This window comes from Amphiura filiformis, chromosome 2 (genome assembly GCF_039555335.1).
Source record: "Amphiura filiformis chromosome 2, Afil_fr2py, whole genome shotgun sequence".
NCBI classification, from domain to species: domain Eukaryota; kingdom Metazoa; phylum Echinodermata; class Ophiuroidea; order Amphilepidida; family Amphiuridae; genus Amphiura; species Amphiura filiformis.
Window position 1 is genome coordinate 5,928,303 of NC_092629.1, and position 144,179 is coordinate 6,072,481.

Consider the following 144,179-nt stretch of genomic DNA (forward strand, 5'->3'; position numbering starts at 1 on the left):
TATAGCCTCTAAAACTACTGTCTGTTCACCGGGCGTCGCCAGACCTTTTTCATTAGGGGGGTGTAAGAGTCAATGATTGCCGACGAGCCGTCTGTGTGCCGACATACCAAATACTAGAGCGGTTGTCACCATGTAGCTGAACCATGTTGCATCAGCCGGGGGGACTTTGTTTTCATTTGACACCTTGGGAATCATAGGCTTACCTTCTTGGCATTTCGAAATAGACTAAAATATAAATACTGACATTTTAAATGTCGAAAGCAGAAGCGAAAATGGTCATTTGATTGACCACAACGTAGGGGGGTGTCTGAGGGGGGATTTTTCCCCCCTGAGAAGTAAGAAACTTTTGCAAAATGACGACCCAATTGAAGCGATTTGGTGGACAATTTTGACACTATTAGAGTGTAAAATTTTAGTTTGAAAAAGCCCCCACATTTGTGAAATGAGTGGTCCATGAAGCCTTTTGCGCGAATTTCCCCCTATTATTGTAGGCCTATAAATTATGTTAAACAAAAATTTGGAAATGTCTAGAACAGAAGCGGAAATGGTCATTTTGTGTGACCACAACACAGGGGGTGTCTGAGGGGGGATTTGTCCCCCCTGTGAAGTAAGAAACTTTTGCAAAATGAAGACCTAATTGAAGCGATTTGGTGGACCATTTTGGCACTATTTTGTGTAAAATTTTAGTTTGAAATCTTTCGTGGACAAGTTTTCCCTATTATTGCAAGTGTATAAATTTTGTAAAACATGTTAAACTATAGGGCCTAAACTGGCCAATATTGAAAGCAGAAGCGAAAATGGCCACTTGTTTATCCACTACGCAGGGGGTGTTTGAGGGGTTGCGAAATTGTGCAAAATGAAGGTCCAATTGAAGCCATTTGGTGCATCATTTTTACACTATTTGAATCATTGCTTTACAAGACTCGCAATATTAAAGCATGCATGTACATTGATGTTGAAGTCAGCACGGAGTCCGTCTTAATATGACTTGGTGACAAAATGTGACGACGGACCCTGCATTTCGGCGGGCCGGCAGTAATTTTCACATGCTTTTAGGACGAGGACCCGCCTTCAAGCAATGCCTAAAATAATTGCAGGCAGGCCTATTATAAGACCTACTTCCGATCGACCTGACTGCATCTTTTTTTTTTTGAGGCATAGGCCTACTATACGTGCAATTTAACTTTTTCTCTCCTCTTTTCTCCTTTTCCCCTTTCTCTTCTCTTCTCTTCTCTTCTCTTCTCTTCTCTTCTCTTCTCTTCTCTTCTCTTCTCTTCTCTTCTCTTCTCTTCTCTTCTCTTCTCTTCTCTTCTCTTCTCTTCTCTTCTCTTCTCTTCTCTTCTCTTCTCTTCTCTTCTCTTCTCTTCTCTTCTCTTCTCTTCTCTTCTCTTCTCTTCTCTTCTCTTCTCTTCTCTTCTCTTCTCTTCTCTTCTCTTCTCTTCTCTTCTCTTCTCTTCTCTTCTCTTCTCTTCTCTTCTCTTCTCTTCTCTTCTCTTCTTCTCTTCTCTTCTCTTCTCTTCTCTTCTTTCTCTTCTCTTCTCTTCTCTTCTCTTCTCTTCTCTTCTCTTCTCTTCTCTTCTCTTCTCTTCTCTTCTCTTCTCTTCTCTTCTCTTCTCTTCTCTTCTCTTCTCTTCTCTTCTCTTCTCTTATCTTATCTTATCTTCTCTTCTCTTCTCTTCTCTTCTCTTCTCTTCTCTTCTCTTCTCTTCTCTTCTCTTCTCTTCTCTTCTCTTCTCTTCTCTTCTCTTCTCTTCTCTTCTCTTCTCTTCTCTTCTCTTCTTTCCTCTTTTCCTCCTTCCCCTCTTTCTTTTTCTTTCCTTTTCCTCCTTCTCCCCCTTTCTTTGCGATTTGCCGATGGATTTGACGATGGGGGGGTGTCACACCCCCATACCCCCTCTAGCGACGGCCCTGTCTGTTCAATTAGCTTAGATTCTTGAATTTTTAAGATATTTGAAAAAATAAAAACTTGTGGCCAAAGTCATCAAAGAAAAGTGTTAGCACAGCCTTAGACCTAACGTGATTTATACTTTTCAAATTCCCAAGTTCAATTTAAAACCCCATTTCTTTTCAATTTTGCCTCATTTTGGGCAGTTACTTGGGTCCAACGAAAGGGTTGGCGACCTTTTTACAATTCGAGTGGGACGATGCATTCTCAACTTAGGGCATAGACCCTATCCAATTTAGGAAAACAATCTGTCAACCAATCTGTCCTGCCATTTCAATTGTTATACCGTTCCGGTTATTGGATAGGTTCTATAGGTGATGATGGTCCTCCGGTTTTTGTTACACGAAATTATATGGCGCGAGTACGTTTTATGCATAACATTATTCTGAGCATTATTTTTTTCTAAACAAGGACATTACAATTATGGATTTCGTTCTCATTTCAACTGGTTTACAATGTAAATTGAGTTTTGTTTAATACCACCATTCCTTCCCAAAAATATCAGCATTCGCTCGACATTTTCAGATACAGTAACTTTACAAGAAATGTTTTCTGTAACCTGATTGTTTTAAATAATATTTTCTTGTATAAAAGTTCTTTTGTTTCACAGTTTTTTCAGTTTGTTTTCAACAAACAAAACGAAATAACAAATTGAAAATAAATGTGTAATTTTATAATAGGCCTATAGGCCTACGCCTCCTCAGACCCATTCTCAGACCCATTCGCACAATAAATAAATAGATAAATAAATAGATAATTAATTAATTAATTAATTAATTAATTAATACACAATTAATGTATTTATAAGCTGGGCCTATTTTAGAAAACCTTAGTTCCCATAAATAATAACGTAATGTTTCGACAGTAGGGTTTCAACACAAATTAGGCATACTGGCAAATATTTTGTTGGACAATACTTCCTGATGCGGATGGTCGAATAAATACCATCTCTGCGCATTGTGACATTCGTCCCCATTGCTCTAAATGGATTGATTCCAAAAAGTTTATGGTACCCGACGTTCTACGGCTTTTTATAAAAATGTCGCGGGAAAAGACCAAAATTGAAAAGAAATGGGGTTTTAAATCGAACTTTAGAATTTGAAAAGTATAAATCACGTTAGGTCTAAGGCTGTGCTAACACTTTTCTTTGATGACTTTGACCAAAATATTTTATTTTTTAAAATATCTTAAAAATTCAAGAATCTAAGCTAATTGAACAGACAGTAGTATCAAACTAAATAATAAATTTACAAAAAAAAGGGTCATATATTCCGGGCTGAAATTTATAGCTTTTGATTGTAAATAGACAACAATGCCACTAAAGAGCGTCTGCTAAATATTCCCGGTCCTGTCACCAGGACCTGCCCTACTACGGTTTGAACGATATTATTACAAGACGTACAACCAATCGCCAAATCGTGGATACGCGCCTGATAGGGAAGGTTGATCTGGGATCCCGATTTTTAGCCCCAAGGAAATAAAACAACAGAGACCTAAAACGGTGATTTTAAAGCAGCCATCCCGAATAAATATAAGCCTACTCGCATGTATAACATCATAACATGTTGTGTTTTAGAATCCCTTTTCAAGACACTAGTTGTAACTACATAATGGCAGATCAAGAAGTGCAACATTGTGGTTCTATTAGTTATGAAGGTATATTTTAGGTTTTTGTTATATAGGTTAGAAAGTGTAAGAAAAGTAGTAGGTTTCCCTTTTGTGGAAATGCCTGAACTTTGTTTACCCTCCAAAGAGTTACTACATTATAGGGGTAACCTATTTTGCCCACTGTCTAGTTTAATTCTTAATAATAAGAACCCTGGTCAATTTTTCAACATGATTACGTTTCTGCCAGAAAGGGGGTCGGCCGTAGTTTCGTTTATATGACGTCATCGATCTTTTGGCTTGTTCCATAAAATGGTGAGTTTTATATTGTGACTAAAGGGGGAGGGGTTATAATTTTAACACCCAAATAGGAGGGGTTATATTAAACAGAATGTGGCGCACAATCTTTAGTTATTATAACACGCTCCGGGCGCCTTCTTTACACTTACGATTACAATTTTACGGTCACAACCGTCATTGACCATGCCCCTACATGTCATATGAAACTCGTGGGGTCAAAGGTCACGCAGGGGTCATAGGGGTCAAAAACGTGATTTCAACTCAAAATGCTTCTTCTCTCACAGATTACGTAGGACAGTGACACCACTTGCACACATGCATTGTCATTATCCAGTGTCTATGGGGTCCTCACAGATTTGGGGTCAAAGGTCATTAATGGGTCACTTGCGGTATAAAACGAAAACCTTCAAAACTTTTTATTTGCTAAGAACAAAATAGGACAGTAACGGTATGTTCACACATAAATTGTAGTTACCCTGTGTATATGTGTTATTTTTTTTAAATTTAGGGTCAAAGGTCATTAAGGGGCCACTTCTGGTATAAAACGAAATACGTTTAAAATCCTTCTCCAATAAATTACGTGGGACAGTGACACCAAGTGCACACATGCATTGTTATTACCCAGTGGCTATGGAGTTCTCACAGATTTGGGGTCAATAGTCATTAAGGGGTCACTTCCGGTATAAAACGAAAAACCTTCAACAAATTTTATTTGCTAAGAAAAACATAGGACAATAACCATATGTTCCAACATGAATTGCGGTTACCCAATTCATATGTGGTATTTTTTATTTGGGTTCAAAGGTCATTAAGGGGTCACTTCCGGCCTGAGACTAAAACCTTCAAAATGCCCCTTCTGCCACAAATAACATAACAAAGTGGTGACACGTGCACCCATACATTCCCAGCAAACACAAAACGTTTTCGACATCATTCGCAAAAGGTTATAAAAGGTTGTCAGAAAACGTTTAAATGTCGGGTTATATAAAGGGTATATTAAGAGTATAAAACGTTTTCATAACCTTAAAGAACATTTTTTGATAATCTACTGCTCAGAAAACAAAAATGTTTTACAGAAAACGTTTAAATGTCGGGTTATATAAAGGGTATAAAACGTTTTAATAACATTCCAAAAACATTCTTGAAAACTTGATACAAAACATTCTAAACAGAATGTTATTTGGGGGTTGAAACAATATTTTGCGAAAAATGTTTGCCCAAAATATTTTCAAGAACGTTTTAAAAACGTTTTCATGACCTTTATATAACCCGACATTTATATGTTATTAAAAGGTTTTGAAAAAAACATTTTAAGAACATTTCTGTGTTTGCTGGGTTCAAATATTTTAACATAATGTTATTTAAGTATTGACACAATATTTGGCAAAAATGTTTCCAAAAATAGTTTTACAATAACATTTTTTGAAAACATTTAAAAATATTGTTGTAGTGTGTTTTCATACAAAACGTTTTAAAACGTTATCATGACCTTTATATATCCCGACATTTTAATGTTATTAAAACGTGTTTACCTAAACCAAAAGCCAAAATATAACTTATTTAAACGTTTTTAAAACGTTTTTGTGTTTGCTGGGTTGACATTAGCCAATGTCTATGGGCGTTTTTATATATTTTGGGGTCAAAGTTCATTAAGGGTCACAACACGGCTGTGTTTGTGGTCTTAGTTCCTGAAATTTCCGAAATTTGGGTCGGCATTCATTTGTAAAGGAAAACAAAATTTCCCAATTTTTTCATAATCTGGGTCGGTCGGGCCCGTAGAACAGGGTTTTCTTTTTTCGTCGCCTTATGGTTCATACTATCGAGTGAGTTTGATATCTTTATGAATAGACTTAGTATAATGGAGGCACACAGCCTGATGTACATGTCAGCGTTGAACGCGTGGTACCATGTATTTTCAATGGCATCATCGGGCCTAGAATCACTACGAAACAGTTAAATTCTTGGTTGAAATTACATTAGGTACGTGTGTCGGTTTTTAAGTTTTTAAATATTTTGCATGTAATATTCAAATCAATATTAATTGTGATATTTTGGCCTAAATACATTTGTTTAGCAAGATACGGCTTTCGAAAGGAGTGGATACGTATAATTAGCCTATACCGATGAGTCTAATTTTAAAGTAGATTTTCAAAGTTTCATATCTTAAAATTAAAAAGTTTGTTGCAAATATTTAACGACGACCTGTCTAAGCATTATAACAAGTTACAACAGACCGAGTGACACACTATAATGAGCTGTGACATCATCACCCAATTTACATATCGCCGTCCACAGCCAATAGAATTGGAGCACCATTGGCCTGTTTGTCAAATATTCATGAGAACCGCATACACTGCCGCAAGAGGATGATCATGTAAATGAGAATATACACAATGACCTGCGCATAGAGATTGTGCATATGACCTATCATACTGTAAATATGGCGGACTACTCAAATGCATTCAACAAAAGCATGATTGCAATCTACCGCGACAGTTCGTCTTACACACATAACAAATGCCCTACCATCAAATAGGTTGATGACATCATTTGATCGAATGGACGGTACTGCGCTACTGATTACGGTGAAGGACATCGGTTCAAATCGTTTGTTATAATGTGTACATGCTATGAAATATCGATAAGCCAATCAGAGTCACGAGTCAAGTGGTGGTTTCATAGCAATACCAGGCGGCTGACACTGAAAAATTTGCATGGAAAAATGACCCGTCTCCTCCACAGCCAATTTGGTTCCGCTCCATCGAAATCAAGCTGGTCACGGAGGAGACTACCCTCCTTTGTGTTTGTTCATTTGTGTATGGAGAGCCCTTTTTGGAGTCCGGAATGACTTAGGCTACGCTCTCAGCTAGAGTCCGACGCTGCATTGCACTAGAAATACCTTTTCTGTGAAATCGCTATAGAGCCAACCGGGAGCACGTATTCGTTTTGAAAATATAGCATTAAAATTAGTATCACCCTTGTGGCCCCCGTGCAGTGGAAAACCTTAATTCTTTCATTAAAAGGAAATGAAAATTAAAAAAAACACGGATCTACTTGTGCACCAATAAAATTGGCACAGCAATATGTCTCAAATATGAATGAATTTTAAGAAACATACGGGGTATGATGAACATTGACCTGACGCCATGATAGTAGGATCTATTAGTCGTTTTATATACAATGTATATACCGTATTGTCATAATACCAATATTTGTCATTATATATAATGAGTAATATCTAGCAACGTAAATGTGCAGTTCATATGCACAAACGAATACTGATCTTTATGATATTCAGGTTTTTGTACATCACATATAACATGTCACATAGGAGGTCATACGTGTTGACCTTCATCTATTGTATTTGTTCATCTGTGTATGGAGAGGATTAGCGCCATTAAACGCCATTAAAACTCCATCAGTATTAGGGCGTAGTTCAGTGAACTCACCGGATTGCTATTCCAAGTACTTTGATAATACAGATAATATGTATTAATGGGTCGAGGCGATTGCATTGAAAAACCTAATAAATTATTCATAACAGTTACGTAATCAATCGATAGTGCGGACACTTTTCATTTGCAAACCACCAAAATTCGTGATCTTTTAGCGTTGGAAAAGAAACCACGTGAATAGAGTGTCCTCTCAAGAATATCAACTCTCTGGCAATATTTATGAATATTGCGTAGTACATACAGGAAAAATACCCGAATGATGTGAAAATTTGGCTCAAGTAATGGTTCATACAGTCGAGTTATTTTGATACCACACAGCTTTCTGTACTTGTCAGCGCTGAACGCATGGTACCGTGTATCATCAATGGCTTTATCAGGCCTAAAAATTACTACGAAACAGTGAAATTCTTGTGCATGTAATATGAAGATAACATATTCAAATCAATATTAATTTGTTTAGCAAGCACGGCTTTCGAAAGTAGTGGATACGTCCAGTTAGCCTATACCGACGAGTGTATGACAGGGAGATGTCATCGAACTTTTTCTAATAGAGTATTCGGTGAAAAAATAAATGAAAAAGAATTTAAATTACAAACGGTGCGGCAGGTTTAAGGGAGGTGTTATGAGCGAACCGTGGTTTGGATTCAGAGGAGGGTGCCTGTAAGAGGCACAGCCATCAGAAAATGAATAACTGAGATCGCGCGCCAAATAAACTTACTGCAGTAATTTTCCAAGTCTTTAAAACAAATGGACATAGGTCGGAATCGAACCCGGCACCTTCCGGTTCTGAATCAACAGATTGTATCACTAAGCCAACTTCCTATCTGCAATAAAACCTGTGATATTAATTCTTGATAATGTTTAACGGAAAAATCAATACTTAATGTACGATGTCATTCAAACTCAGTAGAAGTCCCACAACTAAAGTAGCAATCGATAAATCTGCTCACTCAATCATCAAATAATCAATCGAAAAATAAATAAACAAACAAATAAATAAATAAATAAATAAATAAATAAATAAATAAATAAATAAATAAATAAATAAATAAATAAATAAATAAATAAATAAATAAATAAATAAATAAATGTGTCCGTTCTCTCGAGCCCCAAAACGTCATTAAATAAATAAATAAAATTAAATAAATAAATAAATAAAATAAATAAATAAATAAATAAATAAATAAATAAAACAAATAAATAAATAAATAAATAAATAAATAAATAAATAAATTAATTAATTAATAAATAAATAAATTAAAATAAATAAAAAACATAAATAATAGGCATTTATTAAGTGCCCCACAAAGAACGGAGCGCTTTACAAAAGAATATATACAGGTACATGAATCATAAACTAATACAAACAATACAAAGCATAATATATGTCATGACAATTGGACAGCGAACAATTAATTAATTAATTAATTAATTAATTGATGTGTCCGTTCTCTCGAGCCCCAAAACATCATTAAATAAATATATAATATAAATATAAATAAATAAATAAATAAATAAATAATACAAAAAGAAATTATAAATTAGTTTTTCTAGGACCTACGCTGGAAAAATAAAAAGAAACAGACGCTCGGATTCGAACAAGCGACACTGAGAACAGCACCTAAGAAACCACAACGCCTTAGACCACTCGGCCATAGAAGCACACAGTCTTCTCCATGTCAAAAAAAATATATTAACCTTTAACGTTGCGCAATATTGGCACATGACACGGGCACATGTCTGTGGGTAAAGATACTGCATGATAGAAAGGCGTGCAAAGGGTCTTTCCCTGAAGTTAATGGTCATTGACATGTAACCAATTTTTGTGTATACCAGCTACACTCAACCTATACAAAGAAGTATATTATTAGGCGTTGACGCAATCATGAATGCGGGAAGTATAAAACCATAGTCGCCACTCGTGCACTTGTTTGAGTCCACAGGTATTCCGGAAACTCGTCTTCAACCCCGAATTCAGAGGTCGATTTTGGGTTGTTAAATACAAACTAATTATATCATGAAAAAACCCACCAAGAGGACTACGATACTTATTCAGAGCCAATCTACATTCTGTTATTTACAAAAGCCGACGGTCAAAGTAAAATTATAAAAGGAGCAAGACCAGATATCAACGTTAAATCACGGTAAGCTTAAAATCGCATCGAAAACGCCAAAATGCAGTCACAAAATTTATAATATTACTAAATCACCACAACGAATTGTAACGTAGGTATGCACAAAAGAGTTGTATTAGCAATAACAAAGTATGTGCAAAAAGATTTGTCTTCGGCATGTCGCCTTTTTGAAATATCGCCAAAAATATGAAATTTTGGAAAAACGCCCCAAAATTTAAAACAAACACGAACCGTCCAAAATAAATATATATTAGCAATCGGCGGCCCAGTCACTACCTGTCGCTGTGATTTGGGGTAACTCGTTGCTTCCCTTCTCCAGATACCTGTACTTCAAGGTCGCTCAAAGGGTCACAATTGAGTTTGTCCACGTGTATTAAAACCGAAGGCTGCTGCGTCGCAGCACATTATACATCGGCAGGTGCCCATCCCCCTCCGATTGTACGCAGGCACTTTGCAATTTTCAGATTACCTGGCTTGTTAACTTAAAAGGCAACTTAAAATGCGACTAACATCATACATACAGTCATGGACAAAAGTTTGGAATATTTTTTTATTTTTGTATCAAATGCACTTTTCACTCATTATTAGGAACGGGTTTATTGTTCTGGAATAGTGCTCAGTTGAATTTAATTGAAAGATACAGATGTCCTTTGATGTTTACATCATACAGTTTGTCAATTAAACAAGGAATTACTTGAAGTAGCGCATTACAATGGGAGGATCACACAATTGCAAAAATTTTTGGCGGTAACTTTGTATCACACAATGAAATGAAAAACACTAGCAAACTTTATTGTTTAAACAAACACTTAAACTCTGAGTGTGACATGTTCAGATAAAGTCTCTTGCTTAAGAAAACACAACTCAATATTTGGTATGTCCATCCCTTGCTAGCTCAAGGCCATGTACGCGAGGTTACATTCCCTCGACCAGGTTTGCCAAGGTTCCTTGTGGAATATATCGCCAGTAAGCAATGAGGGCGTATCTAAGTTCCTACAGGGTGATTGGTTGGTTGTCCATGTTAATACCTAAGCTGCCGAATACGTCTGCCCATAAGTTCTCTATAGGGTTCATAGCATATCCGTCTAGCATGTAGAGGTATGATTTTGATTTAGTGTGAAATGCTCCCCATACTGTGATTCCACCACCATCTCCCTGGACTCTAGGCAGGATACAATCCTCAAGCAGGGCTTGATCAACCTGTCTTCGGACGTTGAATCGGCCATCTTGTCTGTAGAGGAGGAAGCAGGCCTCCTCACTGAAGATCACATTAGACCAGTGGCCTATCAAATTCCTATGTCTCTGTGACCAAAGCAAGCACAAATGCCGATGTCTTTGCAGAAGTATCGGCTTTCTTATTGGTCGTCTTGGGCGAAAACCTGCACTAACCAGGCTATTGTTCACAAGTTTCCTGGTAACAGGCGAGTTTATTGACCTCAGCCATTCTGTTCGTAGCCGAGATGTAGGCTTCGTGCAGCCATTACGGCAAAATTTCAGGAAAGATCGGTCTTCATGGCGGTTGTCTTTCGGGGCCGACCAGACCTGTGTCTAGGTGAAGTAGTTCCGGTCTCATGACGTCTCTTCAAAATTTTTGAAACTGCACCTTATGTAATTCCTAAAGCGGCACCAATATCCTTCCTGTTTGTTGCCACAGTTACGTAAGTCAATAACGTGGGCGTATAAATATGCGCTAAACTCACACCCCATGATCAGAAATATCATATACATTAGACAGATGCAACAAAGTAAAGCTGGTTTCTTCACACCGTAATGCAAAAGGTAATGTAACCTCATGAATCATATCGCTCAAATAACTGCGAAAAGAATGCCCGATGGTTGATTGGTCAGGCATACGAAGCCATTGTGCTACATTACGTATTGTGTGATATGAAATGGTAACTAAGACCTTGACGGACACCCGTGATCCATTTTGCATGACTGACGGGTCATTGATGGTACGAAATCTGCACTTAAAAACAGGGCTATATATATGCAAACAAATACAAATATTCCAAACTTTTGTCCATGACTGTATTATTCAAAATTAAAGAGAGAGGAATTTGTTCTGGTATTTCTGGGGAAAGTTATATGCACACATGCTTGACCAAAACGCCACTACCTTCCCGATGTCTCACACGTCATTCCCTCTGAAATAACTTGTCGCATCACTGCAAGTTGTTAATATTCACAAGACCTTCTCTTGTTTTGAAGCTATTTTATTTATGCATGTTTTATGGCAGTAAAGGCATGATTAGCGGGTATAAGCGAATTCTAGCACTTACGATAAATTCAAGGTAAAATGAAACCGCTCATTTGATATAACACGATAAAATAAATTAAAAGAAAGTGGTTTTATACATGCATGTAGGCCTAATTAAATAAGCTGATCTCTTGGAAATTTCAACAATGACACAGCGCATGCAGAGTCAGAATAATTCTAGAAGAATCGCTGCGAGAATCGATCAGAGACATAGAATCGATTCTCGCGACGACTCTTCTAAAATTATTTTGTTTACGAGAATTTTGTTCTTCAAAATTTATCCCTATTACAAACGCAGTTAACGGGTTATGCCATTTTAAATCGACTTTCGAAAAGTTTTTTGATACATTCATTGATTTCTCAAAAAGTAAAAATCGCAGTTTAACAAATAACGGTTCAAATGAAAGCCATTATTGGGGGCTAATTGTTGTATCACTATGATAGGCCTGACACCAATATAAACACTTGTTTCGGTGACCCAAGTTCATGGTCATTTCTGCTCACGCACTTTGTTACAGATGGCCTGGAATTTCATATTTCGGTTTCAGCGATTGCCCGAAAAAGGTGGGATGTTTTTGAAAAGCGTTTCCGCTTGGAATGTAGATAGTTATTGTTGCTATTATTCTTCGCGATTTTAATTTATGCCCTCTTTAGCCGACAATTTTCAATGCATTTTACACAATAGATACGTCGCTTGCATAAATACCGCTATTTTAACAGTATCGTTTTTTGTTAACCAACATAACATCCAAAAGAGTTCTCAAGACTTTGATGAGACCATAGATACCAAATCGGACTACATGTGATGAACAGATTTTACACTAGAATCAAAAGAACCAGCGTAGGCCCTCTCTCAAAATGTACTTTTTAAAATATCGCGTTGTGATAAAAATGACTGCCTTTTCCTCGTTTTTTATAACAAGGAAAAGCTTTACTTACCTCAAACTTCAAACGTAGTGCTGTCTCAGTGTCCGTTACTGGTTAGTATTATTCCGATTAAGCGATTTTCATGATTTAGGCCTACTTAGCCTACATTTGAGCAACTATTTGCCCACACCGTGTACGAATATATTCCAAATATGGCACTGCATTCAGTATCACGCTAACGACAAGGTTATACTAAGATGTGTAAGACTTTCTGACACTATATTCACGGTTGTTCTAATGGCTATTCAAACTTATGACAAATTTGGCTGGTTTGCGTTGTTCAATACCATTTCACCTAGTCTTGGTACCAGCCGGTTTGTGCTCCTCCGTCACTAACGGTGACGGAGGAGCACAAACCGGCTGCTCCTGAGACTACATTTCACCCTGATGTGACAGTGACGTCACATCCGGGGTCACGTCAGTATAAAGCTGGTTTCCACAGAGGAGTAAGATGACTCCTCTGTAGGCTGGTTTCATACTACCATGCCGGTTGCAATGAGCGGCGTGGCGCACGCGCATTGCAGACAAACGGACACAATCAAGACTTGTCATTGGTTGAAACGCTCTGCCGCTTGCCGGGTGTTCGTGATCGCGCGCCATTATCGTGATGATCGGGGATTTTATTAGGCGCAGCATCACTCGCTGGAGTTCGATGGCGCTGGTATACATACGCACGCGCTTAAAGACACCGCATAGATGCGCGAGCGAAACAGCTGTTCACAACGCGTTGACATCACTGCCACATCGGGGTGAAAAATGGTATAGGTAATAGATGACTATGAAACCTCAAACTCGCCCCTCGATAAAGGTTGGCAATTGAAGCAGGCCTCAGTTTAGCGAACTTTGTCTAGTTTAATGCGATGCGAGTGCAAGCGCCGCTCAGACTGTGAAGGTTTCTGGATACCGAATATGGGTTTAGATTAGGCCTATATCATGTCCTCTAGGCCATATAATTTATTTTTGGAAAGGAAAGTCTAATCTCGGAGCCTATTCAATTGAGAAGGGACTGGATTTTGTCATAATAATATAGAAATTAATACTTAATGCCTCGCGATTTTTTTGATATCCAGCCATAGTATTTTAATTGATTAAACTGAACATAAAGCTATATCTTTACTAGCTTCATGCACTAATTTGCAGACCCGCCCGGCCTTCTACATGTAGTGAGTACCACATTAGATTGTGTTTACAAGAAATAATAAGCGCTGCCTCCTCGAAATTTCTTATGCCATCAGCTTTGATGATTAAATATTATCTACAACTCGGCACCTGTGTTCAAGGCCTTTCTTTTATCTATTGACCTCAAAAGAAAGGATTAGAATGATCAGAATGCCGTCCCTGACCCCTTTCCACACATTAATAATGAGTCGGTAAGGAACGTGCTACCGTTATACTTCAATGAGTACGTATGGCTACTACGCAGTTCAATGGCCTTATTGTGATCTGGCGGGAGTTTTAAAAGCACGGTCCCTGACTGCGTGGGCATATTTCCGGACAAGGAACAATTGCCTGGCAATGACGTCACATGTAATCCCAGTCTATAGTGTGATTAGAACATTATAGGCTGGTGGTCACTTATAGTACGATCAGTACGAAGTAAATCAACAGCACAGATATTACAGTTATTCTGTAGCATATTGAATTACTTATTCGATTCATGAGAAACATTTTCTCCAGTGCTAGATGCTGAGTGTTGTGCAAAATCATATTTAGCAAGCTTACGGATTGCACATACACGCTGCACTGTGAGGTTTTGTGATCTAGCGCCTGTCAAATGGTTGCTTTTGCAAAAGCCTTCTGGCGCGTTGTGAGGAAATCTCGAGAAAATAAAAGGACATTTTGCCCATGCGTTTGCAGGGAGAATCTCGTTTTGTGAGCAAGATGGCAGATCCATGCAAAGGGCGAATATTAGACGCAATAGGATAATGTGTAGTCGGGCTCTAAAAAACGTTTGCGTGTTTATTCCTTTATCAAATATAAGTTCTGGATAGCCCCGGGCCCTGGCGGTTTGTTCTAATTCGTCATTAAACACTGGCGACATTCTCATAAGATTAGCTTGCGTTTGACGTCGGGGCAAAGGCGATGCGTGATTGGTTGACCTGTGATTGACCTGTGCGGCATTTTTGGTGGACAGTATGTCAGACGCAAAATAGTTTTTTGCTATATTTTGTATTTTTAACTAGCGACATTATTTCACTGAAACCTAATTAAGCCATAGGTAAAAAGTTTCCACAACCAAACTACAGTTATGTTGAAAAAAAAATGCATTTCTCTTCACCTATACCATCAGATTCGTAAGCTTCATTTTTGTGATTTTGGTATCAATTTTACCTTTGTCTAGTTGAAATGGATTGGACAAACCAATCTAAATTGTACTCACCATTTACATCCATTCCCAAGAAATGTTATTCTGACCTATGATGACCTATAACCTTATAGAAATCTCTTTACCAAACAACACATGATAGAGACATAGTATTAAATTTGCTATACCATTCATTGAGGAAGAGATATAGTTGATCACAAGTCTGAATATGGTATAACAAAGGATATAATTTATTCTATTCATGTACTACTTGAATAGAATAAATTATGTTTTGTTATACGACCGTATTGACACAATATGTTACGTGTACATATGTGTGTATTGGGTCGACAAAGAGCCCCGTCGATCGTTTAAATTCTAAACTTGAACGACAAAGTTGCAAATTAAGAACATGGTATTCATGTTAAAGGTTGATAACAAAGAAGCAAATCCACTATTTCTACCACAAAAAAGATCAATTTTAGGTTGCCACCCGGGGGTTGCCACTCGTATTGTCTTTCGGTCAGTCGCCATGTTAGCCATGGTGTAAGTACTCATGGACAGATTAAGTAAATCAACAGCACAGATATTACAGTTATTCTGTAGCATATTGAATTACTTATTCGATTCATGAGAAACATTTTCTCCAGTGCTAGATGCTGAGTGTTGTGCAAAATCATATTTAGCAAGCTTACGGATTGCACATACACGCTGCACTGTGAGGTTTTGTGATCTAGCGCCTGTCAAATGGTTGCTTTTGCAAAAGCCTTCTGGCGCGTTGTGAGGAAATCTCGAGAAAATAAAGGACATTTTGCCCATGCGTTTGCAGGGAGAATCTCGTTTTGTGAGCAAGATGGCAGATCCATGCAAAGGGCGAATATTAGACGCAATAGGATAATGTGTAGTCGGGCTCTAAAAAACGTTTGCGTGTTTATTCCTTTATCAAATATAAGTTCTGGATAGCCCCGGCCCTGGCGGTTTGTTCTAATTCGTCATTAAACACTGGCGACATTCTCATAAGATTAGCTTGCGTTTGACGTCGGGGCAAAGGCGATGCGTGATTGGTTGACCTGTGATTGACCTGTGCGGCATTTTTGGTGGACAGTATGTCAGACGCAAAATAGTTTTTTAATTAGGTCTCAGATTATAGCTATCACTGATTTCATAACCATTCTACAATGTGACAAAAAGCCCCGTCGATCGTTAAAATTCTAAACTTGAACGACAAAGTTGTAAATTAAGAATATGGAATTCATGTCAATGGTGGATGACAGAAGCAAATCCACTATTTCTACCACAAACAAGATCAATTCTAGGTTGCCACCCGGCGGTTGCCACTCGTATTGTCTTTCGGTCAGTCGCCATGTCAGCCATGGTGTAAGTACTCTTGGACAGATTAAGTAAAACAACAGCACAGATATTATAGTTATTCTGTAGCATACTGAATTACTTATTCGATTCATGCGAAACATTTTCTCCAGCGCTGAGCTTTGTGTTCCAACAAGTCATAGTCATTATCAGCCAATGGTTGAAGTTCACGCGAGTTCTTGCGATAATGTTCTCATTTCCACTGACATATTTAAATAATTTCCATTCAACATACAGTTTGATCAGCTCGTAATCGGCGGGCCTTATAACATCGCGGATTAATATCAATAATTATATTTTATTTGGAGAATTTTGTTGTGACATCTCGCCAGAAGTATTACAAATTATTAATTGAAGTCCTGTACTATGCCTACTTTCTTTAACACGCAAAATATAGACCAGACAGATCAACTATATCACTCTTAACGTGAGTCTACTTTTCGGCGTAGTGATAAAAGCCTAATAAATCCCGACGATTACGAGTTGATCAAAGTATACAATCACCTTTGTAATACAGTTTTGCTCCCCATCTTCTTCTATACGTCATGATGAAAATACTCATGAACAGATTAAGTAAATCAACGTTACAGATATCTTTATTATACATATTCTATAACTCATTGACTTACTTTTCAATTCATAAGAACATATCACTCAGTGAAAAATGTTGTATATACTTCCAAAAAGACATCATCATTATTAGACTATAGTTGCAATTCACCTGCATTCGCTCAACGAGTTTGTTGATCCTGTTGTCTCACTTCCAATACCACAGTGGCGGCACTGCATAATTGCACCACGCATTTATGTGGTCACCACATGCCCTTCGCCACTAGCTCGTTACCACGCCGAAGAGTGTGCTTGGCCACTAGCAACCACAATAAAGCAACGGTAACACAGTTGTTCAAGCCAAATTCTGGGCTGCTATCCTGCTAGTCTTTCCACCAGTCGTCTTGTTCGCCAACGTCCCATGATGTAAACACTCGTAAACAGATTAAGTAAATCAACGCCATAGATAACTTTATAACATATTCTATAGCTCATTGGCTTACTTATTCAATTCACGAGAAACAATTTTCTCCAATGCAGAACGTTGTGCTTCCATCCAGACACGGTTGTAGTTCCCTCACGTTTTTCCAGGAACAGGTTGTATAAAACAAAATAATTTCACAGAGTACAATAAGTTTCATTCAACATAAAAGCTCCACGAGTTTTTGTACTTTAGTACCAAACACACACAGACTATTTTTTTGAGTCTACTTGCTTAACATTAGTGTTTACAAAATTATACTGATCGAGGTATTCTGGACATTTATAGTTGCACGTCTTAGTGGAGCCTCTTCTTCCGGGATGAAATTGAAAATAAGTTTGTTTTTGAAAGTCAAAATTTATTTTATTTTATTTCAAAGATGTCTGTAAATAAAATGATATTTCCAGGAGATTTGTTATAATATACTCTGCTCAAAATAATACTGATTGTATTTTAAATAAAATGTTTTCTTCGATAGCCTTATAGAAAAGTAATATTGGTCGGACAGATCAATTTGCTTGAGTAAATAATTAACACGTACACACTTTTTGCTCCCTTTTTGCATCCTTTTACTTTATTTATTCGATAACCAGACCAGCAAATTACTATGTAGTCTAAAGAGGCGACAGCAGTGTGTTTCATCATATTCGTGAACTTTTGTATACTAAAAATTGGTGTCGACGGCTAATAACGTAATCTCGATGTTCCACACCTGTATTCAGGTAAAGTATTTTATTGATGTCTTTTTCATATTGTGTAAGACAGATGTGACTGATCTCCGTTGAACCTCCTCCTATCGGTGTTATACTAGCTTCAGAACAAACTCATAACATACTTATAGAGTACTCTATAAACGTCTTTTGAGTTTGTTTTGAATTTAGTACGCTTTTTGCAAGTCTGGCAAACTGGAAGTGATGCATCCGATTTGTTGTCGCCTAAATAATATTGTCTAAGACTCTATTCTCTATTATGACTACATGCAGCATTTTTTTATTAGCGACGAAAAAACCCTGTTCTACGTTACATACCGAACATCACATATTCTATTGTTGTTGTAATCAGCCTGCTTTGTTACTGAAAAGGTATGACCTTGGTGCATTTTGTTTGTGGCTATTTCACACCAGTAGAACAGGCTATTTTTGTCACTGTAGCAATTTATATATAGCTTTAACGGTTTCCAATTTACTCCAAAATATAAACAAATTCTGAATTGTTCACTGTTTGGGTCGTAAAATTTGCAGGACATGCAAAATAACTGATTTGTATTTCAAATGTTTAGTTTGGGTACAAATCAATGTGATAATATACAACATTGGGTTACTCTATTTTTTGTTATTGGAATTTTGTGTCCGATTTTGGATTCGTAGTCGTTCGTCATATCCACACCTATACCAACACGAAAGTCAGGGACCTCGCATTTGGCTCTATCATTAAGGGTATAAAAGAAGGTCACAGCATCTTGCGAATAGTAGTGAGCTTTAGCAAAAACTACATTGCTCAATTCATAGCGAGCATGTAGAAGAATTCAAATACCACAGGTATACTTTTGTAGGTCCTGTGGTTCTGAGTTATGTTGTAAAGAGGGCTGAAACAACAACACCTTTGTAAAACGTACATAACTCATTAACAGCAATAAATTAAGCAAGTTTTCAAATTATATGATTTGTAGAATGAACTTTTACAAAACACTAAAGTGTTATTTTTCAATAATATATTGATTCAGATAATGAAAATCGATTTTTTGGCTGCTTCGACCAACAATACCTTGTATACCCTTAAAGTGAATGTTTCATACAAACAAACAAACAAACAAACAAACAAAGAAGCAAGCAAAAATCATCCAAACAAAGTTATATATAATTATCCCGCACTTTTGCTCCATTATCAACCAGCCAATCATCCAACAAACAACCAAAAAACAACCAACCAAACAAACAAGCAAACAAACAAGCAAGCAAGCAAAAATCATCCAAACAAAGTAATATATATATCATACTGAAGGCCACATTTAAAAATTTATAATTGATTCAAAGCTACAGTGAACAGAATCAAGCTTAGCATTTTAGAAACAAAAGTTCTGCTTTTCAAATGCAATTAGGCTTAATTTTAAAAGCATCTAATAATGACTTTACTTTACAGAAAATAGCATTTGATTTTAAGCGTGATAAATTAAAAGCCTAAAAGCCTCAACCGCACTCCAGAAAATGTGGATTTTGAATTGAACAATAGAAAGCAAAATAAAGGTGTCAGCTTTGAGGTCAAACCTTTATAAATATGGCCTAGTCTAAGAGACGCATTCTGTGCAACAGAAACGTTAATCGTAAAAAAGATTTTGACTTTTTCGACTTTTAGGGATAATGATAGGAGGGCATATCACTTAATCATTATAGGTTATTTGAAATCGTAGGTGATAGTGTAATATATTGTCACAATAGTTATAGAAACATTTTGCAGCGCGAGGTCGTTTTTGCTGCTATCACCGAAACGATTTTAAGACAACGGTAGATTATAGGGACGGTTGAGACTAGTAATTATGGTATTCTGCTGTTCGCGGTAATCACAATACTAAGTTGAAATGTTTGATAGACTGCATTAGCAACGTCTAAGTGCATAATACATACATCACTAAACTCGGCTCTCAGTAGAACTTAAATTATACATTGTTTTTCTGGGTAAAGCATCCTAATACATAAATCTTACTCTAAGTATATAATCCTGAAAAATAAAACTTGGCACACTATGCAATATCATGAAGTACAAGGCAGGTAAACCATATTTTTGTCATGTGTTTGTTATATTAAACATCGACCAAAAAGTAATTACCCCCTTTATTACGAGATAATAACTCGATCTATGCATCAAAATTTAAAACTGAAATAGCAAAAGGAAACCCAGTTTTATTGCCATGGTGACCCTTTGAATGAATGAGATTCCTATTCATAAGTTGCACCTAAATTGAAAATGTTGCATTTGTTGCGAGAGTGCTAGAGTGCATTTAGAGGAGGTAATGGTACACTGACTTGAGTAGCTTTTTAGTGCAACGTTTGAAAATGCATCATTTACATTCAAGAGGTCACCATGGCTACAAATTTTAAACTATCCCAGACAAATATGGCAGCAAAATTTGCAGTGAAATTTTAAACTTAATGCATAGATTTTGAGTTTTGTCTCGTAATTAAGGGGGGGGCATTACTTTTGGTAGGTGTTTATTACAAAGAACTCTTTCTCACCCTTCACACCCAGAAACAGATGGATATATTTAGCTTCTTTGCGGAGAGGAATCCTGGTATTCCGGCATGGGCTGGTATTCGTTTTGCATATTACGCTGATATGAGTTATATGATATTTATATTTTTATTCTTTTTGTTCTACTCTAACAGCGCTCTGTGATCTTTTTGATGTAAAGTGTTATATAAAAATGTTGCCTCATTATTATTATTATTCTACAAAAGTGTGCCAAGTTTTTCCCCTTAATTAGATTTTAGCTACTACGATGTATGCCTAAAAAATGTGTATTGCCCTAACAGCTCCAAAATCAGGGTCGGTTGGTTGGTATTTTCTAAATATGTTGCCAGTTGCCACATATAATATTACAAACGCAAGTTCCCAACAAAATACAATGGTAAATAATAATTTTGTCAGCCTTGTATTTTAAATATAATTAGATTTGTGTGATAACAATTAAACCAAATATTTTGCGAATTTCATACCCAATACCAAGGGTAATAAGGCCCTTTTAGATATCATCTGAAACACAATCTCTTTAATACAATATATCTATTATTTTATGAATATACAACTTAATCCCATATAGTACTACTACTTCTTTATAAATTTTACCAAATTAACACTGAACGCCAACCTGTTAGCAGAAGAAAAGAAAAATTGAAAAAGTTTAATGATGTAAAATGTTTTACATATCGATCTACATCAAAAAGTTAGGTTCGTGATCTATTATTGTGTCTTTCCAAATGTTGTATCAATGTGAATATATTTTTTAAATGTTTGTTGATCATGATCATTAATCTGTACCCACCTACAACGTTCTCCTTTTCCAACTTGAAATATGCTTCTAGTATCCGATAGCAATTGATCGAGGACCCTGATACATGAAGAAAGGTCATGACAAGAATTATCAATAGTACGAGGCTTGTTCAACGAATGGTGTGCGCTATTTCATGCCGGGATTTCATGACGTAATTCAATTAATCAAACTCAAATTGTATGCTGCAATTTTCAACCACTTGTCTACGTTTTAATTAACGCGGATGCATAACACTTTTATAATAATGTGAAACTTTTTTTTAGTAGGAATCAAGCTAATTTCTATTGCATTGAAGTAGTCTCTTTTCAGGTAGGAATCTCGGCATGTACGTGTCCTGTTTTGATGGGTTTCCTTTTGCCGGTTTGCGTCCGGGTAGCGTGTTTATTTTATACAACAATAATGGGCTGCAATACGCTACATCTAACCCTAACCCTAAGGGTTGCTGGTATTTCTGTCCATTATAGTTGCAGAAAGAAAGTAATTGTCAGTGTACACGTACCAGAGCCTTATTTTGGCACTGACCCCAGATAGCAACACTACGTTGGCCGGGCAGCCAACCACCACAACGTTGGGCCAACATTGGGCCAACGGTGGGCCAACGTCGATCCAACTGACCCAACTGACCCAAATGTAATTTGCGACGTTGGGCCAACACGTTGATCCAACCAATAGCCAACGTTGATCCAACCATTGGCAAACAAGCCCAATGAGAAAAAAAACCCGAAAAAAATCAGTTACTTGTGTATACTGTGCTTACTTTAAGTCTTAAATTACCCTACTCTCTATTCTACAACGAAGACAAATTAACTACCTTAATTTTACACAAGTCACTTACCTTAGTACCTACCGGGATTCGAACCAGGGACCTTCTGTTTATAAGTCTGATGCTCTACCAATTGAGCTAACTGGGATTACATAGTTGGATAAGTGTTTGAAGTTAATATAAGCTATATTTCCATGACTAAACCTGCCAAAGTGCATCTTTTTAGGGATATTGATCAAATTTACTGTCAATATTGATAACATTTGCTATAAATGTTGATTTAAAAAAAAAAAAAAAAAAAGAAATAATATAAAAATATAATTCTTATTGTTGATTTAATTCCAAAGCAATATTGTTATTACATGTACCGGTATTATAATTACATACCTAGTAGTAGTAGGGTATAAGCATTATCATTATTATCATCATCATTATTATTATCATTATCATTATTATTCATTAGGCCTATTATTATTATTATTATTGTTATTATTGTTATTATTATTATTATTATTATTATTATTATTATTATTATTATTATTATTATTATTATTTGATATTATTATAAGTTTATCTAATGGGGCTTTGTCACTCTTTAATACGCCTTAGTAGTAAAAAGAAAATAATTATAAACATGATCATTTCCATGACTTGAACAACAGTTTATACCATCGTTGGTCCAATGTTGGGATTCCAACCGTTTGTGCGACGACATTGGAACAACCTCCACGTAACACCCGTCATTTTACGACTGACTGGCTACGTTGGTGCAACGTTGGCATACCGACTATCATTTTAAGGTTGGCACAACAACGTTGGCCCATCCTCGGCGTACCGACCGTCATTTTAAGGTTGGCTTGCTCTGTTGGCTCGACGTTGGCATACCGACCATCATTTTAGGTTGGCAAAACAACGTTGGCCCAACGTTGTCATGCCGACCGTCATTTTAAGGTTGGCTGGCTACGTTGGCTTGACGTTGGCATACCGACCATAATATAAGGTTGGCATAACGACGTTGACCCAACGTTGGCCTGACGTTCCCATACCAACCATGACTAAAGGTTGGCATGTCAATGTTGGTCCAACGTTGGCTTGGCGTCGGCTTACCGACCGCGACCATGCCGACCATTGCCAACGTTGGGCCAACGTTGTCTTGCTATCTGGGACCTTTGACCTTAGTCGTCTACACTACGAATGAAAATCTTATTTCTTTTATCGTGTTGGATTTATGTGAATAATGCTACTTTTAACAGTTACCTTGTTAACTAGAAACGTAGAATTAGTACACTTATTAGTTGGCCGATATGTTGTAAAAGAGATAGTTTTAGGTTTCAGCAAGTTCCTTCAGCGGTTTGAGATTTGGCGCTGTATATAGCGTAAACACGAAAGTGGGGTTCTAATTGGCTAATTGAATCATGTTATCATCACATCGGCACCTCATTTGCCGATCAAGTGTGACCTTTTTTACGCGATAATCAGAGAGAGCAGACGGACTCCGCTGAAGGAATTTGTTGAATACTATAATAAGTTAATGCAATTACGGCTTATACAGCTCTCACCTGCTGGTCTCTGCGTTCCACGTCAAACGGATCAACTGCATAGTATGGTGGAGGATATCCACGTTGAGGCTCAACAACACGTGCAACACGGCGTGGTTCAACAGCACGTGGAACACGACGTGCTATAACAGGTCGGCTTGGTGGTGGTGCTGTGCGTTGACTCCAACGCGAAAAAGCTACACATCCAATTAAACCAAGAACACCTACAAGAAGTAACAGTCCAAGCCCACCTCCAAGTCCAACAATTAACGAACGTGATACACGGCCTCCTAAAAAGGACAGACTTTTGCATTGGATAGTATATAGTTTTGGTGAAATCTATTGGACCCCGAGGTGAACTGGAGACCGTTGGCCTACCAGTTTACCGACACCGCCAGTTCACCTCGGGGACCAATATATTCTAACAGATCCCGAATTTAGAGCAGCAAGTATTTGTTTTATATCCTTTATTAATTAATTCTTTGTTCATTGATTGGTTAAATATCAGAAATGCATACATGTAGACAAGGCCTAGTCAAGGCTAGGCTCGGGCCTTGCTTTGTTTTGATGTACATGCACGCAGCACGAACAGAGATAAATGGCTAACATGGATAAAGCGTACTTTGAAAATGTTGTAACCTCTAATAAAATACCGCCGTGAAATCAGTAACCCGGGCAAGTAACCATGTTCTCTGTTATTTCAGATTATATTCCTGTTCTGTACGTCTGATTGTGTGCTTCGCAAGACAAAATGACTTTCTACACATCAATACCCCGAAACCGGTACTGAAATCACGTGTACGTGGCATCTTGCACCGACCACTAGGAACTACGACGCAGCATCGAGGTCATAGGGCAATGGTACTACTATTTCCCTACAGAAAAAACACTTGAATAGTAGCCCGTTCCCTCATCAATCGACTTTTGACTGATTTGAAAAAAATATGTAGTTCAAACTAGTTTTGGTCACATGATACACGATTAACCAATTAATGAACGAGAACAAGAACTAAGATTTGTTCTGTCTTTTATTCTGCAGTTGCGTACAAAAGGTATTTTCATGATTTCATGGTCAAGGGATGATGGCAAAAAAAAAAGGGCAAAAAGACGAAATAATCCCGGTTGCATCCTTTTGACCCGGTATTGTCGTTTGGATACATACCCAGCAAACACTTAAATGTTTTTAAAACGTTTATAAACAAGTTATATATTGGGTTTTGGTTTAGGTAAAAACGTTTTAGTAACATTGAGTTATTTGAAGGTCATGAAATCGTTTTGAAACGTTTTGTATAAAAACACACTACATCAATATTTTCAAAATGTTTTCCATATAAACTGTAAACTATTTTTGTTGCAAACATATTTTGGCAAATGTGCTGTCAACACTTTAAACACGTCAACACGTTAAAATATTGCAGTAGGTTATCAAAACATTTGAATGTTATGAAAACGTTTTATACCCTTTAGATAACCCGACATTTAAATATTTTCTGACAACCTTTTATAACTATATTGGGTTTTGCTTGGCTTCGGTCAAATGTTGTAAATAATAAATTTGCTAATTGATAGATACCGTGTCAATTCATGGGAACGTATATACTATGCGTACCTCCAATGTCATCACCAGCTCCATCATCACCTTCGTCATCAATATCGACACCACCATCATCATCATTGATACAGATAGTCACCACACTTGGATACGCAATACGGTTGTTAGACTCTGGAGTTGAATCACGAAGTACAACTTCAAAAGCTTCCTGTGGCTCGCCAACTTCATCATCGTTTATTTGTACCAGGACATCAACTCGTGTTTGACCATTCGAAAAGGTTATTTCCGTGTTGACGTCAGTGTAGTCAACGTCTTTACCATCTGCAGGAGATCTAACATTGGCAGAGCCTGGATTTATTTCACGACTTGAGACTCCTGGAAAACAAGAGAAAACAATTAGATGTGTCCAAAGCATAGACTAATGCACAAACACAGCGTAATATTATTATTATTCAATTATAAACCGTGTGTAAAAAAGGCATTTTTAGGTAACAGACAATGCAATGATGGAATCTGAAGGTACATATTTCACAATTAGCACTAGCGGCAAATACTGTCATGGGCAATCGGAGAAAAACAAACATCGTATTAAAAATTATTCTGAACTTTATGGCATCCATTGAAGTTAGGGGAGAAACAGTGACAAACCTTTTACACCCGTTTTTGAAGTAACTGGGCAACACTGGAGAAAACTCAAAATATGATGAAATGTATTTAATTAAAAGTATTACATTGACGCCTCTATGTCATTTCGTCAAAGGATCATGAATTCTCTCTAGTCCGAAAGGTCTCTAGTCCGAAGGTTCTCTAGTCGAAGGGTCGCTAGTACGAAGGTTCTCTAGTCCTCTAGTTCTCTAGTCTCCGAAAACCAAATTAAGTTTGCTAAGCCGAAGGTTCTCTAGTCCGAATGTAGAATAAGGGTTAGGATTAGGGTCATGGTTACGGTAAGGGCTAATGTTAGGGTTAGCTAGCCTTATTCTATATTCGGACTAGATAACCTTATTTATGAATTGGACTAGCGGACCTTTGGACTAGAAACTCGATATTTGGACTAGCGAACCTTTTTCAGAATTCGGACTAGTGAATGGTAAATTACGTGTTCGTACTAGCGAACCTTTGGACTCTAAGGAGCCTTCGGACTAGCGAGTTGTCACCCTACGGATACTTCTGATAGTAGCGTTAACCACCTGAGCACAACCTGCCGATCTAACATTGCCTCTGATCGGTCAATTACATGATATGTTCATTTTAATCACCTATCAGAATGGGGTTTTGCAAATAATTCACCCAAATATTCTAACAATGTTGCTGATTGGTCCAATTGATAATGAAAATTCATTTTTGACCAATAGGCAGGTAGTTCTCATGTTGGTTAAATCAGACAATGTCACAAATGAGTTTAACCGACATTTCAAGTGTTCATAATAGAACGGTTATTACAGCAGCGTGTTAGAATAGAAGTGACTTATATATAATGTACTTACTGGCACTGGTAATTCCAGATGGTAGTTGAGACCCATAAGCAGACCTATACACTGTTAGACGTACCGATCCTATTGATTCAGGAACTAGTACACAGTCTGGTGTAGTCGATGAACCCGGTGGAGACCCAAGTGTCAGAACATCTAAGAATGCGCAAAATAAAGGTTAATGAGTTGCCCACGCATTTGTTTTATAGCCGGGTTGCAATTACACGGGATCAATGGAAAAAATATGTACTTTTATTTATTAACATCGTATCTGAGTAAAGCTGACAAAGAATGACGTTGATAAGGAAAGTAGTGCAATTATCATTTATATATTCACGGCATATCATTACTTTTGGAGTATAACAAATTCGTCATCGCTTTCTTTGTTCTCCTTAACAATTACGATATCACCCGTGTTATAAAGCAAAAGATGCACAATAGAGGCTGAAATCAATACGTACTATCATCATCCAAAATAGTGATAATTGCCACCGATTGTCCACTATCTGTACTACCACCACTGTCTGCTGCTAGGAAAACGAAGAAGTCTTCAGACCCTTCTAGGTCCTTGTCGTCATAGATTTTGATGGTGAATGGTTTAGATTTGACCCCCTGATCAAATTCGACACGTCTTCCAGAAAATGGTTCATAATCAGCCAAAGATGCAGCATCCCCATTACTAGTAGAGATATCTAAAAAATTAATAATGTATACAGTTGAATTTATACTACATCGCGGAGCGATAGCGATTGGTCTTTAGCCAATGAGGTAGAGCGTTTCTTGTTGCGTTTGGAAAAACGCGCTACCTTATTGATCAATACCAATCGCTCGTCGTTCAGCGATGAAGTATAAATTGAGCGCTTTGGGCCAACTTGAAGAAATACAAATACAAACACTACGGGTTAGGGGTAAAGCGGCTCATTGTAGTTGCAAAAAGGAATTAGACGTAGGCCTACCGACCGGGATTAGGAGGGGCTCTCGGGCTCGAACATTACAAAATTGACTATTCGCGCGCAATTGTCCCGATAAAGTCAAATTTAGTAGTGAATCAGCGGGACGATTTGAAAACTTTCCCTATGACTTGATGGCCCAGTACGCCCCTGAATATATGTCAGTTGCTCTATTCGGTTGGCATGTCAATATGAAACCCAACGGTATTTATATCAAATAGTTTTCTTCAGAAATTGGTTAATTTGTTTGTCGACTATGCCTATGTCGAAGCATAATTGCATTATAAGTCACTTTAGTAAAATCACTCCTTCACTTACACGCTACTTCCATATTAGTTGCTGGTCCAGTTCTTTGCACAGTACACGTCACACTACCGACTGATTCGGAAACACGTTGACTAGGACAATTAAGCCGGAAAGCACCTGTAACGACCACAGCGATATCATTGTGGAGAAACAAGTTAAGGAGTCGGTTAAGGATGTGCACAGTATTTATTATGGAGCCTAAGAGCACATCAGAGAAAACAAATTACATTCTGAATACGAGGAATGTGTTTCCGATATCAAATAATTTAGATTTGTTTTTTTTAATTCCCGATATAATACAAATTTTATGGCTGATTATTAAAAATTGATATATTCCAGTCCTCGAAACTGAAGTTTAAAAATCTAATGACATGTATTTTTTATGTTGAGCATATCTAGGCATTAACAGCTGGAATCTAGGAGATAAAGCTGAAGAGAAACTTCTGCCAGGCACAAGTGGCCTGGTGAAGGGGATCGCCGTAGATACCTGGTTGGGGGTATTTTTACAGGACAGGCAAGTGTAGCTGAAAATCGAGCGTTACCATGATCGGAACCGACTGTATCAAGGTTTTTCCACCATGGTGGGATAATTCTGAATTTACACTGCTTATATTTGGGTGTACTTTGTCTTGGGTCCAATCTCTATCATGGAAAGTTTGCTATATCTTTCTAAATATATGATTGTTTGTTCTAGATTTGGGTTTTAGCGTTTCATATTTGAAAGAACTAATGTTTAATTGCAACATTTCGAAACCACAAACCAAAACTGGGTGCTATGATGTACAAGATTGGGCTACGAGTATGCATTTTACCAAGTTAGCAATAGGTAATTGCTTCATTTTGCATATGCATGACTTTCTTTATTATACTCAAAATCGGATTTTATTATACACAAGTTACTCAAATTAGTTAAGTTTTTCTTATGTCGGATGGTCTGACTTCGCGGTTCTCGGGTTGGGCGGTTCTCGTGATAGGCCTATCTCTAATTACCCAACACCCGTTACCTATAATACTTGTCCTGAGCTTGTCCTGAGCTTTCAAACGATATACGTCTCTCAATGATTAAGACACAACTATCAACTCTGTTTAGTAGCTGTGACGCCCATCGTTCGCCTCTTCCAAACCCTGTCCTGCAACCACATCGGAGGACCCAAAAATACCCCGAAATTTTAGTAGTGTCTGGATGTAGGCCGTCAATTCAATCGGGAGAAATGTGAATTGACATTACCTGACCAGACAGGAACTAAGCTGGGTATAAGCTGCCCAGGCACCTGCACTGTTAACTAGGGTTGGTTTATACCATCACTAATTGATGTTGGGAGTGACACTAGTAGGGGGGATGTTAAATACCAGTAATTGGGGTAGATAGTTGCTTTGGTTTTATACATTTTGGTAGAGCAACTGGGCAGTTAGTAGTAACAATTATAATCAACACATTCAGAAAATAAAGATTGAATTGAGCCAGGGAACCCCTGGGATTGAGTAATCAGTCTTTTTGATTATAAATGTTAAAAGGTCATCTGAGCCTGAGGTGGAATAAGTATATATTGTTGGATTGTCAGGATGTTCAAAGTCATGTCATAAAACGTAATCACAAAGTCGTCTGAATATAGATTGTTGGATTGATGCGAAACTCGGTGGATGTGATTTCCATTGATCCCTTTGTTTGTACAAGTATAAATTAAGTATAAATTAAATATAGACCTATTTAACACACATTTTTCAATTTAGCTTATAGTATCTCATTGGTGGTATTCGTGGTAATAACATTTCCAACCCGGTTAGTTGTGCATGTGCTACACACAAAAAATTACTAGCATTCCAAGTACTTGTCAATGTAAAATTATGAAACATGAATTTCATCCATGGTGTTGTCTTTTTAAAGACATTTCTTGTTTATTATGTATTATCTGCCACGCCATTACCAGATGAACCACGGGGAGAGCGTAGAATTTTGTTGGTCCTGCGGTGAATTGAACCCAGGACCTCTCGCATGAAATGCATAGACCTTAACCAGTGTGCCACGCTGCGCTCTTCTTTATAAATCTAATGGTATGCACTTTTTAAAAGTGTGTGTAACTGGAAGGAAAAGTTGCCCATCAATTGAAAATGTTGACCTTTTGCATTGAAGATATGTATTTTCCCCCAAAAGACAGATAAAAAGAAAGTTTAGGCCTATATCTTCAATACGAAAGTTCAAAACGTTGATATGATGGACGGCTTTTCATCCTAGCTACATTCACTTTAAGTACATAATCATTTGATTTATAAAGTTTACTTCGAGGACTGGTAGATATAAAAAATATAATTTTTAATAATTTACCATAAAATTTGCATTAAATCGCGAATTTCAAAAAATCAAAAATATTCCTCGTATTAGGAAGCAATTTGATGTTTCTGATGTGCTTTCAGGTCCCCAAAATACTGTGCAAACATCGCTATCGGAGTCCTTAGGCAACGATATCCATTTTACTTTATTTACGCTACACGACGACGTATCTGGGTAGCTTTCGTAGGAGTATGACATACTCAGTGGTACATACTCATACACTTTTAGTGACCCCTGGTGTCAAATATTATTAGTTTACAGTACTAAAACAAGTGCATGGTTTTCTGGTGTTCCAATGAACTCACGCTGTTTTTCTGTGTACAGTAAGTTTATGTAACATTTGACACCAGGGGACAGAGCCAAATTTAAAAACCTCTCTTCCATTTTCAGAACTGGTAAATTACAAGTACATTGCAGTTCTGACGAACATTTATTGGTGTCTAAATTAAGGAAATATCATCACAGACCCCAAGCAATTTGATGATAACAGAACAAATTTGCCAAAATTATGAAAATTTGCCCCCACAAATCTCACATTCAGCTTCTTTTAAATACGCCATTTTCCGGGGCCATTGCAATACGAACACTATGATGTAAACTCATGAAAAGTACATTTTGGTCATTCCATTCGGTCCTTATAGTCAAAATGTGTTTATTTAATATGCACGTGACTTACCATCGTTGTCTCGAATAAACACACATGTTTCTCTTCTGTCGTCATCAATTGTGGCTGGCACACCAGAAGAACCGGGGACAATGTTACTAATGCGTACACTGAAGCTCTCCAATCCCGTCTCTTCCTTGGTATCATTATAAACTCGTACGCACGCTCTTTGTTCATCCTCGTTGGAATCAAATGTCACTGTTATACCGTTGTCATTAATGATAATGTCAGCACCGGCTGTTGCTTCCCTAGATCTATCAGGTACTGACTTAGGTACAACAGTCAGTTCTGAGGAAAGGAAATATTTTCAACGATTATGCATCATGTATTGATCTAGCACGGTGGTTTGTGTTGTACTAATATTGTACTATAAATCTAGCTGCTTTAAGAAAGGTGTGAAAAAACTACGCATTGCATGCTAGAAAATTGTTAAATTTGACCCATGTATTATGTTTGATGTGTGACTTTTTATAGCAAGAATTTTTTTTTGGCAAGAATTGCGATCAGGTATCATTAATTCGTGTGCATCTCGTGTGCTGGTGTGTAATCTGGTCGAGTGTTTCTCGATTTTTTTTGTGTCCCATGTACAACGCGTGAGCCTTACGTTATACAAATACAGTATCAAGCCCTCTGTCCTCCATTGTACAAGTGGCTAAGGACGGTATGATTATAGACATTTTGTCGCTGGGCAGGGAAAACCTCATGTATGTATGTAATTTGAAAGTGCAAGCGTACATATTGATACTTCCGTTTTGCTGAAAGTTACATATATTATTGTTTAATTTATTAGGTGTCTGTAAATAACCAACGCCATTTTCTATGTAAATGCCGTTTATTTTTAATCGCTTTTTGTGTCTTGCAAAAAGTGACAGCATCATTACATTTTTGTCATCGAACATGTTTTACTCCATAGAAGGTTTGACTTTTAAAATTGACATTTACATTTATTTTATATTTTTCTGTTTGACATGATCGGTACGAGTTGACGAGTTTGTGTTTCTCGTTGTTTTTACGCGCTACAAAGATGAGCAAGAATATACCATCCAACTTACTGACTTTATCTGTTCTTGAGAGAGACCCAGTTCGATACAACACGACACAAGCATTCTCGACATCCTCGTTGACGGTAATTTCATCATCTCGCATCGAAATTATGACTTCTGTAAATTCAAACCAATTATTTTTTTACACGAATATTCAATTTATCTGATTACGAAACGTTTGACATGCATTCGCAGTGCTGTACACCTTTCCTTATTTCCCATCACACACTTCTAGGGGATCGTCTAATCTTAACTTTTCTTTTTATTCTGAACAATGGCACAAAGCAAACGGAAAAAAGTGTATAAATCTCACTGTCTGGTTTACCATCTTCAACAATGTTAATGCAAATATCATGGAATCGGGAAATACACACTATGAGACAGAAATATGTGATCGGTTGAAAAATTTCGTGAAAAATCTGTAATCCAACACAGATTTTTACATATTTTTCAACCAGTCACAGTTTTGTCATAGAAAAATGTCTCCTAGTCAGAACCTCACTTCCGTGTTTACGGTCGACGCGATGTTAGAAAAAGCCATCGCTGAAATTCTCTGGTATTTACTATAGTGACATAATAATACAGTAGAAGTGGATTGATTTATCTTCATGAGTTAAGTTTACATGTGACGAAAGTAAGAGATTCAAATAACCATCAGTGGGTGTAATTCATAGATGGTAGAATACACCACTCTACGCGGGTGGCGACTGCAGACGACAAGTTTCAAAGCTGTTTTAAAATTTCTATAATTTCAGAATAAATTTCAAACTGTCGATATCATACGATATTTCGAATCAGCATGAAAAATGCAGTATGAGTACAAACAAGGGCAGTATTAGTTCAGTTGTTCTTAAAATATGGCATAGCCCTTAAAATATTGTGAGAAAATACCTCGAAGCTTGGACTTTTTATTTTGCAGCCTAAATTAGCCTACTCAAATATCACACCTGAGTAAGTAAGATTGAGTAAGATCTTGCTTCTCATATTGTTTTTCACAATATGGAATATCAACGCTGTGCTCATATTTGTTGCACAGAATGCAAGTTAGATCCTAAAATAAACACACTTTCATTTTGGGAAAAGTTACAAGCTTGAAATTGATTAAGTCAAAGCCCTTACCGTCATCGTCCTGGATATCAATTACCACTGAATTGATACCATTAATGCTACAATCACCACCAGACAAAGACACTCTTAGACGTTCTATTATCTCCGGTTTGTCATCTCCGTTAATAGTCACATCTATAGTCTGTGAGGCCTGGTCTGGTAGGAAGGTCACCAACGTTGATAAGGGGTTATAATCTTCACCAGGTGTTGCATTACCTTCATTGTCAGCATCTAGTGCAGCTGATGTTTCGACCCCTGCCACAAAATGAAACATTTTATCGTATACGGGTTACTTCTAAATATTGTGCAGATGAAATACGTTCAGACAAAATGTAAGAGTAAACCTGTGGACTGTCACGAAAAACCGGATGTTCTTTATGTATGTAATTGTATACAAGTATAGTATATGTGGTTTTTTTTTTCGAATAAGTATTTGTATTGGGGCAGTTTCCCAGGGGCACGAGATAAGAATTGTCAGTTTCTTTTCTCTCGATCCAACGGCTAAAAGCAAACGTGTAATATTGATTGTTGGGAATAACCTTCCATGCATCTTTCTGTTTCTCACTGTTTTTTACTTCCTTGTAACTATGGGTCAACATGCTTCTTATAGGCTATAGTTATCCTGGCGTATGTATTTTGCATAGGTCTGGATCATAGATTTTCAATGGACCCAAGCTAACCAACTCGTTGGTACAACAACGACTTACACACACTGGCAGGTCTGCTCAGATATCCTTGTCTAGTGACAGTTATTGGTACTGTCACACCTGTCCCCTCTGTTACCACTCGGCTAGTCTCTGGTATAGATATGAGGAATGTACCTGTGTAGATCATATTTAAAATTCAATGTAAACGTCAGTGTAAACTGGTATGTGTGTTGACGTCATAATTGACCAACACGTCAGAAATGGGATTTCAGCTTAAGGTTTTGGCTTACCGTACCCCGGTTAAAGGTGGCAGGGTAATTTTTTTCACAATTAGCTCCAAAGATAGTCAGACAGATACATGGATCCGTTTTGCTGTTTGTTTGAGATTTTCTGAGGTGACAGAAAAAACTCAAGAGGGGATTGGCATCTGTTCCCTTTGTTAGATGAGAAGTAACCCCACATTATGTCCATATTCCTCATAATTTAATTATGAGTTGATAGCGCAGGAACAAGACACAGGCGCATATAAAAAGATGTAACTCGGGAGCTATATATTGGTGCCCTTGTGTTAGATCTTCTGCTTATTTGATTCATTAATTGAATAACCAAACTTACAGTCATCATCAAGGATGGTTACTTCACAAGAGTTGGCTGTAGAATCTACGACCGTACGTTGATTGTATGGCCGGATAAACACTTCAAAGGTTTCGTCATTCTCTGGTACCAAATCGTCGTTAATTACTATTTGATGTACGATAGTTTTTTGCATAGCTGCGAACTGTACAAGCCCATCGAAATGGTCGTAATCGGCTGTGGTACCTGGCGTAGCAGTTTTGGGGTCTGTGTAAAGTACTACAAGAAAACGTGAAACGGCCTCCAGTTTAGGCAGGAAAGTGTAAGCCTAAAGTGCTAAATTGATATCTCAATTTATCTAAGTACATTATACTAATTGTTACCACGGAACCAGAAATGGGTCGACATTTTGATATAGCTGTAAGATTGGAAAATGAGCTTCTATGGCTAGAGAAATATTCTGTGTTAGAATATTTCTTATTTATTTATTTTTTAAAATCTTACAGTCAGCATGTATGGCTCAAATTACTTCTTGTCAAATCCGTGCAGAGTAAAAGTAGAAATTCGAGAAAAATTTAAGGCGTCGCTGTGGAGCATATTACACATTATGGCTTAAATTGTTATTCTTCTTTAATCAATATCGACTTTTGAAGTATGAATAAAATAGTCTCTTTCACAGAAAACCCTGTTCTACGGGCCCGACCGACCCAGATTTAGAACAAATTTGGAAAACATTTTCCTGTACAAATGAATACCGACCCGAATTTGGACAATTTCGGGAACATTTTTTTTTTTTATTTACCCAAATTGCAAATATCTACAGATTTTGGTGATTTTTTGGGTCATTTCAAAAAAAGAAAAGAAAAAAGCCCGACCGACCGACCCTATTTGAAAGGTCCGTTCGCCCGTAGAACAGGTTTCCTTTTTTTCGTCGCCTTATGGGAATATTTTTTATATGTTTATTATTGACTTACTAATAGAGTCGGACCGGCTGTCATCACCAATACGTTCCAAGGTAACCGACAAATTCTTTCCGCTCTCTAATATGGTGTTATCCCCTCCACAAGAAGCAATCCTCACAGATGCTTAAGCATTAAAACATATGGAGAACATGGTGAACAGTCATCAGTTAAAAAGACGATTTGTTTACTAATTAAATTGCAGTCAAAACGTGGGTTCGTGATACGAAAGAGGACGTATTTAACAGAAATAAGCGGTACTTGAGCACAAACCTCATGGTGCCTCCGAGGCACAAAAGTTATAGTACTTCTGGAAAACAGAAAACTATTTAGACACCATAGAATACATCTTCTAGAAAATTGTTAAATGAGATCATTTCGGAGGCATAGAGGATGGGAGGATGGAGAAGAAGGCCTAAAAATAAATGTTCTGAAGCATTGTAAGTTGTGTGCTCCAAGAGCACTGTTTGTTGACGATAACCCTTGTTATCTAGAAGCAATATATATATATATATAATATGTGCACCAGAAGCATTGTGCTCTAGGAGAAGAGTGTGTTGTTGTGCTCCATGAGCACTATTGCAGTGACTGTGTTGACGAATTTTAGTCATGCAGAGTTGTGATCGCTCCGATCATGCAAGAAAAAAACGCAGGTCACATTCAATTTTATTAAGCAATATCAATGACTCTAGATACAAAATCTACCATTATGTACTATTAATGATACAATACACAATGATACATAGATTTTGTATATCGAGTCTATTATATTGTCCAATAAAATCGAACGTGTTTGGGTCGCTTAGAATTAATCCTCTGCATAATAATGTGTAATGTTTTTCACTTCATAAAGAGTTTTTAAATAGAGATATAGAAAAGTCTAAACATAAAAGGCCTTGTGTTTTGAACTCGCCACCCTTAGTGTTACATCACACATATTATGAATTTTTACATCAATCAAGTTTCAAATTAGAATATCTCCACAACTATCAACCCTAAACTAGCAAAAGTATACATTTTTGGAAAGTTGAAGTCAGAAGCAATTAAAATATACACATTTCAACTCATTGTACAGGGTGACCTTGAAGTTATACAGGATGGAATAAAACAATTCCAAATAAAAAATGGGTCACTTGATGCATTGCTTGTTACTAACTTGCAATTATATACTGAAAGTAAACAACATTGATTTGGTTAGTGGTTAGGGGGACCCTACTGACTTTGGAAGAAAAAAAATCACAGCTGTTTGGTAATCTCGGAATACAGGGTGTCCCAAAATATGTTCAAATTATTTTACAATTCAACATATTTTAAACTGAAACATTTTACCCCTAACCCATACAGAAAAAGTAAATCCATATTTAGATTCCTCATCAAATTTCCTCTCAGAAAATGTAAACTTTGACTATGATAGGATAAGTAATTAAAGATTTACAGCAACTTTTTGATTTTGAAGACATCCGCATTGCTTACTACAGTGTTTAATATGAAAACGGGTAATTTTGCACATAAAAGTTTGCATTTTAAGAGCTCAAAATGATTAAAAAGAATTAGCAGAATTAATAATCTTTCAAAAGAGCTCTTAACCATGTCTGTAGCCCATATGGATGCAAAGATATGATCAGTTGATTCAACACGCACACACAAAATCTTTATTTCCCATAGAATTTACACATACCGCCACAGCCTCAACCGCCACCGCCTCAACCGCCACCGCCTCAACAACCACCTCGGCCATTCTGCACTCAAACAACTGTAACTCCACTATCTTAGCTGATAAATAATTCTCCTTTGGAGGTCTGTTAGGGCACTCATTTAGCTACAAAATGACACCAAACACACTACACCTTTTGTTTAAGCAGAGATATAACAATTTGAACGAGTCTTGATTTGGAAAAGCGTAACAAACCACCATTTTTGGGTGGCTAGTTCAAAACACGTGGCCAAAAACAAGATATAATTGGAGGGAAAGACCGTCCTATATTGGATGAGCTTGGTTGGGTTTGTCTTGAATCAATTGTTTATATGGTCACCTGGAAGGCAAATCGACTACTCACAGGTGGGAAAGTTGTGATGTGGAAAAGTCAACATTTTGTTGTAGAAGGCAGAGGTAACGTATATCAGAATGTTTCTGAAAGTCTTTTCTCACCATCATTGTCTTCGATTCCTACCCTCGTTGTAAGAGGCCCACAGAGTTCTCCATCATTCGCAGAAACTAAACTCACATCTAAATACTCGGTAGGTTCTGCGATACCATCATCTTTGATTGTAAATGACCATGTTGAAGTGGTAGATATGGCGGAATTAATCGTAATATCGGTTGTGGAGGACAGAGAGTAATCCTCGGAGAGAGTAGCTTGCGGCTGCCCTGTAACACCTGTGGCATGGATCTGTAAGGCTGTGAAAAAAAAAACCCACATTTTTAAATCGTACGGAGTAATTTGAATCTCATGACTAACCCGGCTTAACAGTCCCTTGCATTATATTGACTATTGTTATCCTTTGCGGCCGACGGACGAAAAGCCTCTTTGCATTATACTCACTATAGACTGAATTGGATATTGTGTCAAATTTTACCTTTACTATACTTTGTAATAGCAGGTGACATTACACGTACTTACATAATTTTCAGCTTAATTATCACGTGTCCACTACCCACTCTCGGCGAATCACGTAAGTTAAGTGGTATGTAATATTATATTAAAATCATTGTTATTTACTTGCAATAACCGGGTAAACAGGAACAACAGTAGACGTTGGATCTCTCTCACACGTTACAGGTATATCCACTTTACCATCACTTTCAATTGTCGTCAATTCCTCCTCGCCAACACGCCAACAACCTTTAATAAACGTTCAATGTTAGGAAACGTTTTTATTAATATGTAACGCTGGATTATTCAGAACATACAAACCGATAGTTCTGACATTGTCTTCACATGATTTCATATAGACCAGGCTGTATATGAGCTAGGTGTCACTTGGAGCGTAAACTTATCCCATATGGTTTTTCTAGATCAGAATTTCATGAGGAATAAGAATATCTTGGGTAACAAGCCCCTATCCTGAACAGGCTCCCACAAAAGGGGGTTTATTCCGGGGGTCCATTTTTAAGGATAAAATATCATAAGTTACGTTTAAACACAATAGTGTAGAGCAAACTCTTATAAATCTCATAATGTACACCCAATTAGTAAATTAAGCCCAACATATTTGATGTGGTAACAATCTGGAGGGTGGGAGAGTAGTAGGGGGTCTCTAAAGGACCCCTATTTCCGGGGGGTCCATTTTAAAGGAAAACATACCCTAAGTTACGCTTAAACACAAAATAGTATAAAGTACACTCTTTTTAATGCCAAGATTGAACCCACTTATTTAAATAAGCCTTTTATATTTGATGTGGTAACTGTGAAGTCGCGGGGCAACTTTGATTGGGCTGACCGCACTATTATTTTGGGTGCCGTTCCACGTCTATCTCTCTCAGTTGATTTGATACTCTGTGGTAGGTAAGCATCAGCAACAATATCAACTCTCCTGTAGCCTTTAGGGATGCATGAAAACACCTTCAAGGCAAGAGCCTCAAATGTGTTGGGATACGTTTTAAATGTTCTAATTAACGCCATCAAGTCAACCACATAAGCACGCAGCCACACTTTCATTTGCTGGTAGTCTGCTGGTAGGATCTAATGTGTCGGTAGGATCCAGTGTACTGTTCTGTAATAGAACTTTCATCAGGTCACTTTTGTCATTTTTCCTTCTTGTACCATCTGCATTTGCTAAGCTCAAGGGAACAGGATTTAAAGGATACTCTAAGGCTTTCTTGAAATCTGGAGGCAGACCTTGAAGAATAATGTTGCCTTGCTGTATGGCATAAAGTGTAAAAGCGTCAACGAGGCCCGGTGTATACTCTTTGATCGGAAATTTACCAAACAGATCAAGATCACTGATGTGTCATTGCTACCACCATGCCAGCATACACTGAGACTTCATATTTTGAGATCAAACTTTATCGCTAGAGAATGGCGCTCAGCAGTCCTTTGTAGTTATGAGGCTGGAAACATTGCTGACAATGGATGGACAGAATCACTAGAACTGAGATGGCTCGAGAAGGTTATGCCTGATGATATGCAAGAACTGTTTATAGATCTTGATTGTGAAGACTTTGTAGGCAACAGCGATAAAAGCGATACAGAGGATTAAGTAAGCATAATTGGTAGACCTTTAAAGCAAACTTTATAGTACAAACAAGTATTTGTGCCCTATTTGAACCAAAGGGTAATATAATGGTATGAAGTATTGTCCTACAAATTACGGACCCAAATGCTTGGAACCGTATAATATAAGATTCCCCTAAAGACTAAATACCCCATCCCGTCTATTAAATATGGAGTCTTCAGAGACTTCCTCTTCCAGCCCCCCCCCACACACACAGTATTGTTGCCATCGAGTTTTGGAATAACATATCAACATTAATTTTGATTTTAGGTTGTAAGATGTGTTGCATCATAATTATTTGAAATTACAGTATCATACATTATTACACATTATATTCTCAAAATGCTCATAACGCCTGAATGGCACCCCCCTGTTTGGGGGTGGGGTGGGGTGGGGATTTGGTGGCTGGATGTTTGTATGAAGGAGTTTGACTTTCTTGGTCAAGATATACTTAATCTTCATAAAAATCTGGTCATACCAAACAAAGAATAAACTTTAGGCAAATTTCACTGGTGTTGTTTTTAAATAGGGGGCCATTTAGAGACCCCCTTCTACACCCCACCCCATATTGTTACCACATCAAATATAAAAGGCTTATTTAAATAAGTGGGTTCAATCTTGGCATTAAAAAGAGTGTACTTTATACTATTTTGTGTTTAAGCGTAACTTAGGGTATGTTTTCCTTTAAAATTAACCCCCCCAGGAAATAGGGGTCCTTTAGAGACCCCCTACTACTCTTCCACCCTCCAGATTGTTACCACATCAAATATGTTGGGCTTAATTTACTAACTGGGTGTACATTATGAGATTTATAAGAGTTTGCTCTACACTATTGTGTTTAAACGTAACTTATGATATTTTATCCTTAAAAAATGGACCCCCCGGAAAGAACCCCCATTTTGTGGGAGCCTGTTCAGGATAGGGGCTTGTTACCCAAGATATTCTTATTCCTCATGAAATTCTGATCTAGAAAAACCATATGGGATAAGTTTACGCTCCAAGTGACACCTAGCTCATCTACAGCCTGGTCTTTTGGGGATCACCACCCCCCCCCACATTGTTAACTGGAGTAATAAGAACTAACTAGTCATAGGCGTCGTCCTCTGGAATCTTACCAGAAGCCATAAGAAGGGTCGTTGAACCCAAATAGTCATCGTCGTGCTTCGCGCTGGCGCTGCTTTTTTTGACTCATAATTGCTTGCCCCACACTCCCCCTATATATTTTATACCAATACTGATGATTCCATTGATTGTACAGCTATGTGTGAGTTGGTAGAAGTTGTTCTTGATTAGTTGAAAGCAAAAAGACAGCCATGTCGTATTTCACATCGATATCAGATCGTCGTCGTGTTCAAAATTAGTCATAATGGGCTATTCCAGTTAAAATGCGTGCCCCTAAGGAAAATATGACTTCAAGTGCGACTTTCAAATGGGATGACCTGAATTGATTTCAACTGGAAAAGTCCAATTTTTATATTTCAAACGATTTAATGGTATCATAGGTACTTACAATCGTCATCTTCTATCATTATCTGAGTCAGGCTTGGATTCTCTAAAACACAGTCCGGTGAATCAAGCGGTTCCTTTACCAAGATAAGTTGAAAGCTTTCAACATCAGCTTCTACCAGTTTATCATCAAGTACTTCCACAGTGATCGATGCCGTGGTTCCTCCAGCATCAATGGTCAGTAACGCATCAATGGGTTTATAATCCTCTGGCATGGCAGCGATCAGTGTTGGATTAGGATTCAGCGGCTGAGATATAACACCTGAGAATGAAGATAACATAATAATGAGAAACAAGCTACCTACCATTTTCAGGCAGGGATGGACGTTTTTGACTGGGCAACTGGGAACATTACTTCGTTATGCCATCAAAAAGCGTAAGTCAAAATACGTATGTACGTTTGACGCATATATTAGTACACATAACTGTAGCCGTGTCCTATATGTACGTCACAACTTGATTGATTCATATCCTTTTGTATACAAGCCAAACAATTAATTTCCTAAATTCAGAAAAGAAATGACATTCACTTAGTACATGGCGATGTGTGTTTGGGGTATTATTTTGCTCCATTAGTGGAACCAATGTTTTTTTAGATTTGATCCCATCTTTATATATGCCTCCTTGGCTTCACAGTCAGACGAGGAGTCGAAGGTCACAATGGTGTCAAAATTCAAAATGGACATCTCATGTTGTATTATAACTCAAATTGTTCATCTCATCGATGAAAAAAAAGAAAAGCCAATTGTCATAATTGTTCCATGGTACTTAGTTCAGGAGTTATAACGTTGAATAGGTAACATGTCAAAAATTTCATACACATTTTCAAATTTGGTCTCAACTTACTCCACTATCTCAATGAAATCAGTATAAAATCTCAAACATATCGTTATGAACACGGCAGAGTGCCGAATACGCAAAATTGCTGTTCTGGGTAAACGGCGTTTGAAAATCTTGGTACCATTCCATTGGTCCTTCTAAAAATTTAGAACATTCGTGAGCACTCATTTGAAATGTATATTATAAAAGTAAATATACACGAATTATTGGTAATACCTGCATGTTCTGAAATAATCGATGTATCCCTCAAAACGCGTTTTAACAGCTATTCGGCTTTATGCTGTATCCAAAATGTCTCTACCACTGCGCAGAGATAGGTCGAATACGCATTCAACAATGTAAACGTGTAAACATCTTGTTTTGGGGCTTTTGTATAGAAATTACTGGTTGTCCGAAAGGTATGTAGGCCTAGACTTAACTTGCTATATAAGTTATAAATAGTCATCCCTGTAATATTTAGCATTTTTTGGTACCACTGGATAGAAGATACCTACAGCTATACGTTGGTATCAAATATTAGTATAGGACATGTAATATAGACATTCGGGGTTTCCCGCTATACAATACTATAGATCAACATGATTTGTACAGCTAAGTATACGATTCGTCTCTGTGCCGAATTTATTTATCGCACTTAGGCGCGATTCGTCCATATCAAAATTTCAATTACTACGTCGATGAGTAAGATTTATCATAAATTTTTGGTGGAAATAAAAGATAACCTGAAACATAAGCATACAAAAACTCAATTTGCTCAAAATTCTCGATTCGTCACTCTGCCGAATTCATAATTTATACTTGCCTCATAATTTTGGTGCAATTTGTATTGGCATGTCCCTTCATATTTAATGCAGCCAAAGTAAAATAAAAAAAATAAATGTAGATATTTATACAGCGCCTTATGCCGTATACAGCCTCAAAGCGCTTTACATTTATTCCGCCGTTATTAGAATATGTCGGAACCACGTTTGCAGCCTACAATTGGCGCAGGGTTCATCAGTACAACGACTATGCTATGACTACTCCTAACAGCTTCCCATTACACCTGGGTGGGGTGAGGCAAGCGAGGCAAAGCGCCTTGCCCAAGGGCGCAACACGGTGGTGGGACGGGGACTCGAACCAACGCACGTCGGGCAAGCTCTCAGATTATGAGTCCAAGGCCGTAACCACTGAGCCACCGTATCCTCAAAATGCAATAGAAATATATGTAACATTTGACCCATGATTTCATCCGATTCTGAGGTCATACATTTTTGCTGAGAGGGGGAATTTACAATTAAATCGGTGCATTTAGAAAACTGGATATTTGACATTTTGACCTATTGTACTCTATAACTCCTGAACTAAGCACTCTAGTGCAATATATAGTTGTTTGTTTTAATTCATAGCAACGAGAGGACCCATTTGAGATATTATAGGCCTTATTATGACCTTCGGCCCTTCGTGAGAAGAATAGGGGACATGGAGAAAATGGAACCAATTATAGTTTTATCATTTGAGGTATAACACTAGTACATCCAATATCTTGAAAATCTCCTGTTTATAATCTGAAAAGCTGACCTGGTTCATTGTATCATGCATTTTTGCTTCCCCAAGTAGTACTTCCGTCCAATGTGACTAACACAGATTGCATAGATTTCTTTAAAAAATATGTGACGCTCACAATTGCACAGTTTACATTTTTAAGACAATTTTAATATTTATTTATTTATTTATTTATTATTCATTAGGCATTTCAACAAAAATATACAGCAAAATTAGACCAGCAAGCAAGGGCTGCCAGGGCCCAACAAAAGTGGCAAATAAAGCACTGACATCTAAAAGATGAGTGGACCCCACCCTTGCAAGCTGGTCATGAAAATAAACAAAGTATTGCACTATAAATACACATAAAAATTACAAAGATTATTAACACATTAAAAGTACAAACATTTTTTAAAAACAGCACTATGTTAAAACTATAAGCATGAAGCCCCAAGATACAAGAGACACAATATATTGCACTTAGCCAAGCAGGAAAAAACACACCACAACATAATAAGATAATGCCCCCCCCCTCCCACCCTATCACCACAACAAAACATAGATGGCACCAAGGATTAAATTTCTTGAATGGACTGAAAGTAGTCTCTCAAGTGGGATTTGAAGCAGTTAAAGCTATTGCACAAATAAATATCAGTGATGTGACGGGGAGGTCAGACCATTTTTGGGGAAGCGTTGGATGGAATGATAAAGAAAAGCATCAGTTTTGGCTTTGAGATGGTGAAAAATAAGGTGATCGGGATGCCTACTATTTGGACGGATTTTATTTAAAGCAGGCATAGCATTGCAGCAGTCAACATTGAGGAGGCATTTGGAAACAAGTGAAATGGACATGTATTCACGTCTTTGGGACAAATAACTGAGGTCAAGACGCGCCAAACGAACATTGTACTCCTCCTCGCGACGCTTCTGATGGAGAATAGCCCTGGTGGCTGTCCTTTGAACGCGTTCAAGAGCATTTTTGAGACGCAATGTGTGGGGCATCCAGACAGGGGAGCAATAATCGAGGATGGGCAAGACCATGGTCCGATATAATTGGAGGAGAACCTCTGGGGGAGATTCCCCGGCCACATGGCGAATAAAACCAAGAAGTTTGTTGCTTCTTGCTATAACATCCTTAACATGAGCATCCCAATTAAGCTTATCTGAGATGATGACACCCAAGAGGGGAAGATTATTTACCTGATCAAGATTGATGTTGTTAATACTATACACTGATGGATATGAAGTACGTTTACGAGTGATAGATATAAATTTACATTTGGTAGGATTCAATTGAAGTGAATTACGAGACGACCATACTGAAAGCTTGTCAAGATCCATTTGTAAATCCCTTACATCATTAGCATTGTAAATAGCACGATAAAGAAATGTATCATCAGCAAATTGCCCGATACCAGAGGTCAAGTGCTGGCCTAGATCATTGGCATAAATGGTGAAGAGCAGGGGGCCAAGAACAGAGCCCTGAGGAATTCCAGAAAGGACCGAGACCCAATCAGCGCTCTGCCCTCTAAAAGTAACCCTCTGAACACGACCTAAGACAAAGGAACTGATCCAGGCAAGCAGTTGACCTCTGATACCATAAGTTTTTTCAAGTTTAGAAATTAGAATGTTATGTGATATACAGTCAAATGCTTTGCTGTAGTCTAGAGAAATGAGGTCAACTTGAGTAGATTTACTGTCCATTAATGCCAAGAGTTCATTTGTTTTATCAAGTAATAGTGTACAGCATGATAAACCAGGCTTAAAGCCATGTTGACTTAATGATAAGAGATTGTTGTTACCTAGATGGACACGAAGGTTGTCAGCCACGATGCTTTCAAGCATTTTACAGACAATACTAGTCAGAGCGATGGGCCTGTAATTTGCAACATTTGAGCGGTCCCCCTTTTTATAAACAGGGACAATATTGGCTTGTTTCCAGCCGCTAGGAAGGTGACCAGAACTAAGAGAAATATTAAATAATTTGGTGAGAATGGGAGCAACCTGGTACATGCAGAGCTTAAGCATCCTCGCTGACAAACCATCGGGACCAACAGCACCATCAGTTTTAAGTTTTTTGATGCGGTGTATAACTTGGTCAATGGTTATTTGGAGGGAGCATAAAGGGGTCACAGGTAATAAGGAGATGTGATATCAAAGGCTGGAGAGGTGGGGGCAGTAAAGTAGCTAGCAAAAGTTTGGTTAAAATTGTCAGCAATAACGGCCGGGTCAGAGCACAGTTTGCCGTTGACAACAAATGATTTAACATCGGGTTCTTTTTTGCGACCACGAACAAAAGACCAAAAGCGTTTTTTACTGTCGTCAGCAGTGAGGAGAGAATGAAGGTAGTTACTGTAAGCAGCTTTTATACCATTGGATACCCTGTTACGAGTTTTTTTAAATGCAGCCCAATCAGTTTGTGATTGAGAAGACTTCGCCTTGCGAAAAGGGCATGTTTACGAGTTATGAGTCTGTGCATTTCTGGTGTAATCCAGGGCTTGGGACGTTTTCTTTGAGTGCGAGAAGGTATGGAGTCCCTAACACATGCCATGAATAAATCGAGAAATTGATCCCAGGCACCATCGATGTCGAGGGGGAGCAAGACGTCCCATGCAGTCCGGGAAACAAGATTTTGCAATTTAATCTTGTCAGCCTTTGCATAAACAAAGCATGTCCGGAGAGGGTTTTGAAGGCGACTCGGAGTACCACGGATGCGAAATTTCACACCCAAGTGATAAGACTTGCCAAGCCCATCAGTGACGTCAACGTTGCAAATACGGTCCGGTCTTGATGTAAACAGCAGATCTAACATGGTACCATCTTCAGGGTTCATGGCAGAATTGCGGGGACAAGTAACCTGATTAACAAGTTGATGGAGGTTATTTGCATTTGCCAAATTGGCAAGTTCAGGAAACAAGGGGTGATTGGAATTCCAGTTTATATTAAAGTCACCTACAACTAGGATACCACTGTAGGGCGTAGCAGTCAGCTCCCAGAGCATGGTTTCAAGGTCTTGGATACCATTTGTAACTTCCTTAGGGCGGTAGACTACACCACACAACCATTTTTCATTTTGATTGTAAATGACACCCATTTGGTTTCAAGCAGGGTATCAATGAGAGGGGTGTTGACAACAATGGGATCTAATTCAGGTGACAGGGCTAGGAGAACACCGCCACCTCTGCGGTTTGGACGATCACTGCGAAAGATTGAGTAGTTCTGAAGCACAACTGAGTTTGGAATTGAGTCATTCAACCATGTCTCTGTTAAAGCACAAATTGATGGTGAGCTTGTCTGAATAAGTGTTTGAAATTCGCGGAATTTGTTCTTGATACTCTGGGCATTGAAGTGGAACCCCAACATATAATTGTCGGAGTGTGATAATGTAGAGTTAACAGTTTGAGATAACTTTGAGTCCGAAAACTCCGAAAAACTTGAACCAGAAGATTTATTGAAGAAAGAGTCTGTAAATGGTGGGAGTGGATCCGAACAAGTTACGCAAGTCCAGACGAGTGAGTTCAGAGAGTGGAACTGTTGCATAGACAAACCGCTGCACCTGCGGTGAAAGTGTTCACAACATGCTGTGCACTGAACACGGTATTTATTGAATATTGGCTTATTACACGTAGAACACTCTTGCCGTGGTCCAGGATGAGGGTGGATATCGCCAGACAAGAGTAATACTTGAAATGAGGCAGTGCTGTTAGCGTAGTAGGTTACTCGCCTGTTGAGGTATCTGGTGCCATGAATTTTGTATGAAGTGTGGTGTATGCCTAAGTCTAGACCATGATGAACTGCAACAAGGTGCAGAATTCTGCAGTCAGTAGTTAAGCTTACACCAGTGTCTGAGGAGCTGGTGAAATGCAAGTCTGAAACAGTTATTGTGAGAGTCCAAACAACCAGCAGGTGTGTAAAACTGATGATAATCATCATTAATCCAGGTGGAATCCCACAAACATGCAAAGTCAGTACAGATCCAAGATGATATTTTCAGACACAGACATGACAGCAGCTCAACCTCTGGCAGCCATTTTTTATTTTTTTTATATGGATACAGACAGGAAAAATTAGCCTTACTATCTAATTGATATTATTCAACAGTCTGTGCACCATTTCGGAGATATCTTTACTTACGAATCATGGCATCCTTATCAAGCGGTCCAAACGCTAGCTCAACTACTACTTCTACCTCTTTTTTGGTTTCAGTCACTGAGTAACTTGCTAGTTGGAACCGGAACGCAGCTGTGGAAGGAAACAGTGAAAATGGTATCCGTCTATCATGTTGCAATTAGTCATATATAATATCAATTTTATTAATTGAAATTGTCGTCCCTAGAAAATAAGCTGAATTAAAATGGTTGTGATCAGACCGCAGTGTCTTTGGGCACTTAATCATGTTTGTTTCCTAACATTCAGGTGTACAATGGGGAGCGGTTAGGAGTTGCCCTACAACCACAGTTGCTGTTGGCAGCCACATGGTCCGATATCCAGTGATGAGATTTTTGGGGGATAGGGGGGGGGGGGGTCAAATCCCCTGCGGTCTCTAAAAAAGAAAAGAGAGAGAGAAGAAAGGGAGACATGGGGAGAGAGCGAGAGAGAGAGAGAGAGAAAGAGTGCGAAGTGAGAGGTAGGGCATTTTGTTGCAAAGCAGGAACCCTACTCTCTATCTACTCCACAAAATGAATACGGAATAAATCGCAAATATGTAGTGAGTAGATCGGGATGGATGTCATTACGTTGTCTCACTATTGGGGTGCAGGCACTCACTGTCTGTCTGGAGTGTTATAAACTCCATATAAAATACATGTACATACCGTCATCGTGAATTATAGTATTTCGGACAGTGGTCAATTCAGTTGTACCGTCAGCAGCTGTGCAAATTTTCACGTCCGTGGTTTGATCAATAACAAGGAGGAATGTCTCATCGTCATTCTGGACTTCACAGTCATCGTCCTGCAGAATCGTCAACATAACTGGTATTTCTGTTATCCCAACTCCAAATTCTACCGCTAAGGGTGTTAGAATAGCGTCATAGTCCACATCAGCTGTGGCTGGGTTGGCGCCTACTTCGTCATCATCCGAGGTTATTACATCTAATGCAGGGAATTAAATTGAAGACATGTTCCTTTTATTAATATATTCCTTTGTTTTAACACGCAGCTAATATTTGACTGTTATCCACATATTGCTATTTTGATACAAGCAACCAATGTTCATATAGCCAATAGTGTTGATGGTAGTGATTTCAACGTTGTGCGAGAGTTATGTGAGGAAGTTTGTGTCAAAGATGCTAATCGCAACCTCTTTTATTGTATTAAGATATCTTACATACATATATCGATGGGCAGTCTGCGCGTATATGCTGCACGTATGAATGAAATGAAATTGCAACCCTCATTGTAGCGTTCTTATAGCGATTAGTTGCAAAATTGGTCATTATTATAATAGTTAGATAGTCCTTCGTATGATTTTTTCACATGTGCTGTATCGTCTACAGTGGTGGCACTAGAATTGTGTTTTTGTTTTAGGGGGGACTAGGAGAAGGGGGACAAAGTGAATTTCAGGGGAGGGTAAAATCATCAAATGTTGCGCAAATTGCCGCACAAAGTGAAAATGTGCGTAATTTTTTGTTTTTTAATGGGCGAAACTGGGGGTTCGGAAGTTCTGACTGGGGGAATCGTAACCTCTATAATATCAAGAGCTCTCTGTATTACCTGTTTGTTCTAGAGCCCGTAATAACAGGGACAGCGCTGTTAGGATTTTTTATACAAAACGTATTGTCAAGTTCATGATATTATCGCTCCTACTTGTTTTTAATTAAAAAAAATAGAATATCTTACAGGCAACACTGGAGCCAGCGGTATAACCAGTTCTAGTCAGTATTGCAGTAATTACTCCTGTGTCTTCATCTACAGACAACGTTGTGTCCTGCCAGCAATAAGTCACTGAAAATAAATAAAAGGTATAATACTTTTTTCATCTTTTGTTTAAAATGTGTTTAAATATTTTCCAATTTTATACAAGTGCTGATATTAGAATTTCCATTTTTTTAATGTTAAAGTTGCAACCTAGTCATCTCACTAAAATGATCATATGAATTACTTTTCAACTGGTCTTAAAACGATCATATCAATCATTTTAGTGCAGTGATATTGCCATCTGTTATTATTGAGTTATTTGAAACGTGTTGAAGCTATATTTGACACCATAGAATATAAAGAACATGTAATTTGATTAGTAAGGTTACATAGAAATATTTCCGATAACTTATGGTTACGCAAGGTTTGGCGAATTACAACCCAATTTTTGTAAGGTTACGTAAATAAAAAAAAACTCACTTTGTGGACTTCCGGCCTCAGCCATGCCGGGCTATGGGCCTTGGCGTTTTTTGTTGATACAAGCCAGGCAGGGCTGAGGCCGGAAACTCCCATATTGAGGATTAGCAACGAATGGGGTTCCAATATAATGGCCCAGCAGGGCAAGAAAGCAAGGTGTAACCTTGAGTTATCGTTTTTCATTTTTCATTTCCCCCTAATTCCCCTCATTCTTGAGGCCATGTCCTCTTTAGGGAGCAGATTTATAGTTTAAGATTTCTTTGTTATTCTGCGAAGCAACCTTAAACAGTATTGTTTTTTAGCTCTTTAGTTTATTTTTAACGGCCGATACCTCCAAAACTTTGATCATACCTCATTGAAGAATTATAATCAAATTACGTGTATATTTATTATATAGTGTCAATCATGTATTTTTTAAAAGTTTTATATACGGCACAAACTTAATAACAACAGATGGGGCTATCACTGCACTAAAATGATTCATATGATCATTTAAAGATCAGTTGTAGAACGCTTAATATGATCACTGAAATAGGGAGACTGAGTTGGAGAATGACTTCCTTTAAGGAAAGCAGTAAAATTTGTTCTCGGATATTTTAATTTCATGTCTTTTTACTGGAATTTATTTTATTTGGTAAAGTAAGCACTACTTTTTCATAGATTCTTAGATACAGGTATATATAAATTACTTACCAAATACAAGCTCAAACAAACACACCATTACCAAGAAATGTGTCACGCAAGGTAAAAAATTATGCAACGCGACATCTTGCAGAAAGTGACGATTTAATCTTAGAAAGACTGAAAATGTTAATTATGCAGCAATTGTGAATATTTAATAAATCCTTTTTACTATTTATAAGCACCATTTATATGTAATAAACATACTACATTATTCAGATATTAACCTAGTTTTATCCTGAAATGTCTTCGATATCTTGAAAATAATACTATATAGGGTCCGTTTGTGAAGATTGTCATTCATCCAGGTATAATCAAATATAAATTTAAATTCTTTAAACTATTCAATTGGACTCATGGTTTGAGAGGCAATGGTTTGGATCTAAATATACGGCCTCTGGCAACACCATCTCGCCACTGGTCAGTGACCAATTGCCGACAGACTAACAGACGGCTTGAAGATGCACCTAGGATAAGGTGTGAAACCGTTGCCTCTCAAAACCGTGAGTCCAGTTGAATAGTTTAAAGAATCTAATTGTATACTATATAGGGTCCACAACTTATAAGTTCCCCCTAAATACTTTGCAAAATAAATCGAAAAATAGTTGACGAAATGTAAAGGTGTAAAAAGGTATGGGTAGCCTTATTTGTTTTACACATATTGACCCAATTATAGCGGCACACGTCATTGCGTTCAGTACAGTCACAATGCTTCATTATGTAAAAGAAGAAACCGTTTTAAACAGTGTGAAAAATCCATAGGATTTAACCCTCAAACCATACAGTAGGACAGGTTTAATAATGTGTTTGTTAAAGAAAACCTGACTGCTATGGACTCAGGTGCAACTTTTAAAGCGGCCTCTTTTGAGACTGAAAACAATGATGTGGGACGCTATAAATCGGTCCACATGTGTTCAACAAATATGGCTATACATACCTTTTCACATCTTTACATTTTGTGAAATATAATTATTTATTTTAGACTTATTAGACTTATATAGACTTAAGAGAGTTGAGAAATAATGTTGGTAGTTAGATGTCAAATTAATGTTCCACAATCAAGATATCGATAATGTAACAAAACAGTTTTTTCTCAAGCAAGATTCTCGAAAATGTTCCCCAAAACGGGCTTTTAAAATTTAATCGGTACTGTATTTGGTTCTTCCCCATGGCAACATTATTTCTTTGATCGATTTGTAGTACAATAAAAAAAAGAAAAAAACAATCTCTCGGGGTGGTTTTATACGGGCGCACATTTGAAAAAAAAACGTCATGGAACGCGTTTTTGATCTTGTAAACATGGTGCATAAAAAGGATTTAAACGAAGGATTTTCAAATTTATTCTAAAAAATTGTATACACACACAAGAATAATGATAAGCTACATCCAATGAACCAACATTTTACTCGCTGCGATATTTGATTACTGAGAAAATTCTGTTTTAGAGAACAACTTTATACGTCTTTTATACCTTTTTATACGTTTTTTTGTGAACCTTAACCATAAGAAATATTGGCGTTATACAATTACTGGAAGTAAATTGTTTTCCTTTATGGTCACATCCACAATGCGTTGTGGGTAAAAAAAAATCAAAAAGTTCTACATCCATCGTCATGTCTCTGTTATCTTATACGCCAAGAAGTTGAAATTACTCTGAAATCTTGGCTAGAAAATAAAAGTTTGATTAGAATGTGATTTTTGGTTGTTAAGATGTGTCTTCTCATATAAAACGTGTTTCATTTTCTATTGAACATGTTGAAGGCCCAAGGCGTGTCAGGAAGCTCAAATAGGAACAAAATAGTTATCCTGAGTAAGCAGTTGGACTCTTGCACCTTAAAAACAATTTTATGGAGATTATCTAAGTTACAATATGATGCTTACTAAACTTTTGGCTTCAGTTTTTAACCGTTTCTGACGTACCAAATCTGTATTCGCTTTAACCAACATATTTAAACAACAACAACAAAATCACATTTTCATAAATAACTTTTATTTTGTACCAGACATTTTTTTATTATAATCATGGGAAATTTCAATATCCTGACTTGTATTAACAGAGATGCGATGGTGGAGGTAGATGCGATGGTATGACCCTCGTAATTACTTGCTCGAGTTTGATTGACAGATGACGTCAAACGCAAACTAGTCTTTTAATATTCTGTGTTCAAGAATACCTACCGTCATCGTTTTCAATAACAAATGTAGTGGTCTCGTAAGTTGGTCCCGTAACTACGGATGGATCAGCAACTGCACACGCTGAGGGTAAATCAAGGAGATTAATTTGATACCCAAACTGCTCATCAGGAGCTGGACAGAAATCATTGTGCACAGTCACATCTAGAGGTATCGGTATGTCAGCCATACTAGCCGGAGTGAATTCATGGCGCCCACTAGGGACACCTGCATCATCAAAGTCGGCAGTCTCATCACCAGTAGAGCCTGCTTTGGTAGCCATGTCGCTCAGGCCTGTCAAAGCTATCACCTCTGTAGGGTAATATTACATACATAGCATTTCTTATTATAAAAATTAAGATTTCCTCCAGCAAATATGGTGGTTTGAGTATTAGTCTGTACAGCAATATATATAGCAATATGGTGGAAGTACAAATTTACACAGGTGTACACACATTATGGAATGTTCTAACTTCACATTAACGGCATCATGAATCGGCTATGGCTAAGGTCGCGTATACTAGCCCTAGTTATGTTTTGAATCTAATATTTTGGATTCTTGAAAACATAATAATGGTCAAAGTTGCTCAGCATTATGGCTACGATGCCTCTTCATGATATTGTAAGAAAGAAAGAAGAATGGAAGTATGAAAGATAGAAACAGACAAAGCAATTTTGCAAATGGCTAAGGAATTAACATAATACTCCTTCAAAATCTTACGAATTATGTACTATAAATTAACCTATATTCAAAATTGCCTACCGAAAGAGCAGCAGACTTGTTCCTTATTTGAAGCACTACCGCCACTTTTTTTCACCATCGGAACATAGGGACTACCGTTAGCGAGGGTTTCTTCTAGATCTGACAAACTTTCTCGGATGAAGCCCACTTTCGGTTTGTCAGCATCATCAACTGTTAGAAAAAAAGTAATAAATAAATAAGCAAACAAACAAAAAATTAAACAAGCACTTGGTACAAAAAGCTACAATACAATTGTTGCCATCAAGAATTGGAAGAATAATGTGACTGTAAAGATGCAAAAGAGATATTATTTACTCTGAAATTTCTGCACAATGATATATCGGGCGAAAGGGCCTCCGTAAGTTTATAAATGGATCTAAGATGGCGGTTCGAGTCCCCCACATGCAGCTATAATTATCCCCATGTTTTTTTAAAAACGTGTTTCCTGCAAGTACAAGCTGACATCGATGGACCTAATAATTCGACGTGATTCACGGATACGTACGAACATCCGATATCTATAAACTGTCCAATTGTATTAGAATAACTATTATAGAGGGCGATGTTATCGCTTCTTGTGCTCGACGATAATAGGTTAATGAACGCATATTACTTGTTGGGAGAGAAATTAGACTAATTAATGCATGCATTATTTTGTATAATTTCTCGAGACACGAGAAGAAAAAACAACATGATTTTTGCTGTTTTTATAACAAAATTGTCACTTTAAAGGCTTAATGTACGATTTCCTTCAAATTTTAAATTTGTCATTATAAACTCAAAATGCTGAAATAATACTAGTAATAATGATCGGGAATGGTTTCTGTCCATTTTGAGCTGAAATAACGAGGTAACGTGAAAGAAACACTGCTTATTATTTTGGCCGTTTAACACGCAGTTCTATGGGCGGACATAAAGTCATAATTTCTTAAATTTATGACTTTATGTCGAACTTTGCTCTGTTTACCTACAAACACAACAAATTTGGCTGATTCCATTTAGGTGCAAGTTGTGACATGTGTAAACATTACAAATATACCAAAAAATCAGGTTTGAAAAAAATTAACCAAATTCATATTATAAGATCGTACATTATGACTTTAAATGTTGGAAAATACAAGCAACTATAATGCTCCAACCCGCAAGAAAAATGAACGCGTCCAACAGTACTGCCCGTGCATTAGACACAATCAATGCATGGTTTGCTTTTTTTGGGTGGGTGCGGCGTGCCGCACCCACCCTATATTCTCTGACTATTGACCTACTTTTTCACATGCTGCAGTGTTGAGAAAATATTCGTGCCGGTTATATCCCAAACACCCACAGAGGTGATAGTTTACGGCGAGTTTTGTAATTATTACTTGATTTCGATATGTAAGTATTAAATACGATAAAGTCGTCATAGGCAGTAATGTGTTTGTATTAAAAGAAATAACAAAAATAATTATTTAAGTAATAGAAATACTATTTGGAAATTGCAGCAAGATTTGCAGTTGTTTTTATTTGAACAGTATCAGTTCACCAGTTTTGCTAGTTTTCCTAATCTTTGGGCTAAATTAATAGCATCGTGAAGGTCATCATTTTATACTGACAGCTGTGCATTGTGTTCAGTGTGTACATAGGCTATTTACTTTTCAAATCTTGTGACAAATTGTCTGCTGATGCTTGTATAAGGTATTATAGACAAATTATTAGAATGCATGTGCACCAGTAGAAATGGCCCAGGTTGAATAAAATAAATAAACATATGAATGAATATTTTATTCCCTGGATTATTTTAGTTGGGACAAAATAATGATATAATTTGACGCTTTGAAATACAGTTATGTTAATCATAATAAAGTTACAAAGTTAAAAAAATAATATCGAAATATTGCAAAATCAAACTGTTCTCCTCATAAGTTGTTTCAAAACAACATATTGAGGAAATTGATATGACAGATTTTTAAACTTTGATATGGAAAGATACCCCAGCCCTGTTGTCTCACCAGAGAAGATGAGCAGAAATCTTTCTATCTGATGATAAAAAAAACCCTCTAGGTATGATTACGAAAATGTTTTAAATAACTATTATCTACAAAAGTTTTATAACAATGTTTTATATAAAATGTTAACATAAAAGGTCTTCTGTTATGATGTGAAGGGTTAATATAAAAACAGGGAAAATCTGTTCCAACTGACCAGCAGAGAACAAAGGATAAGCAATAGATAAGATTATAATCAGGAAAATATGACACAACCTCCAATGGGGAATAACAAACGTATAAACGTATAAAGTTAAAAATTCTTTTAACTTTGGTTATACGTTTTGTGTTATTCCCCCATTGGAAATCGATGTTGTGTCATATTTTCCCTGTTTTTAATTGTGAAGACTTACTCATGCTTTCATTTCTCTTGACAATTTTTCATTTGCCCAAGGGTTATATAAAAACAGGGAAATCTGTTCCAACTGACCAGCAGGGAACAAAGGATAAGCAATAGATAAGATTAAAATCAGGGAAAATATGACACAACCTCCAATGGGGAATAACAAACGTATAAACGTATAAAGTTAAAAAATCTTTTAACTTTGGTTATAGGTTTTGTGTTATTCCCCCATTGGAAATTGATGTTGTGTCATATTTTCCCTGTTTTTAATTGTGAAGACTTACTCATGCTTTCATTTCTCTTGACAATTTTTCATTTGCCCACCCTATTCCTTTTAAAGGAATTTTTATCTAACGCTTGCTCTGATTGGTTCTCAGGCGCTATCTAAGTGTGTATGAATTGTGTTAAGGGACTTAATGGGTTATAATTAGATGAGTTGACCAATAACGTTACGTTTTTACATTCAGGACTTGCTCCGTTGTTTGAGTCGGGGATTAATAACACAGTAGTGTCTGTGGCAGACCAGTGGACATACATTTGGTCAAAACCCAACTTGCAAAACATTTATTGTTTTAATTATGTAGACCTAGATTGTAGCACATTCAAGTTCGATGACATTTTTGGTATTATTTGTTGATCTCCGAGTCTGAAGTCTTAAAAAGCTTGAAACATAAATGTGTGTAACACTTTCAAATTTGAGTTTAAACTGGTAGAATTTGACACCTGTTGGCCCAAATGGCTTATGAATATTTCGGCTTAGATCAAACACTGACATCGCTGATTTAGCATTTTCAGATGGTTTAAGCCTATGAACATTTCGGCTTATATCAAACACTGATATTACTGATTTTTTTTTTGCAGGTGGTTAAGTGATAACATTGGTTTTAGAGTCGCTTACCTTCTTTTCCCCATACTTCAATTTCACATAGCCTTAGCGGGCCCTTAAGACTCTCCTGAACAATGTACACGTACTGTCCTTGGTAGTTATTACATTGTTTACCCACCCAAGCGGTGGGCATAGAACTGATTTCACTACTGGATACATCCGAGTCACACTGAACATTTCTCTCGATGCTATCCAATTCTGATGCTCCGGCGTTTTCATCACATGATCCTACATATACCTTGGCATCAACTAGTGGGTCCACATAGCTACATGGTTGAGCTGCTTAAAACAAAGGTACGAGATTGTGTTATATTGTAAAACGCAGTATTATTTCTAACTTTAAAACTGAAACTTTAATCCCTGTGGGGCTGACCGGGGTATGCTTTCTCATCAAAACGGATGAGAAATTACCGTGTAAACAACCATCGGGAAACAACTTGTCACATTGTTTAAAATTTAACACGATAATTAGTAAAGCACGGTCCGATCAGTTCTACAAGGTTTAAAATGTCATGATTTTTGAATGAATTCTTGCTTTTAAATTTCCAATCGTGTATCACAATAATTATTGTTTTGGATATAACATGTAAATCAACTACAGAAAGAAAATGTTTGTTTCCAACAACACTGAGTTGAAAATACGAGGGTCTTACGTGCCATGATTGTACGCTTAAATCTAGGCTACAAAATTATTTGATGAAAATGTAATTTTTGGTTGTTAAGGGATGGGCCTATAGGAATAAAGACCAAACAAACATATTCTTGTTTATGCCGTAATATTGTAGTATTTCAACCATTTCACAACTTCAGCTGTGTAACTTACAAAAATTCCAGCTAAAAAGTGGTTCTTTTAATTTTTGAAAATACATTAAAAATCGCATTGGACTTTTCGTACTGATCGACGATCGTACTATAAATGACCACCAGCATGAATATGCGAGAAATCGCACTATACAATACACGGGGACTTTGACTGGTGGTACTTTCTCTGTTTTATCTCACTCCTCTGTGTGAAATTCACACAGTACTGACGTCACTGCCACATCAGGGTGAAAATGGTATAGCTTATTGCAAACCAGCCAAATTTGTCATATGTTTGAATAGCTAGTAGAAAACCCGCGAATATAGTGTCAGAAACTCTCACACAACTTAGGATAACCTTGCCGTTAATGTGATACCGAAAGCAGCGCCATTTTTGGAATATATTTGAACATTGTGTGGGAAAACAATGCGGTAAAAAGTAAGTTAATATTGACAATCGTTTAATTTTAGTAATACCAACCAGTAACGGACACTAAGCCAAGACTATGTGAGAAGTTTGGGGTATGTAAAGCATTTTCTTGTTATAAAAAACAAAGAAAAAGCAGTCCAAAATTAAACTTTTATCACAACGTGATATTTTTTTAAAAGTACATTTTGAGAGGGCCTACGCTGGTTCTTTTAATTCTAGTTTAAAATCTGTTCATCACCCGCAGTCCGATTTGGTGTCTATGGTTTCATTAAAGTATTGGAAACTAATGTGGAGGGTATTTTGTTTAAAAACAAACGATATTGTTAAAAATATCGGTATTTATGCCAGCGACATTTCTAGTGTGTAAAATGCATTGGAAATTGTCGGCTAAAAAGTGCATAAATTAAAATCGCGAACAGTAATAGCAACAATAACTATCTGCATTCCAAACGCTTTTCAAAAACAAACCACCTTTTTTCGGGCAATCGCTGAAACCGAAATATGAAATTCCAGGCCATCTGTAAAAAAGTGCATGAGCTGAAATGACCATGAACTTGGGTCACCGAAACAAATGTTTATATTGGTGTCAGGCCTTTCATAGTGATACAACAATTAGCCCCCAATAATGGCTTTCATTTTAACCGTTATTTGTTAAACTGCGATTTTTTACTTTTTGAGAAATTTTCAGAAATAAATCTGTAATGATTTTTACATAGATGCTGGCAACTTTTTTATTCGGAAATTGGCCTTTCTTTTCAGACCATTTTCGACTAACCAAATCTTTACTCAAACCAACACATCTTAACAAACAAAAATCAAATTTTTATCAAACAACTTTCAGTTTGTAGCCAAGATTTAAGAATATACCCATGGATAATTTCAATATCCTGGCAGGTAAAATAACAGGGATGTGATGATGGTGGTAGACCCTCGTACCTTGGCATCCAAGAAGCTCAAAGCGCATACAAACATAATTATTCCAGTCCGTGGGTCGTATTCTAATGAGAGTTGCAAAACGGGAGTCGTAAATGGATTGATCACTTCCGAATTTGCATCTATATTTCCAGTAAATTCCTGTAATTGGGAGAAAACAAATAATACCATACTTAATGCAATATGTAAATGTAACCCTTAGGTAGCTATATGTAATATTATTAAAAACCTCGGTCGAGGTTTTCCAAATTGTAAAAAATAACGGTTAGTTAATGAAAAAAGAAGAAGTGAAATTTAGCAACGCGACGAGGTTTATTTGCCCGTAATAGAGTTCTATTGTATCCGCTATTGTATCCGCTATTGTATTCTATTCATAAAAACTACTGCAAGAATCGCGGCAATCCCTGATATACACATTTATTGCTGGTCTCTACCACCGGCGTTTCGCATTTATTAACATTCAAAATGATCCGATACTCTTACAATTATAAACTTATATGTGCTTTTTATATAAAATTAACAACTTGCAATTATGAAAACTACACATTTTTAAAGTGAAAATATATTTACCATCGAAAATATATCATACTTAATTGTATATAATCTATACCGAGCCCTGAAGTGCCCAATTACATCAAATAGAAATTCATACAAGCCCCTATTTGGCATCTGCAGACGTATAACAATGTGAATCTTTCGTTCATGCTTCACACCTAACTCGTTTATTTACACACTCCACGCAAGAAGCATATTGGAAAGGCTAGCATCGAGCGACGGCGATAGCGGCGGTAGATGCAAGTATGAACAACATCATTCAAGTGTTTAATCCTTTATAATCTTTAGGTCCGAGAAGTTTGAAAGTTTGTGAATGATCTGCTCTATACGTCAGTGCAGGATCATGGTATGCATTTTATGATACAATACTCGGACTAGAATCCAGAATCCACAATCTTTTGATAGCAATGGTTGAGTAAACATTGTCTAAACACTAAGACAGCTTTGTACTACAGACCTTTGGTTCAGGCCACGCACACAGAATATTCTGTTACTCCCCGACGTAAGTATTACAAATGCGGGCGTATATCCAACATAATAATGTGAATTTGAAAAATCTCAACATTAATAACACTTATTCATTTCGCCGCTTGCAAACTGGAATGTGTATGTGGAGAATTGTAATTTTAATATCCAATGCTAAGGAAACAAGCAGGTATGACTATAATAGTAATCAAAATAGTAATAATATTCTCCTACTCAGGACACTTGATTTAGGCCTGCATTATGATTATAGGCCTACAGTAAAATCTGTTTCTTCCAGCCTTTTAAATGTCATGTAAATGATTCTCCACGCTACACAGAAATTACACAATTTGACATAACTTTAAAAAATATTGCAATAGGCTATCTTGGTGATTTTTCGACATTTTGAAGGACCACATGAGTGAATATTAAGAAATCAAACACCGCGTGCTCGGCGCTACTCCCATGTAATCGAAGGTCGTAAAAGATATTCCGATAACAATAGTCATTGATATGTCGTTTCCAGTCCCTGGCTGAACTATGGAGTTCAACTATTAATTTTTTTAATATTACCCCATGGCATTAAGAAACTAGTATTTTGATAGCTTGATGAGGTATGCAGCTGGTTGGGGTGGGTACGGGTCGTTAAAACCACTAACCGCGAAATGAGGATATCAAATTAGTTTACCCCTCATGGCTACAAAGAACCACTACCCGCGAAATATGGATATACAACTAGTTTGCCCCGCATGGCTACAAAGAACCACTAACCGCGCAATATGGATATCCAACTCAAAAAGGCATCAACATCTACCAAAACCTTTCCTGTGTAGCTTTTTACCCTTTTCTAAACTTGGTCCCATTTATCACACTAACCGCGAAATGTAGATATCAAACTAGTTTTCCCCGCAGGGCTACAAAGAACCACTAACCGCGAAATATGGATATCCAACTAGTTTGGCCCTCAGAGCTTCAAGAAACCACTCACGGCTAAATATGGATATCCAATTAGTTTGCCCGCAGGGCTAAAAACAACCACTAACCGCGAAATATGGATATCCAACTAGTTTTCCTCGCATGGCTACAAAGAGCCACTAACCGCCCAATATGGATATCCAACTCAAAAACCATCAATATTTACAAAAAAACCGTTTCAAAACGTAAAAAAGGGGCCAAAGTTTAAAAAATCTTTCCTGTGTGGCTTTTCACCCTTTTTTAAACTTTATGAAAGTTTCTAAAGACCCATACAATATCATCTATACTTGTTAGTTTTGCTTGATTTATTGTTGTTAATGAGTTATGTACGTTTTACAAAAGTGTTGTTGTTTTAGCTCTCTTTACAACATAACTCAAGAACCACAGGACCTACAAAAGCATATCTGTGATATTTGAATTCTTCTACACACTCGCTATGAAATGACCAATGCAATTTTTGCCAAAGCTCACTACCATTCGCAAGATGATGTGAACTACCAAAACGCAACAGTTTAAAATAGTTGCTAGCTCTAAAGCTATAAATTAACACAGTGCCTCATTTCAAATTATAAGTTTTGGTTTCTCTTTTGTTCAGAAACCAAAAATCTAGGGATTAAAAAGTAGAGCAGATCTGGTCTGCAATCATAACACTATTATGCTGGGAGGACACAGTATATGGTATATGTGACCTGTCACCACGAAATGAGCGTGAAGTCGCAAGTTGGTGGTTTCAAGACATCCTGGTTGACTGTGTTGATGTTCTTTGTTTGCCGTGCACCTGTACGTAAATGGCTCATTGTGCCCACATTCACGCACGAACGAAGGACATACATACATACATACTACTGGCTTGAACAGGTACGCAGCAAACAAAACTGCAACGCAGTAGCCAGGATGTCTCGAAACTACGAACTTGCGACTTTATTCTCATTTCGTGGTAGCATGTCATATATAACCATAAATATATAGTAACCTATTGTGCTAACATAATTATTATCGGATATCTATCAGATATTCGGGATAAGTTTGTCGTAGGTGGCATACTTTCATGTCTCCGTATAATTGCACCCTGAGTTCTAGGCCTAGAAATCATTCGCGTATAATGAGGGGTGGAGGGGGGCTTTGTTTTTTTGTATGAAACATAACCGATGCATGGAGATGATTTGATTATCCCCGGTAAGCAAAACCCATACCTCTTACCTAGGCCCCTCACCACCACCTATATAACCTCCACTTAATTAAGTGTCTCATTCCCCCTTCCTCGCCTCACCCTACATTCGATATCTTGTGTGTAATGCAGTAAATGCAACTCGCTTCTGGATTGTCTATACTTAAAATCCCATATTGTTTGATTCGGTGCAAATTTAAGTCGTCATCTATTCGGTGATACTAAAATAAGTAGCAACATTGTGAAATCATTATAACGTCATGCAGAACTTCCCAGTGACCCCACTACCCCTAAGATCCGGTTATTGTCTTACCCGGGGTGAGATGGCAGATTATTATATCCGTGTGGGAAACGACCTACTGGTAGGCGGAACGCAATAACAAGAAGGACTGCAAGTATTATATTTGCATACTTGTGACACTGATATTTACCAACGCCGTAGAACGTTTTTGAAAATAAAAACAATATATACATCCGAAGGTGATCCGAAGGTGATCCGAAGGTCCCAGGTTCAAATCCTGGATGGTCAGTGAAATTTTTTTTACTGACTGTCATTTATGTATGTGGAGTGGAGATTTGTGTTAAAAAACCTTTCTCTGAATATATACATCGAATATTTGAGATATTCTTCACATGTTGTGCTTTACATTTAATTGATTCCCATACTGACAAATACCAGATTATTATGTACCGTCCCTATGTAACACATGAAGTGCCTATCACAATTTGCCATGCGCGAGTATTTGCAATGGCAAAGGTTAGTATATTACAACGGGATATATTACAAAGTTGATCATCTGAGTTCGTCAGCGTGGGAGAATTACGATGGCGGACACGATATTTTTCTTTCTTTTATCGTAGTTCAATATTTACCACTCCATTATCGACATCCTGCCAATTGATGCAAGATCTACTGTATTCTACTGTAAACATTTTCACCCATTGGTTAGCAGTACTATCCCTGCCTTGCGTGATTATCCCATATACAAGAGTAGGCGTTCCCAGGTCGACTTGTATCCATTGATTGGCGTCAACCATATCTGTAGCTACACACCAGCCAGCACTAGCTTGATTCAATCTCCCATTTGCTGCAGCTAATGTAGCAGCACTATGTTCACTAGATGCGGTTATCTGACTGTCGGCAATGCTTCCGTCTTCCATTCCCAATTCATATTCAGTCACCGTACAAGTGGCTGTTCATAAAGAAAATGAAACCATTGTCTCCTATCAGTTAATAGTTTGTTCAATGAAACAAGAATTTTTTGACAAAAAGTTGACGTCAGGGCCACAAACATTCAGTGTAGTTGGTTAAAACTAAATAAAGCAATAAAATTGTAATGCAAGTAATGAATGAATGTTTGGTGATTTGTTTTGGAATGCGTTTGTTTTGTAACTTATTTCAAAATTGAGTCACAAATTTAAGGGCATCTTGTTTTTTAGAAAGTTTATTTGTAATACAAAAATAGAGAACAGAATAAGATTGGGGCATGACAAATTTTAACGCTAGACATACGTGTAGTTATAAAACAACATTTATGTAAGAACTCTGCATACATGTTATTTAATATTGCAGGTTTGCCATCACACATACGAATCAGGTCCACAGTTCATGCGAGTCAAAAAGACTGTATGCTGTCAGCATGATATGGTCATGATTGGATTGCTGTGTGTTTGTTTATAGGGCTACATGATGAACACAGATCAAAGAGAACGCTGATTGCAGCCGAATTTGAAACGTGTGTTTTGCCGAAAATGTATCCTGCCAAATAGACCTTGTTGTCTAAATCCCGTGTTTTCGGTAGAGTTTGAGAGTGTCAAAATCCCGGTATTGAGTAAAAAATAATTACTGTCCATTCAACCATCATAGTCAAACTTCTCATCAACATGATCAATACAACAATCATGCAGTGATAGTCTGTTTGGAAATTTGGCCTTCTTATTGTTAAGAAACCCAGCAAACACAAAAACGTTTTAAAACGTTTTAAATGGGCTATATGTTGGCTTTTGGTTTAGTTAAAAAAGTTTTAATAACATTAAAATATCGGGTTATATAAAGGTCATGAAAACGTTTTAAAACGTTTTGTATGAAAACACACTACAACAATATTCTTAAATGTTTTCAAAAATGTTATTGTAAAATATTTTTGCAAAGATTTTGCCAAATATTTTGTCAACACTTAAATAACTTATGTTAAAATATTTGCACCCATCAAACACAGAAATGTTCTTAAGATGTGTTTTTTTCCAAAATGTTTTAATAACATTTAAATGTCGGGTTATATAAAGGTCATGAAAACGTTTTTAATACGTTATTGCAAATATTTTGGGCAAATATTTTTCGCAAAATATTTTTTCGACCCCAAAATGACATTCTGTTTAGAATGTTTTGGATTAAGTTTTCAAAAATGTTTTTGGAATGTTATTAAAACGTTTTTATACCCTTTATATAACCCAACATTTAATTTTTTTCTGGAAAACATTTTGTGCTTGCTGGGCAGTAGATTATCAAAAATGTTTTTTATGGAAATGTTATATACCCTTAATATACCCTTTATATAACCCGACATTTAAACGTTTTCTGACAACCTTTTATAACCTTTTGCGAATGATGTCGAAAATGTTTTGTGTTTGCTGGGCCCATCAAACACAAAAACGTTTTAAAACGTTTTAGATGGGTTATATTTTGGCGTTTGGTTTGGGTAAAAACGTTTTAATAACATTAAAATGTCGGGTTATATAAAGGTCATGAAAACGTTTTAAACGTTTTGTATGAAAACACACTACAACAATATTCTTAAAATGTTTTCAAAAATGTTATTGTAAAATATTTTTGCAAAGATTTTTGCCAAATATTTTGTTAACACTTAAATAACTTATGTTAAAATATTTGCACCCATCAAACACAGAAATGTTCTTAAGATGTGTTTCTTTTTCAAAATGTTTTAATAACATTTAAATGTCGGGTTATATAAAGGTCATGAAAACGTTTTTAATACGTTATTGCAAATATTTTGGGCAAATATTTTTCGCAAAATATTTTTTCGACCCCAAAATAGGTTAACATCTGTAATCTAGGCCCTACGCAGTGAACAGTCAAAATTTGGCAACTAGAATGATTTCTGCCAAAATATGCCTGCTACCCCCTCCGCAAGCCCCAAAATTGTTTGGCAACCAATTTGCAAACCTTTGAAATTGCAAACGCCCTCCTAATTAAATGAAAGAGAAACAGAATATTAAATCTAATAATAATGACAATTCGGCATTTTACCCATAATCCTTCACGTTACCATGCGTATATGTTGAACAACTGAAGGAATTAGCCTGGGGTTTTTGGCAAACAGCATCAAATTTCTGCCGAAAACGCCGCTGATCAATAAATCATTTAATCTACGCTACAGTGCGTAATATCTGATTTGTTTTTGATTGCAATCATTTGACGCTAGTAAGTCGAATATCATTGGATGAAATTTACATGTAAAGCTGTTGCATGAAAATATCCATGACAAAAATACCGAATAAACAGGAGCGGACGCAGAACGCCCGTATATTTCCATGCTTCCTCTGCCACTGTCAGTTAAAAATAAGCATTGAAATTGAATTGAATTATAATGTTGAATTTTAATGTTGGGGAATCGAATCAAAATATATTAAAATTTAATTTTGATGCAATGAATTGGAACTGAATCGAAATTATTTGAAACAAAAAAGAAAATATTGAAATTGAATCGAATCAATAAAAAAAGGAGAGATAATAGAATTGGAATTGAATACAAAACTTTTGAAGTGGACAATCGAAATGGAATTGAATCTAAATAAATTTAGTGGTAAGTGAATAATCGAATTGAAATTAAAAACATGAATCGAAATAACACAAGGGCGGGGTAATACAAGCTATCACGAGTAGCCTATACCAATCGCGGTGACTCAAATACTGGGAAAAAGTTGACCACCATTTGCGATGATGTTCTTTCTTTCGCCTACTTCAACCCAAAATGTACATAATTTTGGCCCATTTAAAATTTTGAAATTGCACATTTTTGAGCGTACTTGTCGCGGTAATATCATTTAAGTTTCCCCTGGGGAAATTTCGGTAGGTACAGTTTCCTGCCTGACGATGGTCAAAGCTCGGACTGACAACATTTGGTACGTTTTTTGTGTTTAGATCATGATCAAAACAAGAACATTCGGCCATCGACTGCAATATCGTTATTACTGCTGCCAACGCCGATTATGGCACCAAATTTGGATTACACGTTACTTAGTTGATTTCCGATTACACCTTATGAGTGTGTTGAGCGCTTCCCATTTTGATCATGTTTCATGGAAACCATTCATATATTTATTTATTTGACATAAGATTACCCCTGATGACATTTAAATAACTTCGTACCGCTGTCTTTCAACACTTTCCATTTTGACTAAGTTTAATGAAATTCTAACAACATTTACTCATTTGACCGCAGATGACCCATAATAACCTTCAAGTGACCTTTCAAAATTCTGTGTTTGAAGATTTTCCATTTGACCAAGTTTCGTGGAAATCCAACAATTTTTACTTGTTTGAACTTAGATGACCTTGTAATTTATTTTCTTTCAAGTTGTATGACCGTTTAAATTAGTTTTATTTTGACCACATTTTATAGTAATCCAACAATCTTTATTTATTTGATGTCAGATGACAACTGATGACCTTAAAGTGACCTTATATCGTTCAGATGACCCATGATGACTTTGTAATATTTTTTCTTCAAACACTTTCAATTTGGACAATTTTATTTAGTTAATATAACGTAATGTAATGTAATGTAATGTAATGTAATGTAATGTAATGTAATGTAATGTAATGTAATGTAATGTAATGTAATGTAATGTAATATAATGCCATCAGAAGCATTGGGAGAATCAGACAGTATCTTGATCAAGTCACCACCGAAAAACTGGTTCACGCATATGTCACCTCGCGCTTGGATAATTGTAACTCGCTTCTCTACGGACTGCCTGACTCTGAGATTATGAAACTTCAAAGGATCCAGAATAGTGCGGCAAGACTGGTAACGCGTACAAAGAAGTATGACAGCATCTCTGAAATTTTGCGCGGACTTCACTGGCTTTCCATTCGCCAAAGGATAGCTAAGGATCGCATTTAAGATCAACTTACTCACATTCAAGGCCCTTAATGGACTTGCTCCGCCGTACTTATCAGAACTCATCACGCCGTATGCTCCATCCCGTTCACTTCGCTCATCATCACAGAACCTTATCAAACCTCCTACTCGTCGTCCGCGCACCGCCTATGGACAGCGATCCTTCATGGAAGCCGCTCATAGAGAATGGAACAATTTACCTCAGCATGTCAGGCTTGCCTCATCAATTGACGTTTTAAAAACAAAACTGAAAACCTTTCTTTTTAATCAATGATTGCCTTTTGTATATATGTATGGCATCTTTTATATCAATTTTTGTGTGCCATCGCTTCCGTGCAATTTGACATTATTTTCTTAGTGTTTCACAGCTGGTTCTGTGTACGTGTCTAAATTTAATATGTTTTAATATGCATGCATCTTACTAGTTATTTGATTAATCCTCATTGCTTGTATGTAATATGTAATAGGGATGCTGGAGCGAGGGTTCCTGCCATTCCGTGATGCACTCTCTTTTTTCTGCGTTGGCGCTGCGGTCTGGCGGAATCAGTCCCTCGGTATTTCTGTTTCTTTGGAAAATATTTTTGTGTAGTTTTAAAGACTGTATTTTAAGTACCGGTAGTAATTTGTAGTTTTAAGATTGTATTTTTCATGGTTTGTAAAGCGCCTTGAGACCCTGTTTGGGTTAAAGACGCCTAATAAGTGCGGCTTATTATTATTATTATTATAATGTAATATAGTAATGTAATGTAATATAGTAATGTAATGTAATGTAATGTAATGTAATGTAATGTAATGTAATGTAATGTAATCTAAATTCTATATTTGCAATACAATGTTATGATATCTTGTTATGATATCCGGTCCAACCCTACTTTGCAATGATATAAATATTGCCAAATTCGCTTATTTGGCAATCCTTTATTGGGAAGTTGCCTGACGTATACGAAATATATTGCAAATATCATTGAATATACAGGAAGTTTTACTGCATATTTAAAACTAGCTTCTTTCCGCGAGAAAAGAAATTGTGCGTTTAATGCCGGTTAGACGATGCCATAGTCGATTTTTGATAAATAAAAATGTTATTATGATGAACGCATTCAGTTGAACTCGAAATTATACTGATATTTAGTAGGCCTACATCAAAATACTATTATAAAATGGTTATGAAAAAGTTTAGGCTATATAATTATATTTGTGACAGTAAAAGTAAAGTATAGGCCCTACGTAGGCTTATATTATTGAATGCAACATATCATAATGGCATAATTATAATGACACTTCAATACGGAACAATTCTAATTTTAGAATCTGCCAGTTTATTATCCGAAAAACCGACTATGGACTTTCACTTTTACCCCGGGACTCACACACTGTCAATCATACTTGTTTATCAATAAAATCTAACCACAAGACTAAGCATGGTGGTACAATACGCGGTAGATGCATACGTTCATCCACCAGCACAAAAGCGCCGCATTTAGCTGTGTACCATGTATAGTTATAATGGTACCAGTACGCGTCGGGAGGATTTAAACAATAACGAGATCTGGGCGACCAATCACAAGCCAGATTCATTTTTAAAGATGCATTACATCATCACCAATTTTAGTTAGGCCAGAAATCAAGGCAAAGTCAGTAGTCCACTTGGGAAGCTAACAAACAGAGGGCGTACGGTGACTGAAAAGATCAGTTGTGAAAATCTATCAATTGTGCACTCAATAATTAAATCAGAGTTTTAAGCTTAAATGTAATAGCCATAGTAGTGCACAATTGGCAAGTGGACTACGGAGAAGTCTAAATGCCGGTATGCTTTTTTTCTTAATTTACGCGAGTTTATTGGGACCTGCCGCGCTTTTGTGAATTTATGCGGGCGTAAATTGGGACTTTATCGACTCGCACAGAAAACGGAATTAATTCTTGCCTACTACGAGCCGGTCATAGTATAGTCTCGTTTTTTCGGATCGAGCATGGATACCCGGCCAGAATCCCCGGTCTTCTGATAAACAATTACTTGTCGTTCCACGGCCTCCATCTACATTTGGAGATCGAGCCTTTTCGGTTTTTGCACCCACGCTTAGGAACTTGAATATAAGAAACTTTGATTCTTTTCAGACTTTTAAGAACTTCATAAAGACTTATTTATTTAACAAAGCATATACAAAACATAACTGATGTAACTGATATATATTCTTTTTCATTGTTGCGTATTTATTGCATTACTATGCTCCGCTTGTATTATATATATTGTATTTTACTGTGGTTTATATTGAATAAAATATATGAATATTTTAATGCTTAATTGTACTTGTACTTATATGTATGTTAATGTTTAATTGTACTTATTTGTTTTTAGATTAATGGCGCATTACAAATGCTTATTATTATTATTATTATTATTATTATTATTATTATTATTATTATTATTATTATTATTATTATTATTAGTATTATTATTAGTATTATTATTATTATTAATCCAAATACACCGGGTTTGGGACGCCATTGACTCGCACATTATTGATAAAATAAAACAATGTACCGCTGTTCCAAAACTGTGATGTTCTCTATAAACAAAATATATCATTTTATGGAATACCCGAATCTGTAGTTTCGCTTTACATACCCGTACTACTTTCCTGTCCAACAAGCATTGTCACAGCTTTGATATCATACACGTCCTGCAAATCAATTCTCAACCATGCGAAATCAACTGCAAGAAAAGGGCAAAAATTTGGATTGATAAGCAATGTCAAGTTTGAGTCAGGCAATCAATACGCCAAATTAAACTCAGGCAAATAAATCAGTCAAACTTACAATATGTAGGTGTATTTAATATATGGAATAGTAATATTTAGATTGTGAATAAAAGGACAGCTGGAAATGTAAAATATACCATGGCCTTTAAAGGCCACTATGTAGCCAGCGTCTTTTGCAGCGGGGACAATTATCCGAAGGCGTCAATAAGGCGAACAAAGCCACAAAAAAGCTGTTCATTTGAGCGAAAAGAACCAAAGTTCGAAAAGTCGCTGCGGAGAAAGGAAAATTTGTCTGATGCAACGAAAAAACCCTCGCATTTTTAGTTCTTACCAACGGACTGAAGCTTCTATCATCTATTTTGTTCAATTTGAACGCTGACATATACAGGGTGTATCAAGATTAAGTATACAGTTTGAAAAATGACGCTAGATTAAAAGTATGAGGTCTGTGGTCAAAATTCTCTAATTGATAACTTAATCAACATTTTGTCCTCCTATAGCTGCAAAATCATTGGCGTGTGACCAATGATAAGGATTTGGTGGCTACTTTTGTGAACTGAATACTAAAATCAAAACAACATACAAAGCACAAAAAAGTCTCACCACTTCCTTCACTGTTTATAGTTATTGACAGTTTTAGTCTTAGTCTTCCACATGCCCACATTCTTCTGTATGCAGATTTCGGCTCTTCTCAACATGGTGTTCACACCACGTCTAATGAGAGGTCTGTACGACTCATTCCAGTTATCTGATACTTAGCAACATTTTTGTAAATAGCGCCACGTGAAGGGGGACGTGCATTTGGGTACTGCTTACGGAATCTCCGAAGCACTTCTGCTGGACTCTGGGTGCGAGTATCATGGTACACTGCAACAAGGAAGGCCACTTGCTCTGGCGTGTACTGTGGAGTATCCATTTTAATGTTGCTATTCTCCTTGTCAAGTGAAACATAGCATTATGTAAGGAGATAGTTGCCCGGATTTATCAAAGGTCACGTGTTATGTAACTCACACATGCATATGATGCATATGATTGGAACCCTAACAATGAGGACAAATGATCTGTACAACTGCATGTTTCTCTTGGCTGCACACCAATAACAAAATCCGGGCATTTAAACCCAATTGATTTCGCGCAACTGCTTTTTGTACTCGGCTCACAAAAGTAGCCACCAAATTCTTATTAATGGTCACACGTCAATGATTTTTCAGCTGTAGGGGGACAAGATGTTGATTCAGTTATCAACTAGAGAATTTTGACCAAAGACGTCATACTTTTTAATCTAGCGGCATTTTTTTAAATGTATACTTATTTTTGATACACCCTGTAAATTAAGTAGCCAATCAATCTTCATAAGATTGTACAATGTTCTGTTTCAGAAATTGGGTGGCTTGTATTCGGCAGGTGTGAAATATACCTGGCTGGGCGTTTCAATTAGGTAACGCAAAGGCTTTGGTTTCATCGAACAGCTGCCTTGTGCTGTTATGTGTTTAGTTTATGTAATCACTGTCCCATGTTTCTTTCTTTTCATGTTCATTTCTCTGTTTCCTTTCTGTTCTTCTCCTTTCTTTCTCATTCTCTCTCTCTCTCCATCTCTCGTCCCCTCTCACTCCCCCTATTTCCCATCATTTTGTCCTTTTACTTCATTTCTTTATCTTTATTTCTTTTGCTTAATTTCTTCGCCTCTTTCTCTCTCCCTCCAGCCCCCTCTCATCTCACTATCCGTCTACTCTCTTCCTTGCCCCTCCCCTCGCTAACTCCCATCCTCTCTTCTTTCTTTCTTGCTTGATTGTTATCATAATGATAATCGCTAAAATGACAATTCTTAAAATTAAATTAAACGTAGCTATTCGTGAAAATGAACTGCCAGGTCAGTACCAATTTTTTTCAATAGGTCAGTACAAATATAATGGCCGCAGCATTTGTCCTAAACAATGGTACCACCTAATGAATAGCCTGTCAAATCGTCATCAAAACAACAATGCGTTACGTAATCTATGTTTTTATAACCTCCCTGTTTTTTCCGCTTCTTGTGATTTTCCCTCAAATGATTGGATTTGTTCGGGACCTTGTTACAGTTAAAGTTCTCGACGTTCATCATCGCGGAAAATGTACGGCTAAGTTGCCGCAGCGGCTGACGTATGACGTCGAAATATACTTCAGCATAGGCCTTCGATTTCAGCCTATATCCGTTTCATCAAAGACGAGCATGTTTATTAATGGTGTCGTGAGTCAAAAACATACCGAGAAGTCAAGGTTTGCAAAGCTCATACAATACACTCCAATTTATTAGATCTAAAGATCGATCATGAACAGTATTTTACCTGCAATGAATTTTGATTCTGACCGCAGGGTATATTTTGAGGGGGTTGTCTTTTGGTAAAATCAGTAATTTTGTTGTAAATGTACACAAGTATTGGCGAGATTCTGACTAAAGTCACAGAAACAGCAGCACGAAGCGCTCCGCGATGCTGTAACCACTGTAATGAGGTTCTCCCTCAGTGCCTAAAAACTGTTTCAAGGCATTTGATGAAGTTTTTGTTAACTCAGTATAATACCTTTTGCGATAAATTAATGCTTTCATAAAATTAACCAAGTCACGTTTATTTTGATTCACTATCAAAGTTGTTTCAAATATATGTTAATCAAACAGGAAGAGTTCGTTTCGAACAACATTGAGGTAAAACATACCATCACATCCTTGAAGCTCAAAACGCATACTAATATAGGCATTCCAAGCCGTTGGACGTATTCTAATGAGAGTTGCAGAAACGGGAGTCGTAAATGTAGTGGGCGCTTCCGTATTTTGATCTGTATTTCCAGTAAAAACCTCGAATTGGGAGAAAACAAATAATACCATATTTATTGCAACAGGTAAATATAACCATTTAGTTAACTATGTAATAATAGCATGCCCACCATGTAAGACACAACAGGCAATTATTTTTTTTAAGATAACCGAACAATTGTTATAACTATTCTAGTGGTCCAATGTTATTAGATTGGCAAGGTTTACTGCTACTCTTAAGAATATCTTCAAATTGATTTAAAACAAAGTAGCCGTTGGAGTTAGCGCCGTTGGAACCAAACTCTTCATATATTGGTCATGCACGTGTTGGTCACCCACTACTGGTAGGCAGACGGACTGCAAGTATCTCATTTGCATAGTTGTGATACTGATATTTACCGAAGCCGTAGATACTTAATGAAAAAAAATCTGTCGAATATTTGCCTTCAAATTATAATTATTATCGTGATGTGTGCATACTCATCAATACCAGGGTTACATAAACCGTCTCTTAAACCGTGACGTGCATTACGCAATTTGCCGAGCATGAGTATAATCTACAATGGCAAAAAATGGCTTTGCACTTAAAAGCCGCCCTCTATAGTAATTCACGTTGATGTTTACGTCATGTTATAAATGGTGACGACATTTTTCCTTTTAATAATGTACTGCGATATTTACCGCTCCATTATCGACATTCTGCCAAGTGATGCAGTCTGTACTGTACTCTACCGTAAACATGGTCACCCATTGAGATGTACCATCCCTGCCTTGCGTGATTACTCCTGTTACAAGAGTAGGTGTTCCAAGATCGACTTGTATCCATTGATTGGCGTTTACCATTCCTGAATCTACTGCCCAGCTGCCGCCGCTGCCATCTACACCGTTACCTTGGTTCAATCTAGCATTTGCTGCAGCTAATGACGGGGCACTATATTCACTAGATGCGGATATCTGACTATCGGTAATGCTTCCGTCTGCCATGCCCAAAGGATATTCAGCCCCCGTACAAGCGGCTGTTCATAATGAAAAATGTAACCGTTGTCTCATATGATTAATTATTCGTACTGTTATTAAAAACAATGATTGAGCATCTGAAAATATGCATGCCCGATACCTAGGTTTTGATTCCAAAATCAAGTTTTCCCACCAGTATTGCGTTCCTATTTACATCAAAAGAAAAGGTAATAAAACCCACAAATTTATTTTAATTTATTTATTTTTGTAACGACACGATCCAGATAAGCTCGGCAACACCACTGTGGTGACACAATGGAATAACGTAACATGGTCTTACGTCATGAAATTATATAAACATCATGACGAAATTGTCTACCCTGACATCACTGCCTGCACTAAAGAAAAAAAACATATTTCTGCACTCCTGAGTACAACACAAAACCTGCAAACAGATTACGAAACAGATCTAGATATTGCCATTTTTTTTAGTTTGGAGAACATTTATTTTTGAAAGGAGCTCTGGTCATAAAGCCAAATTCAGCAAGTAAACAATAAAACATAATAGCATGTAATGTATTTTATTTTTGTCTGCTCCAAAGTATACATCTGTATCAACTGGTCATTGCCAAAACGAATACTGCGTTTGTACGTATCCGTGACATATTAATTATTCCCTTACCACGTGTCAGACATCTTGACCCCACCCCCCATGCTGTCCGTCGTGATATTTGAGCTTGTTAGGCCTTTTGAGCCCATTTTGACCCTGAAAGTCGCCTTGTTCACCGCCCCTCTGGATAAATCCTAGCTACGGTACTGTTTGAATGGACAGATTTATCGGTTTGAGTGAAATAGCAAAGCTTTCAGATACAATCCGTCATTTTATCTTTTCAGTTTCTGTTTCCGTATCCGTATCCGTTTTTGTAAGTCATTGTTATTCTGAAGTGGTAGCCTTCCAGGTGTGACCAATATTTTATTCTAGCCTTTTGTTAGTTACTAATAATTTGAAGCTCGTGAATTTCAGTTTTCGTTTCAGTACGTTATGTTAATTTTTGACATGAAACATTGAGATGAGAGGTTGGGTGCTAATCTAGACAAAAGAACAGTCTAATTTTTACGGTCCCAAATTCGCGGTAAATTGTGCGGCTTCAATTGACTTATGTTTGGTGTATATGCACTTACGCCTAGGCGTAAGTAGCTCGTAAAAATAGTCTTGCATTGAAATATATACTAACCATGTTGCCAAGTTATAAGCAAAAGTCTTTCATATTGGCGAAATGAGCGTCTGAAATAGCCAAATATCTCCCAATGAGGCGCGTACAAGTGGCGATTTGGTAATCATGTTTTATATTGAAATGCAATACAAAAAATTGCATTGGAGCAAAGATAATTTATTCTATTCATATTCGTAGCAATGGCAAGCTAATTTGATAATTGGTTCGGCCTATATGGAAGACCCGGGCTTATCTTAAATGTTTATTTTTGCCTATTTTCAGTCATGAATCATACTGATAAATTTCGCAAGGGAGGGGGAGGGAGGGAGGGAGGTACTTGAGACTGAACAAGTAAAAGTGGGAGGGGGTGAGGAAGAAAGAAAGGAGAGGGAGAGACGGAAAAACTAGAAAGAGAAGAACTCGAGAGGAGAGAGTAGGGACTGGGGAGGGAGTGGGGAGACTGATCGGGGGGGGGGGGGGCCGGAGGAAACAAATAGGGAGATAGACATTGATACGAGGGAAGGGCGACACTGTGCCCCGCCCTGCACAGGTGCATTGGGGTGCGACAGGCTCATAAGCGGACCTTTTGTGGTTTAAGGGCTTATTTTCAACGTTTTTATAGAAAAAAGTGGGCTTTGTCATTCGGATTGGCACGTATTCATTAATGTAGATCAATTTAAAAATGTCAAAGACGAGAGGGCGCTAGACCATTAAAACACCGGTGTTAACAGGGTGTTAACACCGGTGTTTCATAATCTGGTCTCTCCCGCTTTTATTGACATAGGCATCCGCCCTTATTGAAATAGCTGATTGGTACTTCAAAGTTAACAATGCGTTTTCGTATCTTTACAATAGACTTACGGAAACTGAAAAGATAAAAAGACCCAATGTAAGGAATTCAACTACATTACTACACTATTCACTGCTCAAATTTGATTCAATGGTTACTTACGCAGTATTTCGTGACAGTCGTTTGAATTATATATCCCACCGCTCTTATCACCATCAATAGTGTTTGCTGCATTGGAAGTTTTCTGGAACAATCGATTATATTACATAAGTCATGTATACATGTATAAATACATGTATAAATGAGTTGACTTCTGACGTCAATGCCTGACAGTATGCGCACGCATCATCTTAATTTCCATTGTTTATTGCCTGGCAGTATGCGCGCGCATCATATTTTGTTCAGGGCCCGTGTTTTTATAACTCCCGCCACATCACAATAAGGCTATTGAATTGTCTAGTGGTTGCATGGGGTTCACTCAAGCATATCGACATACCAGTCCCTTGCCTTTATTGATAAACATTGTGGTCAACTCATCAATACAGTAGTTGGATAAGTCTTAAGTTTACTGGCATCATAAGTATGGTATTGATATTTTAAATTAGTATGTATGTCACACAGTTGTAATTAAAGCAATGATTTTTAAATACATTTTCTATGAATGACTCGACTGTTTTATAAAATATGCTTTCAATATTACGTGTAAATTCTCGATAGTTAGCATATGTGCATACTATCGAGCGCTTTTGAACACATGAAATTGTACCAAAGTCCGGAGCTTTACCAACTGAGCTAATGGGGTTGAGACACACATTAACTTCGTATATAACTTGTGTATCGATGATTTGCTCAAAACCCTTTACACCTTTGTGAATGGGGCTCTTCATGTTTTCATGTTTTAAAAGCGCTCGATAGTAAGCACATTATGCTAACTTTCGAGTTTTTACGTTATTATGATGGAGAAGGTTGGCAACTACATGACTACTAGTAGGCCTACTACTTATTTATATCTGAAACCGGTACTCACACTATCTGTGGCATCGACAGTTTGACCCACGCTCAAAGTATTCTGACTGAGAAGTTCCAACACTTAAAATGAACAAAAATCAATAAAGTTAACGCGATAAGTATTTTTTTTAAATTTTATTATTAGAACAAACGCTTTTATATCAGCGGCACACGTCTAACCGACGGTGCGTTCACATAATTACAAAGTAAAGCAAGAAAACACAATAAATCAACAAAAATAAAACATCACAAAATGTTAATGAGTACAATATTATCGATCCACTAGGCACAGTTCCATTTCATGAGCGTGAGCAGGACGAGATAGCGGTGCAATGGCTAAAAGCGGGAACCTACATTGTAGGGGAGGGCGCGCATTTAACAAACAGACCAGAGCACAAGCATTCAAATAGCCTATGACTAAAAAATAAAGTAAAAGTAAATAAGTACCATAACCCTAAACCTACTACAAATCGAATCCTAATAAAAAAACACTTTATAATAATATAATCAATAGCTTACAAAACGGTTTTAGTGAAGCATTGACTATAACTATTGAACGTCTGAGAGACTCAGTGGGTCAGTTTGTTTCGACAGGCTTCAACAGTGCCGTAGTGGAAACGGCATTTGGGTGGTAAGGCAATTTGGGCGTAACATCGAACAAGTTAATTATAAGTTAAATCCTTTAGTCATAATGTAGCATATACACACGATCCTTATCGAATATGGCTAGGTTATTGTGATTACGTTCGAGCATGCTTTAACCCCAACTCCCTCAGTGTTTTGGAACTCATGTATAAAAGTTGTAAGCATCCGCGTGAATTGACTTACAAAACATGACCCTAAGCTAGGATGTCGAAAATTTGTCAAACTAACCCTAAGCGAGTATTTTACTCAAATAAAACACCCTCAGCAAGGAATTGGTTTTAAAGTTCCCCCTAAACAAGGAAAGACATTATAAAAACATCCTAAGCGAGGAATAGGTTTGAAATTTGCCCCTAAACATGTGTAGACATGGCGTATCCCTGTTTTGCTTTTCAAAACCACCCTAAAACTGCGTTTTCTTTCACGCGGATGCTAACAACTTTTCTACATTGGCCGAATATAAGTCAAAATGATTGTCGACGGTGATCGCGTATAGTCGAGCCCCAAGCCTTAAAAAAGCCTCTAAAACTGGAGTTAGACAATACCTTGAAAGAACTTATGTTATACCAATGGATATTGATAGTCTGAAACCTCGGCATTATGAATTCAGAGGTCGTGATTCTCGCCAGGATTGCAAAAAATACATATTGTGCAATAATAATGACGTCATCAAATTAAAATTCATATTTTTTCTTGCATAAATTAAATATATATATTTCAATTTCAATTTTGATTTAGGGAGATTTTAATTTTATTTTCCCTATTGACATGTGTATTAATTTAATTGCTATAATATTGTTTAATTTCTTGACCAAACATTGGATGACGTCATGATTATTGCACAATATCTATATTTTTGCAATCCTGGAGAAAACTACGACCTCCGAATTTATAATTCTGAGGTTTCAGACTATCAATATCATTTGATTTACAAGTACTTTCAAGGTAACCTATCTCAATTGTGTAAGGCTTCGGGCTCTGACTATATATCAGAGAGATAGTCATTATTATATTGTTGACATTGGATAGCTATACATTTATATATATAACATGTTGGCATTTATAGGGCGCCGTTGCGTTTTAAATTTATCCCGCTGTCAATATAATACCCAAGGAACGCTCATACCTTCGGAGCTGCCGCAATAGACATATTCATATCCGCTCCCCAATTCACCCTTGGGTAGAAGAGGCATTTGAGATAAAACGTCTTGTCCAAGTGCACATCTCGCAATCCTCCGATTATGAGGCAGCGCTGCACCACCCTGCCCATAACATTCCAAAATATCCTACCTCCATCACAAAACTTGAATATTGCCGTGTCTCCATTTGGGTCATTATATGTTTGCACCAATACATAGTTGACATCAACTGGATCAATAGTGTCTTGCCAAGAAAAAACATATCCTCCGCCGTTATGATTGACGTGTATGGTATCATCGTTGTTGACATAGACGCATATTTCGTCACCAGGCAGTATATCTCCTGTTGCTATCGGAGCTGAGGCGGAAGGTATTGAATTACCGCTCCGTATTATGGACACGGACACACTATTTTCAATTCCTAAAGGTAATGTCAACAAAATCATGCATGGATCAAGAACTATCGTTTCCTATTAGGCGAAGAAAAAACAACGTGTTTTTAGGCTATAACGACCCTGATATAATTATCTCTACAAACTTGAAAAAATTGAAGATTGTTTTGAAAACATGTTTTGAAATAGTCGCCTTATAAAAACATTTTCCCGCTATAATATGAGTACGAATGTACGAATTATAATAAACAATGTATTCTTATGAGAAGCGCAATTGTGACATTTTGGGATGTGTAAACGTGTTCACAAACACGATTCATTAATTTTGTTACCAGAAGTTAAAAAGCAGCAAGGGTGACCAAATCTCATACTTCTGACTACTATACAGAAAAGGATAATAACTCTTTAGATAAATATCATCAAATCATATCAATTTGTAATATAAGCGTTCTTTAGCAAAGTCATATTTCATTGATTTACAACCGTATGACAAAACAGTCGAAAATAGTAACTTTTTGCACAAGATTTGCAATTTAAACAGAATTGTCCATTACTCATTGAAATGAAGCTTGTATATGGAGAATATAAGTGTGCTCTTTTATTTAATGACATAAAATCTGAAAAATATTGTAAGATCACTTGAGATTTTGAATTTTAAAACCTACATTTTGGTCAAAAATTGTGCTTGGATAGGTCGTTTTCAACAGATTTAACACATTCACCTTGCTATAAACATTATATTGCGTTATCCGTTGACGTAATGAAAACAGTGTTTTTAGGGGGAAATGTTCGATATAAAAACTTTTCTGATTGGATGAAGGAAACACTTGAGGTTTTGATAAAAACCAATCACAGATGCCTATTTTCCACTAGTCACCAGCTATAGTGTAATCAAAGACCGCGTAGAGACAATTCACTGCTTGCTTGGAAGATCTTGGACGAAATTGTGTGCTCAGGTGTATCGAGGAGGAAACTGTGCATAGATGGTTTATAAGCGAATCGTTTTGTAGCCAAACCTTTCTATATGTTAAGTATTAGTTAAACTGAAAAAATTACACATGTGGGGATTCCGAATTCGTGATATGTTATCAAAAACAACATTTTGAAAGTATTTGACGACGGAAACATATTTATCGAAGGAAATGTTTACAATGATATCTTAAAGTTGAACAAAATCGACAATTTAGCCTGGTGTTGTTTACCGCCTTTGCATTCAAATGTACAGAAAGACCACATCATATTTGTTGAAGCCTCTTCCAGACTTCTTGTCTACAAGCTGTTATGGTAGCGCGGAGGATGTCTGGTGCGTATATTTATAAATACACATTTATAAATAATGTCGAAGTATATCGATATATTACACCTACCGGACAAACAACAACAACAACAACAACAACAACAACAACAACAACAACAACAACAAAGGCGGTACCTTGAAAACTGGCGCTAAGCAAGTCAATTCTATCGTACTTACTTATTTCATAGTATTCATCAGTTGCCGGATCAGAGATGTAAGGAGTACGTGAAAGAAACAATGCTATATTTAATCCTGGCTGTATCGAATCGACCCTGAAGCATTTTTCCTCTTCACACTCAGGAAGAAAGGGAACTCCTTCTGTTGCATCTTCGGGGCTTGGATTAGAATTACCACAGCCCGTAGTTGTAATTGAGTAACTAGAACCAGCGCATGAGGAATCTGTTGAATAGACAAAATAGAACAGTCCTTAAAAAGGACATGCTTCTGTGCAGAAGGTTTTCAGGCCATTTATGTTCTTAGTAGGGACAACATATTGAGGTTGCAAGGGCCATATTTAATTTATTTAGTTATTAAACGTTGTAAAACATGTTCTTTATTTCACGAATGTTTAGGGCGTTGAAATAAATTTTGGCATTGACAATCTGAACGCAACTCCGAGGAACTCTTAGAAGTCAATATTTGATCATTGTTATTCCTATAACTTTGACAAGAGTTATAATACTTGAACAAAGTGTTCTTCTTTATCAAGAGTTATAATGCAAAGTTTCGACTGGCTGTTGTGTTTGTTAATTTGACAAGAGTTAAAATACTTTTCGATTGGCTGTGGATTTTGTTACTACGTGTATATTATATATATAATTATTCTTAAGCATATGTATTTACAAATGTAACAAAAATATACTACATATTGTATCTTAATAACATAAAATGCCTAAAATCGAGCACGGAAAGACGTTATAAACATCTCAAGTAACTAACCCCCTTAAATATTGCCATTATTCAAAAAGGGGCTATTGTATTACAAATCTGCAAAATGCGTTGGGAGCAGAATTTATTTCTGCACATTTTGACACCTCATTTGACACGATAGCCCAGTAAAACAATAAAACACCGGCCAATTTAATGTAGTGAGGTCCAGATTTGAAAGTTGCACTTACATACAATTTTTTACAATACAAAAACACTCAGATATCATTACACAGATTTCTGTCCATTACACTGAATGCAAAATCAATAGAATTTACTGCAACTTTCAAATCTTGGGTTACATTGATTTAAGGGTACGCTGTGACGTCAATATTTAGTCAATTGCTACAAATGAGATGTCAAAATGTGCAGAAATAAATTCTGCTTCCAAAGCATTTTACAGATTGGTAATATAATCACCCGTTTTTGAATAATGGTCATTATTTAGTTACTTATTTTGAGATGTTTATTACGTGTAATTCAATAGCACGCTTTATTGTGCCCTTAAGTTTACGTTTTGATGTCCGTTAATAAGCCTTTTAGAGTGCACATTGTAGCACATTGTAATGAAGTGTTGTTAGCTAATAATAGTTTATGGGTGGCTTCAAAACTTAACCGCAGTTAGTGGCGGTTGAACCGCATTCCATATAGTTTAGAACAATAGAAACCGGCTCTAACCGGGTATAACTAGGAGGAACTGGAAAACAACGGGCGGATGAGTTTTGAAGCCCTCCCTATAAATTATGTGATTTAACTTATAATTATTGTTTTCAGTGCTCTCATACTAATGAATAACAAGCATTTATAAAAAAGAAATTGAACAAAACTTTGTTACTGATGGAATAAGGAAGTGTCAGACTTCAGAGATGTTTTTTATGATAGGAGTTGGTTGGATTTCAATCTCTTCATCATAGTTTTGCTAAAATTCGGCCATCTTTTTAGGGTTAAAAACATCTTGGCTCCCTAATTAAACCCCTTCCACAACACTGAGTATTATTAAACAATTCCTAAATGAAGAACATCACTGTAGGGAGTCATAGGTAGTGGGATGTAAACAAAAAAACTTGTAGTAACCAACCACTCTACGCCGGTTCCCGAAGGTGACCCTATATGAGGTCAGAAACGAATGAAATGTCCAAGACCAGAGATCGACCATGAAGATATGTAAAATTGTTCTTCCTACCCTGGGGGTTTACCTGGACAATTTGTCAGTATTTTGAGCCATTTTTGAACTTTCTGTTCAGTTTTGAGCGCGATTTAACATCAAACGTATTATTCTAACAATTCTTCTAGTTTTATACCGTATCCGACACTGAGAAACTATTTAATCCTGAAATTTTTAAATTGTATTAAAATATACGCTATGTGAGACTTGCAGAGACCTACAATGAATTTGACTTACCCCACCCCCATGTCCAGCAACTGGTGGAGGTGGGACTTATCATATTCTTGCAATGGCTTTGGTGTTATTATCCTTTGTAATCAGTTAAAAACAAGAACTGTCTTTAAAAAAGACAATGCCACAGATGAAGATCATGCTTCATAATCACTTTACATTAATATCAAAAAGTGCCTGGAAAACTGGTAATTTGTTTTGTGTGTAGAAAAAGACAAACATGTAGTGTATCAATATACTCATGCAATTATTATCCATGCTGTGCCGCTCTCCAGCACCGGTCTCCTTCACCTGTATATTATAAATCTTTGACCTGTATATAAATTGTTTGAACACCTGATAACAAGGTCAAGGATGAATGTATAATACTACTGACTTTTAATATCTAATATCACTAGAACTTTGACCTCTTGGGTCATTTCATTGCTATTTTGTTGATTGGAAGAAATCATGGCCGTGTTAATTCTCCTAAAATAAGAATTTTCCTATTTTGTCAAAATGTAATCAATTTCAATGTGTCAGGTGTCAATCTGGATTGAAATGGAGTCATTTGCCAGATCTCCTTGATTACATCAGATTTCATCCATAAACAAAACATATATCCACCATAATTCATATCTGCCTAAATTCTTCAAGCACAGGAATGATAATTTTCAGGCTTTTGCCTGAATCCAGGCAGTTTTGTTGTCCAAATGTACTCTTTTTTTCAGCCTATTTTGGGCCGAATTCACACGCTTTTCAGACAGCTTTCAAAAAAGACATTATCATGCCAGTAAGCAGAATAAACACTCTCATCTCTTTTTCTGAAAAAGCCACCTCGAGAATGTCAAAGATATGCAAATAAAGCAGATCCCTATTGCCAACTTGGGAACCTGTATACTTGTAGCACATTGTCATCACAGTATAGCACCCAGTTTGGGTTCGTGGTCTCAAAATATTGCAATTAAAATTGTTTGTTTCAAATATGGAACATCAATACCCCACTTCTAATCTTTATAATATACCAATGTGGGCATTTTTTTTTTATGGTAGAGACTTGTTCCAAGATACAGTACACCCAAATCAAGTGTAAATACCTTATTATACCGTGTGGCGAAAACGACAAAAAAAAACACAAAAACTTTGCGTACGCCACCTTCCATGAGTGTTGGTGCAACCCGCATAAACACATTTATATTATGACGTCATTGTGACGTCAAATGGGGTGTTGGAGCTAGTTCAATTTTCATATTTATATTTGAAATCTGCACTTGGTGCTTGTGGATACTGCAAATGGACCTTTGGGAAAGCGCTTCACAAGTCGAACTCGCCAACAAAGGACGACGCTTCACATACAGCATAAGCAGGGGAAGAGAACAGACGATACAACGTCACCACCCCTATGAGTCAGATCTCTCTGAGAATGTTCGCAGAATTTTTCGAGGATCAACACACTGAGACAAAAACTAGTTCACCCTAGGGACAAGGTCCCGAAAGACAAACAGAATAACCTCGTCTATGCTATCCCATGTACAGACAATGGGTGCAGGAATTTGTATACAGGGGAAACTAAACAACCGCTGGCCAAACGCATGTACCAACATAGAAGAGCGAGCGCATCCAGTTGTGGAGACTCTACTGTGTACTCGAATCTCAACAGTACCAACCACACATGTGATAACAAGGACGTTGTCATATTGGACACAGAATCGCGGTGGTTTGAAAGAGGTGCGAAAGAGGTTGTATATGTGAAGCGGAAAGAGCCATCTCTGAACAGAGGAGGTATGCGCCACAACTTGGCGGGGGCCTACAGTTCTGCTATCCAAAAGATCCCTCGACGTCTCAGTTCTGTGACCCTGTCACGAGTCACTGATCAATCGCCGCCGACAAATCAGACGGCTTGAGGAAGCACCCAGGATAGGATGTGAAACGTCGCCAGTCAAAAATAGTAAGTCCAGTTGACTAGAATTATCAATTTGATATATTCATATTCAATTTATTTCCATTAAAATCACACATAAAATAACACTAACAACATTTTATAAAAACAAGACGGGGAGGTGCAACTAAAAGCAAAAGCCTGAGAAAACGTTGCACCACTTGACAATGACCTGACCAAGGCTGGTACTAATATATATATATATAAATATATAAAGATTCATATTACACTGCAATGATTTCGAACTTAATTTTATAGGCCTACATATATGCTTTAAACTATCATACCTTCAGATCAAAACACTTGTACCCACTCAAGCAAATTATTTCTATTAAGTGGATGACTGTTGCGACTGGTAGCCAACTGAAAACACAAACTAAAATCATCAGCCCCGGCAACTTTGTGTTAGCGAGTTTCCATTGTATTTTAATTGATATTCATAAAGTATCAGGTTATCTGAACTACAACATGTCACACATTAACCACTACGTTTATGAATACATAATACAGGTTCATTGCTATCAGGGAACCGTTCACATACCAAACAAAGAAAATAGTTTTCGTATATATCACTAAAGTTTGAATTAACGGGTAACACGGTAGATCACAAGCGATAACAAAATACAAGCGATATTAATCCAACCATAACAAATCACATATACATAGCTGGTAACTAATTTAAAGGAAATATGGGATAAACTAATCAATGGCTAATATTTATACAAATATATACTGCCATGAGATCAATAGTATTAATTGATCTCAACGAGGGACCTTAGTTTTAACCAGAACTTCGAATAAAGGTAGCATATATTTGTTTTATATACTTCATTAATATGTTCTTTGTTCATTGATTGGTTAAAAGAAAATTATTTGACGTTTTGACTCTCCAGCTTCTATCCTGAGTGAACAGCACGACCAATTTAAGCACAACCTATATTTTGCCCTTCAAAAAAATCGAATAGGCTAAAATCGGGCAAACCAATTACAGCAGCGCGAAATCACGCTATGGCAGTTTCGCGTCTGAAGTTAATGAAGTATATAAAGTTATATACCCCTAAATTAAACATACCAGACGGTCTATATATGAATTTCGGAATATTCTAACAAAGAAAAGGCACTTTTAATCCTTCGTTTCTGCGATTCAAGGAAGCCGCCATGATAGCTGCTTGCGAATCCTTTCTGCCACAAGCGGTAGTGTAACCTTTCACACAGACCCACTGGGGTTCGTTGACGGGCAATCGTGTGTTGCTGTGTGGCATTCGCGGCCCCCACAGCGAATTTTGGTTTTTAGTGCTGTTTTTACACTTTCCGTTCTCAAAAGACATTGTTGATCATAAATATTACTTAAAATACATTTTTTTATGTTCTTCTGTAGTTTTATGGGTAAAAATTGTCGCGTTTTCTTTTGAACGAATGTTGAATCTGAACTTTGGTAGTATTCGTTTCGTGTCACCAAAGTTCACGAGGGACGAGGTACCGTTACAGCGTAATAAAAATACATCGGGTATCAATATGGCAGCCACCATGGATTGCAAACTGACCGCTGATCGTCGTAAAGAATTAAGAATTTCTCCTTTATTTGGACGTATGTAAGCTTGGGACCTTTACTGTTTGTCGTTTTTATTATTACTGCAACTATATAGCCATTGATTAGTTTATGGTACAGATTTCCTTTAAGAAGAACGGGCAAAAGACATGTACTTTGGCATAGATCACAGATAGTCATGCTTCTTTCTTTTTTAATAAAGGTGATTCACGCATGAACTCCATGATGACTATACATGTTTTAAAAGTTTGAAAGATTTTCCCAACATTTCTTGTTACTACCATTATCATTATATATAGTTACATTTTACTCATCAGGCATTTTGCAAATTATTTGTTAATGTTACTATAATACAAATATATTTACAAGAAACATAATTTGATTGTAAAGGACATAGTGTGATTTAAACAAAACAGTTTATGAAGGGAAAGTATGAGTGGACGCTGATCTAAACTATTTCACTCTTCGTGATTCAACAAATTATTTCTAATAATTTATAAGAGAGCAGCAATTTACTAAGCTAAATGAAGGTGTTGAAGAGCTATGTTTGCTTTAAAAAAGTTTTATTAACACCTTTTATAATTGTTTTTGCATAATTACTTTTTACAGGAAGCCTGAAAAAACTATATTATATTTACCTGAATTTAAATATGTGTGATTTCACATTATCTTCTTTGTTATCTTTGGTTCCTCTTTTATTCTATTCTCCCTTTCTTATCCTTTCTTTTTTCAAATTCATTCTTTATCGAAACAATTCATAAATGCAGTCACATTAGGACTATATGAACGTATACCCGATTTCCATGTATAATCTATTGGCATGGGGTGGCACTTTGGTGTGTAAGAGGAGTGGGTGGTCAGTATGTTTTGAAACTTCCTTTTACTCCAAGTATGGATTATTGTTTACAAATTTGTTTATCATTTGTTACATGATACTACATTGCTAACTACGTAGTAGCTTATAGGTGTGGCGAAAAACACTTATTTTCTCGGATAGATTTGGAACTCTCAGAGAATTGTCCTTGGGTATATATTACTATATCATGTTTCACCCAGGCAGTAGATTTTCACACACAAAATCCCTACTTATTTGCTAAATCTTACATAATTCTATTATTTTCTATATAGAGAGCTTGGTAAGATCAACTTGGGAAAAGTAGGTATTCAGATGACATCATAGCCAATATTAAACATTTTGGGTAGTTTGTTTGGACCTAACATACAGCAAATTGGATTATCAGCAGTTTTACTGTGCAGTATATACTGTGTACATTATATTATCATTTCATGTATACCCTTTTGTTCTTATTTAACCTTAGAACTATTAAGCTATATTTTGTAACACGGACTACGAGGGGGGGGGGTGTTGCACCCCTAATTTTCAATTAGAAACGTCATATATTGCTATACAATGGTTGGCCCACCAACCCCCCCCTCTTCGGTCATCTTTGATGGTCGGACCTACCCCGGGTAAGGTGCTGGGGTAAAACTGTTATCACTAAAAATAACTAAAAATGTATCTACTATTAGCTTAGGTCTATAGGGCGGTAACACGCACGTTTGTTTGGTGACGGATATAATAATAATTATAATTATTATTATTATTATTATTATTATTATTATTATTATTATTATTATTATTATTATTATTATTATTATTATTATTATTATTATTATTATTATTATTATTATTATTATCATTAGTGTTATTACTATTATTATTATTATTATTATTATACAAATACTGCAGGAAATATCGGCGATGAGTCAGGAATCAAAACAAGCCGATAGGAGGTCTTGTTATAAACATCTCAAAAAAGTAATTACCCTCTTTAAATAATGGCCATTATTCAAAAGATTTATTTCTGCACATCTTGACACCTCATTATCCCTAGACACTGAAATAAAGAAATGCCTCACACCAATTTTTGGACACTTATCAGTCATTCAGAAAGAACGCATAATTTATTCATGCAATGCTTTGAGAAAATTCATTGGAATCAGCCAACTAATATTTATTGATTTATGGTCAACTTTTTCGCTCAGAGTAATTACCCGACCGAGCCTCCCAAACAATTACTTCGAAAGCCAGTTGCGCATATAAACCAAAAGTTCCCCTAACAGGGAATGCACTATCTAACGATAGAGAAAATATAAAGACTCGATTTAACAATGGATAGAATATAAAGACTGCATCTAACGATGACAATATAAAAAGCCGCGGACTTACATATATCAAAAGAAATTAAATGGCTGACCCTTTCTCATTTTCATATTATATTCATATTTAGATTACATGGTGGGCATCAGCATAAACCAACGCCAAATCTTCTAGTAGGCAAATACCCACGAAGATTGGAAAGACAAAATAGAATTTATTGATGTAATATATGTATAATTATGTACATTAAATTGATCATTTTAGAAAAATGATCCAAAAAACTGCCAACCAAGTTCCGCAGACAAGTCAAGGAACTTAAAAACTTGATCACAATATTTCCTTTTTACTTATATTTTGTTGAACAAGAAAAATCTGAGGGCATAGTACTTGGCCCCTGTCTAGCTACCCCATGCCAACCTGGTGTTGATTCCTTCCTTCCCGCTATACACAACATTCATCAACCAAATTACCGCCCAAGATTGAAATGGCATAAATTTTAACACTTTTACTTATGCTTCTGTAGAAGAAGCAACTTAACCACACTATTTTACAACGATATTTGAAAATTTATAACTGCGCCACAGCATGAAACGTGTTGCTGAATTAGACCTGAACCTGAAATGATCTACTCACGCACTCTCACCCTTAGTCATACTATTCCGCAATATATTCTAACCCGAGGGCTCTCAACCAATTATGTTTTCCTTTCTCCTTCTGACTCAAAATGGCACAAATTAAAATCAATTTCACTAATGCTTCTGAGGCAGAAGCAAACTTCACCACACTATTTCACTGAGAATAAATATTACAGCTGCGCAACAGAATAGAACATGTTGCTGAGATAGAAACTGAAGCTGAAGTGAACTACTCACACACGTACACTCATATAGTCATACTATTATGCAACACAAAGAACCGTGACATCCAACATGTTCTGATTTCCTTTCATTCTTAATTACATTTTGACTTAATAAAGATGAAACCTTCATGTGATTTGTCTCACTCTTGCGATACTCATTTTCGACGTCCTGTCCTCTCTTTTGATCAATTTTAATCAGATCAACCTTGACATAAAGGGAGTGGAGGGTGGGAAAAAATTTTACGTCCGATTCCGAATGCTTGACTGATATAGAATGTAACCCGGTACACATGTACCTAACGGCAACGCGGGCGAAGACTTGCCCGCGAAACTATCACGTGACTTCCTTACGGAAGGCTATTTCCGCCACCGGGAAAATAGTGAAACGTGACTTCACTACGGAAGGCAATTTCAGTCGCGAGATAATATTATGTTTCATTAGACGAGCTAATTAAACTGCATTATCCCTAGACACTGAAATAAAGAAATGCCTCACACCAATTTTTGGACACTTAACAGTCATTCAGAAAGAACGCATAATTTATTCATGCAATGCTTTGAGAAAATTCATTGGAATCAGCCAACTAATATTTATTGATTTATGGTCAACTTTTTCGCTCAGAGTAATTACCCGACCGAGCCTCCCAAACAATTACTTCGAAAGCCAGTTGCGCATATAAACCAAAAGTTCCCCTAACAGGGAATGCACTATCTAACGATAGAGAAAATATAAAGACTCGATTTAACAATGGATAGAATATAAAGACTGCATCTAACGATGACAATATAAAAAGCCGCGGACTTACATATATCAAAAGAAATTAAATGGCTGACCCTTTCTCATTTTCATATTATATTCATATTTAGATTACATGGTGGGCATCAGCATAAACCAACGCCAAATCTTCTAGTAGGCAAATACCCACGAAGATTGGAAAGACAAAATAGAATTTATTGATGTAATATATGTATAATTATGTACATTAAATTGATCATTTTAGAAAAATGATCCAAAAAACTGCCAACCAAGTTCCGCAGACAAGTCAAGGAACTTGCCTGACTCCCCCCCCCCCCCCCCCCCCCTCTGATTGCAGTTTATGTTTTACATGACATCTACCCTTCCGCCGAGCTTTGCGGTGAAGAAAATGATTGACGGTTCAATTGACCAGTGCATTAGCCATCGTTATGTTTGGAATAACAAAAAGTCTGACGGGCAATAAATACTCCTACAATGTACTACTATCTTTTGGGTAGATTTACGTATGAGAAAAACCCAATGCCAAACAAAACAAAAAAACCCAATGATTATTAGCCTGCTTTAATATTGGCGTTATTTGAATTTTCATCCCTCAAGGCCTACATGTGATGTTCAAATGTAGGCCCTATATATATTAAAACTAGTTTAAAAAGACAAACAATATATTGCACAGTGTAAGCCTAAAAGGACACGATTGATCAAGATGCAATTAACTGTGAAATATATATACATTATAAAACACGCAAAATAGTAAACAATGCACACTGTACATATTGCACAACGTAAATGCAACAGTAATTTAGATCAAAAAGCAAGAACCCATGCAATATGCATTATGCAAAGGTTAAATTTGTCTTCATTTAATAGATACAACTTTTAAAAAACCACAACTTTGTCTTACCAACTTGCGGTGAAAATTTCTGTTCTTTGTTTGATAGGTACAATAAGAGCATAATTTACCATAACTTGATAATAAGGATGAATTCTGGACTTAATTTAATAGCTCCAACTCAGGAAACTATTTACCTTCCATTTGTTGCGTAATAATCGCTCTACTACATTTAGCCATTAACTATATATAATATTTTACTATGAATTTTATGCTGCCCTCTAAGTAAATACCCAAGACTATATATAATAGCCCTTTTTGATAGTTACCATTAAGAAAGACCTGTAATACTATAAATTTGTTTAACTTAATGATCGTGAAGAGATCTGGTCTTCATTTGATAGATACAGGTAAGAAAATATGTGCCTTAAATTTGTTAAATTTCCCAAAAGGTAAACATAATTCATCTTTTTTGTTTTATTTATCTGAACCAAGTCAATAATATATAAATAATAACGAAACATTTATGAAGCGCTAAAACAGATGTCGTTAAGCGCTTTACCAAGCATGTCCTAAATACAAAATTATGCAACAAATTACAAGTACATCAAACATGATATAGCAATTTACAAAGCATAGGCCTTAAATACAAAATTATATATCAAATATCATAAACTATAGCAAGCATCAAACATGATTATGATATAGCGATTTACAACGCATAGGCCTTATATACAAAATTACTTTTCAAAACAACATCAATCTACAGTAAGCATGATAAGCACATCAAAACTATATAAAGCAGGTAATATTGAAACAAAATTATAGCAATATCGTCATAAAATCAATGTACATTATGACATAGAGTTAAAAAGAAAACCACCGGCGATTTCGATAAAAGCAGAAGAAACATCCGTGGGTCCGTCACAAAGAAACCACATTGCACGCTTATTGTTAAAAAATGACGATGCGATAAAGAAGGGAGAGGTTGCTAGTACATCACCCTTGTGGATACACAGATCCAGAAATACATAAATGACAAGGCATCAAAAGGCAAGGCATCAATATTTGCGCACACTAACGTCTGATTTGATTAGTAATATTTCAATCCCATCTGATTTCTGCTATAACGCTTGTCGCTATTTGTCCAACTAGCCAAAGTCAAGTTGTCCGATGTGGAATGACCCTTGTTTGTACAAATATATCAAAGATAATTTCTGCAATAACATATTTGGTTAGCTGCTACCGAGATAAAACTCGCTAATTTCAACTACTTGCTTTCGGATCAGTTCAGCGCTTAATGTATGAACTTTTATTAATTGAATGATCCATTGATGACACCCAAGATTATTCTTTCATTCCCTCCACCTGTATCCTTACTGTGCTTCCTGAATTGTTTAACCTGGATAGATTGCCAAAGAATTGTATAAGCTCCTTCCACTGATACCAAATATTAAAAGTGTTGACCTTTCCATCAAGCTGTGAACCGATATTCCTCTATTCCTCACTGCCTACCCATCCATAGACATGTTAGAATTCAGTTCCATAATTGCTGATGCTATTTTTACTCGCACGAAGCACTGTATAATATGTTAATATTCGAGATGCAACACTACTCAATTTGAGGGAAACACTGTATTTTAATGACGATGTAGATCATTTGTCTCTTTGTCTGCACTAAATGTAGTTAGCCGTTGTAGGCCCATAATTTTCCCCATATAGAAGTTCCCGTTCTTTCGTCTATCGTTCTTCCTTCTATCCCCCCTCTCGTAAAATCCACACGACCTGCAATTAAAAACAGAAGAAAAGGGAAGCAAATTCTGTCTGCAAAGCCTACACTAAATACTGTATGTCATATACATGTCTGTATATTATTAGCCTCGTATATATTCTACACTCCAACTCCTTCATTAATTTATTCTAGTTGATGCCCAAACGGAAACACGTATGGCTTCCACAATAAAAAAAAAATGATTGCGATAAAATGTTTGAAATTGACATTAAAATTCGCTCAAATTGCCATTATATCCTCAGAGAGATTTTCCAATTCCGAACAGAAATTTTGAGTATGATTTTTTTTTTTTTTTTTCCAAATGTAAAATATCCCTGCTTGAGTTGAAATTTCATTTATGAAAACCTATATATACCAATGGCCGCCAATCGCGTCAAATGCACAATTAAAATGGCCTTTTTCTTTGACGACAATATTCAAGTTATCATTATTACTGTTATTATTTTTATTTTGTTTGCTTGTTACGATTCGTTTCGTCAAAATGGAACACGGAACACTATCCAATTCGACCATTACGTGTCCAGTGCACATATCCTTGCGTTAAAATTGACAATAACTTTCCCTCATAGGCCTATGGCCATTTTATACCAAGAGAGATTTTTCCAATTCAGAACCAACAACAACAACAACAACAAAATTGAACCGAATTTTACTAATAAATGTCACTTTTAATTTATTTAACCAGAACAGAAACAAGTTTCCTTCTTCCCGGTTTATGATGTGTTATAGAAATGGCCACCTGCATGATTCATCGATCTTTAGCATTCATGAGTACCAATAATTGTATTACTTTCTGATGGGACATACACGCATCTATTCAATTCTCTTGTCACTTCAATAAACATGGTGAATATAACTGATGACCATTATGGTCATCTATGATAGAGGTCGCGCGTCCCTGAAGTCATGAATAGATTACGCAGGGTTGCCAAACCCGCGATTTGGGCGCCCAATTGGGCGATTTTCAACTTCAGTCCCGCGACAAAGAAAGTGCTCCCGCAATCTGATTACGTAGGCCTATTTGGATTGTTCTAAGAACATTAACCCAGATTTTCTACCCATGGCCCCTAGCTGAAATACAGCAAGATAACGTTAGATTGACATGTAAACCTGTATTTTAGAAGTAGGTATCCGTATCTGGAGCTATTCTCCATGGCTAATTTCTAAAGATGGGCTAGAACCCAGTTATTCACTGCTAATAAAACTGATTAACGGCAAGGTTTGACAAATTGTTGAAAACAAATATCTCACCGATTTATCCCCTGTTCTGCCCGTTGAAGCCGAATACAGAAATTGTGTTAGCCATCGGTCGTTGCCATTACATGTATGTTCAAGCATAAGAAACCCCGGAATATCAGCACACACTCTTGATTATCGTCATACAGCGAATTGCATTCGTAACGCCCGACTACCTCAGTATACTTGTATTATCGAGTAATTTACACAAAACTATGCAGACAACATCTTGATTTAATATCTGTTGCCGTCACAGTTTATTCCATGTGAAGAAAGCTGTATTGTATAAGCTTGCTGATTTAATTCGGCCTCTTCGTTGTACAATAGACATGATACATAAGAGAGAAAAAATTTTACGTCCGATTCCGAATGCTTGACTGATATAGAATGAAACCCGGTACACATGTACCTAACGGCAACCCGGGCGAAGCCTTGCCCGCGAAACTATCACGTGACTTCCTTACGGAAGGCTATTTCCGCCACCGGGAAAATAGTGAAACGTGACTTCACTACGGAAGGCAATTTCAGTCGCGAGATAATATTATGTTTCATTAGACGAGCTAATTAAACTGCATTTGTAGCAATTGACTAAATATTGACGTTACAGCCTGCATTTAAATCAACGTAACCCAAGATTTGAAAGTTGCAGTAAATTCCATTGATTTGTATTCAGTATAATGGAAGGAAATCTGTGTAATGATATTTGAGAATTTTTTGTATTGTTGTAAATGCAACTTTCAAATCTGGACCTCACTACATTAAATTGACAGGTGTTTTATTGTTGTCTAAGCTATCGTATCAAACGAGGTGTCAAAATGCGCAGAAATAAATTCTGCTTCCGCAGCATTTTACAGATTTGTAATACAATAGCCTGTTTTTGAATAATGGACATTATTTAAAGGAGTTAATTACTTTTTTTTCAGATGTTTATTTTAAAATATCAGTATCGCTATCATCCAAAGACCCGTTATTTTTCCATTCGATCTGTCAACCAAAGTCAGGTACACTTAATTCTAGTTCATGAAAAACATGAAAAGAAAGAGGCCACACCCGGGCAGGTTTTCGATTCATATCTAATATCTAATGGTACCGTTACACCTGTACAGACGTAGGTCATAGCAACTTCTCGAAATTTCGTCAGGACAACATTGTTGAACATTTGAAATGAGACCAAAATTAAACGTTTTGATGGGATCCCAAGAAGGAACGTGTTCTATTAACAATTCCAACAGTCTGATTTTAACTCGATGCAGTCCCATTTCCAAATTATTAATGCGTCAAGTAGGACTACGCCCCTTAATGCATGTTGGCTTACACATTCGGGATTATATGATAATGAAAGCTGCAATAATTATGAGATTCTTAGGGAGAATGCAAATACAAACTAAGATACAAACGATATAATTATGTTACTATATAAAAATACAATTATTTTGTTTACTTACCAATTCTTGCAGCAAAAGTCGTAAGAGAAATTGCTATGAATATTATCCGAACATATAGCTCCATGTCTCCTCTGGTCTTGCCATACACCTTAAGTGTACGTAAGTTCTGAACTGAGGGCAACTCTCATCCGTTGGTTCGACACTCCACTAGTTTGACACGTTAAAACGTAATCTTTACTCGAACCTGATTCATTAAATACAGTTTTTAATGTTGATTGGGTGTCGAAAAACAGAATGTCGAGCAATCGGATGAATGTAACTTCTGGCACTCTCGATAAACGATTACACATGTTGGTTGATTTTGAACAATAAGTATTTAGGTTGACCTGTATCACGTGGGATTGAATTATCATTTTCATTGGTTAAATAATGGCTCGCCTATACAGGTGTTCATAGGCCTATTCTATAAAGGTACTCAAGTGTTGAGCGGTTACCGTTGAATTAGATACAAGAATAATTTGGTAATTTGGTTGATATATTCCATGGTTAGCGCCTCTTGCACAATCCCCAGGTACGTTAACGTGATTATTATGTAGTCTATGAGAACGTCGTTTCCCACAGCATATTTAGTACATTAAACATGCCAATAACGTGTTATTCCGTGCTTATCATTTAAAGGCCCATTCAGTGATTTGCTCATCCGGACGATCGTGAAAATCATCAAAATTCAGATTTCGGTACCTTTGCCATTGTCATAAATATGTTAACATAGCCTGCTAGTGGTTCAACCGAAAGCTGTGTATTTAAGTCAAAAATAAGGAATTTACCTGAATCTGTAATTTAGATACTGACAGTATCTAAATTAGCTACATGTATTTGAATGGGGCTTCAACTTCGTCAATACTGCTGTTTTCTTTGTTTTTTTGCCAAAAATTTGAATGACTTATCCTTCACTTTAAAGCAATTTATAAACAATTTTATTTTTTTTACACTTTCGCTGGGATCACTGAATGGGTCTTTAAGTGCAGGATTTTTGTTTGTTTGGATCCATCAAAAACCTGCAGATATTAATGTGATTATTGGAAAGAATATTATTATAATCAGAAACATCTTAATCAAAATAAGTTTTGGTGTATGTTGAAACGTATACTTCATCCTAATCTTTTGAAATAACATTTTTTTTACATTTTAGGACGCTGTAGTATAACAAATAGGGTACGGTTTACATTGCATTTACGTAGCCCGCTCTATAATCAATGAAAACTGGTAGCCAAACCAGTCATTTTGATACGCTCCGGTTGCCTGTTGATATTGACATTATATTGCTATGAATAAACACAATACCACAATTTTCTATTACTGAAAACTGGTATTAGCTTCTGGTAGCTATCATATTGATACGGCACGGTTGCCTATTGATATTGGTATTATATCGCTATCAATATAAGTAAGCCACAATATTGGCATAATATAACATTTCTGCACATCAAACTTGTACATTTTTTTTTGAGGGGAGACAAGTACATCTGAGGAGCTTAACCCGGCAATAGCGTAAACGGAGGGGAGCAAGTGCATCTGAGGGGCTTAACCCGGTAATATCGTTAACGGATTAGAGCACGCGCATCTGAGGAGCCTAACCCAGCCATATCGTAAACGCAGGAGAGCAGGTTCATCTGAACAGCCTAAGCTGGCAATAGCGTAAACGGAGGAGAGCAGCCTATAACCCGGCGATACCGTAAACGGGCTCATTTTATTTTCTACTTTTTTCCAGCAACAAGTAAGTGCATATAAACCCAGCAAACACAGATGTTTTTAAATGGTTATCAACCCATTATGTTATAAACGTTTTGCAATAATTTTGAGCATCGCGGAGGGGGGAGGGGGTATTTCCAAACGCCATGCCAAAAATACTTGACCCCCTTTTTACCCCCCTACTCTCGGCCTGCCAAAAAGTCTTTACCCATTCCCCTTTGCACATGCAAAATGTTTGGGATCCAATTTGAATACGACAATAAAAATTGATTTTTTTTTGGCTGCTTCGACCAACAATACCGCATCTACCCTTAAGGTAATACGATCTATTGTTGGTCGAAGCAGCAACAAAAAAATGTAGTTCACAGCATCTTGCGAATGGTAGTGAAATTTAGCAAAAAATGCATTGCTCAATTCATAGCGAGCGTGTAGAAGAATTCAAATATCACAGATATACTTTTATAGGTCCTATGGTTCTTGAGGTATGTTGTAAAGAGGACTGAAACAACAACACTTTTGCAAAACGTACTTAACTCATTAACAACACAATAAATTAAGCAAGTTGCCAAAGTATATGATTTGTAGAATGAACTTTTGCAAAACATCAAAGTGTAATTTTTTAATAATATGTGAGTGGACACGTCGAATGAGCCGTAAACTCGGCAAACTGCATTCTGAGTTATAGTGTAAAATGTATGTGACGGTCGTATTCATAGGTATCTCAATTCGTTGCGACAAGTGTCTGATCAACCACCGTTTAAACCAATCAATAATCCTATTGCTAAAGAGGATAATAAGCTTCTATCTATTTCTATAGAATAGTTCTTGTCTTTGTTTGCTTTGGCTAAATCCTGTTCAAGTGGTAGATAACAAAGCATTGCATTTTGTCTAGGTATGTATAACCAACAATTAACAATGAGAGGACATTCCTGAACCTCGTTGACTTGGGGATGATTTGTAATGACCTCCAATTATGTCTGTTTGATATTTATTACCAGAAATGTGGAAAAAGAGTCACACGTAGAACCGCAAAAGGTATAATTTTGTTGAAGGAAAAAAGTTCAACAAACCATAAACCCGCTTCTGGATATCATTTGAAGTCAAATGATATACCATTTAAAAGCTTACGATATATATTTTCTAAACACGAAATAAAACAAAATTGTCCGGGGCCGAATTTACGGCTGATTCGCCGTGTCCAATCACATATATTGATTCAGATAATGAAAATCGATTTTTTTTTTGGCTGCTTCGACCAACAATACCTCGTATACCCTTAAATGGTCAGGTTATATTTTAGAGCGCTGCGAACAGAAAATAATGCATATTTAAGCGTTTCTGTGCTGTTTTCCTAAGCCTTTTAGAGTGTTTTATTTAAAAGGCGCCCAAGAATGTGTTCAAAAAATAGTTGTGCAAAATTATTTTTGCAAAATATTTTGTCAGCACTTAAAGGCCCACTCAGTGATTTGATCATCCGGACGATCGTAAAAATCATCAAAAATTTTTTGGTACCTTTGTCAATGTCATAGATTTGCTAACATAGCCTGCTAGTGGTTCAGCCGAAAGCCGTGTATTTAAGACAGGACAAAATAAAGCATTTTACATGAATCTGTAATTTATATACTTACATGTATTTGAATGGGGCGTCAACTTCGTCAATACCGCTGCTTTCTTTGTTGTTTTTTTGCCAACTTTTTTCATTTCAAAACTACCAAATGACAATTTGAATGACCTATCCTTCACTTTTAAACAAATTATAAACAATTTTATTTTGTTATACTTGCGCTGGGATCACTGGATGGGTCTTTATTAACATAATATCAGCATGATTTCCATCAAATTTAAAACAATGTTTTCAGAATGTTAATATACGTTTTATATCCTTAATATAACCCGACATTAAAGCGTTTTCTGTAATTTTTGTTTGTTTGTTTGTTGAGAACCTACATTGGCGCAATGCATATACCATGATAAATATGTCAGTAGTATTTAGTAGTATATATACATAGATATATGTATATAAATATTATATGTTATTGATTTCATGCCGTGATGCATCCTGGTAAATTTGTTTACACTTGGATGATTTTAGATTCATAACAATCTCATATACTGCTAAAGAATTTGCAAGCGGAAAGCTCTCCAAAAATTATCTATATTTAGCAGTTTTGTAAAGAAGACCTATTCAATAAGTTGACATTTCATTTTTCTTAACGGATTTCTGATTCAATTATCAGCCACTTCGTGCAGGTCATGTCAGTAATCAACTTTTGATACTGAAAAGATTCACTCGGCATCCGATATGATCAGGCCTTGTCGGGTTTATGTTTATGGCTCTTTAGTATACCTGTGAACAACAAACAATCTAAACTGCATTCAAACTGATAACATTTTGCACAAGGTATTTTTCACTAAAATGTACAAAATGAGATAGTGCTCAATTAATCGCAACCTTTCTTTTGTCAGAATCCATCCAACTTTTATATTGTAACGTTTATTTGTTACTTCGAGTAAATTATCCCTTGTCCTATCACGGGTGTCATGTTAACACACTCGAAAAGACCACTATAGGCATATAATACTACTAGAATCAGAAAATTGATTGTATACTGCCTCAAAAGCATGGTTCTCACAGAAAAAAAGTTTACCTTGCAACCTTGAATCAGTGGCGTAACTAGGTAACGGACGGAACGTGCCCTGCGCGCCTTGTAAAAGGGCGCCCTTAATAGTCTGATTTTTCACCCAATCCGAGCTGTGAAAGTCAAAATCCTCGAGCTTTCGAGTAATTGGAAAGATCCTTTCAAAAAAAGAAATTCATCTTGATTTAAAGCAAATTAGTAGAATTTATGCAATGTTGGCCCGCTCCGCGCCTAATTGTTTCAGGAAGGGAGTGGTACATTTCGGCATCATTGCCCCTCGATCGCAATAACCCCTAGCTACGCTACTGTCAGGTACATGGTGACAAAAGCAAATCACATGCGTTTTGAGACTTGCCTTTATACCGACAGTCAATTTGACATTTTGGCGCAAGGAGACATGTTGCAGAAGATTGCGGAATTCCACAGGTTGTGCGATTGGACGAATCGCCTTCACCCTGCTTAGTGCCATGATAATACAAAGATGTTCATGAACGTTCATCCGTGTCGGTATAAATAATGACTGTTTTTAATACTTTTCATCTTAACACATAGAAATTATTCCTAGCTGAAAAAATTCTCAGATGCAACTCCATTTTGTATCTGCGAGATTGAGACTGTGATATAAAGTATCATCAGGTCGTTGAAGGTGAATTGTCTTTGATATGCACTACCTCCTTGTCGCCTCGTTAATAAGCCTTATTGTTGAATCTTCTTTTGATCTTTTGCTTCAGACATTACGACGCTAACATATAAATCGGCAGTCATTCATATACTTTACATTAAATATGAACTTAGTTTGACATTTTGCAATGATTATTTACCATTATCACTGATTATTACCATGGTGCTTAGGTGTAGATTACTTATTTGTTATCTGATAATAATTAAAAAAATCTGCAACTCTTCGAAATGTCCGTTCATCAACTTTTACTTCAAATAGTATGAAACGGACAATTTTCCACCCGGACTTGACCAGGCCAGACTCTTACACAGGTGGTTTGAACGAGGCGACAAGGAGGTAGTGCATATCAAAGACAATTCACCTTCAACAAGGACAGAGATAGTTAAAACTTTAGGAGTCCACGAGACTATGACCAAGTATAAGGTAAAAATCTTGGTGTTCTGTTTGAAAATGATCTAAACATGGCATCTCATATAAATAATATTTGTCGATCTGCCTCTCATGCTCTTTACAAAATTAGCAGAATTCGTCAATATCTTGATCAACATACTACAGAAAAACTTGTTCATGCCTTCGTAACGTGTCGTTTGGATAATAACAACGGTTTACTTTATGGTCTTCCTGATTCACAAATATCTAAGCTTCAACGCATTCAGAACTCAGCCGCCAGACTTGTAACACTTACAAAATCTCGTGATCATATATCTCCAATTCTCCGCGAACTACACTGGCTACCTATCAAATCCCGCATAACGTATAAGATTCTTCTTCTTACCTACAAATCTCTTCATGGACTTGCACCTCTTTATTTACAAGAAGTTCTTCATGAATATAAGCCTACACGCAATCTTCGCTCTACTTCTCAATTTCTTCTTGTAACTCCACCAGTGTCAACTCAATCTTATGGTCAACGTTCATTTTCTTCTGCTGCAGCTGAGCTCTGTTGTTATTTGTATACAGTGTTTTTTATGTAGCGCTTTGAGACTTAATTGTGTATTGCGCTTTATAAGCATGGTTTTATTATTATTATTATATTATTATGGTGACAGGGCATCGCGTGTCCCATTGCCAATTATGCCTCAATAACTGCAAATTCTAGCAAATTCTACCATAATATATCCATGGACTGCTTGCTTCAAATTAACCACTTATTTGCTCGTGAAATTGTATTCATATCAAAAGAACCATTAGTTATTGGGTTTTTTGGTTGTATATGTATATCATACCAGCAATCTGATACATCGATGTGTGCCAGGCATGAAAAAAAAAAATGAAAAAAAAACAAAAACCCAAAACGATATGAAATCTACAACGGAAATCGTACAACTCTAAGTCAGTAGTAAAGGGAGCGTTCCAATTTTTTGCGCCATGAATGTTAAGTATTTCAATTGTGTACTCTCAAGCTTCAAATCAACATAACTTGCGCACTTCACACTTTGGGTATAACACTATGACTCAAATGAGTAATAACTCATTTTTAGCTAATGAGTTAATAACTTTTTTCTTTTTTATGACAAGGTGGGGGACTAAGAAAATATTGACCATAAATCAAACCAAAATCAAACAGGGATCAAATAAAAATCCACCCTTTTTAGGGGGATCAATTTTTGATGTCCAAGGTTCAAACTTTTCCAGCCCCCTCCCCCCAAAGTATTATAAACACTCCTTAAAATCACTTTCCATGGACTTGGGTGGGTTTTGTATTCAGGTATTCAATTCTGCAAGTCTTTCTGTCAATTACAGTAAAGAAAGTGGTGAAACCGAGCTTTTTATGTCATTTTAATTGACTACGCGTAACTGCATTTTTACAAGCTCACAAAAATAGCCGCCGAGTCCTTAGTAATGGTTACACGCCAGTGATTTTACAGTTGTTGGTGGACAAGATGTTTATTTGGCTATTAACTAAATTATTTTGACCATACTCAAACTAGTGGCGTTATTCAAACTGTATACTTTATTTGATACACCCTGTATTTCAATTTAGGTGTTTAGAAGCGAAAAACATGCATGTGCCTTCACTGCTGCTGGCAAAATAAACACTCTAGCCTATAGTCTTTGTAACCCTCGCAATACATACTGGGGGTAGCGGTACGAGATTCCTGAAGCCCCGACATGGAGCGTCTTTAGGTGCGCGTTTACCATGTCTACACTCTTAAAACGATCCAGTAGATTTCCACTAGTGAACGTATTCCAGAGTGAATAACATATCATATATCAATATTAACAACACCATTTTTTACATTGTCTTAAACGACTGAGGTGAGAGAAGTGACAGTTCGATGTATTGAATGGTCCAATATGCTTATGATGAAGGTAAGGCATAAATTTAATACTGGTTTTCAAAAATACACTTTTCAGGAGAAACCGAACGCTAATTAGTATAATGTATCTCTATAATTTTCAGCGCAAATTTGTGTCTGACTAGATTATATCCGAACTGAATGCACTGCCTAAGGTCACCAATTCCATTAAAATTTTGTGAACGCAATTCCTTATTACAATGTGGCTGTGTACTCGTACAGACGCACCACACTTGGATTTTGTACAGTAATTCTGCGGAACATTTCCAAATCGTTTGGGCTCGTTTTACACACATTATTAACGGGATATTTGGGAATTGCAATCTTTTATTCGTGACCTATTACTTAGAGACTTCAGATAGTTCGGTACCTCTAATGTAATAGTCTCATAGTACAGCTAGTTTAACATGTTTATGCCACATTAATTCATATCATGACACAATTATATTGATCCAAATCAGCTTAAGCAAATGGCAAATGATAACACTGAGACGCATAATAATTATAAATAGGTGTTCTCAATTTTAATATCAGAAGTGTGGCGAGACTTGCCAGTTCTCAATTTGAGCAACAGTATTTCAAAATCACTTCATGCACAGTGACCATTCACCATAGACCATTTATATAATAAAAGGCACTGAATATAATGCCCACGTTACCCATGGGCGCCGCCATACCAAGACCACCCAGTGATCAGCAGATGTGCTACAATGGAATTTTGTAGACAAATATCATCAAAATTGCTGACAATGTATAAGGCAACTTAATTTAACATTGGGGGATTCTGCTTTTTTACTATGTTTTCAAGAACTAAATTTTGGAAGTGTTTGCCGACGGAAAAAAAAAGTTATCGACAGAAACTCTTATAATAATACTACAAATTAAATCGGAAGACCATCCGCTGTGCCAAATATCACTTTTCCAGACATCATGTCTAGAAGCGGTAATGTCAGAGCCCATCTGGTCACGTGGGAATTAAGTTGCTTACTACTTTGCGGGCATTGGGCATTTTGTCTGGCGCGGACCGATGCGGGTCTAGTTCTGTTGTTTGTTTATCTTCTAAATGATAACAAATTTTGAGAAGATAAATATATAATCTTAGATTTTCAAAAGAAGATTGAACACAAGTATAGGCTCAACATACACATATCCGACATTCTTATCAAGTATTCAAGAAATGCACATACTGCCTAGTAATGCACATACTACCTAACTGCCTAGGTACAATTATGTTGACGCACTCAACCATGTATTTTTACATTTTGACCAGGCATGTAGAAAAAACTTGTTATGATACATCAATAAATGCATATTCAAGAAATATTCATTTTCAATGCGAATTTTGACACCTCATTTGTTGTTCTGCGATCTTATCGGAAAAAAAGTAACTTTTAGCAACGAGATCGCAGAGCAACAAATCAAATAAGGTGTCAACATTCGCAGTCTTCAGTCTTCAGTCAATTCACTCCAAGAAAGTTTGAAACTTGTCCATGGAGACTTCACAAAGTGCAGTTGTGTAGGTGCAGATATACAAAAGTGCGAGTAAAAATCCTCTTCATCTCTTTTAGAGGCGATGATGGGTGGTAGTGGGTTGGAGATCCCGCACTACTGGAAGAGCCACAGCTTGCAAGACAGCGACATATGGTGATTCAACTGCTTCCTGGGGTAGCCTATTCCAGATTGGTATAGTTCTTACATAAAATGAGTACTTGTAAGTATCGCTGGCAGCTGGAACAGGATGATATCTGAGGTGGTGACTTTTTCTTCCGGAGGTAGGATGCGACTGGACACATGGCGGGAACTGTAAGTTGATCTGCTGGTAGTGTATTTTGAAGAACATGGTACATTGGGACATCAAGTATATAATACTGCGAATCTTTGCAACCCTCTCGATCCAATTTGAGGGGGTGAGCGGGGAGGCCGCGAGCGGAGTACTGATGCCGCGACAGAGGCGTCAAATGTCGACAAATGTCTGGCGTCTGTGAGTGTGTGGTACCCAGTAAATTTCTCACCATTTACTTCAGGACCCTGTTCTCTTTTTTTACATTTGGGGCTTAGGGTCAAAGGTTTAAAGTTGTGCTCCTGGGGCCAAGATAGTATTTACATTGTGGTCCATGTAAATATTATTTACATTTTGACTATTGATTGTTAAAAATCTTTGGACCTCTGAGGCCCAAATGTCCTAATGATTAGAAAAATAAAACAATAAAACGTCAATATTCAAATACAATATGTTTTGAGGGGAAGAAGTCAAAACTACTGGTCCCTCGGTGTTGGATGATTTGACTACATCATCCAACACCGAGGGACCAGTAGTTTTGAATACTTCCCCGAAATGAAACATGTTGTATTTGTTTTACTATACCTCATAAATATTTTCACTATCACGGTAAAATCGTAAACAAAAGTCAAAAAACACACCAGTCAACGTGCCGGCCGGCATGGTAAATACGCTTAATATTTTGCTTACCTAATTTTATTGGAGGTTTTCTGCAGTTCAATCAAATTACATTTTGACCTATAGGCCCTATTATTTTAATTTTCTTTTTAAACATTCCATAAATAACATTTTGTTTCATAAAACGTCAATTTGCGTGTTATTATCCATCGGTAATCTCGACAAAATAACTGCAGCAGACGCCATTTTCACGATAAACGCATCTGCAGAATCGCCGATGTGTAGCATAACGCTACGTCTGAAGGAACGGTGACGCGCGGGGTCGAGACACCGTGTGTAGTAGTAGGGGTGCGGAAGTTTTTACTACTTCCACGCGTGCGCGTAATTGCACAGGCGCGGGGAAGTAGTCAAAATACCGTACGTTATTAACCAATAAGATGTCTGGATTACCTAATAAATATTTATGAGGTATAGTAATATCCTTTTTCGTTTTGTGATTGGCGTTATTAAAATAAGAAAAGTAGGGACCCGAAAGATCACAAGGGGCTCTGTCAGCAACTGCTGACTTACTGATTGACGATCACAACCTAGACCTAGATACAGGAACGTTGCCAGAAATCCCTCTCTGAAAGAGTAAGGTCAAAGTTGTATTTATTTGTCACCAATAATTCAACAATATTTTGCAGATATTTCATTCACAGACGATAAGAGGTCTCAAAGGTTACGATGACAGCGAATGCGTATAGCTCTGTGAGTATTTTGTTTTAATCAATAATAATGATATAAATATTTTAATTTTTCAACTAGAAATAACGAGTTTCTATGTATGTATTTTTATCGTCACTTATTTTGATACAAAGGGCTATTCCAGTTGAAATCCATGTACCCCTATGGAAGACTATACCTGATTCGTCCGCGTAAGGAGTGTAAATCAAAACTGGGGTTACCTGAATGGATACTCTCGTGCATTCAGGTGGTGTATGGATTTCAACAGGAATAGCCCATTTTCTTACTCATGTGTTGATTACACTCTTGTATTTCATTTCAAATGGTACAGTTAGCGGATCTTCTGCTTTTATTGGGTACTACCAACACCACCAATGATACATCACAGTTGCTAGTTTGAAAGTATTGGTAGAAACATTATCAAGTAAATTGGAACTATGGCATCTGGTGACGTCTATCCATTGGATACGTGGGATTATGTAGTGTTTTCATTATTTTTAGCCGTTTCTGTCTTGACGGGACTTTATCATGGTTTCGCTAAAGGAGGACAACGATCTACAAGACAGTAAGTTCTTTGCTGGGCACATTTCTTTAATCCACGCGTAAAGCAAAATTTATACTCCATCCCTGAGCGATGAACACTTGGCGGAGTCGTTACTCTTTGGGTCTAATCCCTATAAGTAAATTATAAACGCCTACCCCCACCCTTTTATTACGATATAAAAAACTGATAGAGCAAAAACAAACCCAGATTAATTCTGCAAATTTTGATTGGATAGTGTAAAATTTGTGGTCATGGTGACTGCTTGAATGAAAATAATGCATTTTCAAAAGTTGCACTAAAGAGCTACTCAAGTCGGTGTACCATTACATTCTCTACATGACTGGTCAATGATGAGGGGCTTAGGTGCAACTTATGAATGGGGGTCTTTTTTATTCTAAGGATCACCATGGCAACACATTTTGGGCTATCAATACAAATGAGGCATCAAAATTTGCAGAACAAAAATTGAGTTTTCATTTGCTATTTCAATTTTAAATTTTGATGCATAGATTTTGAGTTATTATCTTATACTAACGAGTGGGGTAATTACTGTTTGGTAGACGTTTATATAAAGATTCTGAGCAGTGCATGGGAATACGTATGGTGCTCTATAAATCATCTAGTGATTTTCAGGCAGTATAGACCACGCGTCACGTGAAAAACGAGACTGGCGAAACTATAATACGTGTTTGAAAGCCCGCTCAAAAAAGAAAGTTAGCAACCAATTACAAATTGAAAACAACATATTTACAGTGAAGTGTATAATCAAACTTCAACGGTTTTAGAATAACATAATTTTGATATATAACACATAACAAATTTTAGAATAACTGTTTGATGAAATGGCGACGTAAAATGGTAATATCAAAAGTAGTGGTTTTCAAAGAAACTTAAATAAAATACTCTTTCTACTTTAACAGATACCTTCTTGCCGATCGCAACGTGTTTAGCGTCCCTGTTGCAATGACGCTCCTTGCGTCTTTCCTGTCTCCCATTACACTGTTAGGAGATCCTGCAGAAACATATGTCAATGGAGGTTTATACTTTGCAGTCATCTTTAGCAACTTCCTGCTCTATCCTACTATTGCATTGTTCTTTGTACCAATGTTTTATAATCTGGAGATTACAAGCGTGTATGAGGTGAGATATTTTGCCTTTAATCAAAAAACCTGATATTGGAACATGTACACATCATGATATCACTTTTTTTATCCAACTTTCTTTTTATCCGACGAGCCAAGTGATGGTCAGAATTCATACCGCCATTGCTAGGAGCCATCCGCACTAAACTGATGTTGTAACTGCCCCAACTGGGTGGAAAATGCTGCTTCAAAATCAATCTTATATTGTATTGCATTGTAAACTTTCAGCATTCTTTTGTCACACGGGTGATCCCGAAAATCCTGTATTATTTCACATTTCAGGTGGGATGGCCCACGTCAATGGCTGCCATTGAGGTGTAGTAATGCGTGCAATTGGATTTGTCTATACGTCAAGACCGAATTAAAAAGACTAGGTTGCGTATGACGCACTGTCAACTAGATCGAAAATGCTGTACTGCGCAAGTCAGCAACCAATCACACAGCGCTTTTGCCCTGCCGTCGGACGTAAACTAGTATTTTTAATTTGTTCTTTGCTTATACCTTTGATTATACCTTAATTGAGATTGCCAAATTCGGGGAACCCTGCTTGATACACGAATGCAAGCAGTTAACCGACGCTTGGGATAGCCATTGACACTTACACGATGACATGGGTATTATGATCAAAACATAAAGGGATCATGGTTATTGAATTTGTCCAATTGGAGTAGCACCTACGTAAATCGATCTGAGGACAGTGAAGTGACGTCACTGAATTTGAACATAAGTCTTGATATCAATATGCTTCATTTTACGTAGCCTATGCTAGTGGTAGCAGCAAGTTTCTGCAATTATTTTCAATGAAATCCGCCAAGTTGTCAAATGACGTCATTTCAACTAGTCTTCATAGCAATATCCTGATTTTACAATGCTCCGTATGCAGCCTCTTGTGTGGCAGCAGCTAAGTTTATGCTTCAAATACGCTGCTAGCCCTGTTTTATTACACAAAGCTCACATGTTTTTAATATTGGATATGTACAATTTGAAAGGTTCTGATCAAATTTGTTTGTTTTGTGCACTAAAAATCATTGATTGTCATTTCTAGCTTATGAATTATATCCATCACAATTTTTACATATTAAAACGGTTAAACATTATATATTTCTACGCAGTACCTGGACCGCCGATTTGGTCTCATCATCCGTATATTTGGAGCCATGGTGTTTTTCTTACAGACGGCGTTATATATGGCAATTGTGTCCTATTCACCTGCTATTGCAATCGAAACAGGTAAGAGAAGAATGTCCTCGGGGATCGGGGTGCACTTGAAGCAATAATATGTGATTTACATAAAGAATTGATTTCCATTTTAGTGTTCACTAGCACATTGTTCCCTTTTCATTTCGAGCCAAACAAATGAGGTAAATTTTTGAACCTATACAGATGTTATTATCATTTGAGGGGCTAGGTAATTGGGAAAGGAAAAGAGGAATTTTTGGCGGAGCAAATATCGGTAATTTTTTTGTCCTGTCTTGGGTATCAAATTGAACGGCAAAATATTATTTGAGTGACCCCCTCCCCCGTTGCTCCGCAACTGTCAACGTACTCTGTCCGCATGGCTCACCAACAAGGAGAAGTTTACAAGTTCAATGGTTTAGTCAGCATACTAAAGTGATAATATTAAGCACTTACACACAAAATGTATGTAAGTGCTAATATAAGGCAATTTAATGCAGCGTGATAGCCCCCTCTGTTGCTACTCATTTATGATGTAAAGCAGTTTATTCCTTGACAGCATAGTTTCACAAGAAAAGTCGGTTATCAAGGAGGTGAGCATTATATGAAATTGGGTGACGGGCTGTATGTAAAAGCAATATTATTGTATATAAAATGATCTGGTGATGGAGCGTCGGGAACGACTCTAACTTTAAATATGGGTGACGGGCTGCCTGTAACCAAATATTTAAAACATATTTCATATTTTTTATTTGGTAATCTCTTCATTTTTAAAAGCTGAATACATTATTGCTAAAAAGAGAGGTAAGGTATTTCAATATTTAAACTACTTGAATGCTTTATGTCTTGTAATTATATAAGTTACACATTTTTCCCGGGACACTTTTACTGTTAGTTTTTTCTAGTTTGTCTATCTTGATTTACGTTGATTTCGTTTCTTAATATATAAGCAATACAAATTGAAAGCTATTGAAAGAGACGGAAAAAACTGACATCAAATGCCTGTTATTAATTTCAGTTACCAATCTTGAGGTATGGAAGACGATTCTTATAACAGGAATATTGAGTACAGTATATACGGCACTGGTAAGATTTCTGTTTCGTGCATTATAACTAAATAAGAACAAGCTTGACCATTTTATGGTACCTTTGGACAATAAAGTAATATTTCATGTCATCCGAAACACGAAAAGGAAAGATTTGTCCCATCCAACTCTGTGCAAAGGGGCATATTCAAACAATATTGGAACATTTTCATAAAAAATAAAATTGAATTTCCTTTCCATTAAATGTTATAGTTTCATTGCCAGATATGTCCATGAGGCAAATAAAAACAAAAACAAAATCAACACCAATCACCAGTTATTTTTAGCAAGCATAATATGTCGCCAAAAATAAAGCGTGACACTCTGTCGATCATGACTGATCACGGCTCTTTTCATGTGTTATTTCCTTCCTATACGCCATGTACTATAAGTTCAATCGTAATATTTAAACGATGTACTTCAAAATCTAATTTTGTCACAACTACAGCACCTGAGGCCTTGATTTTGGCATTTTTTCCAGTCAAGCTATACAGATATTGTTAGCGCCCTCTAGGAAGGTCACGACATCATCAAGGATAATAGAAATCAGTGTGGGACAATTGCTCATAAGCATGTGTCCAATTCTTATTTAAATAGCATATTGTTACTAAAATAAGGTCGTGACCTTGCTAGTAATAATAATACTTTATGCAGACAGAGCTTGACTCGAATTCTATGTTGGGTTAAATGCTCAATTTTAAAATAGCTGTTGAATGATCGTATCCATGTTTATGAAGTAGGCATGATCATGAACCACATATATATGGCATCAAACCTCTGCCTTTTGTTAAATATAAATCTATGAATATGAGGAAGTCTTGTATATACACTTAATCCTTTGATTTCTTTCATCTGTGAACGTGGGAATGCGTGTTTTATTCTGTTCGCTAACTCTTTGAATTAAAGCATAAGCGGGAATCTTTGATTTTATTTCGCTAACGGCAAGATTTTATCATGTTTATGTGTGAAAAGCGCAAGCGGTAATTGTTTAATTATTGTTTGTTTCTTAATATTATTACTTGACATTATACAAAAAAACCGTCTTTGTTATTTCGAAATTTTCTATTTTGTTTTCATCTATACCCTACCTTCTAAAATCTGTTCAAGGTCATTATTTTAAGCTATTTTAGGGGGTGGACACTTTTTCTTGTTTTTATTTATTTTGCTTGTCGTCTGTGCCATATGTTTTTAATCTTTTCAACTTGTTAATACCATTATTTTAGGGTGGCCTTGCTGGTGTCATTTGGACTGACGTCTTCATGTTTGTAGTGATATTTGGTACGATGATTTCCGTTCTATCGATGGGATGTATTGAAGCTGGTGGGTTTACTTATGTATGGGAATTTAACATTCAGGAGGACAGGATGAACGTTTTCTAGTAAGCTTAACATATCACGTTTACATTGCATTAGGGTTTACTACCTTTTAACTCCTGCCAACATTTAACCACAAATCTTTGTCTTAGGCAAAATTCACTTCCTGGGAACTAAATACCACACACGGTCATAGTATGTATCTCATTGACCCATCTGTGTTATACAGTGCCTCTAGCTATAATGACATCATTATAACCAGGTCACCTCATTGCTATAACCTCTGGAGGGATTTCAGGTTGTGGTCAATTCTGTTCAGGCAGTGAAATCTAATGATTCCTGTAGAACTATCGGAGCACAAAGGCTCTTTCTATTGCACACTGATTATTTATATGGTGCTATTATTTTGTTTATTTAAGTAAAAACACTAGAACTATGCAAATGTTTGTGACTATTCTCGATACAGGGTAAGATAGAAAAAGACGTCGGCTCCGATCGCGGTACCGTTATCGCTATCGGACCAAACTAACCGTGGGGCCTAAATATTAATGAATCGGATAGCAACGTTTGCACAGCTTTTTATTTTTAAAAAAGGCCATGGTTCGTGTTTTGAACCGTTTTCGACGTACTTTAAAACTAGAATTGATATAAAAGGATTATTTTGTGATGGATCACAATTTTTACGTTTTTTTTCCATTGTTTAAAATTACGTCAGTCATTCATTATACTACAATTTTTACTCAAAAAAGTCTTTGATTTCTTTAAATATTTTTTTTACTATGATAAAGTGAATCCACCTGGCCCGTTGTAGTGTACGCAAAAAATGATTGGATCGTTTTCATTGTCTAGATTAGGGAATTAATGGAAAGATACACCTTTAAGAATTGAATGGGTATGAAATGGAAAAATCCCTCATGTGGTGCCCCACAGGGCATTAAGCTTGGCCCCATCACATTTCTTGGTGTAATCAATAATGCTTCTGAGGAGTCTCTGACTAAAAGCTTTAAGTATGTCGATGATCTCACCCTTGGAGAGGCTCTTCCTGTTAAACAAGTCCGCCAGATTGGATCTGATGTTCAGGACTTGGATGCTTGGGCAAAAGGCCATCATCGTAAGCTCAATCCGAGTAAGTAAAATGTAATACAGGTTTGCTCCATGAGGGAACCTCATGACCCTCCTAGTATTCAAATTGCTGGGATGGTGTCTCTAAGTTTCTGGAGCTGACTGTCCAGTCCAATCTTGGTGAACAATATGGTATCAAAAAGCAGTCGAAGGTTGTACCTGCTCTCACGTCTCAAACGCTTTGGTGTTCCAACTCGTGACCTAGTCTTTTTTAATATTGGTTATGTTCGCCCAACATGTGAATATGCAGCCTCTGTCTGGCATGTTAGTGTGCCGCATTATCTTTTGTGCTAATTCCTCATCCTACACAGATTCCTTGCTTTTTATATATATTTTGAAGCGGGTTTGACGGAAAAGTCAAACATTACAGTTACACTTTTGTAGGTGTTGCGGTTCTTGAGTTATGATGTAATGAGTGTCTCAAGAATCATAATACATTAAAGAATTTCCAAAAGTGTACGCTTTGTATTTGAGTTTCATATCCCAAAATGTGGAGGGACATGTCCCCCCCCCTGGATTGACACACATGCATACCAGCAATCTGATGCATCGTTTGTGTGTGCCTGAAGAGAAAAACCGACATGAGGCCTACAACTTAAATTTTTACTAAACACAGCCAAATTAAAAGTCCCCCCTAGTTCCATCCCCATTTAATCAGAGTCTGATTAAATGGGGGTGGAACTAGTGGAGACTTTTTATTTTGGCTGTGTTTATATATTAAGGCATTGTATTACAGTTTTAAACACATTTTATACATTATTGTATGTGTTTAAATTAGAAAAAATAAGTAAATTTAAGAGTTTTTAAAATCAAGTATCCAACTCTAATCTAACTAAATAGCATAGTTAATATAGTGTTATTTTTGGTTTATGATTTGTGCTTATATCCGCCACTGCTTATAGCACCCAAAGCACACAACCCTGCTTGTTGGTTCACTATCCTAGGTGTTAAGCAGTACCATGCAGGCAAGACCATTATTTTACAAGACAAGAATTGTGCCTGGGACTGAATTGATCTGATATTACTTTGCTTACGTGTCACTATTCAAAATGGTATGGTATCGCGTGATTTACAATTGTATGGGTGTTATCAAGCGGAGAAAGAAGAATAAGGTTCAAACCTTTGACTCTGAACAGTAATTTCGTTCCTATTATGTGTATTCATAAACAGCAAAAATTTAATTAACTTTAATATACCAAGGTTGACATCGTACAAAACATTCTTCTTTTGTCAAATTTTGTCAATAGGCATGTGACATCGACAATTTTAGTACTTATTGGCAGTTACATATTCGTTTAGATTTAACTAGTCAAAACAGCATCGGAATCCCTGTAAATGCACTCTGTACATATCTAAGAAATATGAACATACTAAGAAAGGGAATAGCCATTTGAATAAAAGAATTATTGATGAATTAAATTACACCCTTTTCAAACAGTTGGTTAACCCCCCATCTATATTTCTAAGTCAATATGCATAGTTACACGGGTCTCCTCAATAGTAATACCAATATACAAACTACCAACGTTCTCCCTACCAATGTCACAATGTTTGCTAAATGTATAGGCATTTTATTTAACTTGTTTAGGTGCAAGCACTGATAGACACATAGTTCAAATATAACTTTATAGGGAATTAGGTCCATTTGTTGACTTAATTTGTTGACATTTTGTTTACGCAGTCTGTATTTAAGAAAAGATAAACAAAAATAAGGTGTCTGTGAGTTTTAGGATACAATCGAAGTTGAAATATAAGTAAATGTGCCTCTAGCCGAGCTGCAAGAAACCGCCCTATATAGATCATTTGATTGTTTTAGTACATCGGATAAGAATAAACATTTGCAGGATCTCTCTTTATAGTAAGGCTAGGGTTAAAACGTGTATAGAAATGTATTGTTAATATAGCTGTCAAAACAGTTTGATTAATGATCTCCATTAACTGTTCGCAAAATATAAGCAATCAGGTAAAATGTAATTAGCGTTATTGGTGATTTCATTTTGGCAGGTGTCCCAAAGTTGATACCACGGTTGAAATCATCTAAATTATGACGAGTTCAGGCTCAAAACGCAATAAACGCCATGTGCTGCTTGGTGGATTTTTTGAAAAATCAAATGTGTTATTAATAGTTCTATTTTATATTTTGACTGCACATAATTTCATTTTTGAATGAGCTGATGTAGTGATTTTAATACAAAATTACTGTAATTGGTGCCATCCCTAATAAATTTGACCAAGGTATATATTTCTTTACATAAATAATTAGTTCAAAAGGCAGCCACAGGATAAATCTACCTCAAAACTAATTTGCGTGTAGTATTCAGGTGAGTGTTGAAATGCATGCTGTTGAACTTCTATCTATGTTCCATATCAGTTGCGTAAATGAATAGATAGAGTCACTCAATCGTAAAACACCTTTGCATTATGGAAGAGGTCAGTAGTATTGATGACTCATTTATTATTACCTATAGGCCTAATACTTATTACTTATATACAACAACAGCGCAATTGCCACTGATTTTGTAGCATTTCCTTTGCTAGTTATTGTTTTCCAGTTAGGCCTATATGCAAAAAAAGTCAAATGTCAAATTATTAAAAATAGATGTCAGTTTTATTGGTAATTATGAATAAGAAACTACAAGTTTTCTGTTTTGGCTATAGCCCCTCTCCAGAAGTACTTAAAATTTTATTAATATTTGCTCAAGTAGCATGCGATTGTCATATTTAATGAAACGAAGCATTTCCAGTGCTCCAGGTAAAAATCTCTTTCCTTACCTAGTGTGGGAGCAGTACCCTAAAACAATAGAGCTCCTCCACGTATTAATATGCAATATCTGGAAAACGGGCAACATACCGATGAGCTGGAAAATAGGCAGACTCATTTCTAAAATCAAAACACAGCTGAAACCGCTAACTTCAGACCAATTACTCATGTGTTAACCTTGTATTGGTTCTGCTAACTCAATCACCTTCCTGACTAAAATGAATATACCGGTATCGACAAGTCCATTCAGAAAGGCTTCATGTAGAGGTTATCTGGATATGTAAAACACACAGAGGCACTAACGGAGATAGAAGATGCTAGAATGGAAAACCAATAGTAACAACATGGCTTGACCTACAAAATACGTATGGTACGGTGCCACACAACTTCAAGTTCACACTAGAATGGTACCATATCCCGACCATATCAGAAAGATGATCTTCAAGTACTATGACGAGAGCTAAATACGAGTGAAGACAAGTGAATGGACAACCGATTGGATACAATGTGGTATTGAAGTATTCCACGGATATCCACTGTCATGCATTCTCATCATAGCAGTATTCAATCTTTGCTTGGATCTTCTTGAACAATAGTCACCTTTGGGTACTGCGCATGAAGGTACATCCATCAAGTCATCTGCCAAAGCCTATACAGATGACCCTACTCTGATTGCTATGAACCCTGAAGACTGTCAGAAGCTGATACATATCGTCAATGACTTTCTGAAGTGGACTAGAACCAAGGCCAAGCCAATTAATGTAGATAACACGTCATGAAGAGGTTTGTCCCAAACAAGACACAGAGACAAGTGGGACATAAATTCCAATGCTTGGCTTACGACCCAATGTTGCCTATAGACGGAGGAGTGTGTGGGCCTTGTCGATAGTAGATGAAGTCGATAGTAGAACCCTGAAGTCGATAGTAGATGGCTTACGGCCCTTCATCGAAGTGGTAAATCAGAAGAAACACTGCACGCCAAAAGACTTCTAGAGTTAGATTCCGCACTGAAGATAGTACAACCTACCGGAGCCCAGTTTTGCCTATCCCAAAGAGAGATGTAAGCAGAATTGTACAGAAGGCCAATGACTGTGAACTCCTGATGGATGTAGATTGAGGAACACAACCAAATAGTTTTCCCTCCTCAAATTACAGAAACAGCAAAGCGTCCTAGATATCACTATCTATTCTAAAAGGACAAAATCGGTTGTTATCATCGACCTTACTGTCCCGATGGCCGATGGAGGAGAACTTGTCAGACACATATTCAAAAATAGTAGGCTGCGACTATATTTGTGACCGTACACACGAATGAGCCGTAAATGTCCTCAATTGTATTCTGAGTTACAGTGTAAAATGGGCATGAAGGTCATATTCATAGGTATTTCAATTTGGTGCTACGTGTATCTCATTAAATGAGGTACACATAGCACCAAATTGAGGTACTTATGAATACGACCTTCATGCCCATTTTACACTGTAACTCAGAATACAATTGAGGACATTTTACGGCTCATTCGTGGTGTACGGTCACATTTATAAATACGTATTTATAAATACGCACGTGATCACCTCCGCGCTGTCATAACAGCCTGTAGAGAGTAAGTCTCGAATTAACCTTCTACATAGCGGGTGTCTTCCTGTATATTTGAATACAAAAGCGGTAAGCAACGCAAAACTGTGTAACAAAATCTTGTTGTATTATATTGTAAACATAACGATAAATATTCTTTTCCTTCGGCAAATACTCTCAAAATGTTGTTTTTGATAACATAAATTCGGAATCCCCTGTATAATAATTTTGCTATTCCTCCCTACACTTCAACTACATTACAGTAGATTTTTAAAATTTGCTTCGAGGATAATTAAATGTCAAAAATAAAAATTGTCAATAACTTGCCATAAAATTTGTATCATACCGAGAATTTCGAAAAATCTAAATTATCTGATATCAGAAGGACAGTACTTGAATTCAGAATGCGATTTAATGTGTCTGATATGTTCTCATATCCCACAAAAATACTGTGCAGATGTTGCTATCCGATTCCTTAACCGTGAAATTACTCTAAATTATGATTGTGAACGATTAACAATAACATTCAACATAAAAGTAATGGTGAAGATGATTTAAAAAATGACGATGACATAATTGTAATGCTCCTTAAAATTACTTAACTTGCTACTGTTTTTCTTTTTTGTTGAATACATCCAAATATAATGGTGATGATGATGATGATGATGATGATGATGATGATGATGATGATGATGATGATGATGATGATGATGATGATGATGAAGATGATGATGGATGATGATGATGATGGTGATGATGATGATGATAATTTTTCCTTTCCAGCTTTCCAAAAGACCTAACAGCGCGCATGTCATTCGTCTCATGCGTGATGGGTGGATTTATCAACTCACTAGCCCAGTGGGCTGTTAGCCAAACATCAGTGCAAAGAATTCTTGCGGCAAGAACTATCAAAGATGCTCAAGTGTAAGTATATGTAGGGTAAAAGTATCCTGCAATATTTGAATTGGGATATAACCCAAAAAGGTCAAAGGCCATATTTTTTGGCTATATGGGGTATAAAATATTGAAATGCTTCGATTTTAACAAAAGAGGTGTTACCAAAATGCATACAAATAAATCAAGGTCAATAGGCCTCAATGGTACTTGAAATCGGAGCATTTTTATATATTTTTTGACTCTTATAGGGCAAAAAAAACACACCATACATTTTCTGAAGCCCTTTGACTAGATAAATACATTGGCATGATGTTTAGCACAATGTGTGTAAGTTTAAAATTGGACCCTGTGAAAAGTTCGATGGCATTTTCCCGCCAAAAGCGACTCCGATCACAATTGCTATGTTGCATTTGTGTCTACCCCATGATGTCAACTATCACTGGTTCTTTTCCAACATTTGGTACAAAACCTCATTTGAGAGGGTCTGGCTCATACTCTATAACATGTGTCATCTATTAGGCCTTCTCCGTGGTTTAATTAGGGTTGTAAACTCCCAAGATAAGGCCCGTTATGTTTCTTATCTGGAGACAACGGCGTAAACCCGGGATATCCCTTATATTATTGGGGGTCTATCCGAGTTTAAATCGTATGATAACGGGTTTTTTATGGGGTTTAAAAACCTGTATGTTGCATTATCATGATTATCTTATGTTTACCCTTAACCTCTTGTGATCATGTGAGATTTGATCATAGTACATGATATATCATGTTTTGCTACTATGCTCAGGTCAATATCCACTACTATTCTCTATCATGTGAGAAAAAATCATAGTATTTAGGTTCAGAACATATCACCTCAAATGTCAATGATGATAATATCTGAACAATGTTCAGAAGTTCAGAAATTTACCCCCACAAAACTCAAATTCAGTCTCCTAAAATCCGCCATTCCAGGCTAAGTCACTACATTATGAGTATCATAATGAAAACTCATAGAAAGGAAATTTTCTAGTAAAAGTTATTTGACACCATCTCCGTTAGTCTTGGCACTTCATGAAGTAATATTCCTTACTTAATGTCAAATGTGTGGTAAACATCTCAGAGAAGCCACAAATCCTATCTACAACGCACAGCGTCATCATCCGTAGGGAGTGTTCATAAATACTTTGGTGGGGGGATATTGTGGGATCAAAAAATTTTGGGTCCTAAAAGGGTGATAAAAAAAATCAGTCCTTAATAGGGGAATCAAAAAAATTTTGAGGGTAAAATTACGGGGTAAAATGTACGAGAAGGCATGTACATTCCAAAATGAATGTTAAGTATTCTATTTTATAATCTCAAGCTACAAATCAACAAAATGTGCGCACTTTACAATTTGGGTGTAACACTATGACTCCAATGAGTAATAACTCCAAACGGTAATTTTTAGCTATTAAAAATGAGTTAATGACCATAGGGATAGATCCCGGGGGATGGGGGGGGGGGTCCTCCCAATGTATTGTTAGGGGGGATGGTCCATACGATCATCCCCCCCAATGTTGACGCCTGTATATGGGTTTCTAACCAAATTTAACCCCATATTTTAGTCATTTAAAAATAAAAAGTATCAATTTTGTTGCGCTTCGCACAAATTAATTCCAGTTTTATACTATATTTCACCAGTTTAGCTTCAATATGGCAATTTTTTTTTCCGCGCTTCGCGGCATTTGTACCATAAACCTATTTTGTCAGCAGAAGGTGCTGGATTCACAGAAATCTATGCCACTGTTAATGATGTATATTTTTGGTTTCTTTTTTAGGACATGAAGGGGGGATAACAAAAAAATTAGACCATAAAAAGGGGGGATCAACAAAAAAGTCCACCCTTTTTTAGGGGGATTTTGTTCGAGATAGGCCGAGCGACTCAGACTAAGCATACCATTTACACAATGTGACTATCATATGAGATACCACAGAGTTTCTATTCTACACATTATTACGATTTGCGCATGCTCAGTATCCCATATGATGTTGCTATTGCAAGAAAATTCGATTTGTTGTCAGTAAAATCCAGGTTTTGTTTCCAATACACTAACTTGAAATGCAATACACTAATTAGCGGCGATTGCTGTTTGTTGTGGATATATTTTACTGCATTTTATCCGTAACGATTTTTAAAAATCGTTCATCAAAATTGTGATATATTTAACTGCTTGAGAATTACAATCATATGTAAAGGAACACATTTAGCCCATTCAGCTAAGATCCGGGTGCTTGTATAGAATATTAAATCACAAGTCTATAACACAATGCATAGGTAAACTTTCTTTATCTGTGTCAATAATAGAATATTCATTTCAATATAATTGAATACACTTTGAGTTTGTACTTTACCTATAAGCGATCTAGCGATCGATTTCTAGCCAATCAGATACGACTCCTTTTCTGTTCGGTGAAATACCAATCGCCCGTCGCTCACTAACGGAGCATGGAACAATATTTATAATACAGGGTGTTGACACTGTGCAACGTGAGTAAAATCGATCTTGTTTGCTGTATTTAATTGGCAAAATGATAATAGAAATAATTGTTTCATTCATATCCTAAACCGATATGGTTTATAACCTTATACCCCCTTTAATCAGGTAAATAATTCAAACAATATTATTTGCTCAAGTGGATATAATCACTGTGTCCGAAAAAGAAATGGACACACTCTGGCAGCAGCCTTCAAAATACTAGGACCACCCAAAGTGTGGCCAACCTGGGAATTGCTTTGGCCAGAAATTGCGGTCAGCTAGGGCAGATATGTGGAGTGGGGCTAGAGTAAAGCCATGATTTTTCCGTGTTACAAAATGTAAATTCCGTGTTACAAATTGGACGATTCCGTGACTTTCCGTTTTACATTATAAAGCACTAAAAAGTGAATACAAACATGTTTTTAAAAGTGTAATTTGTCTTATATAATTATTATGTACCTTTTTACTGTAGTCTCCCCTCAACATCCCCATTAAAATTAAGCATCATCAATTGTCTTGTGTGTATCGGCCAGAATCTTGCATCGTAGGCAATAATGCTATAATGGATTGTTTGATATGGTTGATTACTACTACATTATCACTTTTAATAATAATAATAATAATAATAATAATAATAATAATAATAATAATAATAATAATAATAATAATAATAATGATAATGTATTCTTATATAGCGCATTACATCAAAGACCACAAGGCGCTTTACAATTAAAACATGTGTACGTAAAAAACAAAAATACCCATTTAATTATAAATATATACACGAAAAAAGTTATCACAAACTGCAGCTGTAAAAGAGTGCTCGATTTCGAAAAAGAGCAGTAGTATTACACGTATATCAATACAGTATGTATTGGACTCGCTACACTGTGTTTCACGTTGCTAAACGATCATCATTGCTAAAGGGAAATGCTTGTCAGAAGCAGTAGTGTATCAAGCTAACGTCAGCTCCAGTAAGGGTTGTAAAACCTATGTAGGCCTTGCTGGTGGCAAATTCAAGGAAAGGTATAATAACCATGTTAAGTCGTTTACCCACAAAAAATACAAGAACGAAACCGAATTATCCAAACACGTTTGGAGTCTCAAAGACAATAATGTTAAATATGATATATCCTGGGAAACCATCCTCAAATCAAATACTTTTAGGCGCAAAACGGGCATGTGTAATCTATGCCTCGAAGAGAAATTGGCAATCCTTAATAATAAAAAAGCCGATCCAAACAGATCGTTAAACAAACGGACTGAATTCATAAGCAAATGTCGACATGGCAACACTGCCAGGAAGAAGAGAAAACCTCCGTAGTTTGTAGTCATTCGCCTGATGATCGTTTAGCAACGTGAAACACAGTGTAGCGAGTCCAATACATACTGTATTGATATACGTGTAATAATTATAAATATACATCATTAAGAAATATGAAAAAAAATTAAATAGGCACACGATGAACATTGCACAAAAGGGATTGCACGGACAAAATACATGCAAAATGAGCAAAGAAACAACTAAGTGAAATGTTCAAAGTGACGGCATAAGCAATAAAGCAAAATAAGTTTAACCAACACGAATCAACACAAAAGTTAGACATTTTACACAGTTTTTCACTATTTTGCAGCATTTTCAAATTTCAGTGAGCAAACCCCGAATTCCGTGAATTTTTCCGTTTTTCCGTATCACGGAGAAATCATGGCTTTAGGCTAGAGTAAGGCCAGTACCATCTTAGGGCAGCATATATGTGATCTCACTCCTGACACCAATAATACTTTTGTCTACGTCAATTTGCTTGTCTTCCAGATCTGTTTGGCTGAATTTGCCTTTCACCACCTTCCTCAAGTTTCTATCATGCTTTCTTGGTCTTGTAATGTATACGTTCTATTACGGTAAGATATGAAAGACCTAAACGAGGGAACACTTTGTGGCGCATTTGTTGTATTTGTTTGTGAGTTCGTTTGATTGTTTAAACGGTCGCTCATCTGTGGAGACCCACTTGGATTCTGGTACATGCAAAATGCTCCAGCTAGGTGAAAATGTCTATTGAGTCTTTCTTATTTATTATGTAATGTGTAAAGTACGGTAAACTACATGTTATTATTATCAGTCTGTCAAATCGAGTCATATTACAACGAGAGGTGAGACTGTCACCTAGTACAAAACCATGGTTTGCAAGCAGTGTTCGTTTTATATCATAGGTGGGGTTGTTGCCACTCAATCAATTAAATCATTTTACGATAATACCGAATGTTAGGTGAGACTGCCACCTTATACAAAACCATGGTTGCAAGCAGTGTTCGTTTTATATCATAGGTGGGGTTGTTGCCACTCAATCAATTAAATCATTTTACGAAATACCGAATGTTAGGTGAGAATGCCACCTTATACAAAACCATGGTTGCAAGCAGTGTTCTTTTTATATCATAGGTGGGGTTGTTGCCACTCAATCAATTAAATCATTTTACGATAATACCGAATGTTTAGGTGAGACTGCCACCTTATACAAAACCATGGTTTGCAAGCAGTGTTCGTTTTATATCATAGGCGGGGTTGTTGCCACTCAATCAATTAAATCATTTTACGATAATACCGACTGTTTAGGTGAGACTGTCACCTTATACGAAACCATGGTTGCAAGCAGAGTTACTTTTTATATCATAGGTGGGGTTGTTGCCACTCAATCAATTAAATCATTTTACGAAATACCGAATGTGTACTCTCCCGACGAAATGTCTTTCCGCAGTAACAATTGTTGAATTTTTAGTAAATAATACAAACTTGAAACCTATTTATTACTTTAATTATCATCTATAATACCTGAATCAGATTTAGTCAACTTTTCAACATCAAAACATTGCTGGAAAATTACGAAATAAACTTTCTTACGATCTCATGAAAAACCTGTACAAAATCCCCATAGAAGAAGTGGCGGCGCTGTACTTAAATAGCTAATTATGACGTCAATCCTTGACGACAATCATAACAACAGATGGCGCCCGGGGTATTTGAACTCTTTTTAAAACATGTGATGCATAACAAATGCCTACCTGCCTATGTCGAGTGGTGTAGTCGAACGGTGAACCTGTCTTGCATTGCTATTGTCATGTCAGTTGTTTCAAGTCCGGTGTCTTGTTTCAGAATGTCGACATATGTTAGGGCAGGCCTTCCTTGTTTCCTGTTCCCATGCTTCGGAATCCAGTGCACCAGTTGATATACAGGTTTTATCTTGCTTTTATAGCACTGACCAGCAAACCGAGTCCTTCTCTCTCTGATCTTTGGAAGGTCACCATACAGCTCTTTGTTTGTCATGTGTTGTTTCCAGTGGACATTGCACATTGACCTCAACAGCCTGGTATATCAGCCATCCAGCTCCTTTGCCAGTTTGGAAGTGACTGTCCATGCCTCACACCCATAGAACAGTATCGATTCCACTGTTGCTGTAAGTAGGCGCTGTTTGAATCTTCCTGAGAGCGACGACTACGTGTTCTTCTTTCCAGTTGGAATCCAAGTTCCTCTTCCTTACCCTCTATTGCTGTTCTTAGAGCATAATCCAGTATCACTACAAATAAATATGGAGCGAGAGTGTCGCCCTGCAGTACACCGGCCAGTATTTCGAAGAGGTCTGTTTCTCCATCAGGTGAAATCACTTTTGCTTTTGTCTTTGCATACATATTAGCAATGGCTTTAACAAGCTGCTCAAGAACCCCATAAGCTTTCAGGATTTTCAACAATTTGACCCTGTGGATGGTATCAAAAGCCTTTCGAAAGTCAATAAAGGTAATAATTGTAGGAAGGTTGTTAGCTTTGATCCCTTCGATGAGCCTCCGTAGGGCAAGAATATGGCCGACTGTGGTCCTACCAACTCGGAATCCATTTTGATTGTTTCTCATGTGTTCATCGAGTTCTGGTATGATCAATATTATGAATTATGATACAAAAGGAATAAGGGTATTCCCCGATTACAACGGATTAGTAATTATTATGCGATTATGTTATTTGCCACCATCCAAAAGAGATAACTTCCATTCAGTTAATATCATGCAGCCCCACTACAGGGATTTCCTATCAGCGCATTATAGTTTAATTTCGACTTCCAAAATCTCGTGCAATATATTCTTGTATCACACTCAAAGCCATTCAATATTATATAAATATTGACGAGGGATCTGTTCGATATAATTTGAGAACAAAGGAGATTCATGGCTCAATGGACAATTGCCCGAAATCTGGACGGCCGAAAAAAACAACACCAAGATAATAATAACAACCGAACCCAAATTGCGTTGTATCACACATTACTGATGATGACCAGCAGTGCAGTCGGGATAACTGCAAGTCGATCATGATAACGTTTTGATAGCAAGAGGATGTCATAATGAGCCTCATTAAACAGCGCCGCCACTTTTTCCAATGGAATGTTACTGTGTAATTAATCGCAAAATAAGGACATTTTTTCTTTCTTTCTTTTGTAATAAATGAGGTTCCAAGTTCCTGCAATTATGACTATTATTGATTAAAGGGTTTATATTTAGTGACAGTTAGGTTCGATACGTTTTCCATTTGTAGTATCATTACCATTTAACTTTTGTGCGGTTATAGGTGGTGCGGAAAGACATTTCGTCGGGAGATTACGTGAGACTGTCACCCAATACGAAAATATGGTTTTCAAGCAGAGTTCTTATTATATCATAGGTGGGGTTCTTGTCACCCAATCAATCAAATCGTTTTACGAAGTACCGAATGTTTAGGTGAATCTGCAACCTATTATACGAAACAATGGTTTCCAAGTAAAGTTCTTTTTATATCATAGGTAGAGTTGTTGCCACCCAATTAAATCATTTTACTCCATAGTTAGCATATGTGCATACTATTGAGCGCTGTTGAAAACATGAAATTGTACCAAAGTCTGGCGCTTTACCAACTGGGCTAATGAGGTTGAGAGACATATTTGTAGGTTTACTTGTTCGTATAACTATCGATTTGCTCAAAACCCTTTACATGTTTGTGGATGGGGCTCTTCATGTTTGCATGTTTTAAAAGCGCTCGATTGCTAACATATGCTAACTATCGAGTTTTTACGGAACCGAATGTTTAGATGAGACTGACACCTAATTAAGAAATAAAGGGTAATGCATGATCCTTTACACGAAAATAATGTGTCCGAGGCAGTAAAACGTAAATAATGGGTGAGGCGCAGCCGAACCCATTATTTAAACGTTTTACTGCCGAGGACACATTATTTGCGTGTAAAGGATGATGCTGCACCCTTTATTTCTATTCTATTACCACAAAATAGTGTGATTTAAAGAGAAAATATCAATTTTTTTGCCCAAATATTTCAAGTTATTTACCTCAAGGTGGAGCGCATACACGTAGCCAAAGCGTATGCACATTCCAATAACACAACCTAACATTCCATCCCCCCTATAAGCAGGTATGCACATATATACAATAACACACCCCTGACATTCCATTCTCCCCTACATAAGCAGGTGTGCTGTGCACTCTGCTGTGCGCTGTGATGACAGAAGAACATAAAGTTCGTTGCCCTTGACACTTTATCGCTAATTAATGGTCTGTCACGTGACGCGTTTCAACAAATCACAGTGCGCGATTTTGAATAATGGGTCGTGGGGGTAATAGAATACTAAACCATGGGTTTCAAGTAGAGTTCTTTTTACATCATAGGTGGGGTTGTTGCTACCCAATCACCAATGACAACTAATAATGCATATGATCCAGATGTACGCACACCCCCGAACTACACCAGTCCTGATCAGGTACGTATGCTACAAACCGTTTATAATTGAAGGCCGAATTAAAAAGTATAGATTACGTCTGAAATCAGGGCAAAGGCGCAGCGTGATCGGTTGCTGACTTGCACAGTATGGCATGACAGGACGTCAGACGCAAACTAGTCTTTTTAATTCGGTCTTCAATTATAGGTATCGTACCATTTGGGAATCATAAGTAAAAAGTTACCAGCCTAAACTTTTAGAGATTTTTTAGGCCGCAGGAATTTCACCTGATTATTTAAAATTGACTTTTACAATATTTTGAAGCATTAAAATATACTGGGCCTGTTACTGGACCGCTAGACAGGAAAATTACCAGCCCGACTAAAAAGCTACAGGCTAGTGTCCGGCGTGCTGTGGATATTTCGGACGCTGTGACTCCTCCTCCTCACTCACTCACTCACTCACTCACTCACTCACTCACTCACTCACTCACTCACTCACTCACTCACTCACTCACTCACTCACTCACTCACTCACTCACTCACTCACTCACTCACTCACCACTCACTCACTCACTCACCCATGCCCAAACATGTCTCTCGGTCCAGGTATTTCTATATGAGTTAAACGAGAAAATCAGAAAGCCGTCCATACAGGATCATAGTTTAATTCGTTAATATAATGAAATATGCCTAAACGGGGTGATACCTAAATTAACCGAAATATGTGAAATAGGTGAAGGATCTATGATACATTTATGTATTGTATTAAACTATATTTTATTGCCATTTATGTTTTTGAATCATATAATATTTTTTATAAATAAGTAAACCTTTACTTCATTCGTTTTGTGCTAGTGTGCAACGACCAATTAAGGTGGCATGATTCCGCAACGTTGTGGAATGATGGCTAATTCATAAGGTACCAGTTTGAAAATATTATACACAAGTTTGGGTTAAAATAAATTGCACAAAACTATCTTTACAGTAATAGATGTTTCAGCACTGCCTGAACCATTGTAAAGTGACATTCCCTTGCAAAAATCCTTGCATCATTCCGCAACGCGTTAAGAATTCATGAATTGCAAGGATAATTTTTAAATATACGATAAAATTAAAACGTTAATAATTATTTCTTGATAGATGGTGATAGTTATTATGTTACATCATATGCCTAACATTCAGTGCTAAATTTCACTTCCAAGAATTTTAGACTCGCAGAATGTTGACAAATTATCGGGTAAAAAAATGGTGTTAAATATTTTTGGATAAATAGTGATATTTGTCAGCTAACATAATTAGCTAAGTATAATGAAACACAATTTACTTAAATGTATTCATACCTTTCATTCCGCAACGCTCCTTGCATCATGCCGTAACGTGTTGGAAAATCTGGTATAAAGAGACAATGCCTATGATTTCTTTTTCAAATGGATACTGATAATTGTTACACACCGACATCGCCCGGTTAATAATTACATTACACAGCAGAGGCACTGATATGAATACCCGGGATCGATACTCGTGAATGTGCTATGCACGATTTGATATTCAGACGATATATCTTTGGATACCGGGGTAGAAAATGATGAAAATCTCCCTTGCGTCTTGAAAAAGAAGCTTGAGTCTTGAACTCAAAACCTACAAAAATTAAGATTTTATATGTGCCGAACTATAGCGCAGCGCGTAGGCTAGCCCCACTCACTCGTGGAAGCAGTCTAAAAGCAGATGACCATTGACTTCATCATGGCGTATACATGCTCACTCACACACAGAGAGGTCGATTCCCAGGCTATTGTCAGTAGGCTTAGTCGGATGTCCCTCGGCTCATTATGCGTCTCAAAGGTCGAAACAAAATGGCCATGCGTGGCTGTGGATTCAACCTACCATGGCGATTTCTGCCATGAAGATATCGGGGCGATGACACTGTGTGTTAGTTACATCCTAAGCTTTACATTAAGTAGCAAATTTTAACACCTCAGATTATTAAACTCACAGCGTTTGCCAAAAATGTTTTAGTGAAAAAATACTGCTCCGGTGCGCATCATTCAGCAAGTTTGCATATGCAAATTCGGAAATAAGGGTGGTTTGGAAAAGTTTTTCCTACCTTAATCATTCAATTTACCAATAATAGTTGACCATTATTAAAATTTGCGATTAAGCATCATTAGTTTGATCTCGTGCAATAGTTGGTAATGTTTTAATGTTCCAGTATACGATGGGTAAGCCTCTTCCCTTGTTTGTAAGATATATACAATTATGATGCTGGCTAGTAAGCATCATTCATTGATCAAGTACGCTGGTGTGTTATGTTGTTGTTGTTTTTTCAAAATTCCGATTTTTACACTTAAATGAAATATTTCTACTTTCTCTTTTTATATCACAGATCCTGATTTACTTTATCAGTCAGCAGTTCGGACACATTCCTGGCTACCAGGGCTTATTCATTGCCTGTCTTTTTGCCGGTGCTTTAAGGTTGTTTAAAAACTTATAAACCCTAGTACTACCAACCCCCTAAGATTTTTCATCCGCCATACAAAACGCGCCAGATTACGTCCAAACGACTATAGCTAATCATAGATCCATCCTTTGCGCTCATTTTAGTATAAATACAATTTGAGAGCCGCCGACATACCTGAAGGTAAGCTAGGCCGACCATCAAAACTGACCATAGAGACATTAAAACCCATGATTTTCATTTTGCTCTTGTAACATGATTCCAACAGATATCGACTTTTTAGGAGAAAATCCCAGGTGGTATGCGCCGTGCATTCTCTAAATTCAGTAAATTTCCATCGTCAACCGTGTAATTGAATGGGATTATTGGGAACCGTTGGGGTTCGATAATGAACCCGCAAAACTAACCGAGTATGGAAAATGCCATACGGCCGACCGGTTTTGCCAGCTCTCTCCGACCATCATGCCACCTGCCGCCTATAAAATCTGGTGAAAATCGCATACTCGTTGAACTTCTTAAGCCAAAAATTCTATTTTGCCCATATTTTTGTGCAATTGGCCCAGTGGCGTGACCAGATCTGACCTTCCGGGGGATTTAAAATTGTTGATCAAAAGTAGTAGTATTTATGTGCGAGCCTAAATTTTTCCGCATTTTTTTGTGTCGGGGGGGGGGGGGGCAAAATAAAATTTTTGGGGCAACGGCGAAAAGAATTTGAATGGCCTCATACAATACATATACCTGTTTTGTTTTTAGAGACTGTGCATGTCTTCGAGCTTCCAAAAAGGCTATATTGTGACATTTACTCTATTTTGGCTTATGATCGGGGTGAATTTTGGTGAAAAAGGGGCTCCTTGCCCCTCTTAATTTTTTTCAGAGGGGCACTTTTTTCTTTCATTGTCACTCTGCCCCCGCCCACCCCTCCCCCTCCCACCCGCTGGCTACGCTACTGTTGCACATACATACATTGTCGCAATTTTTAGGTCCATTTTTCATGGTTGGCCAAGTTTGTGTGAGTGTGGTACTGTGGTGGGTGTGTAGTGTGGGGTTGTGTGTGGATATGTGTGTGCGTGTGGGGTGTGTTTGGAGGAGTGTAGGGATGTTCACGGATTTTAACACGCCCTTATTCTTTATTAAATACTTTTCTGTTTTATCAGCACTATAGATTCTGGTTTAAACGCAATAACTGCCGTAACGCTAGTGGATGTCATTAAACCTGTACGGAGGTGGCGACGCAGACGTCAGTTACGAACAAACAATATCTCATTCTCTTCTCATGATGTTCTTAGCCCTAGCACCTCAGTATCTGGTTGGTAAACAATCCATCAACCCATCAATCAATCAATCAATCAATCAATCAATCAATCAATCAATCAATTAATTATTTAATCAATCAATTAAGCGATCAACTAACCTATCAATTAATGATCTAATCAATTAATCAAATCAACTTACTTAAACAGCTATTGATTAAATCATAGAAATATCCAATCATTAAAGGCCAATTCAGTGACTTGCTCATCCGGACGATCGTAAAAATCATCAAAATTCAGATTTTGGTGTCATTGTCATTGTCATAGATATGCTAACATAGCCTGCTAGTGGTTCAGCCGAAAGCCGTGTATTTAAGACGAAATAAGGCATTAACATGAATCTGTAATTTATATACTGACAGTATATAAATTATCTACATGTATTGCAATGGGACAACAACTTTGTCAACTGTTTTCTTCGTTTTTGCCGAATTTTAAATTTATGATATTTGTTGTACACTTCGGCTGGGATTACTGAATGGGACTTTAACGTATATGGAAGAAAACCTAATACCAATACTGATAAGAACTGTTACGGTTTACTGAAATTCTGCGAATAATTATTTGTTTTCTAATTGTGTATAGATGATACAGCAACGGCAGACGCATATAAGTCTTTCTCAAGCACACATGCTCTTCATCAAAATAACAGCGATGAAGATGATGACGATAAAAGTTATGATATTATTCTAACAAAAATATTAAGTAAGCCATCTTAATATATTATTTGGTGTGTTGTGTGAGTGGGTACCAGTTCTATTTTTGGTATTTGTGTTTTATTAGGTTTTTATCGCTTTGATTATTCCTTCTTTAATTAAATTTCTTTATTTTGCGACATTGTTCTTGTTTCTTTGTTTGCTTGTTGTTGTTTTTTAATTTTTTGTGCATGATAATATAATGTATAATATACTTATTTTTTGTATAAAGCTGCTGTGTTTGGAGCCATTACAATGGGTTTAGCTTTTGCAGCCACAAAATGGGTACATTAGTCTCCATGGCTTTCACTATATTTGGAGCAGTGGGTGCGCCTCTGGTGGGTGTATTCACTTTGGGTATGTTGTGGACAAGAGCCAATGAAATGTAAGTTCATAGCTATATGTATCGATTGCAAATTTGGAAAATGAAATCATTTGGAAACCAGTGTGTCATTGTTTTGTATCATGTGTAAACTTAATGTGTGTTATAGTGAAATCTCCGATATTCTCCATCGGTGGCCTCCTCCGCGTATTGGTGTGGATTAAAAAACTCAATTTGGTTTAAACGCGCCTTCTTCATTTGACATATGAAGAGTTTGTTTCCAAAAGGCGGTAAATCCAAAAGCTGCTTTGTGTAAAATTCATTTGAAGATATTCCTAAGAGTAGCCGTATCCTTGCCAATCTAATAACATTGGACCACTAGAATAGTTATAACAATTCTTTGGATATCTTTAAAAAATAATTGCAAATCTCTACCTCCCACGTGCGAAGACAAAAATAATAAATATAAAAGAAAATTATTTGTTTGTTCCAAAAGGAGCTAAATCCGATGGCAGCCATGTTAAAACTTTGCATTGGAGAATTTTAAGGGAATAAAATGATTTTGAAAATAGTTAGAAAATAATCTAGAGCTACAAACATATCCATTCCAATCGATAAATGTCATTTAAACTTTTAAAATGTTAAATATACCATAAAAATATGACACAAGGCAGCTATTGGATTTAGCGCCTTTTGGAAACAAACTCTTCATATATACATGTATTTTTTCGTTAATGCTTAAACCAACATACTTATCTCGCAACTCACAACATTTGCCGATTTAGCAGGACCCTTATGCACTGGTTGAGACTGTGATCCCTATCATTTAGTAAATGCCTTATTGATATTTATCACAGTCCTGGAAGAAGTAACCCTTTAACTAACCCAATAAATCCAAGAGTTTGAAATTGTGATATTTAGCAAAAGCATTATGAAAACGAGTGATTGAAGAACATAATATGCATTGCGATCATCTATCAAGTGCTGAAACTGAAAGCATTATTATTGACCGCAAATAAATGAATCTTTGATAGCGATATGGCCCCCGGCAATAACAACATTATAACTTATATGTTAGAAAAAACATTTATCAAGCACGAATCACGTGGTTTTATTTAAAACAAACTCAAAACCATAAAAATCAGCCGGCTCTCAATACACGATATTTAAAATTCCCGCGCGAAATTGCCTGTGGCAATGACGTCATGGTTGTTTGTGCTCAATTGTCGTCAGCCTTCATTGTGTTACTGGGACGTCATTGCCACAGGTAATTTCGGTACCCGGTAAATTTGAATATCGCGTGTTGAGAGACGGCGGTTTTATTCGTTTTAAGGTCAATATGAGTTTGTTTTCTATAAACCCACGTGATTTGTCCTTGGTAAATATTTTTCTAATGTATAAGACATAATGTTGTGATAACCGGAGTGTTTCTCGCCACATATGGTAATATTTCCATAAAAACAATCGTCGATCATTTTGATGTCCTTCCGCACGCCATGTACGTACCGTGTTATGAGCGTTCGGCCAATATTTCGATCGTATTTAAAAAAAAACTACTCCATAGGTTTATTCAAAATTTCGGATTTTATCATAATTGCAGCAACTGAAGCCTTAATTTGTGCAGGGCATGTTAGATAACTGAAGCACATTACAATCGTGTAAATATCAGAATTTTGACAAATATTGTGGGTGTCCTCCTTAGCAAATTTTACAACAATGGCTTTAAGCGTTCTTAGAACTTGCACTTGCATTTGAAATTTAAATTGATAAATTGCTTTGAAATCGTCTTTTAAACTAATGCTACTGTATTTTAATATTTTATCGTTTAAGTGGCACTCTAATAGGCGTGATTGCAGGTTCGACTCTAGGTATATGGGTCGCTGTAGGAGCCACAGTCAATAGCGACAACCTTGATGAAGCATTTGGCTTGTATAGGGTACGTATTAAGGTTTTTGACAAATAAAAGTAAATATTGCATGCTATGTGGCAAGAATTAATGCAAAGAAAGCGCTAGATTGAAAATATATTGTGAAATCATAAAAGACCAGATAAACAAGAGAAGCAAACTGAAACATGCTTAGTTTGAAAAAAAGTCACAAGACCCATTTGAATGAACTTAAGGGTCGACGAGGTATTGTTGGTCGAAGCAACCTAAAAATCGATTGTCATTTATCTAGATCAATATATTATTAAAAATTAACACCTTGATGTTTTGCAAAAGTTAATTCTACAAATCCTATACTTTGCAAACTTGCTTAATTTATTGTTGTTAATGAGTTATGTACGTTTTACAAAAGTGTTGTTGTTTCAGCCCTCTTTACAACGTAACTCAAGAACCGCAGCACCTATAAAAGTATATCTGTGATATTTTAATTCTTCTACACGCTCGCTATGAATTGAGCAATGCAGTTTTGCCAAAATTCACTACCATTCGTAAGATGCTGTGAACTACCAAATCACAACAGTTTAAAATAATTAATAACCTTAATATATCCACAGGTAAAATATCGCGTTGAATTTAGTTTTTTATTTTATTTCAGTTTTCTTATCTTATTTGTGATGCCTTTTCAGCTTTCAGTGATGTGGTATGGAACATTTACTTTGTTAACAACCATAGTGGTTGCAATTCCATGTTGTGAAATCGTGCGCTTGATATTCCCGAAAGAAAAACATAAAACTATAGATCCGATGTTATTGGCGCCATTTCTACGGTAAGTGTTTGGTTCTCGATCAAATATTCAGTTAAAATTTATAGCAATATGCCAAATACCAAAGGAGTCTTTATTACTACTAATATCATTATTACTGCTACTTCTAATTAGTATTATGACAATGATCTATTACAACTTCTTATCCATTGCTAATACATGTGCTTTTTTTTATATCACAGAAAAAGAGACACGGAAGAAAGTAGATCTGAAGAAGATAAATTAAGTGATTCCAAGATGTGAACTCTCACAATGAATTACTGTATTTGGTTTGCTATCTCTAATTCGCAATAAGGTTCGCTATCTCTAATTCTAAAAAGGCCCGCTATCTCCAATTCTAAATAAGGTCCGCTCTCTCTGAGTTGAAAATTAGAGATCATAGATCATGGCGAACCTTATAGCGAATTAGAGATAGCGCATCTTATTTTGAGTTAGAGATAGCCACCCTTATTTAAAATGAGATTGTGGGCCTTTTGAAATTAGAGATAGCGGGCTTTACTTTGAATTAGAGATAGTGGGCCTTATTTTATATTAGAGATAGCGAGCCTTATTTAAAATTAGAGTTAGCGGGCCTAATTTAAAATTAGAGATAGCGAAACTTATTTGAAATTAGAGATAGTGGGCCTTATCTAAAAGTAGTGATAGCGAACCTTAGAGATAGCGGGCCTTATTTGAAATTATAGATAGCGAGCCTTAGAGATGCCGGGCTTGTTAAAATTAGAGATAGTGGGCCTTATCTAAAATTAGTGATAGCGAACCTTAGAAATAGTGAACCTTCTTTAAATTAGAGATAGCGGACCTTATTTAAAATTAGTGATAGCGAACTTTATTTGTAATTAGCGACAGCGAACCTTAGAGATAGCGGTCCTTAGAGATAGCGGTCCTTAGAGATAGCGAACCGACACCCATTGCGATCGCCCTATACTAGCAGCTGATTATTGTGAATGGATACGCCACGCCCGGGGGGATCACTCACATAAATGGTTTGTACGCATGCGTGACCAAAAAAGCAAGTAAAAGGGGTGTTTTTTTAGGCAAGGCAAGTTACGCGCGTGACGCGTTTAGGGTCTAAAAAACAGTGATTTTCAAGAATAAGGGTAGTTTTCTGAAACTGGACAACTTGTTTAGGGTACCTTTTCAAATTTTTGGTAAATTATGAGTCCAAAAAGGGTATATTTGTTGCATTTTCACCAGCCAAAAACTCATTAGGGGGGGTAAATTCTACACTAAATTACCTTATTAAGGGGCTAAATTTGCTGGTAGGGTAAAACTCGTTTAGGGGTGTTTGAAAAAATTTGGTCACGCATGCGTACACTGTCATATTTGAGTGCCCCCCCGGGACGCTACGCTATATGCGTGACCGACCGACACGCCGGATTGTTCGACCTGTCATGTCAGCCAGGTCAGCCATGAACATTTTTATTAAAAGACGACACTCGTCAGGCATTCGACACTGTTCGACGCTGTATACTCTGATACTGGCCATATATTCGACGCCACTTCACTGAAAATTAAACAAAAATATTCGTTCAAGCTTCACATGTTCTTCCCAAATCCAAAGTAAAGCTTCGCTCGGTGAAAACAAACACACATCAAAACTTCACTTAAAAAATAATATATGACCTCAAATATCGGCGTTGGCGCCGATCATTCGTCGAGGCTTGAGGAGGGTCGTTTCAGGCTTCAACCTGACGCTTGCATAAGTCGTTCATTTGATTGGTTCTGACTGATTGTATGTATGCAGTTAATTATTAGTCACGCAGTTCTTGGACTTAGAAATGTTATGTCTGATGTTAAAGTGTATGTTAAAAGATAAATATATTTTTAAATCATATTGAATCATTTCAAATTGCTATTTAAGAAAGTTATATTATTAAATTAGAATTGTCAGGCGCCAATTCAGGAAAGGCAGGGCGTATGTTATGGCGCTATTTTCTTTCTATTTTTAAATCATTTAAATATATCTCTCCGCGGTCTTTCTCCCATCAATCATGCTCGCCTACGACCTTGTGTAGTCGACAGTCAGTCATTGAAGGAGACGGACCGCAAGCATACTCAATCCGTAATCTATATTATGTTGTGATACTTTGTTGATTTGATGATGCGGAATTTCTGTTCGAGTATTCAGCGAGTCTTTCTCCGTGGAACTTTGAGGTCCATTGGCCATGTATCTGGTATGATTTCTAAAACCAAATAACTGGCTAGTGGATTTCATATAAGTTTAGCTCCATATCAATATTGTGGTTTTTCCACATTCCGAAGTAAATTTGGGTAAAAGGTGTTTTTGGACTTTATCATTAACGACTCGTAACAGCACCACAAACTTCTGCAAACTGTATCAACCTTACCAGACAGTCCTGTTACAATAGTGTACCTATACTCAAATCAAAAGTGAGAAGTTTTTACGTCATTTGTTTTAGCCTGAAGGGTAGCGAGACATGTCTTATCGCGAAGGCTATAATCATGATAGTAACATTTGGCCGTTACTTTAAAATCAACTGTTACGTAGATTATTATAAAGATAGCCTTTAGTTATAGGTTTAATAACAAATCAAGGCTATCTAATCCCTAATTATGTGATTGGTTAGATTGAATAATAAATCGAGGGCATCTAATTCCCAACAAACAACATAATTCATTTCTTGCCACTTGATCTTCAAAAATTAATATTAACTTAAGGGATCTAAAATGAGCGTTTATTGCGTTTCGACAGTATTTTTTGTGGGACATGAGAGCACCTCAGACCTATCGAATTGCATTCTAACTACGAAGCATGTCTTTCTAATATCAAATAATTTTCATTTTTTGAAAATCACAATATAATACAAATTTTATGACAAATTATAAAAATTTGATATTTTTCAAATTTTTGATATATAACAGTCCTCGAAGTTAATTATATAAATCTAATGATATATTCTTAAAGTGTATGTAGCAGGGAGGAAAAGCCGACAGTCAATTGAAAATTTTGACCTTTCATATTGAAGATATAGATTTTTTCCCCAAAAAGACCTAATTTGTTTTGGTGTTTTGGAAAAAATCCATATCTTCAATACGAAAGGTCAAAATTTTCAATTGATCGTCGGCATTTCATCCCACCTACATACACGTTAAGTATAAATCATCAGATTTATAAAGTTTACTTCGAGTACTGTTAAATATCAAAAATATCAATTTTAATGATTTGCCATAAAATGTGTATTAAATTGCGAATTTCAAAAAACAAAATTATTTGATATCAGAATGACATTCTTCGTATTCAGAATGCAATTCGATATGTCTGATGTGCTCTAATGTCCCAAAATAAATACTGTCCAAACGTCCATACCCCAGCCCTTAAGGAATCGGATATTAACGTTTGCAGAGTACACCAGACATATCGAATTGCATTTTGAGAAGGATGTCCTTCTGATATCAAATAATTTTGAAATTCTCGAAATAATACCAATTTTATGACAAATTATTAAAATTATATATATTTACATTTTTAATATTTAACAGTCCTCGAAATAAACTTCGGTGAACTTCCATATTGAAGATATACATTTTGTCCAAAAAATACCTAAATTGTGTTGGTGTTTTGGGAAAATATATGAAATATCAAAATTTTCAATTCGTGTTCAGAATGCAATTCGGTATGTCTGATGTGCCCTCATGTACCACAAAAATACTGTCCAAACGTTGCTACCAGTCCCCTTAATGTTACCACCTGATACCATAACTAATCACTGTCATAGAACGTGTAGAATTCACCTAGGTTTCATTATCATTGAGGTATAGGACTTTTTATTTTTTCGGAGAAGAGCAGGTAGGGCAACTACTTGATTATTAACACGGGTCATTTTTTAAAAATCAAAAAAAAAAAAATAAAATGGGGGTTATAGCGCCCTCAACAGGCACTCTCTCCATAGGGCTACATGTAAAGACCAGTTATAGAAAAATGGCCCTAAAATAAAAACACCCATTCATATTTCCTCCAATTTTAAATCTGGAATGTAATGCAAGTGGTGCCGTTGCTGCTCTTCTAGGTTCATTTATAAAATGTCCGCCCAGACCAAGGTGAAAAACTTAAATTATACTAACCTTTTGTTAAGACAAAGTTTTAACAACCTTTAAAGGACCGTTCACAAACACTTGTAAGGGGGCCTGATGCAAAAAGGGGGCCCTGAAAATTGTTGACCCTCCTAAGGGGGGGGGGCTGGACCACACATTTTCCTGGAAAAATTGAGTTTATATGCTTTTCTATGGGGTTGACCCATAATTTTCATGTCAAAAAGAGGCGGCCCTGAAATTTCCGATGTCTGTAAAGGGGGGGGGGCCGAAAAATGTTGTGATAAAATTTTTTTTGCATCAGGCCCCCACCCCCTTACAAGTGTTTGTGAACGGTCCCTTATAGTCTTTGGTTGAATTCATTTTGAATTTTGGATTTTGTTGACAAAATGTGATAATTTTGTTGAAATATAAAATGCTAGAACAAACAAATTAAAGATATTCCTGGTACACTTCTTATACTTTTCAAAATGATCTGTTGACAAGCAGCCAGCACTTTTCAGAAAGGGGGAGGGTGCAAGCCAACTTTTAAGGGGGCCAACTTTGATGAAAATGGGCTAAAAAGTACAAAAAGGGTTAAAATCTTAAATAGCAGGGCGGCCAGCATCCCACGGGGGGGACTTCTCACAGGGAAGGGCAGCTGGCCATTTTTTTTCCCCTGGGCTTCGCCACTGTCATGCATCCAGTTATTCACAAACCCAAAACATTTTCGACATCATTCGCAAAACGTTAGAAATGCTTGTCAGAAAACGTTTAAATGTCGGGTTATATAAAGGGTATAAAACCCATAACATTCAATAACAGTTTATGGTAACTAACTGCAAATATTCTAAAATAATGTTATTTAAATGTTGACAATATTTGGCAAAAACTGTGTGCCAACAATATTTTACAATAACATTTTTAAAACATTTGACAAAACGTTATAAAAACGATTTCATGACCTTTATATAACCCGACATTTAATGTTATTAAAACTTTTTTATCAAAACCCAAAATATAACCTGTATAAAACGTTTTTAAAACGTTTTGAGTTTGCTAGGATACTGTTGCACACGATCACAAATACATTTATATTAAAGGCGCAGTCCACCGGAGTTAATGCAGATTAGATTAAGTTTACATGCCAAGTATAAATATTCTGTGGTGTTAAATGGTATTTCTTGGGAAAATACTCTCTTTGTTCACATTTTTATTTATAAATTTCTGTCATTATTACAGAGCTCTAATTTGGGCTTGTTTCTGAATATACTGCAAAGTCTTTCAACTGTCTATACTAAGCACAAATGCAAATTATATTTGAATTCTGGGTGGACCTCAACACTGCCCCTTTTGGAGAATGTACCACACTAACCAATGATTTTTTTAATGCTTCTATATGTAGAAGATTATTATCCTCTTCAGCAATAGGATTATTGATTGGTTTAAACGCTATCAAATGAGAAACATGTCGCGTCTAATTGAGACACCTATGAATACGACCTTCACGCACATTTGGCACTGTATCTCAGAATACAATTTGCCGAGTTTACGGTTCCTTCGTATTGTCCACTCACATATTTTGATCGACAAATATAACATACTTATATTTAGAGCAAGCACTGTACATGTCATTATAGGAAACAACATTGCCGCCGACAAAGGGGGTTAAGGGGTTCGTAGTTGTCCCGTAAAAATAAAGCATTACTGGTGGACACACGATAATTTGCTCAATAAAAACCAATTCTTTTTTTGTTCATTCACCCATATAATAATAGCAATCAGATTTTGGGATGGATTTATACCCAGTGATTTGGAGAAGCTATGTAAATAATCAAAAGTACATGGCTACAAATTGACAAGGACAACTCATTTTGTCAAAAAAAATGATTATACAATCGGTCATTTCAAATGTTTAGTTTTAGTTTTGGTTTTGGTCACGTGGTTCCCTATTATCCTGCCCAACCACTTGAATCACAAGATATCGAACTCTTTGTTTCTACCTTTTGTTAAAAACTGAACATTTGTGTCAGTCAGTTTCGGTTTTCGTTTCAGTTTCTTATAAGTGGTGTGAATCGTAAAATTATTTGGTTAAGTTACCTGCTCTAAGTATACAAAAGAAATGTTTAAATTTCGCAGTGCAATATTCACGAGCAGAGAAGTCGAACAAAGCAGTCTACATTTGAAAGCATTGATTTAGTTTGAAAGCATTGACTTGAGACTACAGAAATAGACATGGCTTATTTCACTGTGAAAATATATAGACCATCGAAATATTTCCACCAACATTACAATAGACACTTGACAGATTATATGCTTGAGTGATATAATAGACACTTCAATGATATAAACACTATTATTCACAACTCTATTTATGTGCATGTCGCATGACGGAAGATCAATATGATAGAAAGCTGGTTCAAATTGACTTTTATTCAATTTATTTATTAATTTGGGTATCGCATGATGTGATAGGCCTAGACTTTTAGCACAATAGGCTATTATATACGTATGGTTATAGGCCATTATACTTTTGGTTAAATATACACTCTTGTGTCCTCCAAGAACAATAGTGTTATGAATGCAAACCAGTTCATCTCCACTTTTTTAATCCCTTGATTTTTGGCTTCTGCACAAAGGAGAAACCAAAACTAATGATTTGAAATGAGGGAATGTACCCCATGGGCATTCTCCTAAAGAATGGTCACTGACCTTAGTCAATGGACTAAATCTACAGAACTTTAATATCTATGACAAATCATGGCAAACGCTTTGAGCTGTGTGAAGGATCAAGAATATTTTCTAAGTTATTGTTGGGCCGACTATCGAGTGACCACCGAGTAATGGAAACATACATAAATGGGCCCATAAAAGCAAGGAAAAGAGACCTCAGGGGCCCGTAAAAAGGGCCCGAGCGTTCATTTTACCCCCGGGCCTGTAATGGCTCACGGCGGCACTGTTCAACAGAGAGACTAAAGTGATTTGTCAGCTTATGTGTAACAATGCACAACAACAATACATTGTTTGATTATGTTAACAAAATCTAAGTCTTTAATTGAAAGTAAAATATGATTTGTACATACAACAATTGTACATACAATATAATCATACAATCACAGTTTTAACTAATCAGTACTCAACCAGCAGCCTTCTTCTTAGTGATCGTAGAGTACTTGCAATGTTCTGGACGGCAGATGTACATATCCTTATTCACATGTGCTGCGAAAATCAGCGAAGTCCATTGTACACTTGCATTTATATATATCCTTGGGTATAAAATCCCCGCACAGAAATGGTGCTGTTTTCACCAAACACTTAACTCCTTGCGCAGTTCTCCAAACACTTAACTGCTTGCGCATTTCTCCAAACACTTGACTCCTCCAGGAAACAGAGGCTTCTTTCTGCACTGCTTTACTTTATTGACAGATTCGTTGTTTTATAAACCAGACTCCAACAAGTCTCAAAATCTCCTTCGTTGCTGCAGTAAAATAGCACATTATTGGATATGCAAACTGGTTAAATATACTCCTTTTGAAGCACACTGACGATCAACACACACATATGTAGAGAGTCTACTATCTCGCTTCATATTCTGCAAAGAGCAAACTAAGCCTTTCAGCTTTTAGCCACACAGTCTATCAATAGACCATTCTGTCATTCTATAGGCTGGTCTCGCTACTCTGCTTTCTTTCTAACTATTGGAAGGATGTGTCATGGCTCAGTTACAGGATTATTTGACCACTCACAAACTGTACACATGCACACAATCGGCCATTCCACCGAGACTGTGCTTCTGAAGGTTCAGAATGATGTGCTTCAGTCGGTTGATGGCCATCGGGAGGCAGTGCTCGTCCTTCTGGACTTGAGCACTGCCTTCGATACTATCGACCACCAAGTCCTTCTTCAGAGACTTCAACTTCGCTATGGCATATCTGGCACTGCTGTAAAGTGGTTCTCCTCTTACCTCAAGAATCTCTCTGCGAATCCAAGCACCATGAGATTACCTGTGGTGTACCTCAGGGATCGGTGTGCGGTGCTCCGCTATTTACTCTATATACTGCGCCAATCAGTTATATCATCTCTCGCCACAAGTTGCAGCACATCGAGTACGCGGACGACACTCAAGTTTATGCATGTTTTGACCGGCATGAGAGAGACTCTGTTATTCATCGTTTGGAAGCCTGCATTAGTGACATCAAAGCATGTGGGCAGTGAAAAACAGACTCCAGCTCAATGACGACAAGACGGAGATATTGCCTTTTAGTTCGCGTTTTGTTGACTCCGAACCACTTCCACCGGTTAAGATGCGTACCTCAGTTCAAGCCCGGAGGCTCGCAATCTGGGAGTCACCTTTGATAGCCATCTTAGACGTAAGACTCATGTAGGGGAAGGTGGGGCATAACGGAACACTTAACTTCGAGGATGTTCTGTGACGTCACTATAAGTAATATGACTGTAAAAATTATATGTACAGTTGAAGTTTGTATTTATCTTTAATATACCATTAACCAATATAACTTGCATCTTACAATTTTTTTTTTTATAAAAATGAAGAAATATTTTCAACAACAAGAAAATCCGTTTTGCCCCACCCTTTTTACTCACGGCACATCACACTACAAATAGTTTATGTCTTCGTTGCCCATTGAACATAATAATGTGGATAGAAGTTAAGTGCTTTAAATGTAATCTACGTAAGTGTCTATATAACCAACACCATTTTCTATATAAATTTAGATCCCTTAAGGGATCTGGAATGAGCGTTTTGAGCGTTTCGACAGTATTTTTGTGGGACATGAGAGCACATCAGACATATCGAATTGCATTCTGAATACGAAGAATGTCTTTCTGATATCAAATAATTTTCATTTTTGTAATTCACGATATAATTTGATATTTTTTCACATTTTTAGCTGTTAGCTGTTAGCATTTTTAGCTCCGTTAGTCCGTTAGTCCGTCCGTCCGTCCGTTAGTAACAAATGCTAAAACATGCTGTTACGTCAACATCGTTTGTCGCATGGCTATGGTACTTGGTGAAGGGGAGGGCCTATACCGGCCCCATACTGGAAAAGAGTTTCGTCCCGAAATATGCTAATTAGGTCATTAAAGGGGCATTACACGATTTTCAACAATTTTCTGCATTTTGGAAATTTAGATTTTTTGGAGGCAAAGACTCTTTTGGCATTATTTGCATCAACATTGTTTGTCGCATGGCTATGGTACTTGGTGAGGGAGAGGGCCTACAGGGCAATTAAGGGAAATTTGGGAAAAGTGGGGAAAATGAGGGAAATTGAGGGGAATGGGGGAAATTAAGGGCAATTTGGGGAAATTAAGGAAATTGAGGAAATTCAGGTCAATTAATTGAAATTGTTGGCAATTAAGGGAAATTGAGGGAACTGGGGAAAATTGAGGGGAATTAAGGGGGTACTACACCCCTCGATAAATTCGTGTCTATTTTTGCATATTTCTCAAAAACTAATAAGACATTGGTAACAAAATTTATGTATATTATTGGGGCAAGGAATCAAATTACTACACTGGAATTTCAGTGACCCAAGACAAGCGGTTCGTTATTTATGATAAGAAATAAGGTACCGATAGGATGTACCACATTTCTTATCATAAATAACGAACCGCTTGTCTCGAGTCACTGAAATTTCAGTGTAGTAATTGGATTCCTTGCCCCAATAATATACATAACTTTTGTTACCAGTGTGTTATTATTTTGTGAGAAAATACAAAAATAGTCACAAATTTACCACTGGGGTGTAGTACCCCCTTAAGGGAAATTTGGGAAAATTGAAGAGAATTAAGGAAAATTGAGGGAAATTCAGGGGGAAATAGAGGGAAGTTAAGGGAAATTTGGGAAAATGAGGGGAAATTGAGGGGAAATTGGGAACATTGAGGGAAGTTAAGGGAAATTGAAGAGAATTAAGGGATTTTTGGAATTGTTTCTTCCGCCCACCAACGATAATTTAGTTATTAATTTTAGTTATTAAGATTACTACATGTCACCTTGTTAATAACAACTCGATAGCAATAATTCTTAATTGGGCTGTCTGTATTATCATGTGGCTCATATGTTTTTTAATAACCCTTTCATCCGCAATTTAAAATGATCTTCATATTCTATATATTTTGTTTTGACTTCCTTCTTTAATGAGCAATCAAGTGCAATTAAAAGATCGCCCTATCAATCATACAATGTGATATTCCAAAATCAATTATATCATAAACAAGCTCTATCCTTGTTCTATCTACTAATGATGTGCTGTTTACAGAAACTATTTTAAACAGTGGCGTAGCTCATCATTGTCGTCGGTTCATCTTAGACCGTCGGTAGACGACAGACCTTAGCTAAAAAAAATTGGGAGTCAACATTAGACCATTTTGTGTGTATATGGTGAAGAAACCAAGAACATGTCGCTCAAATACTTTAAATCTTGGATATTGATATATAATAACGTAAAAACGGTGTGACAAATTTGTGGGAAATGTTGCCCACTTTTTAGATTTGCGAGGACCGCACTGGCCAAAAAAAAATGGGGTCAACAATTCACAACTTCCGTCGGCAAAAATATTTCCGTCGGTATATTTACAAGTTGCCCCCCGGTTCCGAAAACCTGGCTACGCCACTGATTTTAAATATTGATGTCGGACGTATCAACACTGCAAGAATTTTACAATTTGAAAAATTTGACTTTTAACTTTGCGCTACTTATGATATTTTCATTTTGGTTATTGGTATTAAATACCAGCGGGCTGCAACGTTCATTGTTCTATTGTGTCTGATTTCAAAGAAAGTTACTCAGCGGTGGAATAAGTTATCGTAACAAATGAGGTGTCATTGTTGACAGGAAAGAACAATGGTTTCACTGATATGAAACAATGTGGAGATAGATTTCAAGATAAAAACACCAAGTTCATCCCAACACGCATTCCTATTCTCACTTTGTAAACATGTTTAAAACTTAAATGATACAATGCTGATTGTCTAGAAACCTAGTGTTTAGACAATCAATATTGTATGTTCAAGTTTTAACCATTTTACAAACTCTGAAATATTATTTCGTCATACAAATTTGTCATTGCAAATGAAATATTTATCATTCAAGATAAAAACAATGTGCTTGGGATGTTAATTTCATCCTTACAGTACAAATATTTTCACTACTTATAAATAAATACGAATAAAATTATAATTTGTAAAATTGCAAATTAATGAATATCAAAAATGTACTATGACAAATATTTTAGTGCTTGAAATGACGAATTAAATGTCTAATTTTTAATTCATAATCCATTATCAATTTATTATTATTATTTAATTTGTCATGCACCAACTATAAATAAATAGGATTATAATGCTACCAAAAATGTCATCAACAATGAGGCCGAGGTGAGGCTGTCGATTGATTACCACGCTATTAAGATAAAATACTGTACATTAAGGGGTGGGGTATGAACGTTTGGACAGTATTTATTGTGGGTCA

The 144,179-nt window shown here is 36.7% G+C and overlaps 4 protein-coding genes across 4 annotated transcripts; 2 read left to right on the plus strand and 2 right to left on the minus strand.

The window, feature by feature from the left end:
• Nucleotides 1–18,510: 18,510 nt before the first annotated feature.
• LOC140145815 (uncharacterized) lies at nt 18,511–58,843 on the minus strand. The gene is made up of 23 exons (XM_072167494.1): nt 58,711–58,843; nt 56,556–56,822; nt 53,312–53,461; nt 52,555–52,860; nt 49,201–49,305; nt 48,175–48,453; nt 47,495–47,602; nt 41,001–41,258; nt 37,996–38,118; nt 37,425–37,673; nt 35,291–35,401; nt 34,359–34,595; nt 33,804–33,917; nt 33,109–33,351; nt 31,999–32,106; nt 30,959–31,234; nt 27,966–28,070; nt 27,159–27,389; nt 26,713–26,853; nt 25,286–25,603; nt 23,698–23,966; nt 21,367–21,432; nt 18,511–21,192 (listed from the first exon to the last, which is right to left on the minus strand). The coding sequence occupies exons 1-22, from the start codon at nt 58,736–58,738 to the stop codon at nt 21,403–21,405; spliced, it is 4,056 nt and encodes a 1,351-aa protein (XP_072023595.1). The 5' UTR covers nt 58,739–58,843; the 3' UTR covers nt 18,511–21,192; nt 21,367–21,402.
• Nucleotides 58,844–73,162: 14,319 nt separating this feature from the next.
• Nucleotides 73,163–95,034, minus strand: LOC140145817 (uncharacterized). Its single transcript, XM_072167495.1, has 6 exons — nt 94,870–95,034; nt 80,178–80,399; nt 78,463–78,732; nt 76,550–76,611; nt 75,685–75,766; nt 73,163–73,577 (listed from the first exon to the last, which is right to left on the minus strand). Exons 1-6 carry the CDS (start codon nt 94,931–94,933, stop codon nt 73,219–73,221), a joined length of 1,059 nt encoding a protein of 352 aa, XP_072023596.1. The 5' UTR covers nt 94,934–95,034; the 3' UTR covers nt 73,163–73,218.
• A 10,609-nt stretch (nt 95,035–105,643) lies between these two features.
• LOC140172676 (sodium-coupled monocarboxylate transporter 1-like) lies at nt 105,644–108,334 on the plus strand. The gene is made up of 3 exons (XM_072195811.1): nt 105,644–105,871; nt 106,771–106,990; nt 108,105–108,334. The coding sequence occupies exons 1-3, from the start codon at nt 105,744–105,746 to the stop codon at nt 108,267–108,269; spliced, it is 513 nt and encodes a 170-aa protein (XP_072051912.1). The 5' UTR covers nt 105,644–105,743; the 3' UTR covers nt 108,270–108,334.
• An 826-nt stretch (nt 108,335–109,160) lies between these two features.
• LOC140145818 (sodium-dependent multivitamin transporter-like) lies at nt 109,161–132,660 on the plus strand. The gene is made up of 11 exons (XM_072167496.1): nt 109,161–109,254; nt 110,477–110,631; nt 116,806–116,946; nt 121,231–121,316; nt 125,116–125,207; nt 127,551–127,639; nt 128,777–128,928; nt 129,518–129,637; nt 129,860–130,012; nt 131,780–131,885; nt 132,521–132,660. The coding sequence occupies exons 2-9, from the start codon at nt 110,513–110,515 to the stop codon at nt 129,919–129,921; spliced, it is 861 nt and encodes a 286-aa protein (XP_072023597.1). The 5' UTR covers nt 109,161–109,254; nt 110,477–110,512; the 3' UTR covers nt 129,922–130,012; nt 131,780–131,885; nt 132,521–132,660.
• The last annotated feature ends 11,519 nt before the right edge of the window (nt 132,661–144,179 follow it).

Coding starts and splice junctions, on each gene's coding strand:
- LOC140145818 (XM_072167496.1), top strand. CDS start 110,513: ATGTTTGTAGTGATATTTGGTACGATGATTTCCGTTCTATCGATGGGA. Junction 116,947..121,230: donor ACTATCAAAGATGCTCAAGT/GTAAGTATATGT, acceptor CTTGTCTTCCAG/ATCTGTTTGGCTGAATTTGC. Junction 127,640..128,776: donor CTTTTTGCCGGTGCTTTAAG/GTTGTTTAAAAA, acceptor CTGTTTTATCAG/CACTATAGATTCTGGTTTAA.
- LOC140172676 (XM_072195811.1), top strand. CDS start 105,744: ATGGCATCTGGTGACGTCTATCCATTGGATACGTGGGATTATGTAGTG. Junction 105,872..106,770: donor GGACAACGATCTACAAGACA/GTAAGTTCTTTG, acceptor CTACTTTAACAG/ATACCTTCTTGCCGATCGCA. Junction 106,991..108,104: donor AGATTACAAGCGTGTATGAG/GTGAGATATTTT, acceptor ATTTCTACGCAG/TACCTGGACCGCCGATTTGG.
- LOC140145815 (XM_072167494.1), bottom strand. CDS start 58,738: ATGCGCTTTGAGCTTCTTGGATGCCAAG. Junction 49,306..52,554: donor TGTTATTGAAAACGATGACG/GTAGGTATTCTT, acceptor ATTTATTTTCAG/TGACTTATTGCTGGCAGGAC. Junction 27,390..27,965: donor AACTAATATGGAAGTAGCGT/GTAAGTGAAGGA, acceptor TTAATTTTTTAG/ATATCTCTACTAGTAATGGG.
- LOC140145817 (XM_072167495.1), bottom strand. CDS start 94,933: ATGGAGCTATATGTTCGGATAATATTCATAGCAATTTCTCTTACGACT. Junction 76,612..78,462: donor ATTCAAGTTTTGTGATGGAG/GTAGGATATTTT, acceptor GTTCATTTTAAG/TGTTGGAACTTCTCAGTCAG. Junction 73,578..75,684: donor CGACTGTCACGAAATACTGC/GTAAGTAACCAT, acceptor CATTATGAACAG/CCGCTTGTACGGGGGCTGAA.